The sequence below is a fragment of the Coturnix japonica genome, chromosome 1, assembly GCF_054131305.1.
Source record: "Coturnix japonica strain WE chromosome 1, WE-NBRP24, whole genome shotgun sequence".
Classification (NCBI taxonomy): domain Eukaryota; kingdom Metazoa; phylum Chordata; class Aves; order Galliformes; family Phasianidae; genus Coturnix; species Coturnix japonica.
In genome coordinates this window covers 111848863-111959521 of record NC_140663.1, presented here as the reverse complement: position 1 = coordinate 111959521, position 110659 = coordinate 111848863, and the positions used below count along the sequence as shown (strand labels likewise).

Genomic DNA, 110659 nt, shown 5'->3' with positions numbered 1-110659 from the left:
TAAATGATGAAGTCATTTGAGAAAAACTCATGTAATCTCTTGCATATAAGAACACTTTTGGATTGAACTCAAAAAGTCATCAGTAAGAAGGCAGCTAAACAGCGCAGTAGGAAGCACTGATGCAGACGAAGGTGGTAGTCAGATAAGCAATAGCAAGGTCTGGCATGATCACTCAGAAACATCTGGCATTTACAGAACTAAAGGAAGGAGGAAGGTGAGCAACAAAAGATAGGAACTGCAAGAGATGTTACACAAAGGAAAAGCAACCACAGTACAGAAATAGGAAATGTTCCTCCCTTTGGGTCGTATCACTGTGTTGTGTTTTGAATGGGATGGATTGGGCAACTTACCGATAGGCTGCAGGACTGAACTGAACAAGTCAGCACTTGGTAGGAAAAGCATCCCTCATTGGGAACTTCAACACGATGCCTAACCCACAACAGTCTTCTGTAAGAGTGATTGCCAAATTAGCAAATCAGAATATCCAGCAGGTAAGTTAATCCTTCAGTATGACTGTCATGATGTGGTGAGTGAATAGTTTAGCTTGAAGAATTCGAAAGTTAATTTTTATAGATCTATCTTTAATGTAAAAGCCTGCAAGGAAAAGGAAACAGAAGAAAAAACAGTCTGACTTAGAACTCATTTTCATTATGGGTCACCTTAACTTTAGCTGTAAGAAATACGTCAGATATGACCTGAGGAGGTTGGCAAGGAAATAAAGATTAGAGAGGAATGAGCCTCCTCTCAAAAAACTTAAAAGAGAAGTCTATTATTTTGCTTGATAGTCTTTCTAATACATCTAATTGATAGTTTGAGTAACATTAACAATTAATAAGATAATTGGGAAAAAAAAAAAAAAAACGAAAAGAAAAAAAAACCCACAAATACATTATATCTAAATGAATAGACCTGCACAAGAATACATACTAGAGATCTAATAAATGATATCACTTCCCATGCAACCATTATCTTATTTGCATCCTTAGACAGCACAGTTACAACACTCCAGCTTTTAGAAAGGGTTGTATGTACTGACTCACTGTTCTCATCAAGGAGATGTAGGATTAATCTCACCTACCCATAGCCCATTGCACCACATATATTCTGGTTATCTAAACCTCTACTGTCCAGGCAGGATGGAGAGGAATTCCAGATGGTAATTAATATCCTTCTATCTGTCTCCAGCACCTATGCTAGCACAGGATGACTCACCATCTAGATGGATTCCACCAGTCACTCCTGATTAAACGAGCTTAAATAACCAGTATATACTGCACAACCAGTTTATACATGGTAACGTTCAATAAATCTCACACATCACCATTGGAGGTAAGTCAGTGCTGATACAAGTCAGAATGCGAAAATAATCCTGTTAGGTTCACAAGAACTGTAGATTTAGGTGTAAAACAGCATCTTGAACTTTGATCTTTGTTCTTGAACAAAAAATATATCCCTTTTCAGTGTGCCCAGGTGGCCAAGAAGGCCAATGGCATCCTGGCTTGTATCAGAAATGGTGTGGTGAGCAGAACTAGGGAAGTCATCCTGCCCCTGTACTCGGCATCGGTGAGGCCTCACCTCAAGTACTGTGTTCAGTTTTGGGCACCTCAGTACTGAAAGGACATGGAGGTGCCGGAGCAGATCCAAAGAAGGATAACAAGGCTTGTGAAGGGCTTGGAGAACTTACACTGTGAGGAGAGACTGAAGGAACTGGGGCTGTTTAGTCTAGGGAAGAGGAGGTTGAGGGGAGACTTTATTGCTCTCTTCCAGTATCTGAAAGGTGCTTACAGTGAGAGTGGGGTTGGTCTTTTCTCACTGGTGACAGGACAAAAGGAAATGGCCTTAAGTTGCACCAGGGGAGATTTAGATTGGATATCAGGAAAAATTTCTTTACAGAAAGGGAAGTTAAACATTGGAATAGGCTCCCCAGGGAGGTGGTTGAGTCACCATCCCTGGATATGTATAGAAACAATTTGTATATGGTGCTCAGGGACATGATTTAGCGGAGGGTTGTTAGTTAGGGTAGTATGGTTAGGTTGTGGTTGGACTCGATGATCTTTAAGGTCTTCTCCAACTTGAGTGATTCCATGATTCTATGATTCATCCAAGTGACTGTGTCAATGCAAGAACAACTAGAAAAACTATAGAAGTCAACATACTTCTGGGTGTCATGAAAGATCCAGAGCAAATATGACAGGAGTAGTTTAACGATAGCAAGTCAAGCAATGTATTAAAGCATTTAAAATTGATATTTAAAAAAACATTTGTGAAATACTTTTAGGATGGGTCATTCTTACCTTTGTTTACAGTGAGTTTGTGTGTAACTGAAGCATCATAAAAAGATGCAGTTTTACAATTAATGAGCCTAAGTGCATATGAATAAAAAGACTAGCAAAACAACATAAATATCAAAAGGAGGAAAAATAAGTTTATTTGTTAAAGATGAAGAAAAGCTTGATAAAAAAAAAAAAAAAAAAAAAGTTCATTACAGTGCAGCTATCCTCTTACAGATCTATCCATATCCTCTAAAACACAATCTAAAAGGCAAATCCTACATTCACACTTCACTTGATACTTGCTCTGGTTTAGCACACAATTTTCAACTACCAACATGCAGTCTTTACTTCACAGTGTCTGCAAATAATGTATTGGAAACACAACTTCTCCTTGTGTCTGTGGGATAGAATTTTAATACGGATCAATGCAAAATTTTCATCACTAAAATAAAGTAGTTCAAAACACTTCTGGGTAAACTATGTAGTCCCTTCTACGAAAGGGGGCAATTAAGCTTCTATATAGAAGGGCTTGCGGTCTTCCCTCCTCCTCCAGGCAGGAGGCTTTGCTCTATGCAACATGTTACTGAGTATCACTCCCTATTTGGTAACACTTTCTTAGTATTTCACAGTGCTCCAACGCTACCCACAACCATAATTGAAACATTTTAGTTTTATTAAATTGCATTTTAGGAATATGTGTTTAGAAATGAATAAAATAACTCTCTCTGCTCGATCTCTTGTTATTGTGATTACTTTAAATAAAGTTTTCTGTTTAATTCGCTGCTTTTCAACGCTGTATACGGTTGAGTGATGGTGACATCATCCCTTGCTCTACTGCACAAGATAGGTAAATAAATCAGCCCTCCAAAGAGTTACATGCAATTGGGAAACAGTATATGCGTAGTAAAACCAGTTGTGGCTTAAATAGTTTTGCTTGCGCAAAACATTTTAGTCATCATTATAAATCCATCCACAAGCGGCAGTATGCGTCATATTTCTGTACTTCCTAATTCTATGTTTCCACATATTAATGAAAAATACCAATTCTTTATAGAAAAAGAAACAGACATTTGGATGAACTGCTTTATTATGTTATAAATACACAGTGTTCCTCAAAAGAAAAAATAGAATTATTTTGAATAGATTCTCACAATCCCATTGAAAAATTACATCTGCTTTTGTATCTGCTGTGGGAACAAAAAGAAACAAACCAGAATCAATAAAATCTTATTAAAAAAATAGCATAACATCTTCCTGGAATGATAGTCAGTATTTTTAAAGAGTTGCTATAAACTAGAATGTTGTTGTTAAAAAAAAAGTAACTAACTTTTGTAAGTAAAACATTACCTTATCTCCACCCATTTACCATAACATGTGGCACCATTAGGGTGAACTGAACTCCACCCTTAACATAGAGTTTGAAAGATTCAAGTTGAAAGACGATGCATATTTTACATTATGTATCAAAAGCTAAAAAATTCTATTAAAAGAACATTGTAAGTAACATGTATTTCATATAATATTTCCATGTTTTGTGAATATATGGTCACTGAAATTATCAAATGTCAGTTAGGGTACATTCTCGCTAGGGAAGAAAGATGACGTTGACAAAAGCTGTGTTTCAAATACTACCTTTCAAGGGTTCGAAAACAATATTTTCATATTGCACTATTTTAACACTAATACCATGTCCAACACTACATAATACTTAGAGTCAAAAAAAAAAAAATCATCAGTTTTTCAGTTGAAAAAGAAATCAGGCCCGTGCATTAGGCAGTGGTAGTTCGATGGCTGTCTGACTTCAGTGAGGTTTGCCTCCTCTCACATCTGCATGTTCTGCTGTTCCAATTAAAAATCACTTACAGCTAACAGGTACAAGGAACTTCCTCCACAACCCACCCTCAAGAAAAGCCTATCTACTGGTTACTCCCACTGAAGGGATGCCTTCTCTCTAGATTTAAGTTGCAGAACCTGTCTGACAGTGCTTCTGGTGTGGCCTCAGTGAAATCACACACACTAACACTGTCCCTCCCAGAGACTGCAATGCCACTTACGTAAAAAGCAGAAGAATGGAAAGTGGAAAAAATAATAATAATAAATAAGAGTAGGATGGTTCTTGTTAAGGCTTGTTAAGCTCTCACATATTTCTCTCTTTCATTCACGCACTTACACACACACGCATACAGACATTAATTTATGCTTTGGCATAGTCTGCTGGAGGTGTTTTCAGGCCTGAGCTGGTTCTGAAGGCTACACTATATTATGCTTGTCACTAAACAATATCATTCCTTCACCTTTGTACATTTTAGAAAAGCTACCTAAGTATTTTAAGGAAAAAATAATTTAAAAAAAAGGCATAAGTTTTGCCTCACTTTCTTATGTGTAGGTTAGGAGGACAAATTCAGCCATTCAGAAAATATCAAAAACTCATTATGGAGTTTTCACAACAGGATAATCCAATTTTCTCGTTTCATGAAAGGACTTCAAAAGTAGAAGGCTGTGCAGGGAAACCACTGTCACTGGGACACAACTGCTAGAATTACATCTCTACAATTTCTGTGGCAACAATGAATTCAGAGTGATAAGGAATTCCAGAGCAATAACGAATTTATGAGGGTTTTCAACTGCCATTTTCATCTCAGGAAAGAAAAGGTACATTTTGTTTAGACAGGTCTCAAAAATCACAGTAATTATGAGGAATTGATGGAAATTACAATAAATAATAATTTTTCTGTTTTGCTCTTTAAATTACCACAAAAGCTTATCACTGTCTGTACAGTGATATCACTGTACAGACATCACTGTCTGTAATATTCAATTTACAGAGAAAAAAAAAATATTTTTTGTCTCAAAGGCTCTTGACACATAAAAATCCATGTTCTCCCTCAGCTTTAAGTGCAAAGTGATGTTCATATACTTTCAAGAACTCAAAACTAGTCCTAAATTGAGGTAGTACATTTTAATTAAGTTTCTTTCAAAGAACTCCAGAAAGAAACTTAAGAATTTAAGTAGCAACATCTATCAGCAAGCCTTAAAACCTCTAGGGACTGCTGTGTTCTTTCTTTCCACTTGAGCATTTTTGGAGCTTGGAGGTTCTTCTTTAACTCTTCCTCTTTTCCCCCCAAAATACTGTTTAGTCCATGCACCATTTGGACCTGTGGCATCTATTGCAACATCAATAATGGAATCTGGAGTCATCCACCTCAGAAACAACAAGAAAAGGAAGTTCAGAACAGCAAAAAGAGCAAAAATATACCCAGTCACTGGGCCACAGTGAGATATTAGTCTGTCAAGTCTCTCATCCATTGGTAAAACCACTTCATCTGCAACCCTCTCATACACCTAAGAGGAGAAAAGATAGAGAGTTCCTGTAAATAAACCAGAACAGACAACTGATTTTTAATTAAAGAAACAGTACTATGATAAAATTTAATGAACGTCAAAATACATGCTATTAATGACTATATACATATTAAGTCATACATTGTATGGTTAGTCCTGTGTTTCATAGAATCACAGAATGGCTTGAATTGAAAGGGACCCTTAAAGGACACCTAGTCTACCTCCGCTGCAATGAACAGGGACACCTACAGCTACATCAGGGTGCTCAGAGCCCTGTCAACCCAGCCCTGAATGTCTCCAGGGACTAGATATCCACTACCTCTCTGGGCAACCAGTTCCAGTGCTTTACTACTCTTATCATAATATATTTATTTATTTATTTTACTCCCAATATAGTTTTGTAAGCCAGAAAATTTTTTTCAGGGACCTACTATAAACAACTTGAGTCTCAAATTACACAAAAGATCTTTGTTGTTGAGAACACTGCAGATTTCATCCTACAAATACATTAGCAATGAGCTAACAAACAACCATCCTTTGTGCAACTTAAGCTCTATATGTTCTTCTCCCAGTTATAACATTTCCATTCACAGAGTTTGGCTTCATGTCTTAAGGAAGGGTTACAAAAGTAGCTGAAACCTAGGCTGGCTTATATAAAAACTTTGCAACTGAAACATTGTTTGCAGTTAAAAAATAATAAGACAAGTTCCACTGACTGTATTTGGTAAAGATCAGATAAAGACATTGTATTGGAAACTTCTTCAAGGAGGTTTATAAGAGAGACACTTATCTAAGTAACAGTACAAAATAATTAAGACATATGTGTTCCAGCTACTCTTGTCCAAAACATAGGGGCTGAAGCCAGGAGTGACAGATCTTCACAGGAGTGAATAAATTATTGCAGTTAACACTCTTCATTAATGACTGAGTTTTCCCACTGAAGCACAATTCTAATTCTGAAATATGACTTCAAAAGCATGGTAATTTATTTTCATTACATCCATAGCTCATGTATATTCAGATATGTCTGCTGACATTAAGCTACCTCCTGTCTCCTCATTTTAAAACACTCATTAGCATATCACAGACAAAACTGTGTCATGAGCTCTTTTCATAAATCTTATGCAGCATGTTTGCCAGTTATGCCACAAGAGTTACTTACTATGCAGACACTGGAAAAAAGATATACGAGTAGAAATGTAACTAAAGATCTAGGCTATTCTTCAGAGTAGTTATTACTGTTATGTCATAGAAAAAAAAATACTTTAAGAGAATTAAAGAAGTAGTTATACATACTTTTTCAGTTCTCTCTGCTACATTCCTCCATGAGTAAAATGTCTTCACTTTATTATGAATGCTTTCTGGAGACGGTAGTTTTCCTGATCTGAGCTGGGCAATTGCCTTCTCAAGTCCATCACACAAAGACTTTACAGAAGGTTCACATAAAATAATTAGATTTTCTGGAAGCACCTCAGGAATCCCACCAACTCTTGTACTCACCACCTTAGAAAGAAACAAAAGAATTACTACGTATGCTGCATAACAGTAAAATACAGTGATGATAGTCATGTTTCCCTGTTTAGATACAACAATATCACAAAGACAAAGAAATAACCAAAAAAACCCACAATACAATGACTGGTTGCCATGAAGGCACCAAGACTGATGCTTTATTCTGGGAGTTTTACCTCCATGAGAACTGAAGGTATAGGCCCTAGAAAAGACCTAGTACAATAAATTACTTTTAATGATCTTTAGAATTATTTGATAACATGCCAAGACAGAAGATGGATTAAGGATGCATTTTTCCAAAAGGTGTTTCTCACACTACAAAACTAGGTCTGTTCAATTAGATTTTGGACCTTTTCTCCATAGACCCTCACAAAACGGGTTGTCTCTGCTTGTAAATAGTAGTTTTACCACATCTTCCTTCCGTTTATGGTTTCTAGGGTGAACCTTTACAAGAATTTCTTTAAAAGCTCAGTAATCTGAATTATTTTTAATGAGAAATCAGGAATTACTATGACTTGTGTTCTCTAACCACTTCTAGCAGGCAACTGTAAGAAAACCACAGAACTTCCCAGCCACCAGAGTGGAAAACAGATGACTGGGGAATGAATGCCACAGATTAGTACTATTACTATGAAAAAATGTTGGAGTGCAAGAAGGGGGAAGTCCCTTCTATTTTCTGCACTTCTTGTATACTAATGTCTTGGTTTCAGTTAGGATAGAGTTAATTTTTCTACTAGTCACTGGTATGGCGCCATACTTAGATTTAAGAGGAAAAATAACACTGATAACACAACATTGTTTCTGAGCAGTGTTTACACTAAGCCAAGGACTCTTCAGCTTCTCATTCTGCCCTACAAGCAAGAAGAGGGGTGTACATAAGAAGGTAGGAGGACAAAAATCAAGACAGCTGACCCAAAATGGCCAATATATTTGATATTCCATAACATATGACATCATCCTGAGCAATAAAATATAGGGGAGTTGGTAGAGGGGGCAACCATTGCTGCAAGACTGGCAACATATATCACTTTGTATTTATTTTATTTTTTTTCCCTTTTTTTTTTTTCCCATTCAACAATCTTTACCTTCACTCAGAACTTTTACCTTTTTCCCCCATCCCACTAGGGCTTAGCTACCTGTTGGGTTAAACCATTAGATACCTCACCAGTCCACCGTTAAAAAAGTTTCTTCAGGTTTTAATGTGAGGACCCCAGCTCTTTATAGCTGTTAACTTTTTCTTTTGGCTGTCAATCTGTAAACTGAGCTATCTATTAGCCAGAATTAGCTTCTAATGTGATTGCTCTAGTGTCTCCTTTCTCATCTTATCTTGAATCCCTGCATTCAGCTGAAGCATGACACTATATGTCAGACCTTGATTCAGAGGAAAAAGAGTCATCAAACAATGGTTTAGTTTGATAACTTAATAAGTCCAACTGACCAGTAAGACATTTTTCAGGAGCTCCTCATTAAGCAAAGTCAAAGTAAGTCTTCATAAACATAAACTACCCTTCAATCTGTAAAGCAGTACATACACAGTAACATTGTGAAGAGATAGTCTGGTTAATTCAAACTGAAAGTTAGCAGGTGTGTCTGTCTTTCTAACTCTGTACAAGTTTCATGAACTTTGATTGAAATGGATACATGCATTCTAGATAGTTGAGGTTTTTGTTTGCTTGTTTGTTTTACCTGTAAACCACAGCTTGCTGCTTCCACAATTGCCATACAAAAGGCTTCAGTGAGGGAAGTGTTGAGAAAAATGTGACCCTGGACTAGAACATCTCTAACATCCTGGTGTTCCAAGGCTCCTAGGAGACGTACCCTGTATATAATAAAAAATACAAAATAAACACTAGATTTGTACTGTAATAATTCTGTATAACGTTAAACACTGTGGTGGTTTAACCTGGCTGGTGGCTGGGTACCTCACAGTCACTTGCTCACGCTCCAATGAGGGAGAGAATAGAATAAAAAAAAAAATACAAAAGCAGAACTCATAAGTTTTATCTCAACAATTTACTAAGAAAGAGAAAAGAAAAAGGATAATAGTTATAACTATATATATGTGCATAAATATGTACAAATGTATACAGCAAGTATTACACAAGCAAGTGCTTACCACCCCCCAACCAATGCCCAGCTAGTCCCCAAGCAGTGGAAGAGAGCGAGATGACCTCCCACCTCTTTCAAGACTCCATCTATATGATGTCATATGGTATGGAAATCCCTTTGGTGAGTTTAAGTCAGCTGTCCTAATTCTCTTCCTTCCTTACTACTTGGGCCCTTTGCTGAGAATGGCCTTGGCTCTGTGCAACACTGTTCTGTGCAATAGGTGCTCAGAAGCACCTATAAACATAGGTGTCTTATCAGCATTGTTTTTCTCCTAGAAACAAAACATAACATCATACCAGACACTCTGAAGAAAGCAATTCCGTCCCAGGTGAAACTAAGATACATATATACTGGAAAATGAGTTCCAATGGTGCGTACACATAGAGAGAGAAGCAACACAGACACCTTAGTTCCATTTTCTCTAAAACTTGATCAACAATAAAGAAATACAAGACCCTCTTGCTTTTATTCCAAAGAAAGTTGGTGGAGAAGGAGTTGCCTCTTTTTGTTTCATGAGCAACCACCTTCATAATACTACTGTCTGATCCTTCTAGCACTTCACAAGAACACAGCTTCACAGAATTAATAACAAAGATTCATTTCCCTTTCTCTGTTTAGATACATTATCTGAATTTTCAGTGCGAGGCGTGACCAATGTCAAAGTCTAAGGTAAAAAAAAGAAGTGTATATACTTAGAATAGCAAAGATCAAAGACCATCAGTTTGAAGAGACACTGTGAAACCAGAAGAAAGAAAAACACAACTAACAAACAAGTATCTTACATAGCAGAGAGGAGCAGATGAAATAATTACTGACTGAGGTACTGGAAAATCAAGAACCTGGTATTTGCTGTATAAAAAAAACTATATACAACAACAAAGAAATATTCACAGACATGACAGAAACATTTGGTAACATTTAATCCAAGGAACATGTCTGCAGCACCACAGGAAGACATAGTAAATAAGTCCTGGCCTGAAGAGTTTCAGACTGAAATTAGAAAAGTTAAAAATAAAGTAAAGCAACGGTTTATTATTTATTTATTTATTATTTATAAACGGTTATTTAAACAAAATAAAGTAAAGCAACGGTAAAGAGGAAGCTTCCAGAATTACTAGCAATGATTCTCACAGATACCATCAACATGAAGTAGCCATCTAACAGTTCTTGCCACGTAGTGATACTACAAGTACATTAAGAGTGTGATAAATTCAGATTTTCTCTGACACAAGACAAGGTTCACATCAGGTGAACTTGCAAGATCACAGTCCAACTCTGGAAGTTCTCAGCACTTGGTCTTTCTACCTTGCCTTTGGTAGTTCTCATCTTCTCTAGTTTTTGAGGGAAGGGGGCAGGGAGCTGCTGTCTTTCCCACCTCTTAAGTACAGTGATTATAAACATGCTCAGAACAAACCTGTCATGTAGCTGGTATCTTTCCCGCACTTCTTCGAGTACAATTCGTTTTGGTCCTTCTCCTCCGACTAGGAAATGTAACTCTGGATACTTCTGACAGAGCTCAGGAATTATACCACTAAGCAAATCTATACCTAAGAACATAAAATATAAGGCAAGATGTTATTGTATTGGATATTAGAAGTTATACCACCAAGAAAATCTAGACTTAGGAGCAACAAAATGTAGAACAAGCCATTACTGTATTTGGTATCAGCACTCATCATGACGTAGCCTGCTGCTATATTCCCCACTGTCTTATCATTATTTGCCCATGTACAAAGATGCTCTCCCTCCTGTTTATAAGCTCCCCTCACGTTGAGAGGCCACAATGAGGTTGCCCCAGAAGCCTTCTCTTCTCTAGGTTGAACAAGCCCAGCTCCCTCAGCCTTTCTTCATAGGAGAGGTGCTCCAGCCCTTTAAGCATCCTCATGGTCTCCCCGGCCCTAATCCAAAAGCTCCACACCTTTCTTGTGCTGCAGGCCCCATACCCAGATGCGGTAAGGTAGTAAAGTAATAGAAGCCAAGCTTTGCACTTTATGAATTTCAGTTTACAAATCTCAGTATCACAAAAAAAATACACCTCTAAATCCAACATGCGCAAATGGGAGTGATATATACAATGGACATTTTTTGCTACCTTTTCTGTAAACAAGCCTGCTGACCACCACAATCGTTACGGTGCTGTCATCCCTCCTGGATGGGTCTGGGGTGAAATCAGTGGGATCCACAGCATTAGGGATGACGGAGACGATGCGGGGGTCCAACGCCGCTCGCAGCACCGTGTTCTCCTTACTGGTGTAGGAGACGCAGATGATGTGGTTGGTATCGCACAGGGACACGGTCAGAAGTTTGTTGGTGAGCACCGAGCTGACGTCCGCAAAGCCAAAGAGCGAGTGGTCAGTGAACACGGTGCGCAGCCCCATGGTCTTGGCATGGAAGAGCGCGTCGTGCGCCATGGCTGAGAAGGAGCTGTGGGCATGGACGATGGTGACACGCTCCCGCACAAAGATGTACCTGAGCAGAGGCAAGCTGTGGAACAGCGTGGTGGCTGTGGACTGGTTGTACATCACCCTGAGGGGCAGGTAATACACCTTCAGCCCGTTGGTCAGGTAGCGGACGCCCTTACGGCTGCCGTAGGCGTGGGTGACCACCAGTACCTTGTGGCCACGCTCGATGAGGCACTGCGACAGCTGATAGATGTGGCTCTCCACGCCGCCCATATTGGGGTAGAAGAAGTCCGACACCATGCAGACGCTCTGCGCTCTCCCTGCCCCCATCCTCCCACAGGGGCAACGACGAGGTGCCATCACTCTCTCCCGGCCGCCCTCCGGACCCCAGCGGGCCCCTCGCCGTGGCTGGGCCCGGCCATGTCCCAAGCACAGGCCGCACTGCCGGAGGGGCACGCAGCCGCCGCGGGCCCTTCAGGAGAGCGCTCACCTCCAGCAGCCGCCACCCGCCTGGCAGGGGGGGCCGCGCACGTACCTGCCGCCCGCCGCCGCTCGCTGGGCGCTGCCCGCCGCCTTCCCATATCCGGGCACGGCCGCGTCACCGCGGTAACAGCGAGGCTGCCTCGCCCGGCCCCCGCCGCCCAGCCTCGGCCAATCGCCGCCCGCTGTCGAGTCACGACCAATCGAAGTCGGTGGGAAGGGCTGAGGGAGAGGAGGTGGCGGTTTCGTTTCTTCCGTTGTTCACCTTGTGTGTGAGGAGTCGCCGCCCCGCAGTGACTCCGCTCTGGAACCGCTTACGCAGTCGTTATCCAGGCAGGGCACCGAGGTGTCTCGGAGCAGATAGGTTAGCCATTGAGATGGGGAGGATCTTGAGCTGCAGGCCTCACCGCAGCCATTCTTAGGGTACACTGACCTCATTGCAGCCTTTCAGTACCTGAAGGGAACTTACACCCAGGAGGGGAGTAAACTCTTCGAAAGGGCTGACAGTAGCAGGACTAGGGGAAATGGTTTTAAGTTGAAAGCGGGAAGATTTAGGTTGGATGTTAGGGGGAAGTTCTTCACTAGGAGAGTGGTTAGGCCCTGGAACAGGCTGCCCAGGGAGGCTGTGGATGCCCCGTCCTTGGAGGTGTTCAAGACCAGGTTGGATGGGGCCCTGGGCAACCTGATCTAGTAAATGTGTATGTTTGGTGGCCCTGCCAGGCAGGGGGGTTGGAACAATGTGATCCTTGAGGTCCCTTCCAACCCGGGTCATTCTGTGATTCTGTGATAGATGGGCAGCAGGATGCTGGCATCACTTGGCTGAGCCTTTCTGATCTTACCCCAGTGAGCTTTGGAATCAGCAGACACCAGTTCAAGCTTGTCCATTGCTGGCTGCCAAGACTGGATGTTATCACAGCAAGCTAGAGCTGTTCATGACTTCGTTGTATGTTCCCAATGTTTTCTTTGGCAGCTGCTTCTCCTTGCAAAGATTTCTGGTATGAATTTTGTCAGGTTCAATTCTATCATCTCTCCTATGTGAATATCTAGAGCATGAGCTGACCTAGGCCACAGTGCTGGTTGGGTTAAAGCTTGGACAGCCATTGTTTGGAGGTGCTGACTGCAAGAAAGAATAAGGGAAAAAAAAATCAGCTGACGTGTTGGTGTGTTGAATGAGCCATTGCTCATTGTTTGAGTCTTTTCCAGTGTTGAGCAAGGTGAGGCCGGTATTGGTACATCTGACATCATCATGTAATGCTCCTCCTGGGTGAAACACCTGGTGGGAACCTGAATTTCAAGATATCATCGAGCTGTGAAAAGAGCCAGGGGAGCTGGAGGCCATAGGGATCCTAATTCTCAGCAGAAACTGGAGTCTGGATATAAGAAGTTTGCCTTAAATAAAATCCAAGAAAAAAAAACAAAAACACCAAAACAACAAAGTTGTATAGAACAAGGAAGAAAGCGCTTTGAGGTTCTCATGTGCAGCACCCTGTAATGTGATCCCTGGCAAGTTATGGTAGTAACCTGCTTTGGGGTCAGGCTGAAACACAATGTTGAAATGTTCCTTGAACATCTCCAGGGTTGGTGACTCCACCACCACCCTGATCCACTGCGTGACCACTCTTTTAGAGAAGTAATATTTCCTAACATCCAGCCTGAATCTCCCCTGGCACAGCTTGAAACCATTTCCTCTAGTCCTATCACCAATTACAGGAGAGAAGAAGCCAATGCCCAGCTCATTACAACTTCCCTTCAAGTAGTTACAGAGAGCAATAAAGTCTCCCCTGAGCCTTCTCCAGAATGAATAATCCCAGCTTCTTCAGCTGCTCCTCATATGGCCTGTGCTCCAGACCCCTCACCAGCTTTGTTGCCCTTCTTTGAACACGCTCCAGGGTCTCAATGTCTTTCTTGCAGCAAGGGACCCAAAACTGGACACAGTACTGGAGGTACAGAGCTGAATATAGGGGACAATCATTTCCCTGTTCCTGCTGGCAACACTGTTTCTTATGCAAGCCAGGATGCCATTGGCCTTCTTGGCCGCCTGGGCACACTACTGGCTCATGTTCAGCCGAGCATCAATCAATACCCCCAGGTCCACTTCCTTTACACAGTCTTCCAGCCACTCTGCCCCAAGCCTGTAGCACTGCCTGGGGTTGTTGTGGCCAAAGTGCAGGCCAAATTTGGTCTTTTTGAAACTCATCCCATTGGCTTCAGCCCAACTATCCAGCCTGCCCAGATCCTTCTGAAGGGCCTTGCTACCCCAAGGCAGATCAACACTTCCAGCCAATTTGGTGTCATCTGCAAACTTAATGAGGGTGCACTCAGTGCCCTCAACCAGGTCATCAATAAAGATACTGAAGAGGACAGGCTCCAGCACCAACCCCTGCGGAACACCACTTGTGATCAGTTGCAGGTAGCAGTTTTGCTGCTCCCCCTCCTGGCTCCACCAAGAATTGAGAACTCTACCATTTCATGGTCACTCTGTCCAAGACAGCCCCTGATCTCCACATCTCCCACCAGACCATCTGTTTGTGAACAGCAGGTCTAGCGGGGCAGCTCCTCTCATAGGCTCTCTTGCCAGCTGCATTAGAAAGTTATCCTCCATACACTCCAGAAACCTCCTAGGCTGCTTCTTCTGTGCTGTGTTGTATTCCCAGCATATGCTGGGGAAGTTGAAGTCCCCAAAGAGGACAAGGAAAGAGGACAAGGGCTGGTGATGGCACAGCTTCCACCAGCTGCTCATAGAACACATCATCTGTCTCTTCATCCTGGTTTGGTGGTCTATAGCAGATGCCCACAAGGATGTCTAACTTGTCAGCCCTTCCCCTCATCCTTACCCATAGGGATTCAGTCTTATCATCCCCGGCCACAAGCTCAGTAACATCAAAGCACTCTCTAATATAGACACACCACCAGCCCTCCTACCTTGCCTATCCTTCCTGAAGAATTTTTAGCTATCCATTGCAGCACTCCAGTCATGGGAGCAGTCCCACCATGTTTCCATAATGACAACATGGTCATAGTGTGCTGCATGCACAGTGGCTTCCAACTCTTCTTGTTGCCCATGCTGTGTGCACTGGTGTAGGTGCACTTTAGCTGAGCCCCTCACCTCTCCCCTAATCCCATTACCCATCATTACCCACTAGACTCATCTCTAGTGGGCCTGGCTTTATCACCTTCCCCCTTCATATCTAGTTTAAAAACCCTCTCCACAAGTCCTGCCAGCTCCTGGGCAAGGATCCATTTCTCCCTTTGAGACAGGTGATACCCATTGGCAGACTTCAGGCCGGGTGCCAGGTAAACTGCCCCGTGATCAAAGAACCCAAAGTTCTTGCATTTGCACCAGCCTCTCAGCTATGAGTTTATAAAGTGGATTTTCCTGCTCAGTGCCTCCTTCCCTGCCTCTGTAGGAATACAGGCAAATACTGCTTGTATGCCTGCTCCATCAACTAACCTCCCTGGCGGCAGCACACCTCCCTACAGGTAGGGGCAGGCCATCATATTGGGCCCTCAGTTCCTCTTAGGAGGGAGTCACCTATGACTATCACCCTCCTTTCTTTACTGGAGGAGGCAGTCTTTAAGCATGGAGCTGACCACCTCTCCTTAAAAAGAGAGAAGGAAGCAGTCCTCACACCTCAGCCTCAGCCACCTCACCCTTCACTTTCAGGGCTTCAAAGCTATTACATAGAGGCACCTAGGGAAACCAAGGTAGGTTGGAACAGGGGTTGCCCACAACACTAAGCTGGGACCTGCTGCTATTCCTTCTCTCATGTTGGCTCTCTCAGTTTGACTATGGCAAGGGAGAGGGTCCACCACAGTTTGGGGGTGCAATCTCTGCGTCTTTCTCACAGAGAGTCACACCATCAGTTGATTTCTTGCTCACATTCTCTGATGGTTCTTAATCTCTCTACCTCCTCCCTAAGCTTTACCACCAGGCTGAGCAACTCATCCACCTGCTCACACCTCACGCAGGTGGCATCCTTGCTATCCTCCCCTGGCAGCAGCAGGCTTTGGAACTCCCTGCAGCCAGAGTCACAGAAACACAGAATTGTAGGGGTTGGAAGGGACCTCTAGAGATCATCAAGTCCAGAGTCCAGAGACCTGAACCATCACACTTCTGGGCAGGCCCTCCATCTGAGTTGCTACAGTCTTCTTGAGGTAGATACCATATTTGAAGCTGTAGCCTCAGGGTCTATCAGTAGGAGAGCTGGTCTCTTGAGTAAAGACAAAAACACTGACATTTCCTGCCACAAGACCCAGCTCCCATACTTGCTGCTACAGTAATGTATGGGTAGCTGTCATGGTTTAATAATTTTGTAATTTTTGCTATCAGTATTCCACATCATAACATCATATAAAGCATGAATAATTTTACTGAATCTGCAACTTATCAGAAGAAGACTACATCTCCCAGGGAACAACACGATGGGTCACGGGACCTGGACTCTATATTAACTCTGTCGCAGAACAGACTGACGTCTTTCGAGTTCTGGCGTTCAGGGGAGTGTGTGGGAGCCTTCAGCCGTTCGCCTAGATTCACAGTAGGCCTCTCGGTTACGGGACTCATTCTCTCTCCTATTTTGCTTGATTCGTTAGCTCAATTTCAATTATATTGTATTATATTGTGTTATCCTGTATTTCGATATAGTATTTAGTAAATAAGTGTGCCTCCTTAGATCGTTGCCGCTGTTTTTCTTTTCCTAATTAACTTTTCCTTTCGGCCTAGGGCCCCTCTGGGGCCTACGGCCCCCTGTCACGGACGCAGGTGGACTTTTAGTTCAAACCGTGACAGATTTTGGTGGAGAATGCGGGCAATTTGAGTTGCTGTTTTTCTGTGTTTTCTTCTGTTGCTCTTTTAGCTTTTAACAGAGCTACGAGTTTTTTTTTCCCTGTTAAGGAGCTATCTCGTGTTTGCGATTCTGCACCTGCGAGCTTGACCTTGAAAGTCCAGGCGGACTGCCAATACTCCAGTATATTTTATAAACACTGCTGAGCTTTGTTTTCTTTTACTTTTTTCTCTCTATTGGAGGAAAAAAGATGTTTTCTCTACTAAATTTGTTTTACCAGGGACTGTGTGCCATTGGTTCCTTTTTTGAGACGCTCCGAACATATTGGGCCATGTTTAAGCTAGCCACTTTTTCTTATGGAATTGTAAACATGTATAATGATTTGAAAGCATGGTTAGCAATGCTCACTTCGTATCTGTATACAGCTCCAGAGGGAGCAACTAATGCAACTAATTATACAGAAATGGTGATTTTTAAGCGTGCTCCTCTTTCTTTCTATGAATCCTTTATGCAGTTTTTGAATGATCAGTGGGTCACACTCTTAATCTCCCTGATCTTATTGTTGATTATTGTAATAATCTCACTCAGTATCTGGATTTATAACATCCGGAGGAAGTCTTCCCTAGAACCAGAGAATACTGAGTGGCAGGGAATTGAAGAGATTCTCAAAGGACAGACATCTTCAGTGTTATGGAGCTTCACTCCTGAACACTTGAAGAATCCTGAGAGTTTGATTGCATATTTGAGGCAGGAATGTTGTGGCTCAGGCAGATCTCAGGAGGCACAAATGATTTTGGGCCTAGCTAATGCTTATTGGGCCTTAGTCAATACCATTCCTGAGAGAGAGAGTCTTAGAGCTGAGGCAGAAAAACTTTGGACTGAGAAGGTAGAGAGAGAAAAAGCTTTTGAAGCTGAGAGAAAAGATCTCCTGTACCAACGAGACTCAATCTGGTACGAGAAAGAGAGTCTTAGAGCTGACGCAGCAAAACTTTGGACTGAGAAGGTAGAGAGAGAAAAAGCTTTTGAAGCTGAGAGAAAAGATCTCCTGTACCAACGAGACTCAATCTGGTACGAGAAAGAGAGTCTTAGAGCTGACGCAGCAAAACTTTGGGATGAGAAGGTAGAGAGAGAAAAAGCTTTTGAAGCTGAGAGAAAAGATCTCCTGTACCAACGAGACTCAATCTGGTACGAGAAAGAGAGTCTTAGAGCTGACGCAGAAAAACTTTGGGATGAGAAAAGCTCCCTGCAATCCCAACTCAACACTCTCCAGTCTGAGCACAGTGCCCTCCGGTCCGAGCACGACGCTCTCCAGTCCGAGCACGGCGCCCTCCGGTCCGAGCACGACGCTCTCCAGTCCGAGCACGGCGCCCTCCGGTCCGAGCACGACACTCTCCAGTCCGAGTACAGCGCCCTCCGGTCCGAGCATGACACTCTCCAGACTGAGCGCGATGCCCTCCGGTCCGAGCACGACACTCTCCAGTCCGAGCACAGCGCCCTCCGGTCCGAGCATGACACTCTCCAGACTGAGCGCGATACCCTCCAGTCCGAGCACAACACTCTTCAGTCTGTGCATAATGCCCTCCAGTCCGAGCATAACGCTCTTCAGACTGAGCACAATGCCCTCCAGACCGAGCACAACACTCTTCAGTCCGAGCATAATGCCCTCCGGTCCGAGCACGACGCTCTCCAGTCCGAGCACGGCGCCCTCCGGTCCGAGCATGACACTCTCCAGACTGAGCGCGATGCCCTCCGGTCCGAGCACGACACTCTCCAGTCCGAGCACAGCGCCCTCCTGTGTAAGTGCGTCGATCTCCAGGTCAAACATGACTCTATTGACTCGTTGTACACTGACCTCAAGGCCGACTACAACGCCCTCAAAGCCAGTCGCAGCACCCTCCGGTCTGTGTACGACGAGCTCCTGTCTGACTACGACGCTCTCCAGTCTGAGCACGACGCCCTCCAGTCTAGTTATAACGTCCTCAGGGCGGAATGCGACACCCTCAAGTCTGAACCGTATGTACTCCAACTTAACCAACCACCGGGGGCACCAGATACAATGTTGGTTGCCCCTGTAAGAGGGCGAAAAACAAAACGAGTTTCAACTCAGATAGAGAAAATGCAGAAGGAGTTAGAAGAGCGGAGGGAGTTAGGAGAGCAGGACTCAGGAGAGCAGGGGGACTCAGGAGAGCAGGGGGACTCAAGAGGTCAGGGGGACTCAGGAGAGCAGGAGGAGTCAGAAGACCAGAGGAAGTCGGCGGAGCAGAGGTTGTTAGAGCAGTATAAGAAGATGTTAGAGGAGGAGAAGAAGTCAGAGGAGCAGAGAAAGTTAGGAGAGAGAAAGTTAGGAGAGAGGAAGAAGGAGGAAGGTCGCCTGGAGGAAATAACACAAGCGTCAGAGTCAGGGTCAGAGTCAGACGAGGAGCCAAAAGCTAAATTTTCTTTACGAGAATTTCTCGAGTCCAAACTTATAGATGGGGCAGCCTCATCAACACAGCTGCCAACATTAACACCTGAGACTCTTGATAGAGCAAAAGGTGAGCAAAGTATTACGACCATTATTGATCGATCTTTTAAACTGAGTGAAATTCGAGATCTGAGAAAGGATTTCACACGTCAGCCAAAAGAAAATATGGTCACTTGGTTACTTCGCTGCTGGGACAATGGTGCCAACAGTGCGTGGCTCGATGGCAGTGAAGCTCGCCAACTGGGTAGCATTTCCAGGGACTCACGTGTGGACAGAGGTATAGGCACATGCCAAAATCGGTCCTACACCCTCTGGAAGCGGATGTTGATAGCGGTAAGAGATAGATTCCCCTTTAAACGGGACTTGGAGCCTGAGAAAAAGAAATGGACTGATATGGAGAAAGGTATCCAATTTTTGAGAGAAAGGGCTCTGGTGGAAATGCTCTACAGCCCCCAGTTCAATCGTAACAATCCAAACCAATTACATGATCCTGAAGCAGTCCACGTTCCACGACAAATGTGGCGTGACTTTACAAAGGCAGCTCCAGAAAAGCATGCCAGTGCACTTGCATTGGTATATGGCAAAGGGGAAAGAAAGCCCCTTGTAAATGAGCTAATTAGCAGACTTCAGGAGCTTGAATTATTTATAAGCGCTACAGAAGTTAAGCTTTATACTTCAGCCATTGTCCAAATGGGAAAAAAAATAGTGGAAAGGTTAGACAAAGTGGAGGAAACACAAAGTGATATTATTGACAAATTGGCTAATGTGCCTGATGTAGATGAATCCACGGTGGTACCAGATGATGGAAACCAGGATTTCCACGATCGCCTATTGAGAGAGCTAAACAACATGAGTTCCTCTCGACCTGTATCATCGAAAATCTCAACCATAAAAAAGAGACGTCCTCGTATTCAAGCAAATGACAACGATAAGACACCTCGTATTCAAGCAAACGACAATGATAAGACCATACGTTTTGCTTTGTTGTATTTCTTGAGTAATCATGGGGAGGATATAAAGAAGTGGTATAACTCTTCCACTTCTGCACTTCAGGCACGAGTGAAAGAATTACAATCCAAAACAACCACCAAGGTGAACTCTTCCAAACGGGGGAAAGTTCCAGTTGCTGCAAGCCGCCGAGGTAAACAATAGAGGGGCCCTGCCCCCAGCCAGGGGGGGGAAAGGGACAACAGAGTATACTGGACTGTGTGGATTAAGTGGCCTGGCACATCTCAACCACAGAAATATAAAGCCTTGGTGGACACTGGTGCACAATGCACCCTAATGCCCTCAAGTCACCAAGGGACACAACCAATTTATATCCATGGAGTGACTGGGGGTTCCCAAGAATTGACTATGTTGGAGGCCGAAATAAGCCTCACTGGTAAAAACTGGCGAATGCACCCTATTGTGACTGGTCCAGAGGCTCCATGTATACTGGGAATCGATTACCTTAGGATGGGATATTTCAAGGATCCCAAGGGGTATCGATGGGCCTTTGGGATAGCTGCTGTAAACACAAATGGTGTTAAGCAGCTGTCAACTTTACCTGGTCTGTCAGATGATCCTTCTGCTGTGGGGTTGCTCCAGGTAAAAGACCAAGAGGTACCAATTGCCACCAAAGTGGTTCACAGACGGCAGTACCGCACCAATAGGGACTCATTGCTCCCCATTCAAAAGCTAATTCGCCAATTAGAAAATCAGGGAGTGATTAGCAAAACGCACTCGCCTTTTAACAGCCCCATATGGCCAGTGCGTAAAACCAGTGGGGAATGGAGGCTGACGGTAGATTACCGTGGCCTGAATGAAGTTACACCTCCATTAAGTGCTGCTGTACCAGACATGCTAGAACTCCAGTATGAATTGGAGTCAAAAGAAGCTAGGTGGTATGCCACCATTGATATTGCTAATGCCTTCTTTTCCATCCCATTGGCTGCAAAATGTAGGCCACAGTTTGCTTTTACCTGGAGAGGTATTCAGTATACCTGGAACCGTTTACCCCAGGGGTGGAAGCACAGCCCAACAATTTGCCATGGATTGATCCAAGCTGTTTTGGAACAGGGTAATGCTCCTGAGCACTTGCAGTATATTGATGACATTGTGGTGTGGGGCCATACAGCAGCAGAGGTTTTCAAGAAAGGGAAACAGATAATCCAAATTCTTTTGAAAGCTGGTTTTGCCATTAAGAGCAGCAAGGTGAAGGGGCCTGCCCAGGAAATCCAGTTCTTAGGCATAAAATGGCAAGATGGACGTCGTCACATCCCAGCAGATGTGATTGACAAAATCACTGCTATGTCTCCGCCCACAAATAAAACAGAGACCCAATCTTTTCTGGGAGTAGTGGGCTTTTGGAGAATGCATGTCCCAAACTACAGCCACATAGTGAGCCCTCTCTATCAGGTAACACGGAAGAAGAATAATTTCTCATGGGGTCCTGAGCAGCAGCAGGCTTTTGAGCAGATAAAACAAGAAATAGCCCGTGCCGTGGCCTTGGGGCCAGTACGGACGGGACAGGATGTGAAGAACATCCTCTACACTGCTGCTGGAGAGAAAGGTCCCACCTGGAGTTTGTGGCAAAGAGCCTCAGGAGAGACCCGAGGCCGACCCCTAGGATTTTGGAGTCGAGCATATAAAGGGTCTGAGGAGCGCTACACTCCAACTGAGAAGGAGATCTTAGCCGTGTATGAGGGGGTTCGGGCTGCTTCTGAAGTAGTTGGGACAGAGGTTCAGCTTCTTCTAGCACCTCGCTTGCCAGTAATAAACTGGATGTTTAAAGGACAGGTTCCCTCCACCCATCATGCTACTGATGCCACTTGGAGTAAGTGGATTTCATTAATTACTCAACGAGCTCGAATGGGAAAACTCAGCCGTCCTGGAATTCTAGAAGTGATCATGGACTGGCCTGAGAGTAAAAAAATTGAAACACCACCTACAGAAGAGGTATCACGTGCTAAAGAGGCACCACCATACAATGAGCTACCAGAAAACGAAAAGAAATTTGCCCTGTTCACAGACGGATCATGTCGTATTGTAGGGAAGCATCGCAGATGGAAAGCTGCTGTATGGAGCCCCACACGACAAGTTGCAGAAGCCACCGAAGGTAAAGGAGAATCAAGTCAATTCGCAGAGGTAAAGGCTGTTCAGCTGGCTTTAGATGTGGCTGAACGGGAGAGGTGGCCAATGCTTCATCTTTATACTGATTCATGGATGGTGGCAAATGCCTTATGGGGGTGGTTGCAACAGTGGGAGGATGATAATTGGCAACGAAAGGGTAAACCTGTTTGGGCTGCTGAACTGTGGAAAGACATTGCTGCCCGAATAAGGAACATTGTTGTAAAGGTGCGCCATGTAGATGCTCATGTGCCTAAAAGTAAGGCTACTGAAGAACATAAAAATAACCATCAGGTTGATCGAGCTGCCAAAATTGAGGTGGCTCAAATAGACTTGGACTGGCAGAACAAGGGTGAATTATTCCTAGCTCGGTGGGCCCATGAGACTTCAGGTCATCAAGGAAGGGATGCAACATATAAGTGGGCCAGAGACCGAGGGGTGGACTTAACTATGGACGCTATTGCTCAAGTTATTCATGATTGTGAAACATGCGCCATAATTAAACAAGCCAAGAGGATGAAACCTATTTGGGGGGAAGGGCGATGGCAAAAGTATAAATATGGAGAGGCATGGCAGGTTGATTATATCACCTTGCCACGATCTCGCAATGGTAAGCGTTATGTACTCACCATGGTGGAGGCAACCACTGGGTGGCTCGAAACATACGCAGTACCCCATGCTACCGCCCGAAACACCATATTAGGGTTGGAAAAGCAAATCTTGTGGCGGCATGGCACTCCAGAAAGAATTGAATCAGATAATGGGACCCATTTTAAAAATTCCCTTGTAACCACTTGGGCCAAAAATCATGGCATTGAGTGGATTTACCATATTCCCTATCATGCACCAGCTTCTGGTAAGATTGAACGATTCAATGGGTTATTGAAAACTATGTTGAAAGCAATGGGTGGCGGAACGTATAAAAATTGGGAGAACCATTTAGCAGAAGCCACCTGGTTGGTCAACACTCGAGGATCTAGTAATCGTAATGGTCCTAACCAATCCAGCTCCCTACGTACCGTGGAGGGAGATAAGGTTCCTGTAGTACACATAAAGAGTGTGTTGGGAAAAACAGTTTGGGTCCTTCCAGCGTCTGGAAAGGGCAAACCTCTCCGGGGTACTGTCTTTGCCCAGGGACCTGGGTGCACATGGTGGGTGATGGACAAAAATGGGAATGTTCAATGTGTACCACAAGGGAATTTGATGTTGGGGGAGTGCAGCCAATGATTTTCCTGTAGATATATAGGTAGAGTCTCAGAAAATATTTCAATTGGTTACAGAATAGTTCAATTAGGTATAGGACTTAAGATAGAGTGGATCAATGTTAAGGAAACACTTTTCTCTATATACCTTAATTAGGCATTCTGTAAGCAAGTTTTCCATCTGGACTCTATATCCTGCACTGGCCATGCATGTGTAGAGCACACATGGAAAGAAGTATAAGTCAAAAGGAAATCTGCTGTGGTGGCTGGGAAAGGATGAGTGCACCTTGATGTGGGGGACGCCCTACTAGCGCTGCCTTTCCCCTCTACCGCTGACATGTTTTCCTTTTTCTGGCAGTTTTGCCATTTTCTCAAAATTAATAAATAGTAAATTAGGTTATAGAGTTTTGTTCTCAACTTAGGGATTTGTATGGAATAAATATAGATTGTTGAGAAAAAATAAGGTTGCTGATTATTCACAATTATACATATGAGTGTGTATGTATGTATAAATATAATGTAATGATGTAGAATAAGGGGTGGAATGTCATGGTTTAATAATTTTGTAATTTTTGCTATCAGTATTCCACATCATAACATCATATAAAGCATGAATAATTTTACTGAATCTGCAACTTATCAGAAGAAGACTACATCTCCCAGGGAACAACACGATGGGTCACGGGACCTGGACTCTATATTAACTCTGTCGCAGAACAGACTGACGTCTTTCGAGTTCTGGCGTTCAGGGGAGTGTGTGGGAGCCTTCAGCCGTTCGCCTAGATTCACAGTAGGCCTCTCGGTTACGGGACTCATTCTCTCTCCTATTTTGCTTGATTCGTTAGCTCAATTTCAATTATATTGTATTATATTGTGTTATCCTGTATTTCGATATAGTATTTAGTAAATAAGTGTGCCTCCTTAGATCGTTGCCGCTGTTTTTCTTTTCCTAATTAACTTTTCCTTTCGGCCTAGGGCCCCTCTGGGGCCTACGGCCCCCTGTCACGGACGCAGGTGGACTTTTAGTTCAAACCGTGACAGTAGCATAGGCTGTGCTCAAACTCAGTCTTCCCTCCCTGTTATCAGTGGACAGTAACACCCTTTTCTCACCTTTATCTCACCTAGCAGATTACATAGGCAGAAGTTAACTTCCACCCTCCCAAGGGCTGCTTTTAGCCTAGCAGAAAAGGGTCAAGGTCAAGCTCAAGAGATAAGAGTGAGCAGTGCCAGCTCTACCCCTGCTGGCTCAGCAGCCTGCCCACAAGCTGCCAGCCCCCACAGCACTAGCACAATGCTCTTGCTGGCTTCAAAAAAAGCCTTAAAAAGAGCTTTTTAGTCTGCCTTTTTGCTTTAGGTCCCTTACCCTGTGCAGTCTTACCTGCCCTGAAGCTGGTCTCTGTGGCAATGACCATTTCACACTGTAGGAGGGTGTTTTAACCTTGCATGTTATGTCTGTTGTTCTGACATCTACATTCTGTGTTAAACATCCAGTTATGTTTAGTGTCACATCCTCAGTTCAGTTCTGTCACCCTGTACCAGTAAGGTCCTTCAACTGTCATGTTCAAACAACCCTGAAAAAAAAACTGTCTACCAGCAAGCCTGGGAAGAAAAAAACAAACCAAAACAAACAAAAATCACCCAGAATTGTAAGAAAAAACCACCACTGATAAAAATACTGCTGATACTTTTCAGTGGCAGCGTTGCTGTGTTGATTATGAGCACATCCAGAGTCCAACCTACTCTGTTCTGAGGTGGAGGGACCAGCAGCTAGAGAGAATCACATTTCTTTCTCTTCTAAATGCCTGAACTTTATGTATGCATGTTCTCATATAAAGTACATACAAGGTCAGAGTAAGACTGTGGAATATATGGAGCGTAAAGGCAGTGACAGCAGATGGTAAAAAACAGTGACCACAGAGTAATTACTGCTTACAAACCCAGTCCCTGTATACTCCCTGAAGTACCTTCCTAAGTTGGGTTAATGAAGAGAGAAGATGGAGGAAACTTTAGGAGACTCCTGTAGTATTGTTCTGGCAGCAGATGTCATTGTGCCTCAAGGAGATCACTTCAGTGTTCTTGAAAACACACAAAGGAGAACTTTTTATTAGCAAGTATTGTAATGAGAAGTCAATCAGCAGCTCTGTGTCTGTTAGGTCTCACATCTGTGCTCTTAAGGCACATCCTAAAGTCTTGATTTCTCATTAGCTTTCTGTGTGTGTCAATTCTCTCCCATCCAAGAGCCCAGGTCCAATTCCCACTCAGATCAAGACAATGCAGATGGGGAAGGGTAGGAGGATTTGGAAGTAGTTGGGGTGTATTTGCACAGGAGTAGCTTTCAGTCCCCCAAGGTTACACACAGGTCACATCTCCTTACCAGCACAGGACCATTGCTCGTAGTGGTAACACTTGCTGTGGACAATCCTCTTTTGCCCAACCAAAATTCTTCACCCCTTCAATTTAGGGACCATTTCAGTACCTGAATCATTGGAAACAGAGCCAGGTTGCTGGCTGCTTTCTGCCTTTTCAGCTGAGCCAGCAGCCAGCTTAAAGGCTCCCTGTATGGGAGAGAAAAATTCCTGGACAAACAATGAAAGTGGTGTCCGGCCTCTCTGTGACAGTTCAAATCAGTCAGAAATATGGGCTACCTTTGTACCAGCATACCTTATAGATATCACCTGCAGCCAGCATACAACCAGCATCAGCTCTCTTGTCAAGTAATCTGACAAATGCAGCAGAAATGCAGCCATGTGACAGTGTCTGATCTGGATCAAATATGGTACAGTATCTGATATTGATTGTTATGAAGCTGCAACCTGTTGACTAGACTAGACTTGTGTGGTTGGATTTTTTTTAGTTTGTTTGTTTTTTAATGACTTTTGCTAAACTTTACAGTCTATATAATTGCAGATCTGAATTACCCTTCCTGCAGCTTTAAGGCCAAGTGCTTTAACATCTGTACATCAGGTGTTTAAGAAGGCCTGCCTTCTTTTTGTACCTTTAAGACACAACCTAATTTAAAAGAAAAAAATCCCAGGAATCATCAAATAGTCAAAAAACAAACAAACAAACAAACAAACAAGCAAACAAACAAACAAAAAACTGAAGTGCCAGAGCTCTTACATGGTTCCAGTATTAAAATGTTAACAAGATGGTTTTAATTGAAAGGTAAGTAAATCTAAGGACTTAAAGGAGGAAAAATAATGTAGTAACAACAGCAGGTGGAGCTATTGGAAGCTTAAAACATTGGTGCTGGCAGAGATGGAAAATATCCTCTGTGCAAAGTTGAACACTGTGCACACAGTATGCTTTATTTCCTGCTAATAATGCTCCTCTTATATACATGCTCCAGAACGTCATCAGCACTGTTATTTCTGTTTATGGTGCCTATTACTGTAGTACCTGCCTGCTTGTACATCGTTTGAAATAAAACTGTCTTTCTTCCTTAAAAAAGCACTCCAACAACACAATATTTTTATACTTGATATCTGGATTTAAACTAAGTGTAATTGTTGTGCATATGCTGTAAAATCTACCAAACTAAACAAATTTTCTTTCACTTGGTAGCTTTAGTGTAGCCTTGCAAGGCAAACTCTCTGGAGGAAGCAATGATTTTTATTTGACCATTAGAGGTAGCAAAATTTGGAGCAGTTTTCAGGCACACAAACGCTTTGTGAGGTTTGCAAAGAAAGCCACAGGCTTCAAGCTTTATGCAGGTTGGAAACAACTGCTGTGAGTGTAATTTAATTAACGTGGAGCAGAGCAAGGTAATAAGGTGATTGGCCTCCAGGGGACAGGTAGGGAGGATAATCAATTTTTAGCTGTGAAAGCTTTAGGAGTGAGCTTTGGGTGGTTTTCAAGTGGTGTGCACAGCAAAATGCCAGGAGGGAGATAAACAAGATGACTTTAAAGAGATTTTCTTGATATTCCTTTGTAATTGAGTTACAGGGAAATATTGTGGTTTATGATGGGGTCGGCAGTGATAAGAAGTTTTGCATAGTTCTTGTGAATATGTTGAGCTTTTTATAGTGTTTCATGACTTGTGTTGCTTTATTCTGAAAAGAGAAGCTAAATTAGAGCAATGCAACCACATTTCAGCATTGAAGCATGAACCTGAACAGCTAGCTCATTCATTGAGAGTAAGAAAAGCTTTCCCAAGAAAGAAGAACAAAGGAGGCACGTGAGTCTGCTCAGACAAACCAGATCAGGGATCAAGGGGAAGTTCTGGATAAATACTTTATCTTTGAGTCACTTAGCAGAGTGTGATGGGTTGGTCTGGTTATTCTGCATCAGTTTCAGCTGAACTGGTAAAATTAAGCCATGCACAAGAAATACAGTCCTTGACAATTAAAAATACAGTTTTGCAAAACAAGTGGAGGCAGAAGACTAGGTGATGTGTTTCCTACTTTGCTTCTGTTTTGTTATTTAATTTGTAATCACACTTAATCTAATATTTTATTATTATTCATATATTTTTAAATACATAGCGCATGCCAATGGGGACTAGAATAATAGGGACTAGAATGACTATAATACAATTCTTCATCCATAAATATGGTAAAGGTAGCCTTTGATGTTTAGGATATGAAACAGTTTGCCCTAAGTCGTGGATTGTCAATGATCTCAACCTGGGAGAACCTTTCACTTTGAACTGTATTGTAAATTATGATAAAATTGAAAATAAAAAAGACTGCTAATGGAATGGAAGTCAACATCTAGACCAAGCCACAACAGCATTCTTTTTATGTACTTATTTTGCTTTATAGGCTAGAACAGCCATTTCCTTTTAGGTTAATTTAAAACAGACTTTGTCCCCCCTGGAGTGAAAAGGTTTTATTGAAGTTTTGAGTAAATGCTGATGTTGGAGTCTGACAGAAATAAAATGAATGGCAGTACATCATTTATAACCCCTGACTTGTTTCTGTTTTAATGAATAGTGTAACAAAGGAGAACACAGATCCACTTGTTCTGGTAACCACCTCATACTTCCCCAGAGGCTGATTCATTCAGCGAGTCCATAATTAGAAGGTGACAGTGTTTGTCTTATTTTGAAGTTGAAAAGCATTTATCAGTTATTTAGAAAATATAAATGGAACTGGCAGCTAAAGGAGCTTCCTCAAACATTTTTGTTGTTGTTGCTTCGTTTTGCATTTTGGGTTTCCTTTTTCTTTATTTTACACTACTATAAATCAAAGTAGCTATTGATTTAAATGGCTTAAGTCTTGGTTTGAAGTTGTACATGAAAACAAAATGTGCAGACGAGGGAAGCACTGCATGATGAGTAAAGGCTCTTGTGGGAAGAATGGCTGGAAAACAGAGGAGGATTTTAAGAGTCAGCTGCCCCAAGGATACTTACAAATGGAACTGTTTGCAGTGTCTAAGAGTGTGATGGGATTTATATATGCCCTGTCAAACTTCCTATGAATAATGCTGGTTATAAGCAGTGTTGCAGTACGTGACATACTACAAATTCCAAAGTAAATGGGGGTAGTACTTTCAGATTTTCTTGATATTCTTCAGTATCGCCAGCATTTTTCTGTGACCATATGTATCTCTGTAATGTAGAGGTCGAGTAGAGTTTTTACAGGTAGATGAAGTTCTACTGATTCTTTCAAACACAATATTTTACTCATTCATTCTTTTCCCTTGTCCACTCCCAACAAAAAGCGTATGCCAACCACTCATAAAAACTTACAGGTTTAGAAACCTCATATGCATTTGATTCAGAATTAACCATCATTATTTAAGTATTCCTATTCCTATTATACAAATGGATATGCAGAGGCCATAATCCAAGTGTCGCATTAAAGACATCCCTCATTATATAAAAATTAAGACACACCATAACAGGAAATTTTAGCTTTATTATTGTGGCTATGTAACCTGTAAATCATGTCCATATGTTTAAAAAGCAAGTCATGCTGAACACAGTAATAAAAGGCTTTTCAAACTTCAAACAGAATGTTTCTGTTCAATAACCTTCCCTCTGAGAAGGTCATTTAGTCATAAGTTAAAAGCTAATGACATCAGTCAAAAACCAGATCTGCCATGAATTTTACATATCCCATTTAGGCCTTCTGAATATTTATATTAAATCTCTGCAATTAAATTCTGATGTATTGATATGAGAGACAACATATAGCATTTCTATTTTCAAGTTTATTGAATATTTTGAAATGGATTGACTCCAGAAATTCTCAAATCAAATAACACCACGAGTTTTTCTAAATCCTTATTAAATTCTAATTATCTCCTTGTGTTTCCATCTTCAATCAGAGCCTCCTTTCAGTCATCACTTTCCGTGTAAAGATTGACATCCTTTGAATGTGCCACTCTATTAGCAACACAGATATTCTTTGGTCTGTGATAGTGATGACCATGACACAACATAGGCATTCACAGCATTATGCTTAATCTTTGGAGCTTTTCCTCATAATATTTGTGTGGAAGTTATTAATAGCCATTACATGCTTGAGCTGTGATCGTTTTCTCATCATACAGGAGAGCAAGATGGATAAATGTGGTATCCAACAAAGAACAGCCTGGCACGAGGCCTTACAAGCAGGTGATCTGCCAGGATCAAAATTAATTGTAAAAGATAAGCTGTAGAATCCCTGTGCTGCTAGAACAGTAGTGTACTGTGCCATCTAAGAAGTAGCTAAGTCAAGCCTTTGGAAGATTGAAGGGCCTTTCTAAGCCCTTCCTTCTGCAGAAGCCCGTAGGAGGGGAAGGGTGGCTAGTGCTCATATTCCAAGGCATTAACTTGTATGATTAGAGAAAGGTATTCTCATATCCTGAGTGTGAAGCTGGCTAATTCAGAGCACTTGGATGCCCCTGCTTTGCCACCCAGCATGGTGCCATATGTTATGTGAAATGAGGGGTTGCATCCATCCTGCATCTATTTTCAAGGGAAGGCTGCAGGGCTTTTGAACATCATTTCAAGCTCTCTTTGCTTTAAGAGCCTTCTGGAATCAGAGTGGACTTATTTGTCTCTCAGGTTGAAGAGGCTCTGTTTTGTGGGGTGGGGTGAGGGGGAAAGAAAGGAAAAAGTATTCACTGGGCAGATCAGAGCTGAGGAAGCTCTACAGATCAGCACTGACAAAGATTCAGGCATAATTAATACAGGTTTCTGCTACATTTCTCTCACTCTTTCCAGATGTCACTTAAAGTCAGAGCCCCGCATACCCAGAGGGCATCTTCTCATCCTGTCTTTTTATGTCAGTACAGCTCTACCGAATTCAGGAATTATTCATTTGTAAGTCTAGCAGGTTTCCACTTAGATTTAGCCTGTGGAAATGCATTCATTTTCCAATTGCTGTGTTGTTAAATGACACTATAAACTACTGCCCATGGGCAATGGGGCTGTAGTAGAGGAATATGTGTTAGCTTTATTGAAGCTTAAGAATTCAGCTTGATATATAGTTTTGGACAAAGGATCATTGTTGCTCCATGTGCCACTGGTGCAATCAGTTAAATGTCTGTGTCTGGCTGAGCATGAGGTGCTTGGGCTTGCAAAGCGTCATGCCTCTGTCACTCTTTGTCTTTTCCAGGAATGTGCTAACACTGCAACCAACCACAGGGTCAGTAACCTCAACTATGAGTGAGATGAAAAGTGATGGGGTGGTTTGCTCCTTCTAAATACCTTTGCAAAGCTTGGAGGCTTCGCTTAGAAGAGAAAGGGAAATGTAAGGTTGAGCTTCTACAGCCCAGCTGGCTCACCTTGATTTTTACTGGGCTCCCATTCTCCTTGTTTATGCACAGTGTGGATCAATCGCACATGGCCTAAACTGTGGAGGAATCTGCTCTCTACTGCAGACAAGGAGGTGACCCTGCTGCAGGGCTTCACCTCATGCAGTCGCACATCAGACCACATTGTTTGGTGAGAGGATCCCAAGCCGCTTCCCAGCACGGTTGACAAAACCAGGCTGCCAGTGTATTTATACAGACCTAGATCACAAGATGAATTGAAGGGCGCTTGAAGCAGTCACCCAGTGACTTTAACCGCCTTACTCAGAGAGAAGGTATATTACATTGTAGTGCTTTCTCAAACAGTTCAGTACTCCTTACATGGCTGAGCTCTAATTTTATTTTAAATAAATCTATTTTTCCCTATAAATTAAGACATCAAAAGCCATGTCATGCCGTGTCAACATTTCAGTCCCTGTTGCAGTTGTTTCATTTCCTGTCTTCCCTCTGTTCAAACTGCACTAAAGAATTGGAGAATTCAGCAAAGGGGAAAAAAATGATTCTGTCATCAAGACCAGCACTTGCAGTTCAGGATTGCTGCTTACAATATTTCGTCTCAAACCAGATTTCAGTGGTCCAGAAAATAGTACTGTCCTTATACTTGATTTAGTTAAAACACTGCTATTCAGGCCTCACGCTGGTAAAAAGAATTTCAGTGCGAAGGACATATTTTCATACCATGGTGAGCTAAGAGGAAAAAAAACCCACATCTTTTCCTTCAGAAGATTGCTGAACAGTTAGTACCAGTGTGGCTGCTGTCCCCTTAGGGAGATTAACACGCTACAACAGGAACAAATAAATAAATCACACATGCCTGTCAGGCAGACGTGGGAAAAATGATTCTTCTTTACTGAAGTTATTGGACTTAGTGACCTTGTGTCTACCAGCATTTGGGCAGGAGCCAGTCCCAGAGGGACAAACATACAAAGGCTGTACTTGAGGTGGCTTTTGGTTTTTGTTTAATTTCTTTTTGTTTGGCAGAGTTTTAAAATAACAAAGAGAGGAAAAAAAGAAAAAAGAAAAAGAAAAAAGATAAAAAAGCACTCGAATAACTGATGTATTTATTTTCTTATATACAATTAAATATGGCACATCTGACAGTAGTTGTACAATAGAATCAAAATGATAATTAAAGCTGGACAGTAGATCAAATAACTCAGTGCTGACCCTATTAGAAGCCAAATCCTGCACACTGAATTTCTGAAGAAAGTTTTACCCTAGAGTTGCATTTAGCTAAGGATTCAGAGGCTAAGATTATCTAGTCTCAATTTCTGAGAGGCTGGCTGTTGACTGTGACTGTTACCAATACACCAGCTTCATCTTCCAGAGCATGGCACTGAACTGGCTCTTTCTGCTCTTTCTTCCACACAGACAGAATTTCATCAGTTGTTTTTATCTCTTAGAGAACAATTATCAATGCCCCAGAGGACTGACCTGCAGTTAACGATTACTCTAATAAATAAATGCAAACTGGATTCATTCTTCTGCTCTTAATGTGGAAGATGTTTGTTTTTACTACTGTTTGAAAGTCAGTGACAGCTACTTTGCAAAGCAGTGGATTTCTGGAGAGCTGGAGAAGCTGGGTCAAGGATTTTCTCTGCTTTGAGACCCATGAGAATTTCTCTTCTCCTTTGGACACCGACAATGTCTGGGACATGTTGGCTTTGCAGTTGGGCATGTTCTGGGTTGGGATGGACATCTGTCCTCACAGCTGTTTGATAAAGGAGAAAAAATAAAAGAAAAAAAGGTAAGGATTTTAATATGGTAATTCTTCACTGTTACATCCCTCAGCTTTTTCATCATTGAACACTGCAGTGTTCTCACACAGAATACACTCAGGATAGTGCTGACACCCTGTGATACAGGGAGAAAGACTTTGCTGCTGGATAGTGCTGTCCTTTTGTTTTATGAAGTGCCTTTGCTCATTGATGCTTCAGCTTTTGTTCTCCAGGGCTAACAGGCATAGTAATCTGGCATAGAATTACTATGTACAGATTACAGTCATCTCTAGAATCTAAATGTAAACAGGTGATGGCATTGATATCCTCCCATTTGCAAAACCCATAAATGACAGTCTTTGATGATGTTTCAACTCTGCTGATTCTTTTAGCTGTTTTATAGCTGTTGACAACTACTTTATGCCTGCCTTTGTTTTCAGAGCTCAATCTAAAGATGAAGGTGTTACTCCTTCCACAGCTTCCTCTACATGAATGAATCTAAGAGATCTGTGAGAATGGATTGTGTGAGTGACCATTCAACAAACTGTAGTTCTGCTTTAGTAACCAGTGAAACTCAACTCTTGTGTTTCTATATATAAGCTTTCAGACAGCATACTTGCATGCTCTTGGATCTGTACATGTGACAAGGGCTATACAAGAAATATATATATATAAGTATATATATATATATAAATTATTCTCTATGAGAATAAAAATAAACTATTGCATGAAAAAAGAGTACTTTCAAAGTATATTTTCTATTTATGTTTTGACAAAGAATCCTCAAAACTAGTTACTCAAAAGGATTGGGGGAATGCATGGAATGTAACAGTCCCAGAACAATTTTCCTGCTTCCCCATGCTATCAATTGAATGGCTTTGTGTTTGTACAAAATTTCATTAGCTCCTGGAAATCATTTGAGGACAAACATAGCAAATACTGAGTACATTGTGTGGGTGTTAATTTGGGGTGGTACCTTTGCCCCTAGAAGTCTGTGAGACTGCATTGGTCTGTCACAAAGAACACAGAGTGCGTTTGGACTACCTAGAAAATCAAGATACAGTATCTCACTGTAAATCACTTTTGTAACACAGTAATTTCAAGTGTAGTGCAGCTTTAGCAGTCATTCCCTTAAAATCAGGGGAAAAATAATAAGTACAGGTAATTGGATAGCATCCTTGTTCATATTTCTGAAAACATATTAATTAAAAATACCTTATACTCCTTCTATCTCCTATATCTATTATTGTTATTATAAACATAATTGCAGCAATTCTATACTGAATGGCAATCCTAGCTAATTCAGCACTTGCACCTCCAGCATCTACATAGGCTCGGAGCTTGCAGTATAGCCACTGAGTGACAAGGAACACTTACCTGCAGGTTTCAGCATGAAATATCTTGTGTTTCTGAGCACAGCTTTCCTGGCTCTCCCTACACAAATAGCAGCTGCAGTTCTCTTTACTTTGAATGAATTCTGTGGGACACTTCTGCCGGCAGATGCATTCACAGTTTTCTTCATCAAATTCCATATATTGTCCACACATAGCCAGCTCAGCAAGAGGAGGGAGCCCTGCAATAGCAAGTACAGCTTTTAGCAATAAGCTTTACATGGTTAAATTCTGCTCTGGAAGAGGATGGGTTATTCGCTGCAGTCAAAAGCGCTCATGTACTCTCTGATTTATTTTGGTCTTCTGTTGTTACTTACAGTGCAGATAAGGACTTTTCAGCTTTTTCAGGGTAGGAGTGGGCTGATTCTTTCACTAGTACTATTATTTCTTATGGGTTGAACCCTGCATAACAATACTTTATTTTGGGGGTGCATATTAGAAGTGCCAATGTTAGGTTTTGGAACACAGAAATCCTTACAAGACAGCAGATTTCAAAAAGAAAACTACCAGGATTTAGTATATACCCCCCACAAAGCTGCATATGCACACAAACTGGCATACTCACTGTTCAGCATACTCCACTATCCCCACCCCCCGGAAACTTTTGTAGAAGTAATACTATGTCTCATAAGATGTAATCCAGTCTAGTACTTCAATGAGCTACAAGTGTACACTTGTCAGTTAAAGGAAGGAGAAAATACTTTGTTTCAGAAACAAACCCGAGCCAAGCAAACACGCTGTCTAATACTTCATCTGTCTTCCTTCACAATACACATCTGGACTATAATATGAGGTTAATCCTAGAGAAAAGGGAATGTATTTTCTGAAAGCCACATTAAAATGCTGGCAGCACATCCCTGGTTAAAGGTCATGGCTTATAATGTGTCAGTAGAAAGATAATTTCCTGTAATTTTACAATTAACTATTGGATTTAGCCTATGGAATGTGGAATGTAACCTGTGTCCATGACCTCTGCAACCTGAGATCTGATCTGAGTGACCAGAACAGACCTGCACACTACTTGAAAGAAACCTTCATTATTATTTGCTTAATGCTGGAAAACCAATATCCAAAAAATTAAAAAGAAAGAAGAGGGAAAGAAATCTGCCACAAATTCTTGGAAAACAAACCACTTCCTTGGGGTGATAAAGCTTGGCATGTATGAGCGTTTCAGCCTTGCTTCATTTCAACATCAAAGGCCACATCATTTAAGTTATTTTGTCCCAGCCACAGCCAAACCTATTGTGCTTCACAGAATGATATTTTATCTGAGGAAATATTGGGCTTATGTCAACAAAAGCAATAATTTAACAAGCCACAGATTCTAATCTCCAAGCTGACCTTAGAAAAGGCTTAAGAGGACTCTGGCTACTCAGTGTACTTTGGACATACTCTGATATATAGTGTACTAATTCTTTCTTGAGTGGAAAGCCTAACTTGAGCTTAACTACTTTACTTGATGGCCAAATAATCTGATTCAGAATGAGAACAGATCCTACAGGGGAAGGGAAAAAAAAAAAAAAAAGAAAGAAAAAAAAAAAGTAACATGAAACTGATCTATAAGCTTTAGGACATCTTAATCAACAGAGCACTTCATGAAATCATTAGATTCGACTTTAGCTTGCTTGCCAGCTTGCTTTTATGGTTGCCTTGGTTTATTGTTTTGTTTGCTGAATGCAGTTCAAACCAGAGAGGAAAAGCTTTCTTCTGGGTCCATCTGCTTCACTGCTGTCATTGTTTCATTTTCACCAGTACAATTTCCTAAGCAAATCATGTGTTGGGTTTTTCTTTTTTTTTGCCTGTGTTGTTTGTTTGTTTGTTTTTAATCTTATAAAGGCCGTGGGGAAATTTTAACTTTATTCCTAAAACTTACTGCTAGTAGGTGTCTTTAGACACCTCACAGAATATTTCCTGCAAATTTATTTGGCAGTAAAGTTTTCCAGGAAAAGCAGAGAGTGAAAAGAAGTACTGATCACTTGTATCACAGAATCACAGAATGGCCTGGGTTGGAAGGGACCTCAAGGATCATGAAGCTCCAACCCCCCTGCCTGGCAGGGCCACCAAACTTCCATGTTTACTAGATCTGGTTGCCCAGGGCCCCATCCAACCTGGCCCTGAACAACTCCAGGGATGGGGCATCCACAACCTCCCTGGGCAGCCTGTTCCAGGACCTCACCACTCTCCTAGTAAAAAAAATCCCCCTAACATCCAACCTAAATCTTCCCTCTTTCAACTTAAAACCATTTCCCCTTGTCTTGCTTTTATCATCCCTTTCAAAGTGTTTACACCCCTCCTGATTATATGTACCCTTCAGGTTCTGAAAGGCTGCAATGAGGTCACCCCACAGCCTTCTTTTCTCCAGGCTGAACAAGCCCAGCTCCCTCAGTCTGTCCTCATAGGGCAGGTGCTCCATCCCCTTGACCATCTTTGTGGCCCTCCTCTGGACCCTCTCCAACAGCTCTATGTCTTTTTTTGTACTGAGGGCTCCACACCTGGACACAGTATTCCCAATGGGGCCTCACAAGAGAAGAGTAGAGAGGGACAATCACCTCCGTATCCCTACTGGCCACCCCTCTCCTGATGGAACCCAGGATACCACTTGCTTTCCGAGCTGCAAGAGCACACTGCTGGCTCATGTTAAGTTTCTATTTTGCATCAATTTTATCCTCTTCCATTTCCTTCTACAGACTTGAAAGAGTATATATCAGTTTGAAAGCATCCGAAACACTTTAATATAGTCATAAAATACAATCAAATAATTTCAAAGGTCATATAACCTTTTTCAATGACTAAAGCTAACAGGAGGAACTGCTTTTACCCGCCTTATTCCTGATACATCTGTTCTTGAGAATGTCCCATAATGAAAATTCAAGACTTTCCTCACAATATATTCCAGGGATAAATCTTTCTACTGTTAAATGATTTTTTATAATGTCCATTATACAATTAAAGGCAAATATAAGATTTAAAAAAATAAATCAAGAATGCCTACTTCACTGCATGTTTTTAGTACCTTCCTGTTTCTTATTCAGGTTTGCTACTAGAAGTGAATTAAAACGTCCAAGGAAAAAGTATGAGATAGGGATAAACATACCAGTGTTTATTTTCAGGTGAGTTTATACACTGTAAACAAGATCTGTCTAAGTATGTGGAGTCAAAACTGTAGCTCTCACAAAAAGAAGCGGAACAAAGCCTAAATGCAACACAAACATCCTGCAGATAATAAGCAGAAGTGTCCACTGTTAATTTAATTTTACCTTCCCGTCTGTTTGAGTGCTGTACATCTGCAACACATTCACATTTGTCACTATCCCAGACCCATCCATTATGGCAAAGTTTGTTTGTAAAGGGACAACTAGAAGGAAAAGAAAAACAAAAACCAGAACAGATGGAAATTAGAAAAGTAAATATAAAGAGCAGCAGCACAGTTATTTGGCAGAATGAACCTACTGGTGTTCTGCCACTTGTATTATGTGAAGTTGTGGCATCTGTGTGCATTATTTCTGCAATCAGAAAACCTTGACATTGGATGATGGGGCTGGATCTCAGCTAACAGTAGTAGTAGACAGAGCATAGATAGAGCATGTATTTCAGACTACACGCATAGGAAGGAAACGGCTATTGTTTTGCAGGTCCACTTTTCTTTTTCATTTGTTTGTTTGTTTGTTTCCAGCTCTGCTCCACCCAGGGCAGTCTTAGTATTCATGCCATCTATCTATATGCTTACATATAAGGCTAGACAGAGACAACGGAGTTAACATTAAATAACGCTTTAGATGTGTTTCTAGTGTGTTAATTTAGCAAATTCCCACCAGGATTACAGTTGTGCTATACCATACTTTGGAGTGAAGTGTGAAATCACTTTTGTCTGAGCACTGAACCTGGCAGATGCAAGCCAAGGCTTGGACAAGAATTGCCAGGCCATGCTTTTGACCCAGGGTGCCATGAAGTAGAGTGGAATTTTCTATGTTGACCTCAGCACTCTTTTTATGGCTAGTTAATGTGTGAACAGAGTTGCTTGTGTCAAGCTGAAAAATCTATGCACATATACCCAAGTAGCTCCAGTGGAGTGGGATGATAACATCTGCACTTTGAGTCCCCTCTCAAGCATTTTCATATCTTAATGATTGCAGATCCTTTTGTGCTAGCCTGCTGCTTTTTGGATTCCAGTTTCCATTCAGTATTATGTAAAAGATTCAATCAAAGCTTTATAATCCTGAGTGATAATCAAGATAATTGGAAAAACGTTTGGGATAACAGAAAGTGAAGGCACCTTTACAACAATCAAAACAGAGCAAAGCAATTTTCTTACTTCAGACTTAATAGGTAGCAAATTGTAAATGGATTAACTTACCCATCTTCTTCTGGGTACTGGACAGATCTTCGTATGATGGTGTACTGGTGACGCTGGGTATTTGACAAACACTTACAGCCAGTGTGGTTGGCAATTTTGATTGGCACGGGCTCTGGAACACTTGTCAAAGGAACTGAGATCTCAAAGAGCTATGTGGGTGAAATAACCATATTTATTTATTTATTTTCCAGTTTCCATTTTACAGTTCATACATGAAGTCTTAAATTAAAACTTTCTATCTTTTGCCACTGTTTGCCTCACCACTGCTCTTTTGTATCGATAGTTACCTCAGGTATAAATAAGCAGGTGGCCACTGAGTGTTTTGAAGTGAGGGATGGATTATGTCCACCATAAGCTTGCTAAAATGATCATACTGGTGCTATATACCCTACATTGTCCCAAATTCTTCACATGAACACTCAAATGCTTCTTGTGTATTGCTAGGGCAAGATGAAAAACATACGGACATTGGTAACTTTATTCTTAATTGTATCATCATCTAAATCTTAACCACTTATGGAGACATTAACTATCCTAGAGTACTCAAACACTGCATCTTTAGACCCCTAACTTGATCCAAGTCTCCTCCTCAGAGAAGGAAGAAACAGGAGTAAATGAAGGACAGTTTAATTAGGTTTCTATAGGGAATTATCCTGGGAACAACTTTGTTTATTGCAGAACCTAAAGAAACAAGAAGCCTAACTTCAGTGTATGCAAATTAATGTGATCTCAGAATGAAAGCCCTGGTTCCTTGTGCAGCAAATTGTAAGAGGTGCTGAAATTATACTCAACCCCTCTGCCCTGACAGGCCAACTTTCTTCAAGTGGAGAGTAAGGCACGGGGTACTTCTCTGCATGCCAGCTCAGAGCTGTATCTACATTCAGCATCTGGGAAATATTCCTAGATCTTATGGGTTAGATTTTTAAACTTAAATATCACAGCATCTAACTTTGGGAATATCTTTCAGTGGATTTTTAACAAGAGGACAAAAAATACTCTCACTTATATAGGAGTAATTCTGTTGATTCTAGAGAAGTTATTCTGAACTGATGGTAGTGTATCCAGAAGTGGAATTTAGGTGAGAGCTTTGGAGGAAATGGTTGTTTTGAAGAGCACTAAAGAAATGCAGAATTACAGATCTTCAACAAACTTAGGAACTGCTGATTAAAAACCAAGTAAGTAAATAAATACTTTTTAACCTAGCTCCCTGAGCTGATCAGATGTCTTTTGTGTGTGGCCAGCAGCCTGTAAACACTTTCTCTTTCTGGTACGGAATTAAAGAAATTAATGAACATTGCCACATGCAGGATAGGCCCTGATTTGTTTTAACTATATTCCAATGAAACCAGACACAAAGAAATTACAATCCACAAAAGCTGAAACAATATGTAAGCCAGTCAGGCCAGCTGCCTTCAAATGTTTCCCCATGGGGACTTAAATCTTCTTTTTAAAATAGCTGCCCCAGTCTTTGCTCTTACTTAAAGAATACCCTTTTTGATAACTGGAATTTAATAAATTATTCCAAGTGCAAAAGGTTTTAAAAGTAGGGATGCCCAAGATGAAGATAAATCTAGGAAGACCAGTCCCCTGGTCTTCAGTTTCAAATGTAGAGCTTAGAACTGTGCTCAGTCACCCACTGGAGCAAGATATCTCTGTACATAGATGTTAAAGGTACTCTACTGAAAAATACTCTCCAGATGCTCTTTATGCTCACACTGTGGCAGTGGTCATTAAAAGTCAGACATTTATTGCTACTGATTTAAGCCTTTCTTTCCCATAGTGGCTTGTGATTTGTGATATTCAGATCCCAAGTCATTCATATGGAGAGCATCTGGTCTCTTCTGCTGAAAACATCTTTTAGGCTTGCAAATCCATAACTACCAGCTAGGCTTGTGGAATTGATGTCAGTTTTAAAAATACAGCTCTCAGACTCATGGCCCCACACAACAAAACTTCCCAGTCTCTCCTAATCCTTTGGATTTTCACAAGCCAATGTTCTCAAGGGTCCCAGATCCAAGTAACAATATGTTAAATAAGGATTAAACCCCTTAATGTCACATGAGCCTGCAATCACTTTCTCAGGACCTGATTTTCCATCTCTCTGCATAAACAGACATTTTCAATAATGCAGCATGAGTGTGAAATGTTATTGCACATGCCTGCATTCACTCCACATGGATAAAAAATTAATTCTCTTGTTTGTTATGGTAGTGCAGACAGATATTTCACAACAGGATTTCAGAAACCAAACATCCTCTTTCCCCTCCGTTTTTTGAGAGCCGGGTCAGAAAGAGAGAAGATAAATAGATTCATTTACCGTTTTTGACACATAAGTTGTACTCGTGTTCATGCAGCTCAGACTCTCCTCATTGCAGCAGCCTCCACATCTGAACACATTCACGCAGGGTGGCTTGAAGAACTTGTTGGTTGTCGTACCCAGCTCTTTGGCAACTTCTACACAGGTTTCCCTTGGCACACATTGAGTCTTCTGCCATTCTTCATCTATGACTAGAAAGAGCCCCATTTTTATTGAGCGATTGCGGCAAAGTAAACCTCTGTTTAGTAAGGTATTACATAAATAAAAATAAAGTGCTGACAGGCCATCTACACTTACTTAGATCAATTTAAGGACCAGAGAGAGGCAGAGTACAAAATTATCCCAGTAACTTACGCCAGCTGCCCTGGCAAAGACGTTGCTACATTTATCTGCTTTCAGTATTCAGTAGGGGTGACCAAAATGTCCCTTAATGTCTATGGGCTAAGTAGGGCTGATTGCTAGTCAATGGATATATGTCTGGATGAAAGCTGGTCAGTCTTGGAACCAGTGCTCTTCAACATCTTTATGAATTACCTGGGCAGGGGGGTTTCACAGAATCACAGAATTATCAAGGTTGGAAAAGACCTAGTATATCATCTAATCCAACCATTACCAATACTTCCCAGCTAAATTATATCCCTTTAATTAAGGTTTAATGTACCTTCAGCTGAGTGGTGCAGTTGACACAATAGAAAGTCATCCTGAGGGACCTGGACAAACCTGAGAAGCAGGACCATGTGAACCTAATGAGGCTCAGCAAGATTGGGTGCAAGGTGCTACACCTGAGTTGCAGCAATCCCACATATATGTACAGAATGGGTGAAGAACTGCTTGAGAGTAGCCCAGTGGAGAAGGACTTGTGGGTTCTGGTGAACAAAAATCTGAAAATGAGCCAGCTATGACCAACTTCCTGGGCAGCATCATAAGAGAGGTGGCCAGCAAGGATAGGGAGGTCATTGCTCTTCTTTGCTCTGCCCTTTTAAGGCCCCCTCTGGAGTACTGCGTCCAGGTTTGGAGCCCCTAGCACAAGAAAGATGGGGAGAGGGTCCAGAAGGCTAGAGCACCTCTCCTGGGGAGACAGGCTGAAGGAATTGGGCTTGTTTAGCTTGGAAAAGAGAAAGCTCTGGGGAGAACTCATTGCAGCCTCCCAGTACTTGAAGGGTGCTTATAAACAGGAGGGAGAGAAACTTTTTACACAATCTTATAGTGAAAGGACAAGGGGGAATAGTTTTAAACTCAAACATGGAGATTAAGGTTAAATGTTAGGAAGAAATTCTTTCCTCAGAGGGTGCTGAGGCACTGGCTGTCCAGAGAATCTATGGATGCCCCATCCCTGGACGCCTTGGATGGGGCCCTGTGCAGCCTGATCATGTGTGTGGCAGCCCTGCCCATGGCTGGAAATTGAAATTGGGTGGTCTGTAAGGTCCTTGCCAAGCCTAAGCCATTCTAAGATTTTGTGATACCTTATGGCAGATAATGAGATCCCAGCGCCAACTCATCAGCACAAGCAGTCCCCAGCTCCTTATCCTATCCTGCAGGACCATCTCAAGTTGCAGTCCCAGCATCTCACCACCCTTACCCCTCAGTAGGCATGCAGAGCCCAGGCCTGACTGGAAAAGCACATAAATGATTAACAGACTCTGGTCAGAGAGTATTAGTGCTCCCACTGGATGACAGCCAGACAGCGCTGTCTCTGAGCTGATGAGCAAAATCCAAGACAAACACTCTCACACTAAGTACCCTCAGGGAATTCAAGTTAGAATAACAGGAATACAAATTCAAGTCTGTTTTATCTATTCAAAACACTGTGGCATCTTTCGAATACTGAATTGGTGTCAGCTAGTAATTTATTTCAGGCACATCTATCAAATAATGACTGTGAGAAGGAATAATGCATTCACTGGCTGAAGCAGTGAGAGACAAATCTTAACATAATACCACCTCAGTGCTTTGTAGAGGTGGCCATGCTTTTTTTTTTTTTTTTTTTTTTTTGCACTTTTGTTTTCCAGATTCCTGTTATGGAATAAGTTGATAGTCAACTTATGCTTTAAGTCTGTCTTAAAATCAAGGAAATTTTTTCCTGTCTGCCTCTTTTCATCAGCTTTATGAAGGACAGGGAGCAACTTCTATCAAGAAAATTGCTTTCATTTCCATTGCTGTCCATCTTCCTGCTATTATGCCAGCAGTGTGTGCATTTACAGAGCAGTTCTAAAAGAAAGAAAATAAACTCTGAAAGACTTTTAATCAAAATGCTATACTTTTCTTCAGATGAGCCTTTATTTCTCCCTTTCCTGGCTGACTTTCCTTCTATTACTTTTATTTTCTTCATCTGACCGTGTACATTTCAATTAGTTTGTTTATTCCTGCAAAGTCTTTCCCAAGGGTTGATTCATGCCACTTTCCAGTCATGCAAAAAGTACAAAAAATAAGAGTTTGGGACCTGGATTCTGATTTTACTTCCTACAGCATAAATTAAGAGCAGAATCACTAATAGAATTTTGTGGAGTAACTGAGTCAATCAAAACATCTCTCTAATCCTAAGCCTTAAAATAGAAAATAAAGTGTTTGCCAAACTTATTACAGTACATGCATGTAATCGCTTCAGATGTCACTTCAGTGAGTGTAAGCAGTGACCTTTCTATCCGTACACATCCTCCCTTTATTAACCACTTTTTTAACAGAAGGGATGTTTTAGGAAGGTCTGATCAAATAACTGAATGTCATATTTTGTTGTGAAAGACTATGATCTTTTGATGAAACACTCTGATCTTTTCTGCTGCAAAATTTGGGTGCAATGAAATGCACTTGAAGTCTGAAAGTGCTACTGTTGTAGGTGAGCTGAGCTACTTTGGAGAGACTGTGGTGGCATGGGGTGAGGTGAGCTTTCAGTGAGATCACTAAAGCTCTAGAAAGGAGGAACAATTTCCTGAATTCAGAGAATCACAGAACCACAGAATTATGGAGGTTGGAAGAGTTCTCTGGAGATCAACTAGTCCATCTCCTCTTCCTGGGTAGTCTGTTTCAGTACTGTAACCCTCAAAGCAAAGAAGTTTTTCTTCATGCTCATATGAAAAATCCTATGTTTCAGTTTGTGCCCATTGCCCCTTGTTCTGTCACTGAGCACCACTGATAAGAGTCCAACTCCATCCTTTTTACTCCCACCCTCTATATATTTATAAGCATTGACAAGATCCTCCCCTCAGCCTTCTCTTCATCAGCCTGAAAAGACCTGGGTCTCTGAGGATTCCTCATATGAAAGATGTTTCAGGTGCCCCAGTCATCTCTGTGGCTCCCTGCTGAGCTCTCTCAAGAATTCCTCTTTCTTGGACTGTGTCAGAACTGGACACAGAACTACAAAAGTGGCCTCAGTAGGGCAGAGCAGAGGGGGAGGATCACCTCCCTCAACCTGCTGGTGATGCTCTTTTTAATTCACTCTAGGATACCATTTGCTTTCTTGGCCACGAGAGTACACTGCTGGTTCCTGGTCACTTTGTAGTCTAACAGGACACCGAGGTCCTTCTCTACAGAGCTGCTTTCTAGCATGTCAGCCCCTAACCTGTACTAATGTGTGTGGTTATTCCTCCTCAAGTGGAAGGCTCTGCACTTCCCATGTTCAACTTCATAAGGTTCCCCTCTGCCTAACTCTCCAGCCAGTCCAGGTCCCACTGAATGGCAGCACTGCCTTCTGATATGTCATATGTCAGCCATTACTTCCAGCTCCATATAACCAGCAAATTTATTGAGAGTGCACTCTAGCCCTTCATCTGGGACACTGAAGAAGACTTGAGCAAGAATCTATCTAGTACCAATCCCTGGGGAGCAGTGCTAGCTACAGGCTTCCAACCAAACTCTGTTGCTGATCACAACTCAATGAGCTCTGCCAGTTCTCAATCCACCTGACTGTCCACTCATCTATCCCACACACTTTCTAAGGTTACCTAACACGATGTTCTGGGAGGCAGTGTAAAAAGCCTTGATGAAGTTAAGGTAGACAACATCCACTGCTCTCTGCTTATCTACCCAACCAGTCATGACATCATAACTACCTGTCTAATTTCCCCTTAACAAACACATGTTAAGTACTCCTAATAATATTTCTTTTTCTGTTTGTTTGGAGATGACATCCAGAATAAGCTTTTCCATCACCTTCCAGGGCCAGAAGTGATCTGACAGCTCTGTAGTTTCCCTGCTCCTCCTCCTTGCCCTTTTTGAATACTGCAGTGACACTGGCTTTCCTCCAGTTCTCTCCCATTCTCTATGACCTTTCAAAGATGATAGAGAGCAGCTTGGCAATCACTTCTGTCAGCTCCCTCAGCTCTCATGAGTGCATTCCATTGAGGCCCATGAATTCGTGTCCATCAAGGTTGCCTAAATGACCCCTGAGCAGATCCTCCTTGACCAAGAGGAAGTCTTCCTTTCCCTAGGCTCTCTCTAATCTCCCAGGTCTGGGATCCCCAAGAATCCTGTCTTAGCAGTAAAGACCAAAACAAAGAAGGTGTTCAATAACCTGGCATTCTCAGTGTCCTTCATTACCAGGGCTCCTACCTCATTTCAGCAGCAGGTCCACATTTTCCCTAACCTATTTTTTGCTGCAGACATACTGAAGGAAGTTTTTCTTGTGCTTTGACCTCTTCCACCCTGGCTGGAGTCTGGGATGCTGTGGGAGATGGTCTAATAGTGAAGCAGTGAATAGCCTAGACCCAGACATCTCATCATAACACTTTACTAAAACAAAACAGATGCCCTTGGCAAAGGGGGTCAGTGCTTACTGACTGGAAAGAGCATGGGAAAGAAATATACGTTTACGAGTTTGTAGGCTTTGCTTTGTTTTCTTGGGCTTTTTTTCTGTTTTTGTAAGGAGCTTTAGTACCTTGAATGTATTAAGATATTAGAACAAAGACGTTTCTGTTCTGGAGTAATTCCACTTTGGATGAAGGAATGGAGAAGATGACCCAATAGGCTGACATCTCTGTGTCTAAAGTTAGATCTTTAAAAAGAAAGTAGGAAGTGACCTAACAGCTGTGCCACGTTGTTATAAAAGAGTTATATCTGTACGCCTACAGGCGTCTGACATTACCTAAACAGTTATATTATTCTGCCACTGAAGAAAGCCTATTACGACATCCTTTGTTTTTTCACTGTATTGACAAAAGGATTATTATTTTTTTCTTTTTTCTCCAGAAATACCGATGCTCACTAAATGAGCAACAGTGAATAGAGAAAAATTGTGTTTGACCATTGGTACTACTTCTGACAACATCGGTTCCTAATGTTTATGTACAGACTTGTAAAGGTGTTAAAATGAAAAGCGTGTCAATAGTTAAAGCCCTCTTAACTGTTCTTCCTTTGTATATTGGATGTTGTTTTCTTCTGTTGCAGGGTCTCTTTTGTTTTGTTTTTGTGTATGTGTGTATTTTTATTTTATTTTATTTTCAATACAAATGTTCTATTAGAAGTTTAAAGCCATGCCTGTCATATGAAAGCCATGTTCAGACTGGCATTCATCTCTGTATTTCTGTCCCATGTCTTAGAGAAGCAAATTAAGGCCTTTGCTTTGCCATAAATTAACTGAAATGTAGAAGTAATAGATATGAAAGTGACACTAATGGTGTGCAAATATAGCTGTGGTTATTGCAATAGTGATGTTGGAACAGAATCAGCAATATCTGATTTCCCCAAAGGAAAGTGATATGGTCATATAGCTTCAGATTCAAAACTGAAAGAAAAAATAGCTTTGTCAGTACTTGGCCAGGCTACAGAGTAGCTTTGCTGTAGGATATCCACCTCCTTGACAGAAGCAGAGCAATTGATCCTTTATTTTACATCAATGATCATATAACGGCCTTCTTCTCTCTCACTTACAGGGAACAGCATTCATTTTTGCTTCAAGAGAGGGAAAAGATTGTGATTCCCTGGACTTAGGTACTGACTGGCAGTTTCAAAGCCTACTTCTTATCTCCAGGGAGATTTCCTCAAACAGAGTAAGAGTATTAGGACAATAGCTCCTCCCTCCAGTTTCCACCCAGACACTAGTACCGATGCAGTGCCTTAGATCAGAGTGCACTTCATTATAAATGGAATTTCAATGCCTGTTTAAAGCTCATTTGTTTCTGACTGCAAGTAAATTCCTGGATCTGGCACAGTGCTGCTGGCAAGCCCCTCAGCCCATCAGTCCAGACCACTCTTTGCATGTTTATTTCCTGTCTGTCCTTGGACTGATTGATCCATACATAACAGAACTCTTCTTTGGACAATATACAGTACAATAAGCCTGATTTGGCCATAAAAAGGGAGATGTACTCAGGCCATTGCCTGACATTTTTTCATACAATGTCATTTTCCATTAATATCCTGCTGTTTCCAGTGCAGGTGTCTTCTAGGAAACCCCTGGTACTTAACCCATTACTGCATAAGATACAGCGGTCCTGAAGCTGGAGCTAGACTCAAATGCAATCCTGCACTTACCTTTCAGTGTATCGATATCATAGAAAGCAGCAGCAAATCTGGTGGAGCGATGTGATGCAGAGCGGGAGTCTAAATTGGCCAGGCTTTTGAGTTTTAGCCTGCATTTCCACAGCTTCCAGTCCTCAGCATGAGTTATTCGAAGGAGCTCTTCCAGGCTGGATGCTCTCCTGATCTGCTGCTCTGACCGCTCCAATGCTGACAGAGATGTCCTCTGGAAGGAAAGGAGGAAATCAAAAATCCAGAACCTTTACAGAGCTTCTGGATGCTCTTACGCAAGAGGCAGCACATTGCTGAGAGCAGCTAAGAAAAGCTGGAACAACAGCTACCGGTTTCTGATGGCACCTGAAGTCACCTCAGGTGCCAAAATGGGTGTCTATCAGGAAACATCACTGCAAGAGAAGTTGATAGAGCCAGAAGCTGCCCGGAGTAGAAGGGCCTGTCCACCTGGTGGGCAAACACAACATTCAACAAACTGCAAAGTGCAAGGTACCTATTTCATTTCCCACCCTACCATGCAGGGCAGACAAGGTGGCCTCAGTTCCAGTCTCCATGTTTGGCTGTGCAGCACTGTTACCTCAGTCACTCATTTTCTGCCTTCTTGATGTATATGACCATTCTTTAGTCCCATGGTAGAAGATTCCTTACAGAGGCCTACTCCATTAGTTTAAAGTCGTTAATCTTTACCTTTTTAAGGTAAACAATGCACAGCACTCCACAGCAGTGCTTGATTATTTGACTGCTGCCTTCCAGCATTTGTGTTTATGCCTTTACTAAGACAGTTTGTATTTATTTCCAATGACTCACTGAGTCTGCAGAAAACTATTGCCTTCAACCCAAGCAAAAGGTTATCATTGTGCATGACTGCATTGCACTGGGCTGGTGCTCTCAGTTGTGCTCTCTGTTCATGCAGTTGACTGTACTTTTTGACTTGCAAATTAAGGGCTGCTCTGCCAGCTCTCATAAATAATGCACCATGTCTTAAAGGCAAAGCCGAAAGACAGAAGCTGGTGATGAGGTAGGCAGCAGCCTGCAGTCCCAACCAGTAGCCAGTTAGTTTTCTGCATAAGGCTGGAGAAAAGGTAAGGGGAAGAATTACCTACAAGAGGAAGATTTTTAGATGAGATTTAAAACCTAGGCACTAATCACATCTGTTATTCATTATTAAAACATCTGTGGCATTTATTTTGCAATGATACAGATGTTAACTTGTACATTCTGGCCAAGTTCATTTTTTGCATAATTACCTTCCACTGACCTAAAAATCCCTAAGCAGTTAACTCGGAATAAATTCTTTGCTCTTCTTTTATGCCTATATGGAACAGTGTATTGTGTTCTACCAAGCTGCCATGTATCATTACAAAGATGGTTGTTTTTTGTAAGTATATGATTTCTCATACATTTCATATGTGATTAAAACTGGAAAGCCCACCTCAATACTTATGGCCAATAAGTCAAAAGGAATGTGAACAATTAGCACCAGTAACTGAACTGCAACACAGTTTTAGAAACAAGATACCCAGAATTTTGCTGATCTAGGAAGGCTGAAATTCAACTTGAGGTCAATGTGTTGAGTAATTTGTTCTAAGAACTACAGCTTGTATTCTTTCCTATCCACGTACTGTCTCTGACTATACAAAAGATGAGTATAGGACCTGATGTGGTGTGGCACTGAGAGCGAAGGTATTAAAATTGAAGCATTTACAAGATTTCTTTGTCTACAGTAAAAAGCTTTTCTGTCTGGATCAGCATCTAAAACTTTTAAACTTGAACAAAATTACAGAGAACCAGTAAAATGTGATGATGGCATCCTGTAAATGAAAAGATGTATCTGCATTCCTTGTGGAAGTCAGTAGTTTAACCTTGCATTTCCATTTCTTTTAGTTAAATATCAAATATTTTTATTAATGGTTACTAGTAATTTTAAACCTAAGATCATAGAAAACAGAAAAAAACACATGCTACATGGTACAGAAAGATTTCCAGGCTTATCCAACTCAATTATTTGTACTGCTTTAAGTATTTTTGTATTTCTAAAGCTACAGAATTTCACTGGTGTGTAAATTCACTGACCTTATGCCTACTAAATAGTTACTGTATGGAAAAGATAAGTTTTATTAATAGAATTCTATTCTGTATGCATATCTAGTAGGTTTTAAACTGTGGTAATTACAGAACAGTACTTCTGATGTTGATATATTACAGTGGTATGGACAAAGCCTACCCATGTATGCAGTTTTGTTCCTCCTTTTTCTGTTATTGGAAATTGGAGAAGTACACAAGGGAAATGGAAAGAACAGTGAGCAATACAGTATTCTCTCGGTAGTCATTAGAGATTAATCCTAATTAACTACACTGTGTTCATCCAAAACTCACATAGAATCCATGGAACAGAGTTATAATTTCTCTGCCAACTCAAATCTTGCTCAGTATGGCCAAGGCTATTCAACCCCAAAGTGTATTTCCTAACAAGCACCCAGACTCTGGGGTTAATGGTATATTCAGTTGCCTCCCAGCACAATGCCATAATAGGTGTGCTCCTTCTTCTTCCCTTCCTTACTGGAGGGAATGGAATTTACTGCTGATTTTATAACTTTCACAGCAACCCAATACAGAATTTGCTTACGTCCTTTACCATAACAATAGCAGTACTGAGATAAAGTGTTGTCTCTTGCTCAGAGCACTAGACACACTAGGCATGATGGTGAATGGAAGACACAGATAGATTTTAAGAGACCACTGAATCTTAAGGAATTGTAGATTTTTACAGTGTGGACATCTATTGAGTCTGCAGCCTAGTTGCTCTCAGCTCCCACTCAGCCTATACAGAGTAATAGAAATACTTTAAAGCATGATTCATTTGAAATTGTGCTTTAACTGGCCAGCAAGCAAAGGCTCACCAGACCACAAGAGTTATCCGTGTTGTAGATCTTTGGTCAAACAAGTACCACTGAAACTATCTTGGATATAAAACGTTTGAAGAAAAACATCTCATTTTGTTCCAATCTACCTAGGTGCCAAAACAGGTGCAATAAATACTGCCTTACACTTTTGTTTTGACATCACCGAGACCATTACAATGCATTCACCTAGCATAATCTTTTAAACTAATTCTAGAGCATGTACAGACTTTTCATTGTTTTGAATGTCTCCATCCTTATACACTTTGACTGTAGATGCAGCAATACACAGCAGCAGGACATGGCTCTATAGCCTCAGATTCTCTCGTCATGGCACTGTGTCAGTTAATACTGTGTGGTCATAAAATATTTCCCAAGCAAACATTTATGGTCAGCCTGTTTTGAAAAGGGCATCAAAAGGAAAACAGAACATTTTATGGCCTCAGGTAATACGAAAGATGGCATACGGTGTGATTGTTAATACCATGCAGATCTGAGCACTTCTTTCATGTACCACTGTATGAAATCAGTCCCTGTTTAGTTATAGACAAACATACTCTGGCTGTATGAAAACAAACAAACTAACAAAAAACCCACTTTGGGTGTGGCTTTGCACATAGATGTTTTAAAACATGAAAGTGGAAGAAAATCTTAGATTTTACAGTTTTCTAAGTCTACACCAAGTGTTACGATTAAGGACTTTATCCCTCCTCACAGTGATTTTGAATGGGCAGCATGCAAAAAGGCCAAATCTCCACTGACATTTTTGGGAGGTCCAGATCCTGAGAAACAGCAAGAGGAACAGAGCCACTTCGTCTGTGTCTCCTGACTGCAGCCACCTTTTCATGCTATTTCAAACTTTTCAGAGCCCCTAATTCCATTTTTTTATGCTTTCTTTGATAAATACAACTCTTCCTTCCAGATTCTTCTCCCTGTCATGGTGCGATCTGCCTCCACTCTGCCCTCCTCAGTTACTTTCCACCTCTAACTTTTGCCACTCTGCTCTTATCATCTTGTACTGTTGAGATCCCACTGTCCTTTGATATTGTTTATTTTTACTGTCTTTCCCTGTAGCCTTAAGAAATAAGTCAGGTGCAAGTTCAATGAGACCAAACTCACAATGAGTTGTTCAACCTTTTGGTGTAAAGGGACATCTATTTCTCTCTCTGCCATGCCCTCACTCCCCTTCTTTTAGGTCATAGATCTTGCTAGTTAGCTGAGATGAGTGATCAACATGTTTATTGGTTGTGATAGCTGAAATCTAGTTGTGGAACAGGACTTCACTGCATTTGGCATTGCTTATAGAGTTAGAAAAATGGTAGTCACTGGCCCTAAAAATGTGAAAATTTCCATTAAGACTTGGGAGAGAGAGAAAGGAGAGAAAGAAAAATTGATAAAAGACCAAGACAATGCCTATTACATGACCCCAAGAAGAAAAAGATATCTTTGGAGTCATATCACTGGAAATCTTCGAAGAAGAAAATCTTTGTCTAGCAACATGGTTGTGCCAGGGCCCAAACCAGTTTGAAGATCATAGAACTCACTGCCAGTTTTGGCTGGACTGTTCTACCACATTCATTGTCTAGTCTGTATCTGATGCCTTCTGAATTCCATCCTTTTTGGTCAATGAAAGATAAACTGCGTGGGCAACCTTTTCCTAGCAAAGATGCCATCATAGCACCTGTGAAACAGTGGGTCATTTCCACTGGTGTAGATTTTTATGAGCTCGGCATGCCGGCTCTTTCTGATTATTTGCAAAAATACAGAGGTAATGGTGATGACAATGTTGAAAACTAGTGTTTGTAGCTGAGCATTTGCTATATCAAATAGTGTTCTTGTGTTCTTCATATCTATTGTAGTTCCCATGGAAATAAATAGGAAATAGTACTTTCAGAGTGACCTACATACATAATATTATTGCCTTTAATAATATTTTTCTTTGAGCTCATCAATAAGAAATACTGAATTAAAGTAGAAGTATTCAGTTTAAGTATTTCATTCTTATCTCTTGAGCTCATCAATAAGGTATATCAAATTAAGGTGAAAATACTAGATTTTCAAAGCATCAGAATTAATCTCATACCCACAGCTAAAGGTCTGATGAAGTTTTCTGGCTTTTGAAACAGTAACCTCCCATATATTTCAAAACTTTGTTCAGCTCATAAAGGAATAGCTGTTTTCCTGTTTTTGGGCAATGAGCAATGTCATTGACATCAGGAAATGATAACTTGGGTTAGTATTGTGATTTTTGGATAATTATAACTTCTGCTCTTCCAAAAGAAACTATAATGGACTATCTATCTTCTTCCTAGCAATCTCAGATGCCAGAAAAACCCTATAAGTAGTTAGTATTGGAAAGAAACAAAAGGCGACTGATGCATTCAGTGGCCTTTTCCACTTTGGAAGCTAGCTTAAATCAGATGCCAAGTTCATTAACCCTTTGATTTATGGCAGTCAGACATTTGTGTGGTTTTTTGAGTCATGTTGCTCACATGCAAATTTCATAGTCTGCACTGCTCAAACAGTGCCTTTTCTTGACAATTAGTATTTAAAGTCTACTATCAGATGGCACAAGTCAGCAGTTTGCACCATGCTTTTCTCCACTTTTGGCAAGAGGTTTTAAGGTTTCCTGCTTAAGAAAATGCACCCTACCCTAATGTCTGAATGAGCTAGCAGAATACAAGTAATACATTTTCACATATTCCACCCTTTCCGGCATGTCATGGATAATCTTTGCATTAATGATATGTTTGGCCCATTCAAGATTTCCTGGATGTATTTTGAACTAAGAAGAAAGGCTGTGAAAGCAAAAGTAAAAGAAAGGCCCACTAAAGTCCTAAATTTCTCAAGGACCTATACCCCAAACACATACTTAGGACCCAAAATTCATTATTTTCAAGTCCAGTATCTATCAATATTTTTATTTAAGGAAACTGATGAATGGTAAATAATATTTTGTATGTGTGAACAGGCAAAAATAAAGGTTATCCATATCCACGAATAAACCCAAGAAGGACATCCCATTTGCTTACACGATATCAAAACTACTTTCTTTAAACCCCCATCTCATCACTTCTTATCCACACTGGAACATAAGCCTCTGCTCAAAGTTATACATGTGTATAACAGCTCTTCTGAAAAGGAATGTTTTTTTTCTGATTTATGGTCATAGATTCTATTGTGTCAAGCACTGCACAAATACCAATGGAAAGCTTCAACATTATCACTGCATTGTCCTGGAGCCAGGACAAATGATTGAGGAACCTCTCAATAACCTTGCACTGTTTTACGATCCACCATCTCAGCAGTTAAAAAATAAAAAGAAGGTAACAGCTTTATCTTGCCAAGGAAAGCAGCTTTTAGTTTCATAGCAAAGAGCCGTGGTTCTCTTAATGATATTTTATCACAAACATGGCCAAACATGGTTGAGCTAAGTTTGAACTAAATCTTTCAAAGTTAGCCAGTTTGGTCAGGAGGTTTCATCACAAACTGAGGACACTTGGACATTGACAAAGAGTACTGGCAGCAAGTGAGAACATTTTGAGGTGTATATGGGTGTGGTGTGCTTGATGCAGCAGTAGCAGCCACAGTTGTGTCAAGAGAAGTCATGTGGAAGACAAACACAGAAGTGTTTTTTGAGAACTAATGCTCCCCCTATTACAGTGCTGCCTCAGAACCAGATCCAGTCAAGTTTTAAATACAAGGTACATGATTCATCACCACATAAAAATACAAAGGAACTTTGCTGTTGTGCATGCTATAATAAAAGAATTTTTTTTCCTCTGATGCATTCTCCAAAGTGTTTTCACGACAGTGTATGGACTCATCTGTGTTACAGATTCATCTTGCAGAGATATACTTCCTACTGTTCCCTGCCAACCTCGCCAACCCCCTATAACTAAAAAAAAAATAAAAATGTGATCTTATAGATGTCATTCACCTGACTGAATGCATGAACTTGTTATTTGTGGTTCTTATTATCTTGAAGTGAGAAAAATAGGTGCTTTGGCTGCACATTCATTTCCTTCTAAAGCGTGTCCAAACTGCCTCTCACTCTCCTAGAGAGTGAATGGAGAGTACAGTCACTAACTCAGCAGTCATATGAGATGACATCCCCTCTCCTGCTGCTGAGGCACAGTGTACACTTTTTCTTAAGGACACAAATATTAACAACCAGGATGTGCAACTGCAACAAAACTTGAAAGACCTGGAAATGGTTGAAGAAAAGGACTGGCTGTGGCCTGGGTGGAGGAATGCACTTAATTCACAACCTCAAAGCCATGGGGTAATTCCTCAGTCATGCAGTAGCTTGTAGTATCATCTGTGATGTGGCCAGGGATTCTCTAGATTGAAAGAGAATTCTTGTGGAAAAGTTTTTTTCTCTCTTTACAGGAAAACAGGCCAGCTCCTGCCATTGTGGAGTCAACACATATTTGATTCCTAAAGGTATTACATGGCCATTTGCTTGGTGAAGATGGTAAGATTCCATGGAATCTCTGCAGTAAGAGGAACTTCTTTTGATTATTTGCATCATTACTATTATTTCTAGCATTATTGTGGCTCCCAGGAGTAAGAGATCAGGTACAAAACCAAAATAATTAGACAATCCCTAATCTGGCATCTACAACCAAACTAGAAGGTAAGAGAAAACAGAAGATGGCATTCATCCAAAGAGAGTACCAAGAAAAAACAGAAAATATTGATTAGAGTGATAGGCCTTGATTTTGAGATAGCAGGGATCCAACCGGTGTCAAGATTTATCATAACACATTGCCTGTAATAGGGCATCTTGTATCCATTTGGTGTTGCATAATGGATAATAAAATTGTGATAAAATGGATAATAAATTTGCATGGGGATAGGACTAGGGGTAATGGGATGAAAGTACAGCATAGGAAGTTCCGCACGAATGTGCGGAAGAACTTCTTTACAGTCAGGGTGATGGAGCACTGGAACAGGCTGCCCAGGGAGGTGGTGGAGTCTCCTTCTCTGGAGATATTTAAGACCCGCCTGGACACCTACCTGTGTGACATGGTGTAGGGAGCCTGCTTTGGCAGGGGGGTTGGACTCGATGATCTCTAGAGGTCCCTTCCAACCCCTACAATTCTGTGATTCTGTGATTCTGTGAGAGTCTTCTACACCTTGTAAGCATCAGACTTTCAGGAGTAACTTGCAATCTTACAAACAAGAAACATAGCACAAAGACTCTAACTTTACCATGTATGATGCTAGCCTTCACTAATTTTATAATCTGTGATTTCATTTCTGAGGAGAAAAGTATATCTTACATTTCTACAGCTCCACTAAAATCAGAATTTTGATTTGCTATCATGTATGAATTTTTGATAAATCTTGTCTCATCCCTGACTCTATCCTCTCTGGATGTGTGATTATCTATGTATTAATACTACACAAATAAGCTATTTTTACTTTGAATAATTGTGACCTCAGAGTCAAAACAATGAGATATTTTGACTTCCTACTAATACTTTTCTCTGCCTTAAAGAAAATCTATTCTAATGCTCAGGAAAAAAAAAAAATGATGCCTCTCAGTGCACTCACTGACTCATCCAAACTGCACATCACTTGGGCCATCATCACAGCGACACTGTTGATAATCAGGACATTCTCTTAGTAGACTGTGGGACAAGTGGGGCAGACCCCAAGCTTTCACTTTTTAAAAAGGGTCTCTAATGCTTTCTCGTTAAAATTGTAATGAAAGAGCATAGCTGAGTAGATTGCAGAAATACACAATTGGACTGAATATCTTTTTTAAGATGCTAGAAATGGCCTCATAAGTCTTTGCCCAAATATAAAATTAGTAAGAACTGAATTACAGTTGAGAAACCTTAGGGCAGCATCAGATGTAGTTATGTGATAGTCAAAGTTGTTTTAGGGAGAAAGTACCAGGGCAACACTTATTCTTCTCCACAGTCCTCTCAGAAATTTGAGGCCTAAATTTGTCATCTAATTCTTTCAGGTTTTCAGATGTATCCAGTGCCATAGCATGTTATCCATCAGAGAAGGACTCTATACAGCAAGCAAAATATAAATGCATCAGAAATGTATATTCTGGCTGCAGGAGAAGTAGTAAACTGTACTCTGGATAGAAAGCCTGAAAGTCACCTCTCCACCCTCATCAGTCCCTGCTAGAGCTAGAAACAACTCTTGTTTCCCCACCCAAAGCCTCTGCCATCTGCCTCCAGAGTTAGAGCATAATTTTCCCTTGCTTTCTCTCAGTCAAGAGTGAATGTGTTTATAGAACTACTTATCATACATGTGTCAGTGCTACTGAAAGAGAAATGGCACAGCACCCCCTGTAAGAAGAGTAGCAGCGAATGGCCAGGGCACATAAAGAAGGACTGACAGGTACATTAAGTATGGTTTGGGGAGGAATGTGAGGTGACAAAATGGATAGTTTCATCTGATACTGAATGAAGGGGCAGGAACTGATGGATGCATTCATCTGAGGGGTTCGTAGTTCTCACTGATAGATACATGGCAATTGAGTGTATCTCTTGATAAAACTTAGTATATCATTTGACCAAGACCCGAAACTGGAGAAGAAGCAACTTCTAGACTATTACATTTTTGCTATTCAGCATGGTAATGCTCTCTCCAGTCTCTTCCAGACTCCAGCCTTGTTCTCAGGGAAGGCAAGAGACTGAATTACCTATTTTCTAAGATTAGTGGTTCAGGTAGGGACAAACAATTTCTTACTTGGCTGAAGATCATATGCCTTCATGAGTAAATCATATTAGATACCCGATGTCTTCAAGAGAACAGCTGTTTTACATTTTGAATATATATATTTTTCAACTAGAAAAGATCTTTTGTGGTGCTATGGCAAACAGACCAGACTTCTTGCACTTTAGTAGCATGATTACATTAGCAAAATCCTCAGAGATGAGACATTTTGGTTGTTCTCTGAACATTTGGTTTGAATGAATCAAAATATCAAAGCAAAGAAGTAAAAACAGCAGAACGTTACACGATTTGGAAATGAAAGCATGATTATTTCTTTTAGAGATGACATCTACAGATAAAAATTTATCAAAATATCTCCCACTTTTAGCCAGCTAATTACATTTTTAACCAAAATGAGTTTTTTTTGTTTTTTTTTCTTTTTTTTTTTGTTTTTTTCCAGCCAGTAAATATTTTGAGAATCAACTACATCTCTCATTAAATAAATTTCACTGCCCACAACCAGATCTTTTGCTCTCGTGAGAAACATTCTCACAGCAGCTAAAGTGTGATTTTGAAGGAAATGGCACTCACTTGTGCCTGGTTTTGTGGGCAATGATGGAAAACTGAAATAGACAGATGGAACAAAAGAATAGGTCTACCCAGGTGTGGAGTTTCTTCATTTTCAAACCTAGCCATTTATGCAGATAATTTGCCTTTAGGCCTCTCCTGTGATAAATATGGAAAGTGCATTTGTGTGGTCAATGAAAGGACAGATACAGATTGTCATAAAATGCTCATGGCAGTAACTTGCTTGTATGTCCCAAATACTACTGACAGCTATGGGAATCCAACAGTACGTTTTCTCAAGCTCTCCTCTGTCTTTGGTTGTATCATCTGGCACAGCAGCAACACATTCAGGCAGACATGATGCTCAGCACAGAATACAACTAGAGACACTACACAGCACTTTCTTCATCATACACGATGCTACAAACAATCTGACAGAATACACATGTTAAAAGTAGCATAATATATGTTTTTAGAAAGAACATATCCAGAACATAGTCACTTTCTTTTGATATTTGTCCAGCCTTTGCAAATCACTGAGGTTTGGACAAAGATTTTGGAATGTTTCAGTAATGGAGAATTGAATAATATCAGATGATTGTATGTTCTTTCAATATTTGAAAATATTTTTAATGTGATGAAGGTTCCTTCTGTTACAGCTTCCATAGGTTCTGTTTTTGACCCAAGACTCTTGATAAATGTTTTGGAAGTGTGATTAGCCAAATGAACTGCCGGATTTCCAAATGTCACTTCACAAAGCAGATCCACTGCCAATGCTGAGTGAACTTATGTTACCTCAATCACATGCACATTTTCCTGGAATTGTAGTTTTTATTAAGTAATATTTCCCTAGCAGTTCAGGAAAATATCCTGACATGGGTTTTGAGTCACACTGCCAATCGAAGTGAAAAGTTTTGCTTGATTGTATGGCATACTCTCTACATGCACTGTAACATACGATAGAATCATAGAATTGTTTGGTTTGGAAGGGACCTCTAAGATCACCTAGTTCCAACCCCCAGCTATAGGCAGGGACACTTCCCATTAGACTAGGTTGCTCACTAGACCAGGTTGATACAGCAAGAGTTTGCAATTAAACACCATACAGATATGATTCCTTCATCAAGCGCGTGCAAATGGTGACTGCTCTGTATTCAGCAATGATGAGTTCTCAAAACCAACCCAGCATACTTTTGATCTAAAAACACAGATCTGACAAAACCATCCTGACCCAATAACAAGAACAATCACTCCTAATCCGTGTAGTGCCCACACTGGATTGCCATATCTCATGTGTTCAGATAGTTACCCAGCTTTTCTAAGCGCCATTCTGCAAAAACAGTAAGGACCCTAAATGGTGTTCTCCCACTGGGTGAATGGTTATATACTTTAGGTCATATCTGGGGAAAATAGAAAACAATACACAGGCATCCTTCAGGCTTTTTTCTTAATTTGAGCAAAATGAAATACTGTACTCAGTTGTTCTGCTGTTACTTGATTCAGAAGCCCACATACACCACTTTCACAAAGAAATCAAAGAAAAGAACAAATTCTGTTTGGTCTTCCCGTGAACAAATGGAGCCTCTGCAGCTGTTACAGGGACACAGAGAGTTTTATTCCCATTCCCCTCAAGTCTCAACAAGACTTAGGAAGATTTGCAAAATGTACTGGGGAGGTAAGGAGCAGGTGGAAAGTTACACAAGAGACTGGCAAATAGTGGGAGGAATAAGGGTTTCCTCCTTGCAGCAAAGTATCTTGAGTCACTTTTTCCCCCAGAGAATGGTGTCAGTTTGGGATTACATCTCAGTGTGAAGCCCAGGAAACAGTAGTATCCAATTTTGTAATTGGACTTGCCCTGCGAGAGAGGTCTAAAAGAAACACAGGTCTCAAGCATCTAATGATAATTATAAAAACTATTCCACGGGACTTTTAATAAATGGAAATAAATGAGTTATCATCTATAACAACTGTATCTATTTTTTCCCAAGCAGACACACAGGAGGCAAAACACCAGCAAATCTTAATGGATCTGATGTGGGGGCTGCAGTGACCAGAGCAAAACTTGCAACCAGCACAGCAGAGTTTTCACAAGCCTGAGTCTACACCAATTTTTTTTTCCTTTTCAGGCAGATTGTTCCCCTCCTAGCTCTGTGTGCCTCCTTTGGGAGCTGCATCAAAACCACATCAGTGGCTATAAACAAACAAAACCCTCTGGGGAAGAAAGAGCAAGCAGGCTGCAGCAACCCGGCCTCAGACCAGCAACACTTGCTGAGCCTGAGCTGATTGCTTGTTTCAGTTGCCCTGTGATCACAAATTAATTGAAAGCTGCTCCACTGCCCTCTGAACCTGCCTCCCCTTGGCTCTACAGAGCTCCAGAAGTGATCCATGACTGATGTCAAATTTTAATTAGTGCTGTCCTCGTTTCAAACAGCTGAACAGCAGAATGAATTTCTCATTCTTGTCTGATCAATCTTAACAGCATGATGCATTTTTCAGCACTCTGTTATGTACTCGGCAATTATGATCCCAGCTGAGGTGGGCCAGACTGGAAGATCAGCTGAGAGGGATTTTTTTGCTAGTTCTCCTGGGTGTGAACTGCTTTCGATCAAGCAGTAGTGTATTATCACCTCCCTCTCCAAACTGATAAGAGCCAAGGACAGATGCCATGTGGCATAGCAACAATGCAAGATTGTTCTCTTATGCTTCACTGTAGCACTGAAAGTCAGCAGCAGATAGACCTGAACAAAATGGCTTGCTTCACAACCTCCATGACAGCTTCCAACTCCTGAAGTAAAAGCACAGCCAGTCATTCCTGCAGGAGCTCTGCAAGTACATTTCTACACGTTTTTGGTTCGTTGGACATCCTATATGAGATTATAATCACAGAGAATCAAGAGCAGCAAAGACAGAACTGAGATAATGAAACAGTTCTGAAACCCACGGTTTCATCATCTTTACCCCAAAGAGTCTGGTAAGCTTGAAAGGAAGCTGGATGTAAGAAAGAAAAGTCTACTTTGAAGAGAGAAATTAGAGCTGACTTTAGGAAGAGAGAAATGCAAAGAGTTTTGGAACTCTTTCAGCTCATTGTGTGATGGCTCACCAGCATCTCCATGCTTACCCAAGGGCAAAGCATTCATCACTTAGGTGTTGAGAATCATGGGTAAGTGCTCTTTCTCTCCTACCTTCAGCAAAGCAGGCCAGAAGACAGCTGTGTTTAGCGTCTGGCTTCTACTTCTATCCTGCTGACAGTGTCAATATAAGACTGTTGAATCTAAGACCTGCTGGAGCAAAAATGTCCGCTCAAGTCTGTAACAATATGTTTTGAGAGAAGGGCATGGAGCTGAGTCAGGGAAGGGTCAGGGTGGGAGTTAGGAAAAGGTTCTTCACTGGAGGGCAATGGGCATGGAATGGGCTGCCCAAAGCAGTGGGCATGGCCTGGAATGCCAGAGTTTAAGAAGCATTTGGACAATGCACTCAGACATAGGGTTTGGTTTGTAGTGGTCCTATGTGAAGCCAGGGGCTGGATTTGATGACGATCTCTGTGGGTCCCTTCCAGTTTGGAACATTTTATGATTCTATAAATATTTGGTGTAGAGGTTAAAAAAGAGTTTTGCTGGGGAAAAGATATGCTCATAGCAGAGAACTGCCATGTTCACCTACAGGTCTCAGCCCATCTAATCCACTGTCTTCTTATAACCTTCAGGCCTACTAACCATGGGATTGCCTATCTCAAAAGAAAGTTTTTAACAGTGAGAAGACCTGCAAAAGAAAAAGAAAACTCTGAATATGTTATAACATGGGCATTACTTTCTCTTGTCTTCCCCTCAGTACATAGAATAAAGGGCAGAACAGGGCAGGGAGCCTTGAGATTCAGACTCTCAGAGATCAGGACCTGGATCCTCATTAGAGAGGCAGTTTTAGTGTGGGAAGACAGAAGTAGCTCTGACAGATTACCGGAAAAAGTCACTTCATCTTTGATGAATATAGGACATACCTCTGTATCTAATTTTAAAATGCTGGAAAAAGTAGCTTATGTCTGTCACTGATCTAGGAGAGGAAAAATGATGAGGGGGCAGGGGGAGACAGGAAAGAGACAGTAAAGTTTGCGGTTCTCTAGCAGAGGTATTCGAAAATGTAAGAGACTGTCAGGGCAGCACTTTGACAAGGAATTTTTTAAGCATTTCCTTATGAAAAACATTAATGCTCAGTCTTCAGAAAACCCATGTGGAAATCTAATTGTTCACTGAGGATTTAATGTGTCAGACTGGCACTCTGAATCCAATAAACGGAGTGTGAAATAGAGGGATTATTGCCAACATTGACATGAATTCAGTTGAGGAGGCGTGTCGGATACCTGCCCCGGACTGAGGTTGCCTACCGCTTCCCATCTTGAGATTGTTTCCAGTTGTTATAACATTGCCAGATGTTCAATGTTCAGGCTGAAACTTTTCATGCCAGATGTCTGCTTCTAAATGATTTTAATAACTTTTGATTCAGTGGAACATGTCCCTGCCCATGGCAGGGGGGTTGGAACTAGCTGTTCTTTATGGTCCTTTCGAACCCAAACCACTCTCTGATTCTATGACTATCTGGTGAGTTGTCTCAGACAAAATAGTTTGACCACAGTTGAGGATGAATCTCCTTTTTTATCAATGCAGAAGCCTTTTCTGTCAATCGTGTCTTTTTAAATATCTAGCATTACCTTGTGGCCGACCACAAATGTTAAGTTCTGACACCTGAGGAACATTTGCTGACACAGATATGCCTTCTGATCTCTCTGCAAAAATCCACCCAAACGTAACAGAAGCTCACAGATGCTCAGTAGTTAAAATCTCTGTAGATGTGGCTTGTGCTGACCACCCTGCAGCCTGGAGCTGAGCAGGAGCACACTTTTCCTCTCCCTCAGGCTCTTTCAGAGGTCAGTTAACATGGAAAAGGAAGGTGTCAATGCTGAGTGTGGAAGGGAATGAAGATGAATGTTGGCAGAGCTGTGCAAAACCTAGCCAGGGAGTGTGAGAGTGTTTGGGGAGACCTGAAGTAGTAACTGGAGTAAAAAGGGAGGTAAGTTTGTAAATGGTGAGGAAAGACAGCTAGAAGCTTGGGATGGAGAAGGGAACTGTGTTCAGACATAACTGGAAAACAGAGGGATTCAGTAGGACACTGAGATTACTGCTGAGAAATTGAGGCCACCTCCTGAGGGTCAGAGAGAGTAGCAGGGTATCCCAGACCAGGATAGGTGAGTGGGGAAAAGGGTGGCACACAGAGAGTGCAAGAAGGATCATGGTGGTAGAACTTATTCAAAGGCTGAGAGGCACAAGAGCATAGGCTGGGGAGCCAGTGGTGCTGAGACAGGAACAGGACAGAAATGGAGATGGAAAGAACTGGGACTAGCAGACAGAGAATTACTAGACTGAGTATGCAAATGGGAAATGAATAAGAGTCCAGTATACACAGTATACAGAAGTGGATAGGGTTAAGAAAAGTCAAGCACGACAGAGATACATGAGAAACCTGTAAGGTTTTTAACTTTCATAGTACTATTTAGGATCATTGTGGAGGGGGTAAATATAGTATTTAAGTACTTAGTCCCCGGAACTCTGTCACATGATATCACACTGACACCAGCTGATGGTTAAGACCATCAACAGATCTGAAACTTGAAGTGACCTGGGCTGAGTTTGATTACTTGAACTGCTGTAACAATGGGTAAAGGGAAGAGGCTGCCTGTCTGCAGCCCTTCCTGTGTCTCATTAATTGTGCATTACTTACAGCCTGTCCTGATGATTCCTATCCAGGCAGTATTGCTGTTGATCTGAAAGAACTTTCAGAAAATGTTATAGGTGTGTATAACACATCATTTCTTGCTTTACAAGTAAAATCTGAGGTGCAATTGGTAAGAATATGCATAATCCTCTGTACCATTAAACACTGTAACATGCAGGACTTTCTGCAGGGTATGTCCACACATGCACACACACAAAAGCCCACAACATAAATGCCAAAGTAACCCAGAAATCTAATACACAATGTAAAACATTAAAACAAAAATAATCAGTGGCTCAGCCCAAAATCTTTGTCTATACAGAAAGAGCCAGAACAAGCAGTGTAAAAAAACACAGTCTTTTCCTTTTGGTAATCAGCAGCCAACATATGTGAAACACAGCCCTTTAAAGCATGACATATACTGTATCTTCTGATAGTTTTGAAAACTTAACAGTGACTTGTCAGGCAGTGCAACTTACAGAAGAATGAAGGCAATGTATATAAGAATGATTACAATGGTCTTACAGACTCCAAAGACCTGATTGGTAAGGTTGTAAATTAAAAGTTTGTGAATAGGGAGCAGGCAAAGGGGTGAGCCATTAGTCTCCCTGCAAGCACATCACTCACCACTGCTAACTTCTTGTGCTGGCAACAGAAATCTGCAATTAAGCACACAACTGAGCCTTTCTTTTCGAAACCATAGGTCAACACGCAGTGCAGTTCACAGGCTGGTGTGTGGTCATCTCTTGCAAGCAGGAGGTTTTTTGAAGTGAAAACAGAAGTACTAGCTTGTTTTGCTTTGTCAGTGAGAAACAAATAATTTGTTCTGGACCACACACTGAATTAATCATTTTTGGACACACTACACACACAGAATCCTGTTCCAGTTTTTATTCTTGTTTTTCTACATTATTTTCCTGGCTTTTCTCACATTGTCTCAGAAAATCAGATCTGAAAAATCCTACTATCAAGGTGAGAGTTCAGCTTAAATTTCCTTGCATGTATTACATTCAGAAGAAAGATTTTTTTTCCCAGGCACTGTGCCCTACAATTACTAGCTGTAGCTTATGGTAAAGTCTTGGACATCATTTACTATAAACAAAAGAAGAACATTTCTGGCAAACAAGTGAGCAACTGATGAACAAGTGTTTGTAGAGGAAGATTTTCAACACTGGGATGCTTAGTCCTGAAACTGCAAATAGCTGAAAGAAAAATAAGTGCATTTTGAAAGTATTCTAAGTACTCTGATTTGCTTTTTGTTTTGTATTTTGCTTTTATCTTGCATGAGTGATACGAGGAGTTCAATTAAAGAACAATATATATATATATATATATAAAGTATGAATAACTAATACAAAGAGATGAAATACTAAACAGTGAATACCAATTTAACTTCTTTATAGATTGTCTTTTCTCTATGGCTACTAAACTTTTGTTTAATCACCAACAATCACTAAAACAAAACAAAATAAAATAAACAAGCCCCTCACCAAAATAGTTTGAAACTCAGCACTGTGCCCATGAGGTTTGTGTAATTCTGACAATGTGGATTATTAATATTATCAATAATTAAACATTGCCTACCTTCACAGAGCCATTCTCATAGTCAGATCCTTGCAGCAAATGCAGAAATGAAATCATGAAAATATTCACAGTCACCCACAGTTTGTACATTCTGATGTTTAAATCCGCAGGTTACTACGCAATTGTTGTCATACAGCTGGAGGCGTCTCTTTTGAAATGCATTTCACCACAACAGACAAGAAAAGCTTCCAAATTTCTGTTAGAAATTCACAAAGGATTCCAACATGCAAGAGTAAATATCTCACTCTTCACTCTTCTAAGCAATTGTTTTGAACAATTCACCTAGAGACTGTAATTTCTTGGAGTAGATTTCAGATACACTCGAAAGAAAATCATGATAAGACTTTAAATAGATTGGTATCTGTGTGCACGCAGCTACACTCCCACAAGTGATCAGGTATGGGTTCCAGCTAATAAAGTTACCATATCTTCCATCAGGGCACAAAGAGGTATTCAAAATCCATCTGTGGTCCAGAAGATTTAAGCAGTCTGCACTGTTCTGCGCTCTGTGCTACAGCAGCCTCTTCAGATGGTAGCGTAATGGCCAATGTTTCGAGCTAGAGAGCTGTAATCCAACTCTGTATTAAAACTTTTTTTCACAACCTTCGTGGAAGCTTGCAGAAGCATGTGTCTTAAATCTGATACAGACTTTGGCAGCCACGCAGTCAAATTTTGGCTCTAATCCCATTTTGTCCCTACCAATAGCATAGCAGTTTTAAAACTAACTGATGCAATCTAGACTCCCATTATTTTAAAGAAGATTACCTGAAACATGAAACTTCAGCACACGTTCTTACACAGCACACATATTTTAAGTTACTCCTTTTAGAAAAGAGAGGGAGAGAACAGAAAAGAGAGAGAATGACTTTTTTCTTTCATGTGTTCTTATGTGGGATAGTGTTTTCTGGATGGATTTTAAAAAGAAAAGTTAAAAACGATCTTTAGTAACAAACAAAATTTTGATCTCTTAATGAAAGTTTATGAAATCACAGATATAAAAGGGATACACTTATTTTTCTTGCAGCAAAATGAGATGTTATTTCTGTCCCAAGATACAATAAAGACCTGCATGCATTTCCTCTGTATATTTTCCCCGTTTAACACCAAATGGGAGACCTAACATTTCTATTTATAACACTCACACAGACCCAGATAATTATGCGTGTTAAATCCATATTGCTATACTCTTGTGTAATATTTGATACCCACAAGACTTTTCTCCACTCTCACATGGCTTAAGTTTGTGGAATCAGTTGTTACCATAAAACAATTCTTTAATTAAGATTTCAGAGCACTCGTTTCCTATCTCAGACTTCCAAGCAGTAGCTCTCTTAAACACAAGCCATGTCTACGTAACAACAACTAGCTTGCATAATTTCTTCCTAAGCATTCTTTTCAAATGGAGATGGGAGAGAAAAATATTTGAATCCATTTCTTTCAGCTGTTGACAGTTAACTGAGCTATTATGTTTTAAAAACATAGATGTAATTGCATTAATTTTAGCCTTGCCTTTTGATTTTTTTTTTTTGAAAGCAATCAGTTCCCCCTGTTCTAGCTGGTGGCCTCCCCCATCCATTCTGTTGTGGTTCGTATAAGGACAGCAGGAGTTCTCCCTTCTGAGCTGGGTGAATTTCCTTGTCCTGTATACCTGCTTCTACCCTCCTTCCTTGCCCACAGCCACACTGCTGGCTGTGTTCACACTCCTTCACTGGTCCCACACCAACGCTCATTGAAACACATCAACTATTCAATTTGTCATTTTAAATGAACATATTATCTCATGCTTATGTACGGTCACTTTGAGCTCTTTTAGTTCCTGCATTTCCCTTCTGATGCTGGTAGCCATCTTCTTGCAGGAACTGAAACCCTGTGGAACTAAAGTGATGCTTCTTAGCCTCAGGTGCACAGCTACTGCAGAAATAACCAACCAAAATAATAGCACTACATCCTATAGAACTTCCTGATAATATCTCTCTACTGACCTGCAATTAAGTGGAGGGGATACCTGGCCATCAGCATCTCTCATTTATTGGGATCATTAATTGCACACAGACTCAGGTTCCCAAGACAGGCAGGAAGCAATATGTCCCTCATGCCCTAAAGTCTGGTCACTGAGTATTACTTATACAACCCACCTACAGCACGGTTCAGGTATGAACCTCTTGGTTCCCTGGGAGGGTTGGTGCAAAATCCCACCTTTTCTTCAGTCACCTGGAGTAAGGCAGGGCTTTTCCTCCAGACAGCGTCCAGGATGCTGCTTCTCACATGGGCATCACCACTCCTCTGCCTAAGTGGGCAGGTGAAAGGCATGACCCAGGCACAGCACGGAGTGTTTTGAATACCAGCTATGGAACTCCTCCTTTATCTCAGAGGGTGTTTAAACTGTATTAATGAAGCAAAACAGACTGTAGAGATAGAGAGTGGAAAGCCCTTCTGGTGGTGCACTCTGCAAATCAACGAGGAGGGCACAAAGCTGAGAACAAGATCAGCTCTCTACACTAAATTGGGTTGAAAAGAGATGCAAACCCGAGGACTCTCCCTCCCTCAGCCCCATGGTGAGAGCAGCAGTGGCATTTCCACCCCTGTGGGACTCATGGAACTTACCTCAGGGCAATTTAGCACAAGAAAATCAGCACTGTTTGTTTTGGAAACACTGGAGGGAAACACCTCAATAATGTTTTGTTTGTGTTTTAGTTCATCACTGCTGCTTACCAAATTAAAATGAATTTCAAATACATCTGGAAAGACTGAACTTCTATCTTTCTGGAAGCAAAGTGTTTATCAGAAAAGGCTGTCCCGATCTGGCACCAGTGGGCTTTTTGGCATGAATGCTGAACTGAACTTCTGGCACTCAGTCAAACCCATTTACAAGAGCAAGTTGGATGCTGCAGGCAGAAGATGAAAATTACTTAATCTCTCCCTTCAGTCTTAGATGTGAAGACTACAACAGGGTTAGGGGAAAAAAAACTTTTCTAAACTGCAGTAGACTTCAAATCTAGCTCAAGGCTGTTAGTGAAAGCAATGACAAAACAAGAGAAATCAAGTGATAAGGCAACAAAGCAATTCTGATGATGGCCTTTTGGGAACAGCTTCCTTTCCCATCCCTTTCACTATTTCCTATGTTGTCTATACAGTTCAGGATTTGAACAAGGGCTCTATTTCCCTCCAGCACCATCTCAAGCCCACACAGCTTTCTAACATTTTTCCTGTCTGCCACTGCACTGATAATGATTTTTAAAGTTTTACAATTAGACTTATTTTGAGATTGTGTTTATAGATTGCCTGCAACAGCACTGAACAAATTTGCTGAGTGATCAAGCACCTTCAAGGGCTATGCCCTATGTTTTTTTTTTAATATCCAAATGCAATACTGACATCATTCTAGTTTCTTTTACCTCCATTTGCTATTGTAAAACCACCTGCTCTGTTCTGTGCAGGCTTTGACTGTATTTATTTATTTTTAATCTAGCACTGTACAAAGAAGCACTGCAATAAAATCCACATGACTATTAGCATGATTCCACTTTGGTAACTGAATGTTTGGTTCCATTGACACCAGCAATGCTAAATTCTGTTAACTGAAATAAAACTTCATGCTTCACCTCTTATGGATAGACAGCTGTGGGTCGGCTCTTCACAGGAAGAACTTAAGCAAATTGGCTTAGTCTTTTCCAAATATTCATCAACATGGAAGACTTGAATGGATGAGAAATAAAAGTAAAAACAAGTTTAAGCCTCTATTTGCAAAAGTTATGTGTAATTTTTAAAATATTATGGAAAGCTTATAAGTCTTTATTCCAAAGTAATGGCCTCACATTCACTGCATAAAAACCCTGATTCACTGATTCTTATAAACCATTTTTGTGATAGAAGATTACAGACAAACGAGCCTGAAATTGGTAGATATGCCTAAGAGCAGATCAATCATATTTTATATATACTTTCCTCTAATTTGTAAGATAGAATTTGTAGGTCAGGTACATTGTTTTTATTAGGACTGCTTACCAGTTTGCATTGCAGTTTCTATTCTAAGGTTTCACAGTAAATAAAGAGAAAAGTGACCAATACTGATGAATGGAATGCACAGAAGAACAGCACTATATTTGACTTATACATTTCTTGCATACATACACACCCAAGGAAGGGAAGAATTTCTTGACAACACTGAACAACCCATGTTCATCAAGCTGAAATTCTTTCATCTGATAAAGTAAATTCCTTTGATTATCTGAAAATATCATATACCCGCAGATAGGTCCAGACCTGCGTCTCTATTTGTGAGGCAAGACTAATACAGAAACACACAAAAAATGTCTCCACTGGAAGAAATAAAGCAAAACATAAGAGGAAGATACTTCATACCTTTAAATACAAGAGTAAGCCATAGGTCAATAGGACTACTCAAATGACTGAGGGTTTGTGAGCATCTGTCCTCAATAAATGCCATTAGATTGACCATACTCTGACTGAAAAGTTAAAATTCAAAGTCAATAAAGAAAATTCATTGCCTTTACTTCAGTGTGTTTTTCCATCAGATACTTCGCACTCGAGGACTCTGCACAGTTTCAAGCCTCAGCATGGAGCAGTGTTCAGGGAACCAATGTAGTTCCCAGTGAAGGTTTTCAAGTGTTTATAAGATGATTCTATGAGTAGGTCTGCACAGTATTTCTAAGTAATCCACACACAGAGGAATTTCTGTCTTTTTTGAAACAGAAAAAGAATAATTGGATCATTTATATGAAATATTACCAACAAGAATCTTAACAGATAAAATAGAGTACAGAGAAATTTTAGGTCACTCAGTACACATTGTTTATTAAGTAGTTATTAAAAATATTTTTTAATAACACAAAGTTTATTGTAACAGTTACTGGGACCACAAATTTCTGCTAAATTAGCAGAATGTTTGGAAGATCACAGTAAGTGAACAATCTGGATTGTCAAAACTAATGAATTAAAACACACAAAATCTGATGGCCGGGTGCTGTGGCAAGGTTCTGCAGAAGTTGTGCTGGTGTGAATGTGGGGTAGTGCCCACCAGCCTGCCCCAGGACCAGCCCTGTACACCAGGAGCCTGATGCTGTATCTCGTGAGGCTGAAAAACCTACCTGAAAAGTGGGCCATATGCTTGGGTGTTGGGCCTCCTCTGTGCTCCAGGCTGAGGTGGGTGAACTGATGTCAGCAACCAATCTAACTACATTAAAGTTCTCTGAGGAACGCCTGCCCAAGCCACAAACACACCCGTGGCTGAAGGGCAGAGGCTCTCAGCTTCAACAATATTGAACCACAACATCCACAGGTTCACCTCCCCACCATGCTGTGCTGAAGCTAGCTTGGAGAAGGAATGCTGCTGGTAAACACAAGCAGCAGGAGGAGAACTGTCAACAACAGGCAGATAAAAAACCACAGACATGTTGGGTTGAATGATGGACACACCTTTGCATTGCTCTTGTCTTTGAGGGGCTCTGCCCCAGTTTCACAAAGACCGTAGCTGCCCCATCACCCTTGTCTAGTTCATATTTGTCACTCTCAGTGCCTGGAAGGATGGAAAACCATTGCAGGGAACACTGCTACTATGAGAGAAAGCTTTAGCTAGTCCAAGTATGAAGGAGTTTCTTTGGTTTCAGTGCTTCCTTGGTGTCTTTGTATAACTCTAGGTTCTGAAGAATCTGGCCTACATCGCCCCTACCTCAGAGAAAAGGACTTATTTCTGTATTCCTTCAACTGATATAACAATGGGAACTCTGTATTAACTTGTCTTCCCATCCATCTGTATTTACACAGCCTTTTATGAAGGCACCACTGGAACAATAATCAAACTTTAATTACTAAGACATGTAATAGCATTCATAACCCTTTATTTCACCTGTGACTTTTATAAGTCATTGTTTTTTTTCTACAAAGAAGTGAGGCAAATTAAACAGGAAGATAAAAGACTTTTTAAGGTTAAGGAGAATAAAGAAAAGAAGGACAGAGAAGGTCAGGGAGAGGTAAGAAGAGAGAGAGCTCTGACCAGGGAGCAAATGCCATGTTTCACACCTGTTAAAACAAGGGCCATGCCTCCAAATCGCCTGTGAAATATTCACTGACTGCTGTTTGAGTACATCAGAAGATCCTGAACTACTCAAGTCAGGTAGGTGCCTGTCTGTAAAGGCTCACAGAGCCAGTGAAGGAGGTAGATGCCAAGAGCATGAATTCAAAGTCAATATTTCAACCTGCAGTCTGATGCAATAGGCAAGGGAGCTGTAATTGCAAGGCACAATGGCTGGGTTGTGAGCACTCCCTCTCCCAGCACAGACATTTTCACAAATAAAAGCAAAAGATGAGAGAGTACATGTAGAGAAGCAGAAGCACAGAAGCTCAGAGGGAAAAAAATGTGGTGCAAACTGAAATCAGTTTGTGGGAGGTGTGACAGAAAGAGGGCAGCAACAGAAGTCTTTATACATTTATTTTTTACAAGTGTTTTCCCATCTTACTCTGTAATATTCTGAAGCAAAATCCTTGGAGTAATATATGCATATATAACAGATGGTCTGAGAACAAGTACAAGGATCATCATGATTGACTTTGCAGTGAAGACCCTGGGAACATGCACATAGAGGTTTATAATGACAGCAGAACCCTGCAAGTTAATCTCAGGATTCATATCAATTTGAGGGCATTTGACAGTCACAACTTGGTAGTCTGAAAATGAAACCCATCTGGAGCAACTTTAAGTTTGGAGATGGCATGTTTATTATTTATTTTTGGTTTCACTCCCTTAGTATTCATAAACATTAGGCCAATGAAAGGATAAATCAACTAACTGATGTCAGTTGAGGAGAATTAATGTTCTATCTTTCGAGGATGTTTAGAGAAATAAATGTGTAGTGTTAGGTGCATATATTACAAAGTTTGTCTCTGAATCTAATAGGATGATTTTTTTCCACCCTTAATACATGAAAACACTTCTGCTCTCTTCCATAAAAAAACATGCTTCCTCTCTTTATTACAACCAATTGCTCTCAATGATGTATTTGACATAAATACTGTCTTTTTTCACTTCACCCTTTAATTCCAATTGAAAGTGCAATAAAAGATGGCCAACCCAACTGGCTTTTGTGAAGAGTTTTTTGTTCTCAGACTGAACAGTCACCATCCATCAACACCTAGCTTTATGCTCCTCATGGCGAAACAGAATTAACCCAGAAAATTACTTGGCTTACAAACACTTCCCCGGTGGTAAGAAGCCATCGAGTTTGGCCAAAGACAGCAGCAGTGCCCATAGTGCTAACACACCAAGTGATGAAGTTCTGTTTTTTGTTTAACACCGTTGTGAAAAGAAATTGTTGTAAACTCTGAAGGTATTTTTTCCCAATGCTTCTAAAAATGATTTGCTCAGAAATACGCGTAATTCATAATCAATTTAAAATACTAACAAGATTTTATTCTCAAATATATTCAGATTAATCATTTCTCAAAGTCAGTCCAAAATGTTTCAATAATGGGAAAAGGCCATTTTTCCTCTGTTTTCAAGCAGCTCTGTCCAGCCAGTCTTTTCTCCAGCACTGAAAAAGAATGTTAAAGAATCTTTTCTGTCACAGAATCTCTGTTGTTAAAGAGGCTATGGGTAAGAAATGGTTAAAATACTCTAATATGTATTCAGAAGGGCATGGTGCAAAGGAGGAGAGGCTGTAGGAATTGGATGTTCATATTTAGGCAAGATTTTATATTCTCAAGGCATACATTGTCAGCACAGAATGATCTCACAGCATCCTCATTGTTACTCTGGAATCACTCAGTACCATTGGAATGCCCTTTTCCAAAGTGACACACATACGATTTTCTGTGAAAATCTGCAGTTTAGATATATTAGAAGCTACCTCTTAATGAAGAACCTCCTTGACAATTTATTTTCTCAGATAATTCCAAATAATCATGGTCTAAACATCACTAGAACCAGTCTTTAAAATAAAATGAAATAAAATAAAGCTTATGCTTTTATATGGAATTAATTTTCCTTTCCTTGTTCTAAGAGATGTACGGAAACACCAGTATTGTGATACGAAAGATCATTTCAAATTACAAATAAATCTGTCTTCTACAGCCTGTTGCTGATGTTTCCATCTCTGGCTTCATGGCTGAATGGCAGAGCTTTGAGTACATCCTGAGACATTTAAGATACTACTATACTACTGGAAAAAAAAAATAAAAAAGTAACCTCACTCTAGCTATACAAGACTAGATTATACATGTAAAATACATAGCTATTTATACATAACATGTTTACAAAAGAATCGCAGAGACGATTGCATAGATGTTCACAGACTATTTTTCTGATATTTTATGAACACGATAACTGTAAATCAAAGAGGTTTTGAAAGACAAAACACATTTTACATGTATTTCAGTTATAAATACAGCCAAATCAGATAAGAAATATTTTCCATTGCTAAACTGTGCCAAGTATGCTAACTAACAGTACAGTTCATAGGGGTTTCAACTGAAAATAGCTGTTCTAAATATGTGATCAGATTACATTTGCAAATCCACAGTGAAAGCTACCTGGAAAGACTGCCTTTCATTTCAAATTGTAATGTTTTCATACTGTGTCACATATACTGGTTACTGCTTCCACTTCCCATCTGGTCTGCTTCCTTTCTTCCAGCACTGAGGATTAAGCAGTAATTCCCAGCATTCTGAGGCATACAGACCAGACCAATTTCACTGCAGCATATGTACTGAAACTCTTACTAGTGTTTCTCGGTTGGAAATACTCAGCAGACTTATAGATTGCCCATCATCTCTTAGCAAGGGATTTAGGATTAAATACACAAATAGAGAAAAAAAATGTGTCCCTGTGTTTTAATCATTCTGGTCATTCATTTGTTAAACAGATAACTAGAAAGCACTGCTTCTCTTCATGCACATATGAGTAAGAAATATGATTGCAGACATTCTTGCTGTGACCCCACACTGCCTCACTGCACTCTGGTAGGTATATCTGTGGAGGGATACTGCAGCACCAAGAAGAGCACAGGATAACTCCCATTCTCATCTCAAATAAAGAATCAGAAGCAAGATAGCAACTCTCCATTCCAACCCAGTTGCTGCCTTCTGGCACTCCAGAAGGCTTACAGCACTGCAATCAGCATCAGCAATACTCTCCACCAGACTGAGGAAACCACACAGTTAGTCACAATTCACAGCTGGAATCACCACCTGTGAGCCACTGATTGTTGTCAAATAGCTACACAGTGGGATGCTCACACACCATCAAGGCCATTTGGCTGTGAAGCTGCTTGCTGGGGCCTTCTGGCTTTTCTCTGTCAGGTTGCTCTTCTGGGGTGGTCTTGCAACAGCATGTGCACAGGGGCACTGCTGAGATGAAAGAGGGTGGTGTAGTGTGTCGAAAATCAGCTCCAGCAGGTAGTAAAACAGATCTGATCAATGACATGGAACATTTAAATAATCTCTTGATATAACCCTTGTCTGTACATGTTTTTGTATAAAACTCGGCAGCATCAACAGTGCTCAGAGGCTGAGGAGGAAATGAAAGCAGTGAGCTGTCAATCCACCAACACATTGTTCTGCTCAACCACAAACTGTTGTTTTTATTAAGAGCAGCATCATACATATTTGCAAATCTTGTCATCTTGTCTTTTTCCAGAACATCATGTTCAAAAAGCTGAACAGAAGCTTTGGGGAGAGCTCAACACTGAGAATTACCAACACATGCACTCCCAGTTTTGATGTGAATACCAAAGTACAGCGAGGTATAAGAATCAAGGTCAGTATACAGAGTTTTGAAATCTTATAGGGCGGTTGGCACTGGGGAGGGCTGCCTTGTTTCACAGACGTGGACAATAAGCTACCCAGTTATGGGTGGCCTTTGGATACTATCTACCCTTGGGTGCAGCTGCCATGCAAGTGATAAAGAGTAACAGCAAATTTGCAAAGGTGACCCTTTTCTCATTCCCAACATCACAGACAAATGCATTGTGTAACAAGCTGAAGAAATTCTTGATGCTTCCTTACAACTCAATTGCACTGAGCAGGGTAATTGTTCTGATGAACAGTTTTCCCAGGAGAGTACTACACCTCCCTTGAAGGTGGAGGTAAGGGTGTATTTGTGTGATAGCTGCAGCTCTGTTTGTGTTATTTCTTCTCACTTTTGTTCACATTTGTGTTTGTGTACCTGGGCAATCCAACTTAACCTCTTGAACTCATTGCACTGAACACAGTCACACCAATCCAAGGGAATTATTGGTACCCATAATTGGATTCATTTAATCTAACTTAGGACTTTTCTAAACAAATACACAGGTTTTTATCCAGTCTTTACACCCTGAACTCCCTTTCCAGTCAATGGAGAGAAAGAGAAAGACTCAGGATGCTATTTACCTGACCAGCAGGGAGTTGGAACTAAATGATCTTTGAGGTCCCATCCAACTCAAGCCATTCTATGATTCTATGACTGTGCTCTAGAGAGCTTGTTTGCCTCCACTGACTCTAGCTCTCGTGGGACTTCATCTTTCTTTTCTTATACTGCCTGAAAAAAGCCACTTTCCTGGAAACATTACAAATTATTTTGCTATATCACCCTACAGATCAGTTGTCACTTCTTAAAGAATCCATAAAGTATCCCATCTGCGCTTGTTGCTTCATCTAAATTGAAATATTTCAATTCCACGCCTTTCTTTCCCCAAGGTGAAAATGAAGTCTTCCAGATTTTTCTGTAAGTCCCTTATGATTTTAGACATGTTGTCTGTTTCTTAAGTATCATTCAATACCTCTCTAACTCAATTCTGATACCAGTTTTTTGTTTCTTTGTTTCATTTTTGTGTGTGTGTGTGTTTTGTGTTATTTATTTATTTATTTATTTAAATACCAAAATCTCCTCAGAATAAAAATGTTTAAAGCTATGTTCAGAGTTTCTTCTCATAGTAGATATTTGTTGGTTCCCTTTCCTGACCATAAAATATAATTGCCACAGTTCTACACACTTTATTGCTTTTCTCACAGTGATTCTATTGTATAAGTGCCAGAGCTTGCTTGGTTTTCTCTGTTAGGATCACATTTTTCCCACCTATAACGATGTCTTCCTTTGTGAAATCCATTAAAATATCATGAGGCAGGTCTCTTGTTGTCACAGTTTGAATACACCTAACTCAATGCACCCTTGTTTTCCAAGGTTTCCCACCCGGCTCTGCCTCTTCTGAGAACTATCACAAAGCACTGACCTCTAGCAAAGGATTTCCCTGTAGATCAGTTTGCTTCCTATTTGATTCAGCCTCTTTCTTTCGGAAAAACATACAGCTTTCATCCTTAGAGTCCTCCCTCCATCATTAACTCTTGTTAATTGACTTGTTTCCCAGTCACAACTTACCCATGCAGGCTGTGGGGAGGATTATTTAAAAGTGAGAAAACAGCTTTTGTTCTGTATTGAACTACACTGCTGTACTGATGGGAAAAGCAATTACATTTAATAGAAGCTGTGGTTTGCTATTTGTGTAGGTGTATAGTAGTCTCACTGGAGATATTATATTGAATCCTACATGCAGATCTGTTACATGACAAAACTCTACAACTGGTGCATGCTATCTAATGTTAGAAGGCTTTAGAGGACTTTATTTGCAATTATTAATCAAATTCTTAAGTGTGCTGTGTTTTCTGCATGCTGGACTATGCTTTAGTATTCAGTGCAGCCAAGTTAATATTGCTATCAAAATTCTAACTTTGCATTGAAGGGATTTTTGGTATGTCAAATTTCCAATCCATACCACAGTGAGAAACATTCACCCGTTTATCATGAACATACATTCACCAGCTACTAGCAAGCTAACCACTACCACCTTTCCTTTTCACAGGCCACTTTTGTATCAGGAGTAAATCTGCATTAAAACAGCTGGTAGGAATTCCACCAAGTTACAATAACCACATTCCCTCCATGTTTTGTGTGCAAGGAATCACTTGATTTCCTGGTGATTGTGTCTGACAATAAGCAAGGGAGGTAAAGATCTTGAGTTCTGAAGTTCTCCAAATGTCTCTTGTATTCTATGCCTTTCACATCCCTATTTTCCCTTTCTGTCCATTCTCTTATGCTTTTGGTTAATTATATTTTAATGAAAGGTATACCTCAGCAATTTTCTTTCATCTTTCTCTCCAGTTGCCATACATTAAAACCCAGAAAAAAGATATGTTTGGAACCACTGGGACTCTTTCAAAATAACTTACTCCCACCAACCTAATCATGGTCTAACTCTTAAGTTATGCTGCATATCCTAAGCCCCTTACACAGGACACCTCCTTTATCAACATCTGTCTACACCAGTTCAAACCAACTTCTGTTCTTACCTTATAAATTGATTCTGGATGCTAGTCAATCTCCTCAAGCCAAACTACAGACTGTTGGCTTTGGCTCAGTACTGTTGGCCGACACAGCCCTCCAGCATGTCCTAAAAGTGTTATGATAGTTCAAACCTCCAAAGATGGTATTATCACAGAGTACAATATCCTCCCAGAGGATTTACTCTTAGAAAGCTACTTCAGGTTAAAGAAACATGTTACATCTTCCTTATCAGATGAACAGCCCTGTTGACTATGAAAACGGAAAGGACTTGACATATGAACTTTACATGGGATTGGTTAATGAGTTTGCATTTCTCCCACTTAGAGCAATCAAAATAAACCAGCCTTCCTCAGTTCTGCTAATATCTTTCTTTTGTTGTTTACAGTTTTATATCATCATAATTTAACTGAGCACTATGACTTTTTGACTATAAAGATGTAGAAAAGTCTTATATATTTTTTAAAAAATTATGGGAGTACTTCCAGTGCATTTAGGCTCAAAAATATATATTTTTTAAAACTAGCCAAATGCTGAATGTAGATCTTGCAGGACACTGTTCACTTAAGAGTGGCTGTGGTAAATCGAATGTAAAATGCTTCTCCCCTTCAGTACACTACATCCACGATCAATGCAGCACAGACACTGAAAGTGCTGCATCCAAAAAAGAACAGAAAAATTACTGTGCTAAGAGTTACAATACAAATAACCACTGAGATGCAGTTTCTTTATAAAACATTTTGCAAAGAAAATAAAAATAGTTTAACCAGTATGTGCAAAAGAATCTCAAAAAGAAATGATCAACCAAATCAAACCTGACTCATTGCACTATTTCATTATTTTATTTTTTTAAAGTGTCTGTCTTAATGTGAATATGGTAATGGGCAGAGGAAGAAGCAACAGAGGACCACTATTTAATCAAATGAGGTCTGTCTACTTGGTATTAAGTTCAAAGTTGTAATGACGTTGAATTTATCTCAAAAGCAAAAGGTCAAAATTAACTTACTTTATGGCAACTACAGAACCTCAATTTATTTCATTTGTGCCTTCTCAGAGAGCTGGCTTAGAAACTACAGTTCTGTGTACTAATGTGCATGGAAACTCCATTATGCAAGAACACAAGTAAGTATATTTGTGCTTTAAGGGATCTACTAAGAGATTCACATTCTTCCCCACCTTTAACCAGAAGGTCATTAAGTAACAGCCAAGTTACTCTGACCCCTTGCTAACTTCAAAGTAGTTGCTCACTGGGTTACTGTCCATAAGCCATGACCACCTCCAGCCTATTCTGCTAGCTAAGATCTGATGCACTGATTTCAGCAACTGAATGCAGACATGAACACTCAACTAGAGATTTATTCATACACACCTGTCTGATGCATATAATGCATAATATGAGGTGATTCACTTCCCACCTTTATTATTGTACTCATATGTAATTTGTGACTTATGCCCATAAAGGCAAAAGAGTCCATTAGTGGTGTTACACAGTTGTAAACTTGATACCATCTTTTTCCTTACTAGTGTAAATGCAGCTAACAACTGCATCTTGTACTGCAAATAAGACTGATTTATTATGCAAATCAAAACCAATCCAGTGGATAACAGTGAATTCTCTTTTATGCAACTAGCAGGGAAAAAAATGTGTTTCAAATGTGAAAGAATTATGTTGTGCTGAGATTCTGCTAATGCTAAGAGCAACCTCTGACTGACATGACTGTGCATTGTGTGGGGAGTCCTGCTCCCAAGAGGGGAGCAATCAGATGCATGAAGGCTGCAGGATGTTGCCCCAGCTTCTTTCCAAGCCATGTGGAATGTACTGCTTCCAAACCCACAGGCTTGCTTCAGCTACTTCACACTGTGCAAAAACATCTGTTTTCAGTGACAGCACAAGCCCTGACCAGATGCTTAACTCTTAGACGTGCCTATTTTAAATGAATAAAATTAAAACAAATAGTTCCCTGAAAAGTCATATCTGGTGGGGCTGTGACACTCTGTATTTCTTGTTCCCATTCACTCTTGTGTGAATTCTCTGATGTTGATAGAATGCAGTCTGGTAATTAACAAATCTACAGAAGCCAAATAAAGAAGGAAGGAACAATGCACCAACACATCTGAAATTTCACAAAAATAATGGTATTGTTTGAGCTGCCTGTGTTTAATTCCTTCTCACAGATGCTGGCTCAATTGTCTATCTACAGACTGATGCAGCAGATATGTAAGGTATGTAGACATACCACTCCACTTACTAGCTTATATAGTTGACAGTTTCACTTTTGCTCCCGCTTTTTTTTTTTTTTTTTTTTTTTGTCTCGCATGAGGTGGATGGGTTGTACTGGTGGTTGGACTAGATGATCATAGCGAACTTTTCCATCCTTAGAGATTCTAAGGTTCTATGTCTCTAAGGAAGAAACAGGAAATAAAAATATTGTTTACATACATGGGAGCTATTTTTAACATGATACACTGAACAAGTAAGACATTAAATTAATTTTGTAAATGCCATTTACCTGAACTTGAAGACATAATGAGTGATATACTAGTCAGGTTCTACAAATATCATTCTTCAATGACAATCTGAGTCATTTTTTTTGCACTGTGTATTTTAAAGACCTTTATAGATATACATTGCTGTGTTACAGAAGTAAATAACAAGTACATTAGTGATAAAAAGGGGAGATTAGGGACACAAACAGAGTTCTATTCAAATCAGAGATGAAATACACATAGAGATACAGGCTAGCTATTCCACTGCATACAGTACCTACAGAGAAATGTAGGTTGTTTATTTGTTTGTTTGTTTTGCAGAGAAAAAGGGCAGTTTGGAACAATGCTGAAGATCTTGAAGTCACTCTCTCTTAACTGTACCATACCTACTAAAATACACGTAGAAATACATGTAGCAATTAACGTTATTGTGATACAAATTGACAAGTTTGTAAAAAATTGTCTAGGACCACTGTTGAAAGACACTTTGTTTTCCTTTGCTCCTCTGAAGTAATATCCTTCAGAAACAGAAGAGTAGTTGAAGATTTCCACATTAGTAGCATTACGGCTGTGGTAATAGTAACTACAATGGCAGCTGCATAAACAAAATGTGGGAATGGAGAAAAAGAAAAGTTCATAGTAAAACAGGAAGCCACAGAATCAAACAGAAAAAAAACAGATGGGAATCCTGGCTGAGGTAGAGAGGTTTGAGGTTAATATTTAAAACATGTCCTCACTCTGTGTGCTTTAAAGGTGTCCTTTTCCTTCACATAGGTACACTAAGCAGTAATATGTGACATCCCTCACAAAGGAAGAAGCTCGTAGACTGCAGTTGTCTCTCCTTTCTGCTTAACAGCTGCACAATATCACTTTTCTCTGTACACTTAAAGTGTATACCTTCAAACTCTTCAGAAGTAAACAGGGAATTTGAAACAGGAGAGTAACTAACAGCATTTATGGGAACATGATTTGTTGGTGGCACATTGTCAAGAAAATTAAGGGAAACTTTGAAGAATCATAATTGCAGGCCTTGTTACACATCACAGGTTATATTGCATTGAGTTCACAGATAACAAGCAAATTAGAAGAGCCACCACCCCTGGCCTGATACTCTTTGGTAAATGATGGTATTCAAGAAGTTACCTCATACAGTTTTATACAGAGAAAATTATTTGCAGAAAGCAGTAGTATTAATGAAATCTCTTCCATGCCAGTGATGTGACTAGAACTTGAATAAATAAAACCAATGAAAATATCCACTAGGAACAGCAAAGCTGTAAAATAATTTTTCCACTGGGTGTTTACTTGGCTTACCCTTATTTGGAAGTATATCTAGTTAAGAGGCAATTCCAGATGTACATAAGAAAAGATTTTCATTTCCTCCCCACCCTTCCACCCCCCACCAAATGAAAAGACGTTGTAAGTACATTTAAGTTAGAAGCCTTTGTTTTCCAAAATATACATCTGTCTTCCTCAGAAACAAAACAAAACAAAACAAAACAAGCAAAACAAAACAAACAAACAAAAAAACAAAACACACACATACACACAAACAAACAAAACAAAACAATGAAGATTCTTTGGAACTTCCAGATGTATTGCATAACAGCCCTGAGGTGCTCCTAAATTCATCCCTTTACCATGGAATACAAGAAGCCCAGCTTGTTCCTGTGAGGGACTCTCATGTTACAAAGCCATTCAGCTGTAATGAACAGAGTTAAGAGGTCAGCAGGAACTGGCCAAGGTTTAAATGCTGATGGACGTCTTCCACCAGCTCTGTGAAATTCTGCTACTGGATTTGATCAACCTGCAATTTTAGTGGAGCATTCTTCTTTTCAAAGTGAACAATTTAGGGATTATTCCTGGTAACATTGCTGCTGAGCTCATGTCGTTTTTTGTTTTGTTTTGTTTTGTTTTGTTTTGTTTTTTGCAGGCCAACTGAATACAACTGACAAAGCAAAAGCAATTGGTGTAACAGGTTTAACTGACCTTGATAGAGAATCACATTTCTTCTTCAAGAATCCTGAATTGGTCTAGAAGCAATTCAAAGCTAATGCAAATTTTGAAGTGAAGTCATTATTATTAAGTCTTTACTAAGTAGTTACTATTTCATCCCTATGCTATCCAACAATGTATTTTCCTCACTGGATTTCTCACAAGTCACAGAAAGCTTCACCACATTTGTACAGTGCTCACAGGCCACAAATACCTTGACAGTGGTGAAGAAGGAGTACTGCTTCCCCTTCCTCTATGCTAACAGAGACTACTCAAATAGGATCTATCACAGATCTGTGATCTACGTGATCATAGATGTGAACTTTCTTGGTCTCTGCAGAATGCTTTCAGCCACCTATGTTTAACAGGTTGACCATCCATAAACAGAACATATGGAGCTCCACGATAATGGTCATTTGCTAAAGACTTTAAACAGAGACCCCATACTGCCTGGACAGAACATCATGGACCATCTAGGCAAACAATGAGAAGTTCTGGAACTAAGTTATGCACTTTAACATATTGTGGTTGCTTTTACTTGACATTAAAACATTTTAGCCAAATACTACTGAGATAATTTATAGATAACTTCTTGTAGATCTCTGCAGCAGTACGTTCTTTATTCATACATGCTGAATGTAAAAAAGTAATTTGAGTTCGGAGATTTTGAGTATCTCTGATGATGGAGAATCCATCACCTCCCTGGGCTACCTGCTCCAGTTCATACAATTACACCAGGGCATCAAAATCACAGAAACACCAAATCATTAAAGTTGGACCTAAGTTCAACTCCAGCCCATCCCCACCATGCTCAGTGATCATGTCTCTCAGTGCCACATCTCCACACTTGCTTAAACACCTCCAGGGATGGTGACTGCACCACCTCACTGGGCAGCCTGTGCCATTGCCTCACTGCTCCTTCTGAGAATAAAATTTTCCTAATACCCATGCCTGATTGAAGCCCTCGCTCCATCAGGGCCTTCCTTTGTTTTGCCCAAGCTGCATGTTTTCTCTAGACAGCAGCTGAGGCTTGGAAGGTTGCTTATAGCTCACTCCACCCAAGCAGAAGATCACCACAAATGTTAACCTACACCAAGCATGTGGTGTTTTCTCCCTAGGTTCAGTATGTTGTGGTCAATTGCTGGGGATGGCCCTGTCCCACCCCACAAATGCAATGTTTGCCCAACTCCAAAGACACATCACTCAGTACATGCCTTGGAAACCCAAACCCTGTGCTCTCCAGTTGCACTTGTGTCTTCTCGCTTGTTCCAGTATTAGCAGGGAAGGAAACAAAATGAAAAGCCACCTGCTTTACATCCCCCTGCTATCTTGGATGTGGTTGTGTGACTGCCAGCCTGGAAAACATGGGAAAGGAGGAGAGTGCTTGACTGCCACTCACAGAGCTCTGGAGACCTGAAGCCATTTAGATAGGGGTATTTATAGAGAATTTGGTTCTCAAATCTGAGCAAGTATCTGTCTTCATCAAAGTCAGGTTATAGAACAGTTCCTAACCTTGCAGAGGCAAGCATTTGAGAATACAAAAAAATACTGAGTTTGGAAAAATGTCAAAAGTTTTCTGAAGTGCCTCTTTTTTTCTTCTTTTTCTTTTCCCCTTACAGAGAATTGATAGATTTTGTGACATAATTAGTCTGTTTTCCATTACACGTGACAATCATTAAAATTAATATACATTTCTAATCCATACTTAAAATAGAAAATGCCTATTTGGGTTATTTATGCATATATAGCCTTTTGAGCTCTAAACTGCTTGCCAGTTAACACATTTTATTGTATGCCTGAAGATTTAATTCTACATGTGGATCAAAGAAAGGCAGGTAATTTACAAGAGCAAAAACGCCTATAGAGAAAGCAAAAAAAATGAAGCCATATAGGTTTCCCACAGCATTTATTTTGGGATGGGGAAGATTGACAGGATTTTCACTACTAATTTAATACCCTTTGCTTTGTCTTGATCTTGGAGTATCACTCCAAACTGAAGAACCAGCTAGGGTGCAGAGGAGTTCACAGAGCACCCTTCGTCCAGGTCAATAATAAGCGAGCTGCCAAACTCCTCAGAAATCATTAAATAAGATTTGCCCTCAGCAATCAGTCTCACATAGTGACTAAATGCACAGCCTCAATACAGAAAATGCACTCAGGAGAACTCAACTGGACTTATAATTTTTCTTTCTGAAATAAAGAATTAGCTATGTTGTATGCCTTTCAAAGAGTTTCCATTCAGAAGTCTTTAACTGTGTCTCCCCCAACATTCTTTCCTTCATCTCCTGGGTTTTATTTGTAAATGTGCTCTTGATTATAAGAAGAAAGACACTGCCACACATACGCTAAGCAGCTCATTGTAATCACAGCTGTGCCAAAAGGGAAACACTGGAGTTCCTAGCACAAATATGAGAAAGAAGAATATGTACATCCACAATAAGTTCCTCTTCTGCAAATCAGAACCGATTACAACCCTTTTTCAGTATGTCTCTTTTATTGCCAAACTGGGCCATAAGAAAATTTTAAAAGTGAAATAAAGAAACAAGGATAAATGTAATGGGGTCCACATGCTAGAGCAGTCATAAATTTTTCAACATGTGATTTCAAATATAATTATTTTACAATCACATTTTAAAGACATTTTCATTTCATGTTTTTCTTCGAACTTGCTCCATTTTTCAGTTTCTACAGTGTATTGTTTCTGATTTCCTGACCCAATTATAATCTGCAACAAAGGTCTGAAAAACCAGGTCTTTCGACATTAGAAAAAAATGAGTTAGTCTTCCTCCCAAAGGTTTTGCTCCTAGTAACAGACAGAATCAAGGAAGTAAATCATTTATAAATACATACTGTACTAGAATTTGTTCATAATTCCATGAATACATAAACTATGCAAAGAGATTTTTGAATAGAAATGAGCTAAAATTTTCTCCACTGTTGCATCTGTAGAAGCACTGTATTCAACAAATCCACTCTTCTAACTCACTCAGGCTTCACTCAGATGCAGACTACAACCTCAAATTATTGCTGTAGCCAACTTGGCAACTCAAGTTTTTGTGGAGGGGTTTGGAAATGCAGATTTTCCTCAATATCTTTCATAATAAACAAGAATGAATTATAAAATGTCACACCAGAATATATTCAAACATAAAGTGGAAAAAAAAAAAGTCTGGGAAAAGACAAAAATGGCCAAGGTATCTCTCCATTTTGTCCAAGTTTTTGCTTTTCAATTTACTAACTCAGGAAATAATTGTAACCATTATTTCCCTCCTTATCATTCTCCTGCCCCTTACTGATCTATGCTTTTTTCAACATATGTTATTTCTGCCTGTCTCACAGACCATCAGTTGTATCTGAAAGACAAAAACCTCTCTTTGAATGTAGAACTCCCTTCACTTTAACAGAATTTCCTGAGTTTCTTCCTCCGTAGATACATACACAAAATTGTAAGCTATGATAGTAGACATTTTCAGGTAGGGATCATAGTTGTCTGATTTTGTGAAGTGCGGAAAGCAGAGGCTAAGAAACTTCACAATAAATACAAAAAAAGAAAGTACTGTGGAACAGTATCTAAGTACTGCGAGCCAGGTGGCATGGTAGTGAGGAGACTGAGAAGGGAAAAAATCTGTTTCTTTATTAAGATCATTAATAACATCCAAGTCAATCATTTCCTGACAGTTAACGACCAGATGGATTAAGACCTCCTCCAGATGGCCATTAGCTGCCAGGAAATAGCCAACTCATTGGCCATTAGTGCTTTAAACACCATTTGGATACTGTTTTTCATTAGTCATATTCACATGATGGTAATATGCACTGAGCATCTGAATTCAGTACAAAGCCTTACTTTCAAAAAACAATAGAACTGAGTGAGGGTACAAAAACATCACAAACAGATGTGTTTCACTTATGCAGAACTATACTGCTGCTAGAATCATCATAATGTGAGGATTATGGAAATCACTGAAGAGACAGTCATCATTGCAAGCTTCCACACACTAATCCACTAATGTTCCGTCTCTTATGTCCTCACTGGACCACCCCAAGGGGTGAAAGGTTAGTCCCCATGTCAAATCATCTCATGGTTCCCCTGCTAAGTTGTTCGAAAAAGTATGTGACTACTGAGATTAGGTTACTCAATCAACATTAACAGGACTAAGACAAAAATTCCAAAGAGCAATCATATGGTCTTTGGGTACACACACACATTAACACATTCAAAGAGAGACTAAAAAATTTCTTCCAAACAGTCTTTACACACAGAGAACTGTTGTTTTTATTACATGCCATATATAAATACTTCAATTACTGTTGATGAAAAAATCGTGTAGTAAGACTGGCCAACCCATAATTAATCTGAGCTTGATTTATCATAAAGTCTCCAAAGTTGTAGATAGATCATTAATCTATCTTTGAAATTATTTATCTGATTCTCCTTGAAAACACAAATGCTAACAAACATGGTAACATCTATGAAGTGAAAAGTGAACTACTTGTGAAGTTATAGGTAAAACAGTTGTGGGAAAAATAATCTGTTAGTGGTATTTACAAAATATAAAGCCAGTGAAGAACTCAGAAGATTTTCTGCAAAATTAAACATTACTGATTGTGCACCCAGTGCCTCAAAGTTATCTCATTGTTACACTCAAGTCTGAAGCTGAACACAAGCTTATTCATTGTGAGAAATCGGCTATATAACACTATAGAGCTAAAGATATTACAGCACTCAGGTCCTCTTTAGGCTCTTGGTGCCAGCAAGGGCTTCTTAACAAGGTCTCACACACTGCATATTTCATTTTCCTGAGATCTGTGTCCTGAATATGCCAAAACTACTTTCCTTCACATGCTGCAGATGTGTTAAATTTGTGGAGAGGTCTTGTTTACACCAGGTCAAAGCTGTTCTCTTGGAAAGGAGGAATTTCCTATTACTTTCTTTCTATTCTGCATTACATTACTACAGTAGATTATATCTTTAACATGCTTGCTGAGCTCTTCATAGCAGGGAGATGCAATACAAAATAAGCCAGTTTATTTTATTTTTTTTTTTTTTTCCTTGTTTACAGTGGTGAAATGAGTAACTCAAAAACAGCCAGAGATTCTGTGGTGCTTTCTGAAACACAGAAAAGCACAGAGAAATCCAGCTCCCCAGAAGAAATTGTTCTAGCAGTGCGTGAAAACAGATGATTTATAAAGGAGGGGAAAAGAAAGTCTTAGTAATGTCAACATGAAAAAAATTAGCAATTCAGAAGACAGTTACTGTGGGCTATTAAATTGATCCTGCAATGAACGGGCAGGGCTATTCAGGGTGCATACAAACAACTAAGGCTGGCAACAGACTGAGTAGCCAGAAAGTATAATCCAAACACTTTAATATCACTTCTGTCATGCTACCTATCTTCACACACCTGATACACCCAAAGCACAGCACACTATCACAGATCAGTGTTCTACGGACACAGCTCAGCCCCCAGCTGGCACTTACCCATCTGTGATGAAAGATGGAGTCCAGACTGCCTCTTCTGTCCATTTCTCATAGGTTCATGAGAAAAGACCCTGGATGATATGCAGAGGGCAAAATGCCACAGTTGGACAGGTCAGGATTCCTTTTAATCCATGCATTCTGCATTGGTGCTATAACAGGAGAGTAATTTCACATATCAGAAGCTCAAAACAGGCTTCTTATTGTAGTATATAGCAACAATTTATCCATCCCAGAAATACTTACCAATTTTTCATCTAGTTACTTGTTCTAATGACTTCTAAGTATTTGTTCTTTATGTTCCCTGCTAGGCCTGCTCTGGTGAGCAATCAGCTGGTTTACTCAAAGCTTGATTACCTCATCCCTTTTTTAGCAAACAAGAATCCCTGCCAATTGTGGGGTGCAGATGTCTTGCAGAGATTAATGCCAAAGAAGTAGAAAATGCTCCTCTGTGCACAGGCAGGAGAAATGCCAAAAACTTTATTTTTATAATGAGGAGACATTACTTAGTTCCAACTTTGAACAATTCAGGCATAATGCAATCACGCTATATCCGAATCTTACCTGCCCCAGGCAGACAGTAAATAGAGAATATTCTCTTTCTTCATCTGGTGATGGCAAAATATCTACTGACTTCAGTATGGCCATAATTTCAATCCAATGTTTTTCAGGTAAAGTAAACGATATACTTAGGAATACTAATATGGGGAAAACCTGACAATGATATTTTTGTACATTTTTGCTGTTTGACTAAGTATTCATATAAGGAAACCTACGTGAGAATATTTTACAAAGCAACAATCTGCAGTGTTATGGCAATGAATGAGTGGTGCCGAAGAGAGCACTGTGGACAACAAACTAGGATATTGAGCTTTTTTTCTATATACAGACCTCATAACGGGTGGAGCATTCCTTATTTTCCCCCTCTTTTGTGACACTTTTCAAGCATCTTTCCCCTCTACCGGTAAGTTAAAAGCAAACAAAAGAAGTTAATCCTTTCTTGTTATGAAGGAGGGAAAAAAAAAAAAACCAACAACCACACACACAAACCCACCAGATGGACTTACTACATTCCTGCCAGAGGGCAGTAAATGTCAACACTGTCATAAACTTCCTGTTTCAGAAATGAATTGCTTTTAATTCAGATCTATTAAACTTCACAGCATTGGTAACCCCTTCCTGTATGTTATCTTTCCTTTGGGTCAGTCTCTTAAATCATCCAGCTCTCCTGCATGCTAGAGATCAAATCCTTGACCAATGAAACAACCCTTGCACTCAGATATCTGCAATAAGGCTAGGCTTTGATCAGAGCCTTCCTTTACCCACAGGATGAATGCAACTAATAAAAATGTATACCCCGCCCAAGTGTTCACTTGCTCTTATTTATTTGATCCTTAATACTAAGATCATCAAACAAACAAACTACTGAACCTGGTATAAATAATCACCCTTCAATGGCCAAAGGTGATGGAGGCCATATCACAATTCATGCTCTGTTTGTAGGCTGGGCAGCTGCTGTAATTCTTGTGTTGCTTAAAAGACAACCACTGCGAACAAGCATCTGGTCTTAGAGAAGGAGCAAGAAGAAAATGTAGCTATGTTTGTAGCTACAGCTGCCAACCACTAACACTCATATTCAACAACCATGTGAATTAAGATCTGTTAGTGAAGGCTTTTGTACCCTGCTCATCAATATCCAGGAAACAAGACAGAAGAGAGTCATCTATATAAGAATTCGTTGCAAAATCAGGGTTTTATTCTCTAATTTAGTACATAAAGCAAAGTTGGATAGATCATATCTGCCTAGAGAGGTAGGCATCCACAATGCTTTTCCTCAAAGTCAAAACGATCTAGTAAAAAGCACAGAAGACAGCCACTAAGGGTTCAAGATACTGTAGCTGCACATAGGTGCTTCCAGCTCCTAAGACAAAATGTACCTTACCCATAAACTGAAAAGAAATAAAGTACTATAGATAATAGCTATGGCAAATGAAATGCAAATGAATACGTTTACCTTTGTAGCACGGCTTTTGGATAACATATATTTTTAAAATATGCTAAAACATTAAATGCTTTTAAAGAAGTCTTTGCAGAAATCTTTAAAGAGCAGGAAACACTACTGAATACCTGTCTTACATAAATAGCAAAATCTCTCTGAGGTTTGTCTGCAGAAATCCAGTTAATAACAGCAAATAATGACAACGATCAGTCACCTGCTCATAAGATGTTTCGAGTAGCTTATAAAGTAGAAAATTTGGGTAATCAGAACTCAATTGCAGCAGAAAAGTTACCGGTATCATCCAGCCACCATCACATCTGGGAATGCACTGCTAGCTTGAACAAAAACACCAAGAGTCCTGAGTTTTTCCCATATCTTTCCTGTATCTTTCCCATATCTTTCCCATAGTTGAGGAAAGTATCACAGCTGCAGTGCAATGAAAAGCTTTGTGTTTAACTGTAAGAGAACTCATTATTCTGTAAGAAAACTCATGGAAAACTGAAAGGCATTTAATTAACGTTAGGGGTAAACATGTTATTTCAATATGCATTCATCTTCCCCTCCTCCTGTAGAGGTTGTTCTTATTAAAGAGAATGAAGCCACAAAGCTGTGTATCTCTGCAAAGTAAATAAACAAGTTGAAAATGAAGGAGCTGTCTATAACTGCCTTTTGTCATGCATCGAGGGTGCTGGGAATGAGCTTACACCGGAGGCAACACAATGCTCAATTTTAGGGAGTTATTAACTATTGATGACAAGTTAATAAACATTAATTCAGTACTTCTACTGAGTTGGCAGAATAAATTGCAATGGCCTTATCAAGTATGAAAAATGCAAAAAGCCACGTGCACTTTTATAAAGAAAGTCAAAGCAACAATTATTTCCTGGCACTCCCATCACACTTGTACTGAAAGTACTGGGTTCCTCAAGTTGGAAACAGATACTTGACTCTAGCCTTGATCTGCTTAAATTTTTATAAGCTCTAGGACATTTCTCTGTGGCCCTCACTAAAATTGGCAGACAGTCAGGAAACAAAAATATTTGTTTTGAATGGGGAAAAAAATGGTATCAGAAGTTTGTCTTTAAAGGAAAAATCAGGTAGTTCTCATATCCTGCTAAGCCTACAGGACCTACTGTCTTCAGAAAGGAAGGATCTGAAGAAGGTAGCAATCTTCTTGGTGATGATGCTGTCTTCAAACACATTTTTAGCAGCATCCTCCAGATTAACATAAAGAATGGGAGATCTTAAGCTTATGTTCTATCCTTATGAGAAATATTTTTAACTATATTCATAGTAGGGGCAGCTGCAGCTCCAGTTCCATGTCAGTGCCTCTGAAAGTGTATGAGAAAATAGGTTCCAGCCTTATCTGACATTTGGATGTGAAGGAGAATGGAACAGGCCCCCCCCAGGCCAGGTACTGATCCTTAGCACAGGAAGATATATTTGACTATAGTTCATCTCTCATGTGAAATGTGACTGGATGAATTGGTTTGGGAAGCACTTTAGAAGTAGTTAACAATAACAGTTAGCAATAACAACATCAACAGGAATACAATTGTGGAAAGTGGTCTGTGGAAAACTAGGTCTTGGTGCTAAGTACTAAGAGACTGCCTGTTCTCAGCCAGTTCTGGCATAGCACAGGGTAAAAAAAAAATAAAAATAATAATTTAAAAAAAAAAAAAAGGCAACTCAACCTCTCCTCTCTAATGGCACCAGCTTCATTTGATCAAAAACAGACATCTGCATCCAAGCTGCTTCCTGAGGTCAACAGATCTAATTCAGCTTGAGTGGCAACAGAGACCTTTAATATGGGGTGAAAATTTCCCAAAACCTTTCATACAGAGTCAAACCCAGAACTGTCTTAGGAAACACTCATCTGTGATCCTTGAAACATTCTTCCCTTTTCTGTGAACATATACATGCTTCATCTGGCATGAGGAACCATAAATCACCTCATACTCTCCCAGCTCTTTTGGTATAATTTGCTCACCCAGACAGCATACTTATATCAATGGCAGAAGAAAAACAGTTCTGGTGCATTAAGTGGAAGCATCAGCTATGAACAGTTTCTACTGTATTACTCTGAGTTCTTGATTCTGTACATCTTGAACTCGGCTGCACCTTCTGTCCTCTAGCACTGTTTCTTCTTGACTGCTTTCTGTCAGAAGTGAAAGATGTGTGGATGAAAAGAATGCATCTAATACCACCCTTGAGTTATAGCAAATCCTTCATCCTCTGTCTTACAGAATCTCACTTTCAAAATTAATGTAAACCAGCAAGCATTAAAAATGTCACAGAGACTGAAAAATGAGACGAACACAAACCTAGGACCATGATAAATGACTAAGTAAAGAGGCCACAGGAGACAGATAATGGAGGATTTAGGGATTAATGTAAATCTGGTTTTATTTAAAGTACACATTTAGGATCAGGGAAAGTAGGAGGATATAAGATTCATGTGATTTGCCTTTGATCAAAAGCAAAGGATGAGAGCTTGGTGAAACCACACCATGGAGATTATACAATCTGTGTTGTTTTGCTTTGTTTTCTGTAAGTAACTTTCAACACGCTTCTGGAGATGCTGTTATTTAAGTTACAAAAATAAAAAAATAAAAAAGGTGGTAGGGACCAGATAACAAAAGCAATGCCAAAGAGCAGAAGTGTCTAGTCAGTAACTGATGAGCCATTAAGAAACTGGAGGCACAGCTTTGGAAAAGACCAACTTGCTATTGGTAGCCTCCAAGAGGGAGGAATCATGCAGAAAGATGGGAATTGGGAAACATTAGAAATTCTATTGAACAGGAGAAATGAACACAAGATGCAGAATATCCCACACTGCCTGGGCTTTTTGGTCTTATTTTGCATCTCCAGTTTTCTGAAACCGGAGGGTGGCTGTGTAGGCACTGGCAGGTCTATCACTGCCTTAACAGGTGTTTGCTCTTCTGAGAGAGACAGGACAAGGGCTGTAATGGCTCGCAACTACAAAGGATACAATTGACTACCCACAGATACAGCTGATGTAGAGGCAGAGACGGGTTACTAGAGTCAACAGAAGGGAAGCCCGTTTCAACTGCATGAACCCATACACTGCAATACACAGGATTTAAAAGCCACAAAAATGCTAAGAACAACCTGAAGAGTAAGTTTGCACCTGAGTCTTATATCTGAAATCTGTGGTCTGAGAGATTGAGTTAATTATTAAAGCCTTTTATGTTCCACATTAAATTGTTCTCATCTTTATTATCATTAGTAAGAAACTGCTTTAAAAAGACCACTGGAGATCTATGAGATAACCAAATCCACACAATCAAACACTCCTCAGGAATCTGTGAGGAAAGAATAAGTGGTAGAAGAAAATTCAGGCAGACATCTCAGTTTTGCACTACTCTAGGCTTTGAATTTGGGATGTGCTCTGCTTTTTCTTTTCCTGTAATTGTATGGCAAAAATCAGCACACTAACAGGAACATCACATGTTAGACATTGCATATGTGTCCACAAAAGGAAAAGGGCTTAAAGCTTTTGCCTTGAACTGTTTGGGGAATCATTTTAAATAGACATATGTGGCAATTATACAAGGCATAGAAATATAGGGAAAAATAATTATTAAATAAATCAGTCCAGCATCTATCCAATTGAACAGCATCTTTTTTTATACAAGGAGCAACAAGCCTTATCTGTATCAGAGGAAGAGTGAGAAATCCCACATCAGACAGAGGAACTGTCTTTCTGCTTTACAGTAGAGACTGTGTGATATGCAGAAGAATGCATTTTAATAGCATTCTGAACCACAGCATTTCAAAACAATAGCCACTACCACCCTGACTATTCCTATTAACCTTGTAATTCTGTCATATGGTTTATGAATCTTATTTCATTCTCAGTATCAACAGCTGTCAATGGCAGTGAGTTCCAAAGCCTAACTATGTCTTTGCTAGAGAAAGCATCAGCTTTCATCAAACTACAATTCAGGGACACACCCAGCAGTTGGAATTTCTCTTTTGTCAAAAAAGAGGTTTTGGCAAGCAGTCGTCTCTCTGTCCAGCACTCTGAATGTAACAATAGACCCAAATCCCATAATTTGCTTTTTTAGCTATCATTTGTCTACTGCCTCAGATAATATAATGACCTTTACATATTCTCTGCCTCTCTGTAAAATTCATTCAACTGCTAAGCATTTTAAGGCTGACAGCTTGTTACCGTTCTTTTAAAGAGAGATGTCATTATGAAAATAAATAGGTTATATTTTGAAACTTGCATTTGAAGGCTACTGTTTATGAGCTTTAATACTACCAGCCCTTTGATTCATATCCTTCTACAAGACAACAACAGCCGACTGCTGGACTTATTGTTTGGTACATGATTATGCAATTAAAACAGCAGAGGCCCCAAGGTTTATCAAAGCATTTGGGAAGATTCAACCTCTACTGCCATGCCATGAGCATCCATCTCTTACATCATGGACCAACATAATAAAATAGGGGGCATTGCTTTCAGAGCAGCCCTCATACAATGGTCTCTTTAGCTTTTCTTACATACCTTTAGAACTTAAAAATACTTTCAAACATTATATCAGAAAAAAATGTGCTACACGTTTGCTTTGCTTTGGTTATCACCAACTGCTTGTATCATTGACCTGCCCAGTCTATTCAATACCTCTTCCACTGAAACTGCTGCTTCAGAAAGGGTGTAATTAAATATGTGTTATTAAGCATGATGCCATCAATAGCAATACTTATTTTTCAGAAAAAATATAGATGAGGATTGGCAGCATTTCTTTGGAAACTGTCCAATCTAAAAATCTTAATCTTTCCTGAATGTTTTAGTATTTCTCTGTCACCACTCCAATTACCTATCAGCAGAACAGAAGACACAAAATACTTCCTTTGTTTAGCTTACTTGTTTCTAAATGCATCATTTAAAATATAAATATATATATAGGCCAGCCTTGCTACAGGTGTGGATTGTTGAATAACATGAGCTCTGTGCTCTGAATCAGTGCTCTATAATTCCAAGTTTCTGTTTTTAGGGACTGTACTTACACGTTGTTCAGCTGGTATGAAACAAATGGACTTCAAGAAAAAGGATTCCTAGCAGTTCTTTTAAAGCTATTCCAAAACTATCCCTGTTTTGGAAAAAAACGAAAAGCCTGTGGGTTTTATTTACTTGTTTTCTATTGCTTTGCTTGCTTTAAGGTTGGGGTTTCTTAGTTTTGTTTTGTTTCTGCTTTGTGAATGTTCTTACATTCATGCCTCATGGGCAGCTTGGAAAGATTTCATGTACCAGGCTACAGCTTGCAGCAGAAAAATTGGATTCCTTCTGATCTGCTGTCCCCAGAATCCTTTTTCACATCCATCTATCAGAAACTGATTTAAATAGGAAAATAAAATAAACATGCTTGAAACTGTTGATGTTTTTTATTCTCTTCATTTATCTGTCCTCAATTCCAGATGGAACACTTCCTCAGTTAGGAAATGGTTCTTCTGTATGTGTTGTACTGCTGCTCAGACACTCTGGGCACACTTATGCAGCCAGCGACAAATGAATTCTGTCCCCACTGCAAGGGAACAAGCCAACTAGGGACCAGATGCTGTAGGGACAAATGCTGGATGAAATGCCAGCAAGTAAGACTGGTGAAAAGCCACTTAACTGAGCCTCAGCACAGCACCGTGTTCCAAAGGGAGTCTACCTTGCTCCAGACCTGTTTCAACTATCCTGGATAGACCACTGTGTAGACTTGGCCCTCTGCATCATTCACTTGTAATTTGCTAGAAGAAATAGTTACACGGCTGTGTTACTTACATGTACATAGTTTATTTCCTTTGACACTGCACTGTTTACAATAGAATCCATCCAGCTTGCCATGAGCCTCCTAAAACTATGTGTCAGGTCTAAAGCTTGCTTTTCACTTAGCTTTGCTGCCCACAGTTCTGTAAAGGCAGTGAAACGAAGCAGATGGATGATTAGTTTTTTCTCTGTGAAGAACATGCATAAAGCAGAGGGTGGTGCTTCTTTTTTCATCTATTTCCTTCAGTCTCCAGATGTTCAGCTAATTTCTACAGATCCCTCCATGCTTCACAGGAAACACATAAAACTGCAAGTACAAAAGTATTTTCTGACTAAAAAAAGGCACAGCCTAAAGAGATCATTTATCATTGTTACCCTGCAGGCTCTTTCCTCTAAAGCCATTCCTTGAGTGGAATGGTGGCTGAACCCACTTGGGGTTGAGGACATGCACTTCTGACAGAGACATTTACAGGCCCCTAATATGCTTCAGTAAGGGCTGTTAGGCTGGAAGGAGGAAGTGGATATAGAAGTGGAGCTGAAGCCAGAAGCAGGCAAGTGGGCTCCCCAGATCCTTATGTGGATACTGGGAACCTGTCTTGCTTGCTGTGCTGCTTATTTTTCCTTTCTATGCTTCTCTGATGAAAACATCCTGCTGGTTCACAACACAGACAAAAGCTCAATTTTCTTTGACAGAGCACATTCCTATAGATCACAAAGGCTCTCTTACCTAACCCTTGTATCTGAGAAAACCGACCACTTCTGCCACCTGTTTGCAATCAAATCCTAATAAAAATTTACATTACAACACCAAAATTATGAGTGAAAAGAAGCAGCTCTCTTCAAACATGTTCAATACCTCTTTCAATTGCTACAAAGATAGGAAAAGATTGAATTATTACTCTGTTTCAGTAGTTTTGAAACAGAACATTAAACACAAAACAGTTTTCATTTTCTTTTCGTTCTTTGAAAGCATGGAACACTTTACTACAAAAGAATTACTAGGATAGAAAATTACATGTGGGAGAAGTTACAGAGTATTATTTTTCTGCCATTTAAATTTTATGTCTTCTACTAAACTAGTACTCCATATAAATTGTTCCAAAACAAGTTCTTATTTGACCAGACATTTGGAAAGATATGTGCTGGTTTTTGTTTTGTTTTTTTTTTCCCCTGTTTTTAAGTAATACTAATCTTCAGACTGTCTACAGAACACCTTTATGCTTTCTAAGTATTGAACAGCCGAGGGTCATGCTGCTATCCAGAGGGACATGGACAGGCTGGAGAAATCAAAGAACTGTAAAGTTATTAAGGTTGGAAAAGACCTCTTAAGACTAACAAGTCCAACCATCAACACGCTGGCAGGAATCTCATGAAGCTCATCAAGGGAGGACGAACAGCCCTAGGAGGGAAGGCAGCTTTGCAGAGGCAGATGTGCAGATCCTAGCGGATGCTAGGTTGAATGTGAGCTAGTAAAGTGCACCCAAGCCCTGACCAAGCATAACCCAAGCAGAGTGTTGCATATGACCCTTCTCTGAGCAGGGGGTTGGGCTCAACAGCCTCCAGTGGGGTCTTCCTCCATGAATCATTCTCTGATTCTCTAAGGGGCAGAGTACTGCGCTGTTATCTATGAGAAAATATCAAATATGAAATCACACACTACTGGATATTCATTAGTGTAAAAACTGAGGTGATCAATTCTGTCTTCACAGGCGGTAGGAATAATTTAACTACCAGAGGGAAAACATACATAGGCCAAGCTGAAGGGCAGCATGCCTTAAAGCAAATTGACTACAGTGTTTCTCTTTATACATCTATGCCAGCAGGCCAGAAGCCATTGTGACACTACCAGCAAGCCATCGCATTCCTCAGCCCCTCCTAATTGCCCGTGCCATCAGGTCTCACACATGGAAAAGGACCAAAAGGCCATAATTCTGCCTTCTTTTGCTTAGGTCTAAGTTTCAGTTTCAGGTGGGATTAAATTGTTTTCTTCAGAGCATCTGGTATGATGCTATGTTTTGGTTCTAGGAGAAAAACAATGCTGATAACACACTGATGTGTACAAACTGGCCAAAGGGATATTCCATACCATATGACATCATGCAGATGGTGTTTTGAAAGGTGTAGGAGGTCATCTCGCTCTCTTCTGCTGCTCGGGGACTATCTGAGCATTGGTCAGGGGATGGTGAGCAATTGCTTGTGCATCACTTGCTGTATACACATATGGATTTATACATACATATTGTGCCACTATGCAGTGTTATACAGAGCCAAAGCCACTGTCAGTGAAAGGCCCAAGGAGCTGAGAAGGAACAGAATTAGGACAGGTGACTTAAGCTAGCCAAAGGGATTTCCATCCTTTTTCTTTTCTCTATCTTAGTAAATAATTTTATCTCAATCCACAAGTTCTACTTTGTGGGTTTTTTCAGTTCTCTCCCCCATCACACTAAGAAGTGGGGGAGTGAGCAAACAACTCTGTGGTGCTCAGCTCTCTGCTGGGTAAAGCAACAATGACAACATACAGGAGAGAGAAAGCATAGACAGACAAATAAAGCACAGACACTCTAGGATCAAAACTACATGGTGGATAAATGAGTTTTTTAGGAACAAGGGCAGACTGAAGCTTTTTCATACTGCCTACCCTGACTTGGTTGTCCCTGCTGCTCTTCCCCAAACTGTAAAGTCCACCCCATAAAAAGCTACGCAAGCAGGACCCTTTATCAGCAAGACTGGACCCCTCAACAGGATGGGCTGTTTCAAAGAAATGCTGGTAGTCTTTTTAAAACATTACTGTTAGGAACACCAATCTGACATTAATTAGTTCACAGACAAGCATCTACAGTGGACTATTTGTGGAAGTCACGGTTGTACAGACAAGCTCTGTACAATGAAACGCTGATGATATTCTTCCCATCACAACACATACATAATGCTTATTTTCATTCTGAGTGGAGAAATGCATCACAAACATGATTTATTGTGTATTATATGAAGGAATGATTGCAATGAAATGAAGCACTACAAGAAATATATCTTGCTAATTAGAAGTGACAAGATGGAACATTTACTGCATACATGCAATCCAAGGAATTTATTTATAAAATTCAGAGAATCTTGATTCTTAAACTATAAGGAAGCTGAGCAACGAGTTATGTTAGAACATGTCTGCAGATAAAGCTCCACAGCACACAAATCACATACATGTTCTTACCAGCTGTTCCAGTGCTCTGAAGGCTTCACCTTTGCTCTCGGCTACTCTCCTGAAGGGATAGATGGCACTCCATTGTTCTTGCAGGGCTTTGACATTGTTTTGTTTCATTTCATTATGTTAGGCCTTACTGTTTTCTTTAATCTTCTCAAATTGAAGGCTGTGGTCTAGTTTCTTTAAGTAAGACATCTCTGCTTAAAGACTTGTCCATCTAATCCAGGAAAGAAGAAAAGGCTGACAGATGACATGAAAAAAAAATCAGAAGTCAGACACAGAATTTTCAAACCCAAGATCACATAAAGCAGAGTAACCCCACAAAACACTTACCAGTATAAGAAAGAATCACAGCAAAAGTCTAAAAGACAAAATACCAAGTGACAGAGATGGGATACATACCATCTGGAGGGCATCTTATATACCCTGTGCTTTTTCAACAGGAGAGACTATGTCAGAGAAAGCATGGACAGGGAAAAATAAATGACAGAGTTGTAATTTATGGGATGAACTAATATGACAGAAGCTTTCATCTGACTTGAAGATAAATTAGGTAAAGCACCAATTCTTATCTGTTCTATCTGTTGATTTTGCTGTGTTGAAATTTTGCATGGAAAAACGCCACTCAAATGTTAATCAGCTTTAACAAATCGAGAGAGCGTGACCATTCACTGCTGGTGGAAATTTAAGCAGTGCAAATGTAAAGATTCTCAGTAAAGCATGGCATGCTGAGAATTTATCTGGAATGTAAACTTGCTACATTTGTGAAGGCAGAGTACAACACTCTGGCTGACTCCAGCAGCTGGTTGCAACATAACAGAGAGATGGAGCAACAATGAAGTAATTCTGGGATGCAGTTTTCACCAATTCACACAAGAAAGTAGAAATAGACTTTTAAGTACTAAGTACTCCTGTCTGTGAATATTGTCTTAGCTGTAAATAGCTTGGCTTTGGTTTACTTACATGATCAAGAAATCATCACAAATCACAAAACCTCTATTTTGTGGATATTTTACCATAAAGAACAGGGGACACAGAATAATGCAACGAATGCTAGCTACAGTTGAAATAAATACACACCTAAAATCTTTACACTAAAAATAAAAATACACACTCTAATAAGAGAATATACCCCAGCAAACAACTGATGTGTGGCTTCCACATCTGCTGTGAAACTTAGAATTCTTTTCCCTTGTTTTATTCGTTCCTCTCTTTTCCTCACTTTACTTTTTATTGAGTCTTTTTACTTCTCCCGCCTTTTCCTATTTTTGTTTATTTGTTTGTTTGTTTTCCTTTTCTAAAGCAGCAAAAAGAACAGAAGAAATAAATGAAGACTTAAAGCTATACACCACAGGTTTTGCTGCAATGGTTAACACAAATAAACACATTTCACTGAGACTACCAAAAATGAGGAAACCAGAAGAAAACATTACAGTACAAGCAATTTTTCCTACAACAAAACATGAAGGAAAGCATTGGCAGGAAACCTGCAGATGTCTTGTGCAGAACTGGCTATTTCTATAAGCCCATAATGCTTGCTTTGAGGTTTTCAAAGAACTGCAAATTAAATTTGAGTGAAGCAGCTGCTGAACTGCCTGGCTGGCTGCATGAAACCGCTGAGGCCAGAAGGAATATCTTCCACAGGCTCAGCACCTCTGTGCCTCAACTACCGTCAGCTGCCAGCCAGGTGTAGGCTAGAGCACTTCCGTACCTGTGAGAAAACAATCCACAGTCAAGACTTACTATGAAAAGGAGGCAGCAAATAGCATCTTCCTTCTCTTTATATGAGGGAGGATCCATATATTCATTGTACTGAAGTTCCCTTCACAAGGCAGGTGGATGTTTTAGCCATGACCTCCAAGCTAGTCTCGTCTGTACTGTTTGTCCCTTGGGTCTTCTCTATGCCTCTTCCTAGGCTATCTCCTTTATCTCCTCATTCTGTCTATGCACTCACATAACACTCATCCAGGCCCATAACAACTTCAGAAAACAGACTTTTTTTTTCTTCTTTTTTTTTAAAGAAAACAAGTTGCAGTTGTCTGCAAGAGAGAAAATAAGAAGATGGCAGCTATTTTGCTCCCTTCTGCTTCTGGTTCTACTGACAGAGATGGAAAGCTGAATGAGGAAATAAAATCCCAGGAGATGGAAGGTAGGAAACCAAATGAAAGTTAGGGATGAATCTCAAGATCACAAGATGAAATTCACAGCCAAATAACAAAAAAATACTGATATTATCTGATATGCTCACTGATATATATATACTGATATGCTCACTTATGCTGTGAGTGAATTTGTTTTGTTTTTCTGTAGGATTTCAGCACAAATTAGCACCACTTTGACAAAAACAGCATTGCTTTGCAGCCATGGATTCCTTTACATGCTACAGTGAGACAGTATTTTATAAACCTATGACTTCATTTCAAGATTTGCATAAAAAGATTGCTGAAAATCAAATCTTAAGGACAGCTAATCAATCTCCAGAATTATACCCGCATTAATATTCTAACTCAACTCATGTATGAAGTTAAATGCTCTCCCTTTTTCATCAAAGAGCTTCAAACTGCATTACTTCTAACATTTATCCTAGATATATAACAAGCTACTTGGGTGTATAACTCAATTACAGGAGGACTGCTAACATTTATATCTTTCTAAAGTTAGATTGTTGTGGTTTATGATGTTTGTACTAAACAATGTGTCAAGCGAAGTACAGCTTCTGAAGTACATTTGTTATTTTACATAGAGTCTGGTGATTTCCATCTAATCCTCCCGTTGTTTTCCATACCTTTCAGTCCTTCATTTTGAACTTCTGGAATTACATATTAAGACCTAAAGTATTTCAAAACAAAAAGTATAGTTATCATTTTCCACTTAAAACTTCAAATAACAATGATTTCCAACAGGAATTATAATCTTAAACACTTCATCTTTATTCAGTGTTACCCTAGTAATCCAATGGCAGCATTTCTCTACTGTATTACACCTCTTTATTCAGACAACTTCAGATGTTTATCTACTTCCCTCCATAAAAGAACATGTCTGCCCTTAAATTTCCTGCCACTTTAAGTTAATATATTCTTCCTCTGATGTTTGGATGGCTTAACTGTCAGTAGCTAACTAATGCCTACATCTCGTTATTTCCCCTAAGACATGAGAATAGTTGCTCTTTTAAAAAGAAGAGCAGAACAAATACTGCCATGTCTTATCCCACTGAAACTTCACAGGGAGTAAAAGTTAGAAGTGCTACATTAGTACACAGCTGATGTTGTATCAAGCCAATGAACTGAAACCTGTAAGAGAAAAGTTTTACAGATAAATATGTGCTGAGTTCTTTCACACAGGTTATGTTTTACCCTTTCATTCCATTACACTGTGAAAAGTCCTAATATATTACAAGCTGGCTTAGACTATCTTATAAAACCTTCACATAGCTTTTTCTTATAACAGACCTAGCCTGGATTTTGCTAAACCTAGCTATCCATTCACAGATATCATGCATAAATTCAAAAGAAAGCAAGTGTCAGATGTCTCAGCTAACATAACTCTTTCAGGTGACTTTCAAAGAGCTGCCACTGACAGAGAGACTTCTCATCTGAGTATGAAAGCTACCAGAAGTACAGAAAAATGTATCCTGCCTCTGTACAGATGACTCTGAATCTCATGCTAAATGAAATACTGCTGAGATAAAACACAGGTGAAAACGACAAACAGCAAGAAGCAAGTGCTGTCTGTGATTTAGCTGAGACCCTCAAAACTTAGTTTTCTTGATGAGCAAGACATCAAGCACCCAGTGCTCCTCCACAATTATTATCTCCATAGAAGCATTTCTACTGGCTGTGCTCAGGTCATCTAAAATGCAGTGCGCAAGTAGAACATTTTACAGATGTTGTTAGTGAAGCACGTGTAAAGCATCTTCCATTTTTAAGGCAAGTGCCGCGTAAAGTTTATCACATAGAGCTAATTCTCCTTCTAGAAAGAGTGTTTGTTTTTAATTTTAGCAGTAACTCCAGTGAACGAGATTTGTATAATCAAAAGAGATCTTATCACACAGACATAGATGAAGAAAGTTTTGCATGCTAATTTGCTTCCTAATAGCCAAATCTAACACAAATATGTTAACAGTGTCTCCAGTAACTCAGATACGGAGTTGTCTCCCCACAACAATATTCATAGATTCAACAACATTGTTATTTTTGGTCTAGGAGATTCTGCCAAAGTAAAACGGGAAGGAAGGGAGAACAAAAATCGCTTCAATAGTAACTAAAGAACGAAGAGCGCTTATGCCAATGGAACATATTCATTTGGGGCTATGTTAAGGAAAGGAAAAAAAAAAAAAAAAAAAAAAGCCCTAAGTCTTTTAATATAATTTGAAACCAGACTCTCCCCACAGGAATGGAAAGAATAAAAGCTGTTTGTTGTCTGGAGACCAGGGATGAAGGCACACTGCAGCATTTCTAGCTAAAGGTTACTGCCCCCACAGCCACCCTCCCACAGACACACAGTGCTACTCCAAAGCAGCACAGGGCTCAGGGTACAAAGGAAGTTAGAGTGCTTTGTAAGAATTACTTTTATGTAGGGGAATCCAGCAAATGCATATAACAATAATACTCCTTTGACATTATTTTCCTTGCAGAAAGCCCAGTTGGGGAGTGGAAACAAAGAGCAGGAGCCAGCAGGATTAGAGAGACTGCTCTGATAACAGCTAATAAGGAAAAGCTGGAAGCAATACATCTCTACCTCCTGAAGATGGAGGAGCAGGAGGTGACCATGAAGCCCAACTAGAATGAAATACTAGAATAAAAGTAATACTTTATTTACTCATTTGCAGTACTTTAACAAAATTACTGATTCAAAATAATCAAAACTTCGGCTGAGAAGAGTAATTTAAGTCAGAAATCAATCACAAGCAATGAAGCTGGCCAGCATCTTGCAGGCACAGTTTTCAATGAGCCCGTGTTCTCCATTCCCAGCCTTCCTGCTACTTATGCTTTCCTTTGAAGAGAATGGGAGAAGGAGGCAGGCAGGCAGCAACTAGCTACAAAGGCCTATTTCAGTTCCCTCCAAAAGCATTTTTTCTATCTCAGTCTTTGGTGGGTGTAATTGACTTATTTGTTTTCTTTAGTGGCAATTCTGGCATACGAAGATCTGATCTCATTCCCATCTCCTCCCTTCTTAGCTCCTTACTCCTGACCCTGTATCCCAATTCCTTGTGTGCATCATGAAAATGTGCTTTCTTCTTAGCACATATCAATGAGTTTATTGCACAGACCACAAACAATTAAGTTAGCACAACTGAGAGGGTTGCAGGAATAGGAAAGAGCAGCCAGGAGAACGGAAAGGGCAAGAACTTCTTGTCTCCAAAGAAAACACACTACAGAACAGCCTCCTAAGAGCTCAGCCAGCTTCAGCCAGGCTTCTGGCTCTCCACAAATACTCCAAAGGCCTTGGCCCAGCACATCTGCTCCCTCTCCACATCAGCTGCATTTGCCACAATAATGAGAATTTCACAATACTAGGCATTTTCTGGTAGTCCTGCTATGGAATCAAGAGAATTTCATTTACATTTAACAAAACAAAACAAACAAAGCACTTATTTGAAAGGCAAATTTGCTAATGTTAACAACAATGACACAACATATCTGGAAAGAAAAGAACTGAATGAAATAAATAATCTGTTACTACTTTGATTTCATGACTTCTTGGTCAGTCTCATGAGTGTAAGGCTCAACATGTGCAATACAGCACTCCCATCTCCATTTGACTAGGTAGAACATAGGGTTACTCATTTTTCCCATGGTTTCTCCCTATCAAATCAACTTTCCTATACCTGTATAATATGAATGGATCTCAAAAACCGAAGTGCTTTTCTTTATGCACATACACAAATGATGACAATAAGGCAGAAGATTACAAAATTCAGAGAGAGGCCTCTGGCTTTATCCATGCCCAGATGGAATACACAATCAAAATGTGGAACTGAGGAAGAAAGAGAAAGAGAAATAAAAGAAAGAGGGTAAGAAAGAGAAGGGAGAAAAAGAAAATTCCAAATAAAGTTTAGGCTTTTTGTTGATATATAATTACCATACACACATTTCTCAAAATAATATATTCTTATTTTCCAGAAGATTGATGTTGTATTTATTTGCTCTCTCCATTTACTTCTGTGAATCAGTGTAATGTGAGATTTATTTGAGTATACACTTAATAGAGCATATTTCCTTAATCCCTGAACAAAAACAGGACCTTTCTAATTCTTCCTCAGACAACACAAAACTTTGTTGCCAAGGTTTACATGCAATGGTAAATGTACCACCAGAGGAATAGAGAACCACTTTGATGTGGCATATAGCAGTAGTTCCCAATGGCCTTAGAAGCACCTAAATCCAAGTTGCAAGGAAGATGCTACTGCCCATAGCCACAAAGCAGCACCCAAGCCTGCTCTGCTTAAGATACAGGTGCTTCTATTATAACTTGCTCTGGCTCACCACATAGACGTGAGGTCAGATGAGGTACAGGGGCAAAAAAGATGTAAGACCTCCTTATGAGGTGGAGCAGGTTGGGGATGGCAATGGCTGGACCTCTTTTTGCTTGGCATGAGGCAAGCAGTAAGAAGATAAGGTGATAATGTCTTTGGGGCCCTGGATATGAGGTCACACAAGAAGTACAGCAGAACACTGAATAAAGAACCACTGATGGTGACAACCATGCTAATGAAGTCTGAGAACATCTGCTATGCTTTCCCGTGTTCTGGTACCAGCACTGTTGATAAAGCACTTTCACAAAACTTGGTGAACTACCATAAAAGCTTGCATTCACCAGCTGCACACTGCCTGTTGGCTTGATGTGTCAGGTTATATGTTTGCTGTTCATCAGATTTCTCCACAAGCCAGTGTAAGTTTTGCAATACACATTAACTACCTAGAAACAAATGAAGATATTTCTGCTGCTTTAGTGGGTCAGTGCAGTTTGGCAGGAGGTTCAGTGAACACCAGAACTGACACAAAGGAGGAAGCAAATGACATGGCCTGGAAGGAGTTAGAGGGAAGAAGTGAAGCTGTGGACCAGCTGCCTCAGTCAAGGAGAAAGCACTCTGAGTGACTTTGATCATTACCTTCCTTCTTGTAAAAGAGACTCATGCAGTAAAAGGCACGCCATTGGAAATGGTGCTTTTGGGTTGATCCGTTGTTTATCTGCTCACAGTTCCACAATTCTAAGTCCTCAAGATTTATATTTGGCATAGAACATGCCTTAAATGTCCTTATTATCTTAAGCACTAACTCTTGTGTACTTAAGATTTTGATTGGAACATCTGCAACACAGAACATGCCAGGAGTCCTTCTCAGAGGATGATTATACAAATACAAACAAAATTTTGGTTTGAGAAAAACATTAGGTGACATAGTCACAATTCACAAACTAATTTTAATTCAAGTAAGATGGCTAAAGGGATGAAGCACTTTCTTTTAAATCCTGTCAACAACATGTGGCGTTCTATAGTTTCAATTTGCATGGGATTCAACACATTTTCTTGCCTTGTATGAGCTTTAAATGGGTTTGTACCTAATGTGTCTCACATGAAGTTTGAGCTTTATGGCAGAACTGCTTGCTAAGTTGGCAGCGCAGGCCACAAAATTGAACCCCATGTATGTTATAAACACGTAGTGAGGATCTGGTTGTGAAGCAGACTAATGAAACCACCAACACCAACAAATGGCTACAAATAAGCAAGAAGGCAAAAGTAAATGTAGCTTGTTTAAAACATTTATAACACTCTGCTTGACATCTGGCAGTGTTTTAGAGAAAGGACATTGATGTAGTCCAGAGACAGTAAACAAGAATGATAAAGTTTGATGGTTGACATGCACAGAAAGTCTGGAAAACATGAATACCACAAAATGAAATCGAAGGCTTAAAACTTTTTGAATGGTGTTTCATAAAGGAATAGAGGAAAACCATCAGAATCACTCCAGTGAGAAGACAGCACATTTAACAGAACAATAGCAGAGTTCCTTAAATGTTGTTGAATTGACTGTGGTTCTAGGAGTAAAAGTTCTGTTAACCTGTCTCTGTAGTCATACATTGTGTAGCACTTATTAAACCCCAACCCCACCCTGAGCTTCTCGGGCATTTTTACTACAATTAAGTCAGAATTCAATTATTTATTGTAGTTAATCATACAGTTATTATACAGATAATACCAATATTCTGACCTTTCTATGCGCAGATGCAGAGGTTCAGTTGAGTAAACAGAAAGAAAATCCAAACTCTTTTAACTATTATTTGTGTGTGTGTGCGTCACATGTTTTAAAGATCAATAACCATAGATAAGTGAAGGAACTGGTGACAATTTTAGTTCTTCTAGAAAGAGCCGCTGCTTTACACACACACTCCCATACTCACATGAGAGTGGAAGGACTACAGAAAGAGTTCACGTGTCTATAGTCAGTCTGTTTCCTGTGCACGGCATCACATTCCTAAGGATGCATGCTTTTTATCCTCCTTTTCTGTCCTCACTCCAGGATACATTCAATGGCACTATTTTAATATAAAAGGGAATTAGATTGAAAATAACCATATGCTGTTCTGCATGACTCTTCACTCTGAGTTCTGGTGTCAGAGTACTTGATTATCAGACTGAGACAAACATACCTCCAAAATTCCAACACTTCTGGGGCAAAGAGGTCCAGAGCTCATCATCTGCTTGAAATTGACCCGACTTTACCCTGATGAAGCTCTACTGAAACGTTCTGTCTTTTTGGCCTTAATTTCTGGCTGCTATACCACCACAAAGGCTGCACATGTCCACTAACACATGTAACTGTCTCTCTGTCATTTTGAAACCCCACCTTGTCTGCTAACTTCAGGAAGTGTCCAGCATGAGAGGAAAAGAAGCAGTGCTTTTTTTTTCAGAATGGAATCATGTGTGACATATGAGGAATAAATTAACATCATAGAATCATAGAATCATGAGGTTAGAAAGGACCTACCATATCATGTAGTCCAACTGTCCTCCCATTACCGTAGCTACAGAAAACCACTAATCTATATCTCGTAGCTCCTCATCCAGATGCCTCTTGAACACTGCCATGGATGGCGACTCTCAACCTCTCTGGGCAGGCCATTCTAGAGCCTGACCACGCTCTGAGAGAAAAATATTTGTTTTTATGATGTCTAATCTAAACCTCCTCTGGTACAACTTGCAGGCATTTCTTTGGGTCCTGAAGATAATCAAGTGTACCCTTTCACTGTGGAATGGAGTATGTCACAGAGATGCAGTATAGCACTAACCTGCAACAAATGAGCTCCAGAATAAGCAGCAATGTATTACTCCAGCATCACACCATTTGTGAGTTGATTAGTCTTGCTGAGAAGTACCACATTAATTCAATTACAGTGTTGCCGAGACTTAAGATCCATAGCTTTGTGGGTTTACTGAAATACAAACTCATTTGTGTAAATACAAAACATTGAAAAACAGCACTTCTGGCAAAAATAACATTCAAAAGAAAATAATCTGTTTAACTCATTCATTGTGGTCATTTATGTAACACACGAGGGGAAGATCATAAGTGCAGAAAAACAGCCCCTCTGTCCTGTTCTCCACAGCACAATCTTAGCACGCTTGTAGAAGAGCATAGATCATTTTCTTCTCTGCTTCACCATGAGCAAAAGTTTGAATTAAAGGTTTTCTGTCCTTCTCTTAGCATGGGTGGAGACTCATTACATCCATCCCTTTCAACCAGTTCCAGTAGCCATAAACATGATGACCACTGGCCACAGAGAGAGACTGAACCTGTGATTAAGGAATTCTTTGGGGAGGTTTTGGTTTCACCTCTTAATCCAGTAAATATTGCAGAGGAGCAGTTTCAAAGAGCAGAGCAAACCACACCAACAACCCTGCAGCCTACAGCAAAACAAACTCCATAGGAAACAACGGGCTGTGGTTCAAATTCCTTCCCAAAATCTGGCAAAGACACTACTTGAGGAAAGGTGTTCATTCTTTTCATCCCCTTCAGAATGGATCTCTGGCCAATCTGCTATAAAGGAAAGGCTTCCGAGAATAGCACTAAGTCCTATGAATATTGTTTCAAATGTATTCGAAACAATTTTCATCAAATTCACACCCCTGGCACCATTAGTCAACCAAATGCCCGTTTCTGATAACTCAGTTTGTCCCCCTTGAGCAATCACACAAATACACTGCTAATTCTCCAATAAGCCCCTTCAAGCTATTCAGTGTTCAGCATCTTTGGCCTTAATTAGGAGATCTAAGAAGTTCAACATTAAAATGATTTCAGGCTGGATGCTTGGAAAAATTTCTTCCTGGAAGAGAGGTGATGCAGTGGCACAGGCTGCTCAGTGAGGTGGTGCAGTCACTGTCCCAGGAGGTGTTCGAGAAACATATTTATGTGGCACTGAGGGACATGGTCAGTGGGCACGATGTGATAGGTTGGTGGTTCGACTTAATGATCTTAAAGAACTTTTCCAACCTTAATGATTCTATGACTTCATGATTTTATAAGTAAGTTTTTTTTCCAAGCACTCTACTAAAATTTCTAAGCTGACAGTAATCATAAAGCTTTCAGGTGCAAATGGTAATCAGCTTACAAAAACTGTTTATTTTACATATCCTTTAATTTCCTCAAGCTCCTCCCTAAGATGAAGGTAGTGCATACACAAAAGCTGACAAGACATGTGAAAACCTACCAGCTGCACATTCAATTGTACCAGATGCATCTGAGTGCAGTACATTACAATTGCTAACTTTCTCATCTGTTTACCAATGCAAATCCTACTTAACCAGAGGTCGTTTGCATCAACAGGAATAGTTAAGCTTGTATTTGTTTTAATATATTCATGGCTTGTACCACAGTACAGTATCACCAACAGCTTAATACATGAACAATGAAATGAGATGGAGCCTGATCATCTCTAAGAGCCATTTCTGTTCACCTGAAGGTGATTAGAAACACAGTGCAGAAAGATCCTTGCAGTTGTGTTTCCCATGGATGCAGACACTCACCAAGAATGCAATGCAGGGTAAACTTGTAAACAGCTGGTTTCCAAATGCCTCTTCCTGAAGGCCATGTCCCAGTCCCATTGCTGATAGGTAACATCTTCTGGAGGCCCATCTCCAACAAGCTCACCCTTGTACATTAGGTCACGGGACTACCTACCTACAAGGTACCTATAAGATTCTCCTTAGCAGATCAGTTGTCTTTCTGTCAGAAGGGCAGAGGCAAAGGAGACCACCACCAATCTATGAGGCAGACTTTACACCAGGAAAGCACAGAAGAGAAAGCTAGCCATACATTGCCTGAACACACAATCCACACTACTAGTACAAAAATGAACACTAAGTTTTTTCATGCTTGTTTACTATTCTGAAGACTCCCGACTAAAGTAGTAGTGCTTCTCTTTAGACCCTCTTTCCTAAACTGACATAAATTTTGATATCTAACCCGGGAAGAAACGCACCTTATGGCAGTTTACTGATTTTTTTACGCTGTTGAACGTTGCCATCTGCTGGCTTGCCGAAGGAAGGCAGAATAGTGAGCGAGAAAAAGCACGATGAGCTTCAGATGTTGACAGGGACCTCTAGAGATCATTCTGTCCACCGTGGGGAAAAAGTTGGCCTTAGATTAGATATCCTGAAGCCCTACATATTCTGACTAAATAGTGATTATCTCCAGCTAAGGAGATTCCACCGCAGAATCACAGAATGGCTTAGTTTGGAAGGGACCTCAAAGCCCACCCAGCCCCAACACCTGCTGTGGGCAGGGATGCCCCCCACCAGCTCAGCTGCCCAGGGCCCCATCCAACCTGGCCCTGAGCGCCTCCAGGGATGGGGCACCACAGCTTCTCTGGGCAGCTGTGCCAGTGCCTCACCAACCTCTGAGTAAAGGATTTCCTCCTAACATCCGACCTAAATTTCCCCTTTTAGTTCAAAGCCATTCCCCCTTGTCCTGTCATCATCTGCCATGTAAAAAGTCACTCCTCCTGTTTATAAGCTCCCCTCAAATACTGGAAGGCTGCACTGTGGTGTCTCTGAAGCCTTTTCTTCCCCAGGCTGATCAGCACAGCTCCCTCAAGTTTTCTTCATCAGAAAGGTGCTCCAGCCCTCTGATCATCTTCATTGCCTCCTCTGGATCCAATCCAACAGCTCCACAACTTTCCTGACAGCGTCAGTCATGATGTGAATCTGTGCATATATCATATCAA

General features: G+C 40.2%; 2 protein-coding genes across 8 annotated transcripts; both read right to left on the bottom strand.

Moving 5' to 3' along the window:
* Positions 1–3342: 3342 nt before the first annotated feature.
* PIGA (phosphatidylinositol glycan anchor biosynthesis class A) lies at positions 3343–12238 on the bottom strand. Of its 5 annotated transcripts, none has more exons than XM_085550419.1 (6): positions 11706–12238; positions 11329–11558; positions 10651–10783; positions 8814–8946; positions 6912–7118; positions 3343–5615 (listed from the first exon to the last, which is right to left on the bottom strand). In XM_085550419.1, exons 1-6 carry the CDS (start codon positions 11996–11998, stop codon positions 5295–5297), a joined length of 1317 nt encoding a protein of 438 aa, XP_085406545.1. In that variant the 5' UTR covers positions 11999–12238; the 3' UTR covers positions 3343–5294. The 5 variants fall into 5 exon arrangements, 4 of the variants coding, with proteins under 4 accessions (XP_085406545.1, XP_085406549.1, XP_015742122.1 ...); XM_085550423.1 differs by having other exon boundaries at positions 11329–11762; positions 11849–12238; XM_015886636.3 differs by having other exon boundaries at positions 11329–12238.
* A 20228-nt stretch (positions 12239–32466) lies between these two features.
* On the bottom strand, positions 32467–99097 carry VEGFD (vascular endothelial growth factor D). 3 transcript variants are annotated; one of them, XM_085550414.1, is made up of 9 exons: positions 98840–99097; positions 98447–98677; positions 87458–87606; positions 47668–47878; positions 41203–41393; positions 38886–39034; positions 37789–37886; positions 34518–34713; positions 32467–33133 (listed from the first exon to the last, which is right to left on the bottom strand). In XM_085550414.1, the coding sequence occupies exons 3-9, from the start codon at positions 87500–87502 to the stop codon at positions 33007–33009; spliced, it is 1017 nt and encodes a 338-aa protein (XP_085406540.1). In that variant the 5' UTR covers positions 87503–87606; positions 98447–98677; positions 98840–99097; the 3' UTR covers positions 32467–33006. The 3 variants fall into 3 exon arrangements, with proteins under 3 accessions (XP_085406540.1, XP_015742100.1, XP_015742089.1); XM_015886614.3 differs by lacking the exons at positions 98447–98677; positions 98840–99097 and adding an exon at positions 87701–87812; XM_015886603.3 differs by lacking the exons at positions 87458–87606; positions 98447–98677; positions 98840–99097 and adding an exon at positions 65166–65716.
* Between the last annotated feature and the right edge of the window lie 11562 nt (positions 99098–110659).

Coding starts and splice junctions, on each gene's coding strand:
- VEGFD (XM_015886603.3), bottom strand. CDS start 65,255: ATGTACAAACTGTGGGTGACTGTGAATATTTTCATGATTTCATTTCTG. Junction 47,879..65,165: donor ATGAGAATGGCTCTGTGAAG/GTAGGCAATGTT, acceptor CTTTCCTTCCAG/AGGACATCTCTGTCAGCATT. Junction 37,887..38,885: donor CAGTACCCAGAAGAAGATGG/GTAAGTTAATCC, acceptor TTTTCCTTCTAG/TTGTCCCTTTACAAACAAAC.
- PIGA (XM_015886636.3), bottom strand. CDS start 11,998: ATGGCACCTCGTCGTTGCCCCTGTGGGAGGATGGGGGCAGGGAGAGCG. Junction 7,119..8,813: donor CAGCAAGCTGTGGTTTACAG/GTAAAACAAACA, acceptor TTTCTTTCTAAG/GTGGTGAGTACAAGAGTTGG. Junction 5,616..6,911: donor TAGCAGAGAGAACTGAAAAA/GTATGTATAACT, acceptor TTCTCCTCTTAG/GTGTATGAGAGGGTTGCAGA.